The sequence below is a fragment of the Phascolarctos cinereus genome, unplaced genomic scaffold (genome assembly GCF_003287225.1).
Source record: "Phascolarctos cinereus isolate Bilbo 61053 unplaced genomic scaffold, phaCin_HiC Scaffold_726;HRSCAF=1367, whole genome shotgun sequence".
NCBI lineage: Eukaryota > Metazoa > Chordata > Mammalia > Diprotodontia > Phascolarctidae > Phascolarctos > Phascolarctos cinereus.
Window position 1 is genome coordinate 175,683,237 of NW_027556098.1, and position 144,179 is coordinate 175,827,415.

Consider the following 144,179-nt stretch of genomic DNA (forward strand, 5'->3'; position numbering starts at 1 on the left):
AATTCAAATAAATATTGTCATGCTTCTCTAAATTCTTAATATTCACCACTTCTTAAGATGCAGTAATGTTCCATTCCATTCATTTACCAAAACTTGTTTGACTGTCCTTCAAATAATGGGTATTTATTCTGTCTCCAGTTCTTTGTACCACAAAAAGTACTTTCCTGAATATTTTGGTGCATATGAGACCTTTGTTTTTGAGGTCCTTAGGGTATATTCCTGGCAGTGAGAGTTTGACATCAAAACTCCTCTGCAGCAACCAGAAGTGACTTCAAAGTATTGGCAGAGAAAGATGTCTCCTTCCTCCCTGAAGAGGGGTGGTGGACTATAAGTACAAATTGAGGCATATGTTGTCAGACATGGCCATATGTTGATTCATTTTTATTGATTTTACTTCTTTCTAACAAGAGAAGGTTCTGTCGGGAGCGGGGTCAATGGAACATGACAGTAAGTTTTAAAAAGAGCATCAACAGAAGTTATTTTACAAATAAAAATAAAATGAGGAGTGGAATAGATTGACTTCTAGGTCCATTTCAGCTCTAAATCTATGATCTCATGGACCAAGAAGAGTGGGAGCATTAAAAGAGAGAAAGGGTTCATTCTAGACCTAATTTTCCATTGCATATGGTAGAGATCTAAAGTTTAGGTTGTAGAGAGGAAGTAGACTCTATTGATAAGCTATAATCAAAAGAAAAGAGTTCAGGTTAGAAATTATGCCAGATGATTGTAATTTAAACTATTCCTGGTAGGGAGAAAACTCCTCATTTTTCACCTTTCAACTCTTCAACGAGAAAGCCATGGAAATCCCAGCAGCTTCCTAGAGAACATAGAAGAACCTGCTAATTTAAATATACATACACTTTTCATCTCAATGGCACTTTACAACTATTATGCATTTAATTATATTAGTGTGATAGAAAAGGCTAGGATTATTGTCATCTTTGAAAAAAATATGTAGTGAGAAACCATACCCTGAGAGGTGAAGAAATTTGCCTGAAGTTGCACAGCACAGGAGTAGAGTGGGGAGTAAAGCAGCTTAGTGTATTGGATTTGGAATCCAGAGGACCTGGTTTCAACTCTCAGTCAGCCTCCTACCTATCTTTGGGATGTTGAGTACATTTCGAATCATCTCACCTCTCTCTGGGACTTCATTTCCTCACATGTAAAGGGAGACTAGGTGATCTCTAAGCTACTTTCCAATTTTAAATCTATGATCCATTCCCTTTCCATTGCTCTTTTCAATGTGGCCCACTCCTGATAGACAGCCAACTTGAGCAAGTTGGAAAGGGCTTCCTCAATCATTTTCTTTGGACCCTGCTTCTCAGGAACACTGGCCAGGACACTATGGATTCACAGCCACCGAGCAGAAATGCCTTCCAACAGCCCCAGCATGAGTTGGGGACCAGAGTGTGGTGAATCTGCAGCCTCCAAAGCATCAGGCAGGCATTGTCCAGGGTTCTAGCTCAGATTCAGCCCCAACAGTACAACTGGAGCTATTCAGCTGTCTCTGGATAATGGCTACAAATCCTCTGCATTCTGCCACATAAACCATTATAGTGAGAACCCAGCACAAAGAAACGTAGCTCAGGAAAGATCATTGATAGAATTTCCCTTGATCAAGGCCAAACTCCATCCTTCACATCCCTGAATGAAGGTGTCTATAAGGGTTTTGATCTATTCAACTATGAGTCTTCTGACTTCTAGACCAGTGGCCTTTACCTTATGTGGGGAAAAAGTTAAGGATTATTATCACCTACTTTTTAATCAGTTATTTTTTAATCAATTATAGTAATCAATAATATTTTTTAATCAGTTAAGTTTATTCCCAAGAATAAATAACACACCGTGATCATCATCATTCCCTGGTACAGAGCAATGTGTGGAGGTAACAAAGGGGCAAATTTATGCTTCATTAAAGGAATAATGTCTGAACAATTAGCACTATCCCAAAGTGTAAAGAGCTGTCCCCGGAGATGGAGGATTCCCTCTTACTGGAGAACTCCAAGCAAAAGGTGGCTGAGCATTTGTCAGGTATGTTGTGGAGGGGACTCCTCTGCACATGTGGGTTGGACTGGATATCTTCTGAGCTGATGTCCAGCTCTGAGATCATGAGTCTGTGATCATTATTTATATTTCCTGGGAACTCCATGTGGTAGGCACCATACAGAATGCCCAGATTGCATGGATCATGCTGCCTTGGAGTCCAAGACACAAAGTTGTAGAATGATGGAATTGGAAGGGACCTTGGATCCAACTCAAGGTCACATTCCACTGGAGAGTGTTTTTCTGAATACAAGGAGTTAGAAGTGGGAAGCAAAAAAAAAAAAGTATCTGTCAACCCTAGGGACTGAGTAGGGCAGCTAGGTGACACAATGGATAGAGCTCCAGGCCTGGAGTCAGGAAGACTCATCTCCCTGAATTCAAATCTGGCCTCAGATACTTACTAGCTGTGTGACCGTGGGCAAGTCATTTAACCTCAACTGTCTCTGTTTCCTTATCTGCTAAATGAGCTGAAGAAGGAAATGGCAAAACACTCCCGTATCTTTGGCAAGAAAATCCCCAAACAGGACTTCTGCTTCTGGGAGCCAAGATAGTGAAGTAAAAAGGTAGTCGCTCTCACCCTCCCCTATCAACCTTTGAAAACCCAGAAAATATCATGCCAGAAAAAAAACAACAACTCTGGAACAGCTGAACTAGAAGAAAGATGGGGAACAGCAGTGCAGCAGCCCAGCAAACAGGTCTCCTAGTGCCTCAACAAAAATAAGAGAAGCAGCACTACAAAGGGCCCCAGGTGGATAATCACCCTGCAGCATTCATCTGAAAGGAGCTGAAGAAAACAACCTAAAGTCTTCCTGAAGTCCGAGCCTTACTGATTCCAGCCCAACACCAGGCAAGCTGTTGGAACATCCAACTGTCAACCCGGAAGAGATCCTGAAGCCCAGGTGGTAGAGCAGGCAAACACCAACACCTGGACCTCCGAGTGCCTCAGTGAGGGTGGGAGGAACCAGTGGAAACCAGCTCAGAAAACCACCAGGTGCCTCGGCACTCTACCTCAAAGGAATCTCCCAGTGCATTAGCAGAAACAAGGGAGACAGCACTACAAGGGGCCCCAGGCAGATAAACACCCTGCACCACCCATCTAAAAGGAGCTAAAGAACGCTAAAGGAAAGGAAAATCAGGCAACCTAGAATTGCCTGAAAGTTCCAGCCTTGCTGATTCCAGCCCAACACCAGGTGAGCTGCCAGAACTCTACAGCCTCCAATTGCCAACATAAGAGGCCCCAGCACACAAAGCCAGTGACCAAGACCTAGGCTCCCAACACAAGAAGCTTGGGTCAGTGCCCTCTGTTCCCCAGCAGGAGAGCTCAATCTCTTTAAAGGCCAGGGAATAAAGAAACACCATGAGTAAAAAGAAACATACCATAGATTCATATTATGAGAAGAGTGAAGATCAAGACAGAAATTCTGAAGAGGACAACATTGTCAACAAACCCACATCTGCAACATCAAAAGGGAATATGAACTGGTCTGAAGCCCAAAAAGCCTTCTTAGAAGAGCTCAAGAAGGATTTTAAAAGTCTAATGAGAGAGGTAGAAGAGTCCTTAAAAAATACAATTGGCCAATTGGAAAAAAAGTACACTGAAGAAAACAAGTCCCTAAAAAGCACAATTGGCAAACTGGAAAAAAAGTACACTGAAGAAAACAAATCCCTTAAAAATACAATTGGCCAATTGGAGAAGGAAGTACAAAAACTAACAGAAGAAAACAATCTGTTAAAAACTAGAATTGGACAAATGGAAACTAATGACTCTATAAGAGAGCAAGAATCAGTCAAACAGAAACAAAAAAATGAAAAAATAGATGAAAACATAAAATACCTCATTGGTAAAACAAGTTGACCTGGAAAATCGATCCAGGAGAGACAATTTAAAAATTATTGGACTACCTGAAAATCATGATGAAAAAAAGAGCCTGGACAGTATCTTTCAGGAAATCATAAAGGAAAACTGCCCTGAAGTCCTAGAACCAGAAGGTAAAATAACCATAGAAAGAATACACCAGTCACCACCTCAAAGAGATCCCAAATTGACAACCAAGGAATATAATAGCAAAATTCCAAAATTACCAGATGAAAGAGAAGGTGCTGCAAGCAGCCAGAAAGAAACAATTTAAATATCATGGAACCACAGTCAGGATTACACAGGACCTTGCAGCTTCTACATTAAAAGACCGCAGGGCATGGAACATGATATTCCGTAAAGCAAAGGAGCTTGGATTACAGCCAAGGATCAACTACCCTGCAAAAATGAGCATGATTTTTCAAGGGAGGAAATGGATATTCAACGAAATAGGGGACTTCCAAGCCTTCCTGATAAAAAGACCAGAGCTCAACAAAAAATTTGATCTTCAAGTACAAGATTCAAGAAAGACATAAAAAGGTAAATGGGACAGAAAGATACAATATGTTGTTAATAAGGGTGGACTGTTTACATCCCTACAAGGGAAGATGACACTTGCACTCTTGAGAACTGTATTGTTATTACACCATGTTAAAGGAGTATACATAAAGGGGGTGGATATTAGTTGACTTTGATGTAATGATAAAAAAAAATCTAATCAAGTGGGTTAAATGGATCCAAGTAAGTGGATTAGTCTGATCTTAGAAAATGTACTGAGAAAGGAGGCAGACAAGGGTAAATTACATTACAGGAAAAGACAGAAAATCCTATTACAGCAGAGGGAAAGAAGGGAGGGGGTGAGCATTGTTTGAACCTTACTCTCATCAGATTTGGCTCAAGAAGGGAATAACATAATCAGTTAGGTATAGAAATCTAACTTGCCCTATAGGCAGTAGGAGGGAAAAGGGGAAAGAAAAGGGAGGGGGAATAGAAGGGAGGGAAGAAGCAGTAAGGCTAAAGGGGAAGAAAAGGGAAAGGGAGGGAGGGACTGAGGGAGGCAGTGGTCAAAAGCAAAGCATGCTATTGAGAATTTATACTTACAACTTTACTAATGTGAAAATATGTTTAATAGGAATGTAAATGTATAGCTATATCAGATTGTGCCGTGTCTTGGGAGGGTGGTGGGGAGGAAGGGGGAGAAAATCTTTAAACTCAAAAGCATGTGGAAGTGATTGTTGATAAGTCAAAATAAATTAACAAAATAAATTAAAAAAAAAACCCAAACGGGGTATGAAGAGTAGGGCACAACTGAAATGATGTAACAGCAACAAAGGACTGACACCTATAGTAAAAGCTCTGTGCTTAGGATGCAAAGAAATGGAATTTGCCTTTGGAGAAATGAAATAAGCACACACCAAAAAATGATTTCATATCTACACTAAAACACAGAAGTGAGTAACAATAGCTCACATTTCAACACTGCTTTAAAGTTTTCAAAATGCTTTTCTCTAGACTCTATAAGACAGGTAATATAAGTGTTATTATCTCCATTTTAGAATGAGGAAACTGAGTCTCAGAGGAATGAAATAACTTGCCCATACTCACACAGATAGGATGGACAATATTCAAACATGTCTCTTTACTCTGAAGCCAGTCCTCTTTGACTAACTCATATTTATGGTACAGATTGATCACTTGTCCTGGATGCTAGATGCAGTTAGGTAATGTAGTAATTAACAGTGATGGACCTGGAGGAAGGAAGACCTGAGTTCAAATTTGGCCTCAGACACTGGCTGTTTGACCCTGGCTAGGTCACTTAACTTCTATCTGCCTTGGTGTTCCTCATCTTTAAAATGTTGATAATAATAGCACCTACCTCCCAGGGTCATTATGAGAAAAAAACAAAATAATATTTTGTATGGGGTGGTAGACAGAGTGCCAGCTGTGGAGTCAGGAGGACTTGAGGTCAAACCCAGCTTCAAACACTAGCTACGCAACCCTAGGCAAGTCACTTAGCCCTGTTTGCCTCAGTTTCTTCACCTGTAAAATGAGCTGGAGAAGGAAGTGGCAAACTACGACAGTGTCTTTGCCAAGAAAACCTCAAATGGTGGCATGAAGAGTCAGACGTGACTTATTGACAAAAAAACAAAGTATTTTGTAAAGTGCCTTGTAAACTGGTTAGCTAAATGCCCCTTGTTGCTGCTGCTGCTGCTGTTGTAACTTTATAGAAAGAGTTTACTGAAATTACAAGGGGTTGGACCAGAATGCCAGCTCCAGCTTTAAGATTCTGTAATTTTATTTTTTAAGGTTTTTTTCTAATTAACAGAAATTCATTTTTCTACCTCCCATTTCCCAGCAAAACAAATTCTTTGTAAGAAATGTGCACAATCAAGCAAAAGAAATCCACTCATTGGCTATGTTCAAATATATATAATGTATATATATATATATTATATATATAATGTATATATATGTATTATATATATATAATGTATATATGTATTATATATATAATGTATATATGTATTATATATAATGTATATATGTTATATATATATTATATGTATTATATATAATGTATATATGTTATATATATATTATATATATATTATATGTATTATATATAATGTATATATGTTATATATATATAAAATTTTGTACCCAAAATCCATCACCTCTTGGTCAGGAGGAAGATAGTATGTTTTGTTACTGGTCCTTTGCAATTACTGATGGCCATTTAATTAGCATATAGCATAATTTAAAAAAGCATAATAATATAATACATAGCATAATAATGATATTATGATAACATAATAATATAGCAATATAGCATAATAGTATTTCATCATATTTGTATACAAAAATTTATCCAGTCCTTCCTTAACTGAGGGCAACCCTTTAACTTTCCAGTTCTTTGTTACCACAAAAATAGTTGCTATAAATATATTTGTACATATAAAACCTTTTCTTATTTCTTTGATCACTTTTTGATATAGGCCTAGTAATGGGATAGCTAGATCAAAGGGCATGTTCTGTTTAGTAACTTTTTTGTGGATAATTCCAAATTGATTTTCCAGAATGGTTATATCCATTCACAGGTTCACCAACCTGTTTCCCCACAGCTTTTCCAACATTTCTCATTTTCTTTTTCAGTCATACTTGCTCATCTGATGGGCATGAGGCAGAATCTCAGAATTGCTTTAATTTGCATTTCTCTAATTAGTAGTGATTTGGAGCATTTTTCATATGATTATAGATAGCCTGGGTTTCTTCCATTGAAAACGGCCTAATCATATCTTTAGACCATTTATCACTTAGGGAATGGCTCTTATTCTTGTAAATTTGAAAGAGTTCCTTATATATCTGAAAGATGTGACCTTTATTGGAGAAATTTGCAGCCAAGATTTTTTCCCCAGTTAATTGTTTCCCTTTTAATCTTAACTTTATTGGATCTGTTTGTAGAAAAACTTTTAATTTTAAATACTCACTCCTTGACCAAAACTATTGGAAAAATTGGACAGGAATATGGAAGAAAACAGATTTAGACCCCACATCTCATACCAAGAAAAACTCCAAATGAATACAAGACCTAGCTATAAAAAGTCACTAATAAACAAATTAGAGAAGCATGGGGAAAATGCTTGTCAGATCTATGGATAGAAGAAAAGTCCATGATTCTGCGTGTGCGTATGCTAAGGAGGTAAAGAGTACATAGGAACTGTGGGTTAGGCCACGGTCCAGCCAACCACATATCTTACTGCTTATAAGCCCTAGGGATCATTCTGCAGGAAGCTGAAGTTGCTGGTCATGACATCACCTTAAAGGTTAAGTTACTCTCCCATTCTCTGAGTAGCCAGGTACAGCTCTGTCATTCCCCAGTTGGTCTAACCCTCTTGGTATCCACTTATGTTTGCTGCCAGTACCACCTCCTGAGGTAATAAGCTCCACAAATTTGTTACCTGCTGTGTGCAATGACCCTCCTCTTATTTGCCCTAACCCCGGTTTATTCTAGTTTCAAAGGCATGAGCCAAGGAAAGTTTCAGTGAACAATAGCACAGGAAGGCTCCTGGTTCTGTATCAGGCGAAGTAAATGTTGGTGATATTTTTGTTTTCCATTCCTGTCCTTCTCTCATCTCTCATCCTTCTGGGGAGAAGGAATTGAGGAAGGGTCTTAATTCTATGGGAGACAAAGAGGCATTTTCAAGCCTCCTTCTTTAATTGTGAAAGAGTTTTTGGAGAAAGGGGGTCTTGATGCAGAAGAGTGATGGGGAACTCTTGGAAGAGAGATGATGGGCTAGAGTTACAAAGTGAGATAAACATTAGCAGACATGACCAAAGTGGTAAATTGTTTTCCTTATCTATATCTACAAGAAAGGACTTCTGGGGGAGGGAGCCTGGAGGAATTAACAGTTGGTGCTAGAAATGTCAAAAGGAAAGGAAAAAGGAAAAAAAGAGCATAAATGACACAAAAAAGTATGCAGAAGAAACAAAGGGGTTCAGAGGAGGTGACACCCACAAACAAGGCAATATTGTTACCACCATGTTAAAATGAATAGGTCCTCTTTTAAACGACAAAAAATTGTCATAGCAGAAATTCATGGTTTTTAATACTATCCTCCTTGTTCTTCTTTGTATGCTAAAATGTTCATGCTTGTTGGTGACTAATTTCATTAAAAAATATAAATTTAAAAAATTTTTAAAAGAAAGAAAAATAAACCCCCAAATTAATTAGAAAGGCATATAAAGAAAGATGCTGTTTCCATTCAGAGAAAGAACTGATAAATAGAAATATTATAGAATAATTTTACATATGTACTTATTTGTGTCTGATGGTAGCTATCTCTGGGGTGGGGGTAGGGTAAGGGGAAGGAAGAAAAAAGGAGTAAAAAAGGAAATTTACATGATAACTATGTTGTGCATTTAAAAGGATTAGCAAGTTGTACATAGTGGATTTGTGGTTTCGTGTGTGATCATCTTTTTTATTCCACTATGGTTTGGAAATGCTTGTTTTATTCCATAAATTAAAAAAAAACAGAAATTTAAAAAAAGAAAAAGAAAAGGGGGCTGTGAGAGGAGGGAGGGAATTGGGTAGATAGATAGGGAGAGACAGGTATCAAGAATGTTATAGGAGAAGCAGCATGTTGTAAGGGAAAGCACATAAAACTTGGAGTCAGGAGAGACTTGAGTTCGAATCCCAGCTAGCTAGGATACACCTGCTAGCCGTGTAATCAAAGGGAACTAATATAACATCTCAATGTCCTTATCTGTGAAATGGGAATACCTACCGCCTACCAGATGTTGTGAAGAAAGTTCTTTATAAACCCTAAAATGACAGTTATTATTACTCAATGCTAATCCACAACCAGAAATGAGGAAAACAAGGAAGAATGAGTGGCTTCAGGGGCTTTCAGTTTGTACTGAGGCTCAATCCATAGAGAAATGAGTCCCTTCAGATAAGGAACAAAGTGGCAGACAAATACCATTCTGATCTGAGCAGCCATGAAAAAAACAAAAGAAAAGGACAGGAGTTAGGGAATATTCTATCATCACACTGTAGGAGGAAGCAGAAGAGGGCTCCAAGTTCTAGGATGACACACCTCTAGATGCCTTTCCAGCCTCCCATGTCCTTATAACCGTGGCCCAATAAATTATGGGTTGGGGTCTTTTCAGTACATCTCTATGAAGAGCCTTTAGAAGATGAAACTTCCAAATAAACCCCAGGATTTAAGGACAAGGTTGAAATCTTATTTGAAAGGATTTGCTTTCGATTTCATTTTTAAAAATGCATTTTTAATAACAAGACTATTCCATCAAACTGGGGGTATTTGACTGTTCAGAGCAGCAGGAGGAATCTTTTTCAATGTAATTTAGATCTTTTCCTAAATCGGCTTCCTGCCTTTTCATACCAACAGCTCAGCTCTCTCCACAGCAAGTAATTCACAGACCTTTATCCTTGGGGAGGAGGATACACAGTCCTGATGGTTGCATAGGGTCACCCCCAATTTATTCCAAAGAATGCAAAAATTAATGTTGCCCTTTTGGGGTGCATAATGCTGTCACACCCCCAAAGTGCAGATACAATGAGCAATTTAACATAAATTTTATAGAAATGCTGCAGTTTGTCCAATGCTCGCACTTAGTTCCTCTTCAACCAAGTATTCACAGCACAATTAATGTTTAATTAAATTAAACAAACACTTGTTAAGTGCTTACACTGTTCAAGGTCAGCTCTTCAAAATCTTATCTCTATCACAGTATGGAGGTGACCTTGGGTTTTTTGTGGTTATGCTGGCAAAGAGTGGGCTCTCACAGGTCCTACCAGTCTGAAGACTTGGTACTAGCATCAGATGGCGGAACGTAAATCTCACCAAATATGGAGAGTTTCTTCTCCAATAGGTTGGCAGATAGCTGATGAATTCTTTGAGCATGGCAAGACACGCTCAAGGTTCTGTCTGAGGCACAGGGGAGGTAGTCAGTGTTCTCAAGGAGCTTATGATCTAACAAGAGGGAGAGATATGTACAAATAAGTATAATTAAAGGCTTAAGATGAGAAGAGCAGACAAAGGGCTGTAAAAATCCAAAAAAGGGGAAGATCACTTTCAGCCTAGAGGAACTAGGGAAGGTTTCGTATTAATTTGATGATGGTGGTGGTAGTGATAGTCAATGGAGATGTTACTAAATAGCCCCCAAAGCTCTAGGGTCTCTCTCTATAGTGTTCATACAGATAGAGATAGACAGTGATAGCATTAGAGATAAAGTGTTTTAGCATGTGGAGAAAAACAAGAAAGATAGAAATGATGATATAGAGATATAGGTGGATATAGCATATTATATGTGAGATATAGAATTATATGTTGTTGTTGTGTAGCAGTTTTCAGTTGTGTCCAACTCTTTGTGACCCCTTTTGGGGTTTTCTTGGCAAACATACTGAAGTAGTCTGTCATTTTCTTCTACAACTCATTTTACAGATGAGGAAACTGAGGCAAACAGGGTTAAGTGACTTGCCCAGGGTCACACAGCTAGTAAGTGTCTGAGGCTGGATTTGAATTCAAGGAGAGAAGTCTTCCTGACTCTAGGCCCAGCGCTCTGTCCACTGTGCCACTTCACTGCCCTCCTGTAAAATGAGGGGGCAATAAATGTGCGTATTCAAGAAAACAAATTGAGCATCAAACACCTAGCTGCACCAGAATTGTTTGTATCTATATCTATATATGTGTGTATATGTATGAATATTCTAGATGATAATTCTATAACTTTATAATATTTTTCAGTCATCTAAGTTAATATCTAAAAACCCCAAAAGGAAGCTTTTTTAAAAATTATTTATTTATTTTTAGTTATCAACATTCACTTCCGTAAGATTTTGAGTTTTTTATTTTCTCACCCTCTCTGTTCTCCCCCTCCCCAAAATGGCACGCAATCTGATATAGGCTCTACTTCTACATTCATATTAAGTGTATTTTCACATTAGTTATGATGTGGAGAAGAATTAGAACTATGCAAAGAACCATGAGAAAGAAGAAACAAAACAAAACAACAAAAGAAAAGGAGAGCAAATAGTTGCTTCCATCTGCATTCAGACTCCATGGTTCTTTTTCTAGATTTGGATAGCGTTTTCCATTGTGAGTCTTTTGGAGTTGTCTTAGATCCTTGCATTGCTGAGAGGAGCCAAGTCTATCAAAGTCAGTCATGGCACAGTGTGGCTATTACTGTGTACACTGTTCTCCTGGTTCTGCTCATTTCACTCAGCATCAGTTTATACAAGTCTTTCCAGGTTTTTCTGAAGTCCACCTGCTCATCATTTCTTATAGCACAATAGTACTCCATTACATTCACATACTACAACTTGTTCAGCTATTCCCCAATTCATGGGCATCCCCTCAATTTTCAATCCTTTGCCACCACAAAAAAGCTGCTATAAATATTTTTGTACATGTGGGTCTTTTCCTCTTTTTTGTGATCTCTTTGGGATACAGACCTAGAAGTGGTATTACTGAGTCAAAGGGTATGCATGGTTTTGTAGCCTTTTGGGCGTAGTTGAAAAGAAGCTTTCTTGGGGGTGGGGGGGTCTCACTTCAGCACTTTTCTGCTTTAGTGTGCATCCATTTCCTCTCATATGGTCCTCAAGTGAAGATAGTGACTAGCCATCCCAGCCTTCTTAAGCCAGGAGGCTAAGTTCCTCATCACCTCCCAGACTTCTCTTTTCCTCTTGAAATAACTTGAATTTCTAGAGTTGTTACATTTTCTATTCCAACATTATCTTTATCATAATCAGTTCCATTAGTTGTCAGATTCCACTAGTCATCTCAGTGAAAATGCCTGAACCAATAACCCTGCTTGTAGACAGCCCAAAGAGGGAGATTATTGGGGCTGAAGTTCCTTCCCAAGTGGCCCGGGGCATGAAGTAGACCTTTTACCAGTGGCTTGAAGGAAAGCAATACTGTGTCGACCCACTGCCTAATCACTGTATGAAATGGAAGACAAGTTAGTTTTCTAACATGTTACCTGAATCAAAGGAAAACAAGCTCCCAGGATCATAATGTGCTCAAAGGCCTGAAAGGAAAATTCAATAGGCACCTGGGCCTTTCTTCCAAGGTAGCCCTCTGAAGGCTCCAAGAAGATAATATCCAGAGCCAATGTCTAACCAGCCCCAATCAAACAGTAGGCCTTCCTTCATAGGGCAAGAGAGCAACACTGAAACTCCCAACTGTTTGTACATCCTGGAATTGAAGTCAAAGGACCTGGGTTCAAATTCCTTCTTAGCTACTGTGAAGTGGTGGGAAATCACCTTCCCTCTCCTGGATGGGGTGAGGAGGCTGGACCGCTAGCCTCTAAAACAAATCAACCTAGGTTGGCGTTGGTGATAGGACACCATCTTTGGGGCACAGTGCCTTGATTGATAAATTGTGTTGTAATGGAAAATTTTCTCAGGTGTAATCTATATTTATAAAGGAAGATTAACCCTCAGCAGAAACTATAATAACGGTAACAGATTTATAAAGTGCTTTAGAACTCACAAAGCACTTTCCTTACAACTTTGTGAGGTAAGTAGTTCAAATGTTTTGATGCCTATTTTACAGATAGTGAAACCGGGAGGCTCACCCCATAATATCATAGGTTTAGAGCCGGAAGGAACCTCAGACATCATCTAGTTCTAGTCTACCCACCATTTTTCAGATGAGGAAACTGAGGCCCAGATGGGCTAAGTGACTTGCCCAGCCTCACACAGCTTTTAAGTGACTAAGCAAGATTGGCAGGTCTCAGGACTCTAAGCTCTGCGCTCTTTTCCTTCTACCAGGATGTTTCACGGTCACCCAATGAATTAGTGACGGTCAGGATTTTGGCCCTGAAAAGGATCTCTGATACCTTTCCCTTCAAGTTCAACCCTTTGTTTTTATGGACAAGAAAACTGGGACACATGATGGGAAATGAGCTGTGTGAGGACAGGTAGCAAGTAGCAGAGGCAAGACTTTAACCCAGGTGCTTTACCCCCTCCATGCTCTTTCTAACTCCTAAGCCGATCACTCTTCCCACTATACCAGGATGGTTCCCAAAAATCAATGGTCACAGTAGGAAGGAGGCCTCCTAAGCAGCAGAGCCCGGACAAAGGAACACATTCAGACAGAGCAGTGTTTCCTATCATCCTGGACCATATTCAGTGAAAATGAGACACTTTTCGAAAACAATTTCTAGGTAAGTGGTGGAGAAAATAAGGACACCCTCAACACTAGCAAAAAAAAAAAAAAGGAACAGCTGAAATTGGCGAATGATCTGCTCTCACCCCATCAGGCTGAGAGAGAAGAGGGGACCCAGGGCAGGAAAGTGTTTCTTAGATACCTCCGCACAAAGGCATAGGCTTAGACAATGACTTGTGTGGGTTGTCATGGCAATGAAATTGAAACCCTGATAAACAATGACCACTCCAACCACATCCTAACCTCAGTACTGACCTGCTATCTCTATGGTACCGGCTCCAGCCTGAGAAAGTCATCCAGAGATGAACCTCTCCCAGGAGCAGGCAATGATAAAAGGTGTCCAAACCATGCTGCTAGAAAGGCTGAAAAATGACTTTCTTGGCCCCTTTCTTCCAGACTATGAAAGTGGGAAACACCTTATTATGCTTCCCCATGGTCTATAGGATATGGTGGAGGGGTGGTGAGGTATAAAAAATATTAAACCAGTTGGAAGATTAGGGGTCTTCTTGTCCCTAGTTAGCTGTTTTGGAAGAGTCACGAAATAGGATTATGGATTTAAATTTGGATCTTAAAAGTCACCAAGTCCAGTCTCCTCAATTTACAGATGAAGAAACTAAGGCACAGAGAAGTTTAAGTGACTTGCTCAGGGTCATACAGTTAGTGTTTGAGGCAATATTTGAACTCAGGTTTCCCTGACTCTGAACTCAGTTGTCCACTGCACTGCCTAGCTGCCATAGACCTTCCTGTGCCTCAGTTTCCTCGCCTGTAAAATGGGAGCATGATGTAGCAGAAGCAGCACAGAATTTGGAGTCAGAGGTCTTGGGTTCAAATATCAGCTCTGCTTCTTCCTACCTGTGTGAACAGTCAGTGCCTCTCTGGATTGCTTTCGCATCTGTAGAGAAGATTGAACTAAAAGATCTTTAGGGTCCCTTCCAGCCCTAAATCCTACCTTCTCTAAGGGCTCAACTGATTCTGAAATAATAAATCAAAGCCCAGGAAGGGAAAGGAACAAACATAAAGAAAGACATTAGAGTTGCCGGGACCAAGAAGAGATACCTCGGTTCCCTCAGGCAAATCCCTGCCTACGATGGGGAGGGGACTCCCTTCAAGAGCCTGTCAAGATAAAGCTCTGGCCTCGGAGTCAGGAGGACTGGAGTTCAAATTCAGCTTCAGACACTTGACACTTACTAGCTATGTGACCTTGGGCAAGTCACTTAACTCCGTTGCCTCACCAAAAAACAAAAAAGCCCATCAAGGTTTCTGGTGCCCATCACCAAGCAAACCAAGGCAGAATTTAATTAATGTCTCTGTTGGAACTTGAAAATCCCCTCACCATTCTTGAGGAGAGTACATTTGTGCATCTACCATCCTAACCTTATTTCGAGTACTGATCTCCATCAATCTCTTGTTGGCTGAGACATGTTGTCTAAGCTTTCCTCAATATCAGCAGGAGCTGAGCACCAGGAAAGAGAATAGAATATGCCCCAAAGGATTTAATATGCCTTTTTAAAACTGATATTGTTATTTATATTTGATAGTAGCTACAGCACAAAGCTGCAAAGACTAAGGCAGGATGGGGGAAGGGAGATGGAAATTCTTACTGATTGTTATTCTTGTGGAAACTTATAATTCCAAAGTTTAATCATGCTCGTTAGCATAATTTGGGCAACTTCAGTCCATAACCTTGCCCTGGAGTTGATTATTTATGGCACCCAAACAGCAGCTGAAAATTAACTTTGATTTAATGTAACAATTCCATCCCCAATATAATTTATAATGCAGATAGGTTTGTCAAAAATAAATCGCACTGGCTGGTCTGTCTCAGAACTGGGAGCAGAGGAAGGAAAAGAAACAGAATCTTTCATCTTTTATCTTATGCTTGGGTGGTCTCTTTCCCCTTTACCCAGATAGATGCATGATTTCCTGGGGACTATCTTCGGAGTTAGTACATGAATACTGGAGGCTTTAATTTGTAGAAATAAGTTAGGAAGGTGCATTTCTAAAACTTTCTTATTCGCATGTAGCCATTCCCTCATGGGCAAGCATATTTGAAAGAATATTTGATTTGAAGTCAGAGGACCTGCATATCAGAGCTCTGCTGCTTGTTACATATGGGCAAGCCAACTAGATTCTTTCAGCCTTGATTTTCTCATCTATAAATTGAGGGGGTTGGACTAAATGAATTTGAAGGTCTCCTCTAGCTCTCTAACGATGCTATCATCCTATGATCAGTTGTCCCCTTTAACGTCTAATTCTCCTGATCCCAGAAACTGATCATCTTTGGGTTCTCTTTCCATCTCTATGATTCTACTTAAGGCAAAGCATTCCATGGCCCTGCCCCTGTCCAGGCTCATTCTCTGATTAACTCCACTTCTTCCCTCCTCCACATCTAAGAGGACTGAACAGTGCATTAGCACACTCCATTTTTGAATATAGCCATGATCAATCCATCCTTCTGGGGCCCTGTGCAGACCATGTTCAGGCTGAGAGAGCACTCCAGTCCCATCATTTCTCTGGAGTCCTACTTCTCTCAGCAGCAACTATACTGCTATCATCTTTCCTAGTGTTCCTTGTGTTTCTATTGCTTCTCTTCTGTTCCTTTTGTGTGGCCAGATTATTTGTATATTCCCTACTAGGGCTGCAGAGAGAATGGGAGAGCAGTCTTCAAACCTCTTAAGCCACTAGATATGTTAACAGACCTTATATCCTTGGACACAAGCTGATTCTTGCCTAGGCCTCCCTCTGTCATCCTAGCCTCACCAGTCAGTTTCACTTGGGAAAAATCTAGCTTAAAAAGGGGTCTCCCACTGCATTCAGGGCCATCGCCAGTTGTGATCTATGTCTTGCTACTGGATTCCAATGACTCTGGAAGAGAGAGTGAGGCTGGTGACTCAGCACAGCCCTGCCTCACTTAAATCCAATTCACTTGCAATTCACATCACCTTCCTGATGTCATTGGTCCTCTTCAAGAACTAAGGAGCAACAACAGCAACCATCAGTCTTAACCCCTTGGCCACCATAACAAAATGTATGCACCATCATAGGATGTACATCTTAAAAGGAGATTTTAGTCACTCAATCAGTCAACAAACATTTATTAAGTGCCATCCTCACCCTGGGACCTCAACAAAGCAAATCTGGGAAAAAAGAAGTCTCATAAAAGCAGACTTCTAGGCTGAATCTCCAAAGGTTTAATCCTCTAGATTAAACATTTTCCCACTCCGAGCTGAATCCCCACCCCTTCCCCCCTAAAATTATAAATGTGTTGACTCCCACAGGTACTCCAAGCAAAAGCTGAACTACAGAGGGAGGGAATGTCTTATCGTCGGCCTTCTTTTCCTCATCTACAAAAAGAGGACATTGAACCTGATGAGCTCTAATGTCCTTTCTAGCTCTGACTCTATGATGCCACGGGTGATGATTCATCCTTTGAGCTGACCCTAACTTGCTGCCAAGGAGACAATTTCTTTCTGTGGGCAGAACCAAGTAACCAACTTGGCACTGGCTCAGGAATTCTTCTTCCCTGCTAATTCTCCATCTGGGCTTCAGAAGCCATCCAAATATGCCAAGTTTTGTGGCAACAGGTTTGAAGAGCCATGGGGAAATCTCCACCCACTCCTCTACTGTCCCTACCCTCGGCACACTCAGCCTGGTCAGTGCCAATTCTCTCTCGATAATGCCAGTAGGAGCTGATGCCATCTCACAATGGGCAGCAGAGACTGTGCCAATGACTCTCCAAATGCCCTGCAAACTGGCAGGAGGGTGAGAAAACGCAAACGATAAGATTTGGAATCTTAGCATTACTGGTCTAACTTGAGAGAGTGGAAGGGAGGAAGGTCGAAGCTATTGGTTAAAAGGTGGTTTTTGATCATTTATGGGTTTACTGATGTAGGATCTCTTAGTCACATTATTAGACCTAGATAATCAAACGTTGGTTTCTTTTTTTCTCTCTTTTTCTCCTTCTCAATTTATGTAAAGCCCTTAACACAGTGCCTAACACAAAACAGGCACTTAACAAAGGCTTCTTTCCTTCTCTTCCCCTTCTTTCTTAAAAGATAAGAAAGCTATAAAAAAGGCTGTAGGGTTGTTTGTGAAGGAGGAAGTTCTCAGGTTAGTCAGCAGAACACAGAGAACAGGAAGGTGAGAACAATCTGTCTTCTAGGCTTCATGGTATTTGTTCTTCCTTGATAGTTTCCCATCAGGTATCCATTTCCCTGACTGGACCATATACTGTGAAGGTTCTGCTTTCACTGAACACCTTGGATAAAATGCTGAACACCCTGGACTATGGTGATGTAACTTCCAAACAACTGGTTGATGTGGTCAAAACAGCCAAGAAACCAACTCATCCATTTAGTGAAAAAATAATAATAATCAGTTAAGTCTAACCAGTTGAGAGAATTGGTTATTTTTCGTCTAGCTTTTGAGGGACTATTTAGACATAGCCTGAAGGCTCGCACATCTTGGTGTCTTACCGTATGTCCACATGGGAAAGTTTCCCTTGATGTCAAACCTGAGTATCTCCTGATTCAGACACACAATTTGTGCCCCTTTCTGGTCACACTATGACTATGTCAGGAACCAGGCCTCAGATGGTGTTCCTTGGTCCTGGAGCCTCAGGCCCTAAGACTGGTCAAGGTGGAGCTGGGTGTTGCATCCCAGAGACCTAAGGCCCAGGCAGAGGTCATGCCCATGTTCTGCACTGTTAGCATGGTACAAACAACAATAGAGAAGGCACTATCTGTGCTCTCATCTTCTCCTTTGTTCTTCCCCACCCTTCCTAGATGCAGGGTTTCTCGTCAGCCGTATGTTGCCCTGATAGGCAGAGAACACCCTACTTCCCACTCAACACCCAGCCCAACGGGGTTGGCATCCACCTGCTGCCTTGCTGAGCATCTGTCAAGAGGGGTGACGGATAACTTTTGTGTGCTTGGCAATCCGGCTGGACAAGTTTCTGCCTGAACTTCGGTGCTGCTGGTTGCTGACTTGAAGAGATTGATTGGAAGGCTGAAATTACAATGATGAGGCAGGGTCTGTGACTTCCCATACCCCACGGGCCCAACCACAGAAAACCCTCCCCACCCCACCTAAAGGTTAGAATAGAAGATCCTCCTTTGCATAGCCTCCAGAAAAGGCTTACCCTTAATCTGAAAAGGACAGACCGGGGTTCATCCTGTTTTCAAAAAATCACCTCAAGTCCTGTATAATACAATCAGGAAGTTCCTCCTGATACCTAACCCCTTTCTTTCCTGCTTCGTGCAGCTCTCTGATCTCTGTCTCCAGTGGGATGTACCTCAGGTGTAGCAAAGACTTAGAAACCAAGCAGTCTGATGTTCTCCCAGCTTGCTCCAGGGCTTGGTGATGTAACTAATCTTTTTCCTCCCTCTGGAGATGAGACAACCTTAACCTTGCCTTTCACACAACTGAAAAAACATGCATCCTGGCCCACATTTATGTTTTGCTCAACATTCTCGAGCATCAGATATATGGGGAATTGAAGAAATAAAATCGACATCCTCCTAACACAAGCCACAGGTGACAGGTAGGAGGTGCTGCTTGTAAGGGTGGTCCTGTTCTACCTATTACCCCCAAGGTACAGGGCCCCTTCAAATAGGTGAGGGTGAGAAGTGATGTCATTTTTCCATTTTCACTCCCACCTTGGATCCTGAGCAGTATTTCCCAATGTTGCTGAAAGGTCACATGTCCCTCAATCTCCCTTAGTAAGTGAGGGCCATGTTAGGTTAAGCTAGAGATGAACAAGACAGCCCGGAGGGGGAAGGGGGGGAGAGGTGGGTCATGACTAAGCTGAAGCAGGCCCAGGGCCAAGGCCTCTACGTCAGAGTACTCTTTTCTCATTCAATTTACACTCCTCTTCCCTCAGAAACTGCCCTCTTTCTCATGAAGCAAACAACCAGGGCCAATGCAGTATGATCTAGTTGAAAAAACAGTAGATTTGGCCATCAAGTAACACGGGTTCTAATCTCAGCTCTGCTGCCAACTTGATGTGTAAAGACCCTGGGCAAAAAATGTCACCCTTCAACTTGACACTGTGAGCGAACACTGGATGGGAAGAGACCCTGGGTTTAGGTTCCAGTTAAGCTGCCTACTAATGTAAGCTTGATAAGAGTGGGGATTGTCTGATTGCTTGTGAATCTGAGGAGGTTTAGGGAAGCCAGGGGGACCACACTGAGGAATGTGCATTAGATAGAATGCATAAGCAACTAATGATGGTTTGGGGAATAGGCAAGGGTCCCCAGGAAGCCCTGTTTTCCCTACAGGCCTTCCCCAATCATTTCAAGGGGAAGGGGAGATAACAGGAGAAATGAGAAAGACTATCGAATTTGAAGTAAGAAGATGTAGGTTCTAATTCCAGATTTTCCACTTACTTCCTATGTTACCTTGGGCCACTGACTGGCTCTCTGAACCTTAGTTTACTTTGTCAGCTAGCTTTTGATTAAGCACATACTGTGTGCCAAGAACTATGCTAAGAACTGGGGATATAAAGAAAGGGTACAAAATAGTCTCTGTTCTCCAGGAGCTCGAAGTCTGAAGGGAGAGAAAACATGCATACCACTATGTAAAAACAAGACACATACAAGATAAACTAGGAGTAATCTCAGAGAAAGGCACTAGAATTAAGGGGGATCAGAAGACTTCTTTCAGAAGGGAGAATTTTAGCTGGGACTTGAAGGAAGCCAGGGTCAGGCTTTTTGCCTGGCATTTTGTTGTTCAATCATTTTCAGTCATGTCCGACTCTCCATGACCCCATTTGGGGTTTTCTTGGCAGAAATACTGGAGTGGTTTGCCATTTCCTTCTCCAGCCCATTTTACAGATGAGGGAACTGAGGCAAACAGGGTTAAGTGATTTTCCCAGGGTCACACAGAGGCCAAATTTGAACACACCAATATGAGCCATCCTGATTCCAGGTCTAGCACTCTGCCCACTGTCCCACATAGCTGCCAAAGGACCTCCATTCAAATCCCAACTCTACTACTAATACCTGTGTGATTTTGGGCAAGTGACTTATTATAGGCCACTGTACTTGTTTACTCATTTGTAAGATGAAGGGGATGCACTGGGTGATCCTTAGTCCCTTTAGATCTAAAAATTATGATCTCAAGGCCCCCTCCAATTTCTCACCAATGAATCCAAGCTGCGGCCCCCTTTGCCATTTGTATCTACAGAACAGTCTGCCCACAACAATGCCCCTTGCCCCAATCTAATTTACCCCATAAGTTTCTGACACAATCGAAATGGAACCATCACTTAGCCCAGCACCTGGCTTATAGCAGAAGTGTAATAAAAGCTTGTTGATTGATAGAAATAAATCTGGGCACAGCCTCGGGTCCAGAATTGAGGAAAAGAGAAGGGCACTGGATAGTGTACAAGATAAGAAGCTGGGGAAGGGGAAGGGAGTGAGCATTTGTATGGTGAAGATCATTTTATCCTCACAACAACCCTGTCAGGTAGGTGATATTATTATCCTTATTTTCTAGTTGAGGAAACTGAGACAAACAGAGGTTAAGTGATTTGTCCAGGGTCACACAGTAAATGCCCAAAGCTAGATTTGAACTAAGTTCATCCAGGTCTAGTGCTCTATCCACTGTGTCACCTAAAAGGAAATGAGTACAGCAGAGACAGAGGACCTGAATTCAAATCTTGGCCTCAGACACTTATTCCCTAGATGATATTGGGTCACTTAGCTTCCGTGACATGGGTTTTCGCATCTTCAAATGAGGGGATTGGATTACAAGGCCTTTGACATCCCTTCAGACTCTAGATCTTTGAAGCCTTTTACAGTCAGGAAAATGGCCCTAGGAATGGGAAAAAGGAGGCTGGGTATGCAATAACACAGCTGGTGCAATGAATGGAAAGCAATGAACACAGAAGACTTAGGTTTGGATCTAAATTTCAACACTTCATTGCTGTGACCTTTTTTTAAAAAAAAAAAACTTTTTGAGCCTCAATTTCCTCATCTGTAAAATGGGAATGATAATACTTTGCCAACTGTAAAGAGCTCTAAATCTGTGATTCTTTTTTGCTGTGATTGATTTTTAGTTGTTATTCATCCTTTGTTCTGGAAGAGCACCTATGACATCAGGAGGGTGATGTCTTCACTTGCAAGTGAATTGTATTTGAGTGAGGCAGGGCTGTGCAAAATCACCAGCCTCACTCTTTCCTCCAGAGGCATTGGAGTCCAGTGGCAAGACATAAGTCAAGAGTACTAGTGATGGCCCAGCTGTTACAATGTACTTGAGCAGCAGTGAAGTAGTCGTCCATAGCAGCAGCCTGAGAAGATGTCAGGAAGATCTCAGGCTTTCCTTAGCTCTGAGTGCCAGTAGGGAGTGAGAGCACCAGAAAAGGGGAAAATTGCATTCAGAAGATTTCTTTTTCTTTCCCCAAAGCTATGTTCTGTGGACTTTGAACCCTTGAGTAATTTTCCAAATGAAAAGAACAAGCAATTAGTGTTAGACCCTGGGCTCAGAGCTAATAGATTTGGACCTTCCTCCTAGTTCTATTTCCTGGGTGACCTTGAACAAACCACTTTAATTTCTCCAATGCAAAGAACTGAGTCAATAACACTTGATGTGTTCTTCTTTTTTAGAGGTGTGAGGCTTAGGCTAAAGTGGTTTTCCTTTGGAGAAACAAACTATGTAACTGGAAAATGGGTAGTGGAACCAAAGGTTAGATTGGCAGTCTGAGAAGCCACATCCACATCCTGGTTCCGATACTTACCAGTTGTGTCATAATGCCTTTGGGCTCCAGCTTCCACAGCGGTAAATTAAGGCGGTTCATCTCTAGAATCTCTTCCAATGCCTTCTGATTTATGATCCAAGGATTTTAATGATGGGAGTTACCTTCAAAGTCACCTCGTCCAGACTCCTTGTTTCACATATGTGGAGCCTGAAGCCCAGAGAGACAAGGTGATTTGCAAAGTGTCACACAGCTACTAAGTGGCAAAGACAGGATTCAAACCATTGACTTCAAAGCCAGTGCTCTTCCCAGCACACCTTGATGAGTCCTATGAGCTCAGTAGGTTAGGGTGGGACATGCTAAGGAACAAGGACTTGGTGCGTGTTTTGGGGAAAGGTATCATGGCTCCTGTTGCTTCTAAAAGCCTCTGCTCTCCTCTGTCTCTCTCCCAAGATTGTTGGGGAAGGAAAAATTCAATATGTTTGCTTTTCTCTTCCAGTCCATCAACTCCTCTAACCGGCAGCTCTGTTACCCCAATTCGTCCTTCCAGGCATCCCTTAGAAATGAGGTCCTTCTCTGCTTGTGCCTTGATATCAGGCTGCTTCGTAGTCTGATTGTAAAAGCTCTGCTGTGCCCTACCCCTGAAGGGGCTGCATCTCTCCTGGTCCCAAGAGAATTGGTCCCTCGTGTCCTCATTTAAAAAGCCAGAGCATTCACCTAGTACAATGTCGCAGCAGGTATAGACGGCTTTCCCTCTCCATAGCTGCTATTGGAAACAAATGGTACAATGGGGTTCCTGGGACAGAGAGGGAGCTGAGAATCTGGTGTCTTTATCTCATCAGGTCGCAGAAGTCTCAGGAGGAGACGAGAGCTGGTGGGAATTGAGTAACAGAAGAGGAGAGGTAGGAGCAGAGGCCCAGCAGCAGCAGAGGCCCAGCAGGCAGAGAGGAGAGCCAGGAGAGGGCTGGTAGGAGTCGTAGGAAGGAGTGGCTGCTGACACAGCAGCTTACGTTTACTCTGCTATTTTCCACCATAAATCACTCCTGTCGCCACACAGCTCCTGTGAGGCTGATGGAAGAGAGGGAGAGAAAGCTAGACTCCTGGGAAGCTTCTCTGCACAGTTCCTGCAATGGTCTGTGACCTTGAATCAGCCTCCTGATTCATTGGGTGCCTTAGCTTCCCCTGACTAAAAAAAAAAGGAGCAGTTTGGAGAATATATGAGGTCAAGTATACACAGGGCTTTGAACTCTCTGTGCATAAGCACTTGTGTGAACATCAGGTATCATCATTAGTAATTATCACTAGCGGCAGCATTAGTTAAAATATAGCACAGGGCTCAAAAATCTCCCAGCTCCCTGGTATGGGAATAGAAGCTCCGCCTTCAGAAGGTACAGGAGTCATGGGAGGGAGCAACCCTTCTGAAATGGATCCTCACTGGCCAGATAGAAAAGTGTTATAATGGAAGAGTTCAGGATCTACAGTTACAGGGTCTGGGGTCAAATCCAGGCTGTGTGACCTTGAGCTAGTCACTTAACCTCCTGGCCTCAGACTCTCATCAATGGAGTGAGTTGCACCAATTCAACACTGTGATCTCTTCCAGTTCTAATTCTGGGCCCCTTTGAAAAGAATTGGCAGGTAGGTGGCACAGTGGATAGAGCGCCTGGGTTGGAGTCGGGAAAACCTGCATTCAAATCTGGCCTCAGACACTTACTACTGTGCGACCCTGGTTAAGTCACTTAACCCTGTTTTCCTCAGTTTCCTCATCTATAAAATGAGATGGAGAAGGAAACCACTCCAGTATCTTTGCCAAGAAAACCCCAAATAGAGCCATGAAGACTAGGACAGGACTGAAACAACTGAACAGTAACAACTTAAAAAGAATCACCCAGGAAACCTGATATTATTTCTGTAGGTTAGACAAGAAGAATAATTTTTTTTTTGTTGGCTATAAGGTGATTGAATACCATAGCTCTGCCTTACTATGTTTCATAACAGTACTGTGATGTAGTGAAGAGAAAGGTGAACCCAGAGGCTGAAATCCCAACACATTTATTAATTTATATATTTATTAATGTATATGTGTATTAATTATATGACCATGAGCAATCACTTCCCCTCTCTGAGACTCACATTCTCCATTCATGAGATGGGGACAATACTTGCTTTACCTATCTCGTGCAGCTACTGTGAGGAAAACACTTTATAACCATTCAAATGCTATAGAAGTGCGAGCCTTTATTAGAATTACAGAATGAGAGCATCTCAGCATTGCAAGGGACTTGAGAGGCCGTGGGGTGCAGTCCATGCATAAATAAGCATCTCCAGGTCAATCAGCCTCCCTTGAAGACCTTTAATGAGGTGGAACTCACTACTTTCCAAGGCTCTAATTGTTAAGAATTTTTTCCATAAGCATCAATTCTAGCTGCTTCTGTGCAACTCCCATCCATAGTGCCTTGTTTTGGCCTCTGGGGCCAAGCTTAGCAACTCTGTCTAATCCCTCTTCCACAAGCCAGGCCTTCAAATACTTAGACAGCAATTATGTCCACTTTAGTCTTCTTTTCTCCAGGCTAAACATTTTCCCTGATTCATTCAATTGATCCTTAGACAGCATGATCTTGAATTCTTTTACCATTCTGTTTGCCTTTCTCTGGACATATTTCAGGGTTAGCAATGACCTTTCTAAAATGTAGCGCCCAGAACTGAATGCAGCACTCTAGACGGGATCTAATCAGGGCCTGGAACAGCAAAGCTATCACATCCAAGTCCTGAACCCCTCCCTTTCCTAATGCAGACCAAGATTGGATTTTTGTGTCAGGTTTTCCCCTCTTTGGTGCTATACAAATTGTTGACTTACATTTATCTCGGATTTCAATAAAATCCTCATCTTTTTTTAGATTAATTACTGTTTAGCCACACCTCCTTCCATCTTGTTCTTGGGAGTTCATTTTTTGAACCCTTTAAGATTTTACCTGTAGATTCCATCTAATTAGATCCACCTAATGTCCCAACCAATCCAAGATCTTTTGAAATCATTACTCTATCATTCAAAATTACCTATCCTTTCTAACTTGGCATCTTCTGCAAATTCAATAAGTATGTCCCAATGCCAAGGTCTCCCTTACCTCCTGGGCCATCTCACCACCCTGGTTAAGTAATGGTCTCACTGACTGCTAGTTGCCATTTGTTGGCATCACATACTCCTTGGAAATTGGTGCCTACTTTCAAGCTGCCTTCTCTTTCTTTTGCTGCCACTGCAGTGTGTGTGTGTGTGTGTGTGTGTGTGTGTGTGTGTGTGAGACAGAGAGAGAGAGAGAGAGAGAATCATGCCAATATACACTTTTCTCCAAGTCATTGATAAAAAATGTTAATTGTCACCGAATCAAGCACAGATCCTTGGGATATTCTATTCCAGACTTATTTCTGAGTCAACACAGAACCATTCATGACTAATCATAGGACCATCCATTCATTTGAAGTTCTGAATCCATCTAACTCTCCTCTCATCTAGCCCATGTAACATTAATATTGCTCATTAAAATAGCATGAGAGATTGTTTAATGCTTTTCTAAAATTTAGGTAAACTCTATTCCTGCCAGGCGGGGGACAAGCTTTTTTGAAGTTAATATGACATGATTTTTTCTTTCTGAAGCGTGTTGTCTCTCTGTGATTAGCACTTCCTTTTTAAGAGAAAAGGAGAAGATGATTATCTATCCTTTTTACTAAGAGAAGGATGATGGACCACTTGCCCATCCAGAAACACAGGGATAGACTTGGTTATTTGTCCCCTTCTAGTCTGAGGATTCTATGAAATGATTTTTATGTCCTCCATGTATCTCCCACTGCCCACCTCTCTATATTAGGTAGAGTTGGCCTCAAACAATCAATCAATTAAAAAGTAGGTTCGTGCATTCTGAGCAAAAAGGGACCTTGGAGATTATCCAATCCAATACTAATGTGTTACTAGTGTATAGATGAGGAAATTGAGGCTTAGAGATTAAGTGACTTGCCCATGGTCACACAGGTGCTAAGTGTCAGAGGTGATATGCTATCTACTATATCATACTTATGACGATAGATTAGTTTTATCCAGAAGTACAAGGCAAGAAAGAACCCATAGCTAGTAGATACTAGATAGCTAGTAGATAGCTAGTGATTGATTATAAGGTGGGATGCTGAGTTCAGTCTAACACTGAGTTCAGGACAAGACCATGAGCATACGGGTCTCACCCTAGCCAAAGTTAAACAATCTCATTGCGGAAGTATAGGCAAAGTCTTAGAATTCTAGGCCACGGCATGGAGCTGCTAAGGGATAAATTTTTTTGGGGGGTGGGAGGCCCTTTCTGAAGTTGGGATATGACATTGGCTGTGATTAGTAGATAGGGCTAAGGATGAAGCAGAGGCAAAGTTCTTCTGCTCCTTCCTTCTCCTTCAGAAAACTATACATGCCTTCAAGGATAGTCCCAGCCCACCTGTAACTAAGGACCCTCTTGGGTTTAGTTTGTTCTCCGATAGCATGATGGACTCCTTTGATGATTGTCTGAATACCAGGGACTGTCAGCCAGAACCAGCCTGTGGTCGGGTCCTGAACTCTCTAAGGGGTTGGAATTTATATATGCTGGTGGTTTGGGGAAATAAATATAGTCCCCCAAAAATGAACTTGTTGGGAAAAGAAGATATAATCCAAGACATGGCCTTAGAAATCAATGAAGATCAAGGCCAAGCTTGCTTGGTAACCAATACCAAGAGTTAGACAAGAGTTGGACAGTGTCTGTAGTAATACACATCCAAAGTCAGGGAAGGCAAGAGGGAATAGGTCAGAATAAGAATTACAAGCCAGCAGTAAGCATTGGTAAAAATGATGGTTTGTCTCCTTCTAAGAGACCATTCTTTGGCAGCGGCAGCGTGCCCACAAGGCCCACTGCACAGCATTGGCAGCACCATGAGCCCCAATGCCAAGGTCCCCCTTACCTCTTGGGTCATCTCACCACCCTGGTTAAGTAATGGTCCCACTGACTGCTGGCTCCCATTCACTGGCATCACACACTCCTTGGAAATTGGTACCCGCTTTCAAGCTGCCTTCTCTTTCCTTTGCTGCCACTACAATAAGAGAGAGAGAGAGAGAGAGAGAATCAGGTGATGAGCTCTGAGTCCCCAATTCTCTTTGCTGTTAAGTGCTGTAATTTAGTCTGGGCTCTGTGTTTTGATTTTGCCCAGCTGAGTCTGTGTGCATTTAGATTAATCCTGTTAGCTGGCAGGAGCAAGGCTGCCTGCTGTTTATCAAGAGTTCTTCTACGATTTCTATTTGATATTCAGCCGCTTTGAGAAGGCTGGTCCACCTTTAGTTGGCAAGAGCCAGGACAGGCAAACATGAACACCGGGGAGACATTCTGGGTTGCCCAGATTCACCCTTGCAGTTGGGTTGAAGGCTTTACCAGCCTGAAAATCTGTTCCCTGGCCTGTAATTCACTCTCCAGGCTTCACCATACTAGATTCTAGTGACTCTGGGGCCAGGCATCTGCTGGTGGGAACAATAGTCACATACAGGGGCTAGTGCCAAGGACTGACGTTGGTGCTATCTTATTATTGGGCTTTCCTGCCCATAGCCTAATTTCTCTTCAATACAGCTTTATTTTTGTTGGGTCACAGAGGTTGGCCTAATGGGCTTTTAGGGGCCTTTCCAAATCTGGGGTCCTGGAGGGCAGAACCAAGATGGCGGAGTAACAGCAGTGACTTGCTTGAGCTCTCCCCCAAACCCCTCCAAATCTGGGGGCCTGAGACTCTAGGCAAACCTGTGATAATTGAAATGGTTTCCATTTGATCTAGTCTGTACCTTATAGCTAATGGATGCATCCTTATATATGGGCATAGGCTTATGTGCAGATGCACTTGTGTGTGCATACGTGTGCATGACTGAGGTGTCCTTGACAGAGAGGTGATGAACTCAGCATGTAGATTGAGACATATTTTTGGACATGGCCAATGCTCGAATTTGTTTCCTGTAATATGCATATTTATTATATACTTTCCTTTTTTGGTGGAAGACTTTAGGGGACAAGAAATAGACTTCTTTAATTGAAAAAAAAATTTAATTTTAAAGAGAACATCATAGGATCTGGAAGGGCCCTCGGAGGCTGTCTAGTCTCCTTCATTTTGCACAGGAGAAAAACTCAGGCTCAGAAAAGTAAAGAGAAGCCCAGGGTCACACAAGTAGTAAGTCCTAGAGCTAGGAGCTGATCAGAGATTCTTTGATTCCAGAACCGATGCCTTTTCTACTGTACCAAGACTTTTGGTAAACACTGAATGAAATCATGGGGTAATTGATATTATCTTAGAGTTTAGAGCCATCAGGCCTTAGAGCTCCTGTAGTCATTTTACAGATGAGAGAAAAAAGACCAGAAGAATCATTAGCCTAAGGACACACATGGAGGAAAGTGTGATTTAACCTACAGCTATGGGAGCTTTTGTAGACCCAGGAGCCAACCTGGATCTCTGGGATTAGAGCCAGTTCTTCTCAGAACATCCCTTCCTCACCTCCTACACCCCCCAGTGATAATCACTCACATGCACATGAGGCTTCAGGGTTTACAATACACTTTCTCCAAAAGGATCTTTGGAAATGGGAAATACGCATGTTCATGTATATTTTAGTGTTATGTATAATGTATATATATGCACACACATATATTATATGTGTATTATACTCATTTTGCAGGTGAGGAAACTCATCAGAGGAGACTCAATGAGTTGAGTTGACTTTTTCAAGGTCACACAGTTCAGTGATGGCAGAGCTAGGGATCAGACTAAGTATCCATGCCCTGCATGGTGGCAGGGTTCTGACTCTATTACTTACTACCTGTTTGGCCTTGAGAAAGTCGCTCAACCTCTGGGGGCCTCAGTTTCCTCACCTGTAAAATGTAGGAGCTTAATTAATCAGCCTCTCTCTCTTCCCTAGTTCAAAGCTCTCTTAGGCCATGAGTTTAATTCAGGACCTCCAGGAAAGGGATTATCTAGGAGAATTGGCCCTTGCTTCTCTCTGACCATCCAAAAAGTATAAAATCCCTTGACCCAGGACCACCCAGTACCTATGAGACTACCTTCCTCCAGGCTTCCCAGGATTGAGAAATCATGAAATGTGGAGTCATTTCTCCCATCAAATACAAGTTCTCTCTGAGGAGCCTGAAGTCAGACCCCAGGCTTCCCTTCTTGGGATGGAGCCAGGTAATAAAGCTCTCCAAAGCAGAAGAAGGGTGCTGGGCTTGAAGGGAAGAAGTCAGCACCATCCCCCTCACTGCTCTTTCCTGTGGTGCCCGTCACTCACTGTCTCTTTATCGCTGGGAGCCAGGATCAAGGTGGAGAGAATGCAGGAAGCCGTTGGCAGGATGAATACCTGTTTCCTCAACCTCCAGCAATCCCACACTCTGTTAACTTGGTGAGTGACACCATGGCTTGCCTGGGCAACATGGGCCACGATGGTGGTTGGAGGCAAGGGGGGCCTGCAGAAGAAAATGCCCTGAGAAGATCCCACCTTTTCCTGGGATGGGGTGGGGCTAGAAGCAGCACTCCTAGAGGGGGAATCTGAAGACTCGGGTAGGAACAGGCCTAGGAACCCCTGATTACAGGGCCAGCACTCTATCTACTGCACCACTTAGCTACCCCAGGGCTCACCATGTTGGTGAACATTCTGATGTGCTTTTCTCTTATCCCAAAAGAAACCCCCAAAAGCCATCTACATCCTCAGAGATAAAAGAGTAAATAGCTAGAGAGTGCTTGGAGGTCTTAGATCTGTCTGCTAAGCATTGACATCCCCGATATGTTAGCAGAGAGAAGCCTTCAGAAACCTAATAGCCTTCAGAGGCTAGAGCAGGGGTGGGGTCCTGGGGTGGGGCTTTTTGACTGAGTCCAAGTTTTACAGAACAAATCCTTAAATTAAAAGGGATTTGTTCTGTGAAGTTTGGATTCAGTCAAAGGGCAGCACTTGAAGACATAGAGGGCCACATGTGGCCTCAAGGCCACAGGTTCCCCACCCCTAGGCTAGAGCATCATAGTACCATTGAGAACAGTCAGTTCTTAATAATGCTGGCTGACCTCAGGTGGAGTGGCCCATACCTGTAAAACCTGCTATTGGGGAAGGTCAAGGTTAGTGGATCTCTTGAATTTGAGACTTCTGAACTGTAGCAGGGCTCAAGTCAGTTGGGCATCTGCACCAACATGGTGAGCCCTGGGGTAGCTAAGTGGTGCAGTGGATAGAGCGCTGACCCTGTAATCAGGAAGGCTTGAGTTCAAATACAGCCTCAGACATTTATTAGCTGTGTGGCCCTGGGCAAGTCACTTCACCCTGTTTGCCTCAGTTCCTCATCTATAAAATGAGCTGGAGAAGGCAATGGCAAACCACTCCAGTATCTTTGCCAAGACAACCCCAAGTGAGGTCACAAATAGTCAGCCACAGCTGAAACAACTGAACAAATAGCAATGACATGATGAGCCCTGGAAGAGGAAGGCTACTAGGTTTCCCAAGAAGGGGCCAAGAAGCCTGGGTCTGAAAAAGGAAGGAGGTTAGAGCTTCCATGCCTGTTGGTATCAGGATCCAGCCCACTTCCAGCCCAGGTTAGATAAGGAGTCCCACACAATAAGTCAATCCATAAATTCTGAGTGGATCTATGACTTGACTAGTGACCTGATGGGAGGAACACTGGAGCTTAGCTTAGAAGTCCTTAATGTCAGGCTCTGCTACTGACTTTCTGTGTGTGTGTGTCCTTTGTTAAGTCACTTGTAGGCTTCACTCTCCCCACTTAGAAAATGGGGAGGGTAGGACTACATGAGCAATGTCAAATTCAAACAAAATGGCAGCCACTCCATTGTACATACTTGGTACTGCTTATTGATGTAGAAAACCATAGGTAAATATTATCTATGTCCTATCATCTTTATATCTGTTGTATTAAATATTTCCCAGTTACATTTGGATCTGGTTTGGGACACCACTCTGGAGTGTTGTATGTGTTGTCTCTAAATGATTGCTAAGGTCTCCTCCAAGGCTAATGTTCTGGGTGAATGATTTCTATTAGGGACGAAGATGGGCTTTCAAGTAGGTGGGACTTGGGTTATCTGTAAGGAAAACCTTCCAGCCCCCAGATTGCCTCCTCCACCCATACCAATAGTTGCCTCTCTGGGCCTTTCCAAGAACTGCAGAGCAATTTAATTAGCAAAAGAGTAAATAACATTGGAAGAAGAGAGTCCCTGACTTCTCCTGATGGCCAAGTGAAGATGGAAGCCTAGCATCTTCAATTTAAGGTTCAGTTAGATAATGCCTATTGGTGCCAGTAGATTACAGAGTGGATATTAAATCCTGCAAGATTTGGAATCCGAGCACACACATGCAATCTGTAAGTAGGAGGGTGGGGAGGGGTTGGCTCGGTCCTTCCTAGAAAGAACAGAGATTTTTCTCTAGGAGGAAAAGCAGGCATGGCCCTTGGTCCTTAAAGAGCTCTCTCCTCCTCCTCGAGTCATTTCATACAAGTAAGTAGGGTGTCAACGGTGTGGGCAAAGATTTATCCTTGATAATACAACCTTGAAATTCTAAGAGGTTAAATTACTTTTTTAAAAAAGATCTTCTTATTTGCTCTTGTGGACTTAATGGGCAAAGTCTTCCTCGTTACAGAGAGAGAAAAACAGGCCCAGAGAGGTTATGCAACACCTTTCGGATCACATGACACTGTGAAAATCTGTGAAAAATCAGGGCAAGAAGCCACATCTTTTCCATCCAGGGTTTTTTTTGAAGTGAGCCTCCAGATAATAACAGCTAGCATTTATAAAGCCTTTTAAGGGTTGCGGAGCATTTCACAAATTTTAATTCACTTTGTGCTCACAACAACACTGGGAGGTGGATACTATTACTGTCCCTATTTTACAGTTGATGAAATTGAGGCAGACAGGTTAAATGACTTGCCCAGGGTCACACAGCAAACAAGTGTCTGAGGCTGGATTTTAATTCAGGTCTTTCTGAGTCCATCCCAGTGCTGGTCCACCTAGTGCTCCGAAAGGGTTTAGATTATTCCATAACTAGTTTTTCCCACTGCAGAATGAAAAGGCAAATTGTGTGGCATCTGTTCTGTGGACAAAGTGCTTTGAGATCTTCTGGCTAAGCATGGCAGGAAGTGGAAGGGACTGCCATCCTGTCTCCCCCTTAGGAAGATGTGTCTGGCAGGCCTGGAGCACAAGATCAGTCTCCATAGAAAGGAAGAATGTATGAGATTATTAGTTTAAATAGGATGAAACATGTAAATTAATTACCTCGGCCACCCGTGCATGTAGGAGCTGGCCTCACATTCAGGTGAAAAGTATTAGGCTTCAATCCCTTCTCTGGTTTCAGTTTTCCTTCCAAAGACTGAAAGAACTGCTTAGTGGATATATCCCCTCGGCTGAGGATGGGGCAAGAACCATGGCAGTATTTACCATTCCCCATGGCCTAAGAGTTATCATGCAAGGCCTTCATTGAGATGGGCCAGTTTGAAATTGGTAGCAAAAACCACCAATGAAGGGCATAGAAAAAAAAATACTACATTCACAATAGTGCTTTATATAATAAAGATAGCTGGCTTTTATGTAGCCTCTTAAGGATTATAAAGTGCTTTGCAGGCATTATCTCATTTAATCTCCACAGCAACCCCGAAAGGCTACATAGGTGTCATTATTGTCTCCATTTTATAGATGAGGAAACCAAAACTCAGAGAAGTTTCTATGGCATAATCTTGAACCCTTTATCATTCTGATTTTCTTCCCTGGGATGTTTTTCAACGTGAGTCAAGTCAAATCAATAAACACTTATTAAGCACCTACTATGTGCCAGGCACTATGCTAAGTGCTTGGTGATACAAATAAGGAAAAGAAAAAAAAAAGGATAGAACGTTCCCTGAAAGAGTTTACAATCTAATAGGGAAGGATAACACTCAAAAGGAAGCTGAAAACGGTATGGTGGGCAGGGGTAAGGTACAATGTCCTTCTAAGATGTAGTATACAGACCTGAACAGAATTCTCCAGATGTGGATTGAGCAGAGCAGAATACACCCCCTTCCTAGTCCTGGACATCTCAACAGAACCTAAGATCACACCCTCTTTCTTGGCTGCTACGTTGCATTGGGAATTCCTGCTGAGTTTGTAGTCCCCCAAAAGGCCAAGATATGATTCAGATGAACTGGAACTAGCCACCCCCACATTCTACTTGGGAAGGAGGCTTTTTTTAAACCAAATCACATTCAGGCGAATGTCTTCATATTTATCTCTATTCAATTTAATCTTACGAGATTTGATCCAGCATTCTGTCTAGCTTGCTATCTTTTTTTGCCTTCTGACTCTCCCCCAACATTTTAGCTGTCCCTCCTAGCTCTGTGTCACCTACAAATTTGATAAGTATGTTGCCGCAATCTGCATCACTGACAAAAATATTAGAGCTAGATCCCCTGGGGCAGTATATTAGAGACTTCCTTCCAAGTTGGCATCAAACCACTAATGGGTATACTTTGGGGACACTTCTTCAATCACTTCTGAAGTTATTCTGCCATCCAAAACTTCATAGAGTCCTCAAGCCAGAGGTCTTCTGGTTCAACCCTGAGCTTCCAGGCAAGTCATTCAGAAGCCCCCCCCCCCCCCCCCGACAAATAACAATCTCTTCTTAAGAGACAAGGGTCTAGGTTACTTAATGATAGCATCTTAATGGATGTGCCTTCCCTCCTGACAAGATCAACCACTTTCAGGTCAGTAGCCAATAAACAGATTGGTTCACAAACGCTCAAACATTCATCAATCTCTAAATTAACCATTTAGAGAGATGGAAAAAAGTAATTGATTCATTTAGGGTCAACTTGGCCAGAGGTACAAACACGGATAAGAGAACACCTCTCCCATCTGGGGATCCGCTCCTTTAGTGTGAGTTTTGTGCTTGGAGATTCTCAGGTACAAGGAAACTTAGGGTACGATGAAAAGAACATTAAACAAAGAATCAAGTGCCATGGGCCTTATCCCTCCTCCCCACCCTCAGGTCTTGCCACCAACTGACTGTATGACTGGATACATTTGGAAAATGAGAAACAAGATGATCTCTGAGGTTCTTTCAACTTTTAACAGAATATGATTCTCTGAAGAATCATTCCATTTGCATTCCATTATTCTCATCCCCTTAGAAGCAAAGGGATTTAATTTTTTAAAAATACTACATGTGGAGTCAGAAATTCTAAATTTCATTGCTAGTTGTACCACTTTGTAGCTGTGTGACCCTGGACGACTCACTTCAGCTCACTGCGTCTCAGTTTCCTCATCTGTAAAATGATGGGGTTGACCTAGATGGGTTCTGAGGTCCCTTCCAGCCCTTGACTTATGACCAGCACAGCCTACCTTACAGGGTCACTCTGAGGATCAAATGGTATGCTGGAGTCAGCTCCAACCTACTAACCAATGGTTAAATTTTCAATATGAGCATTTACACCTTGGAAATCTGCAAAAACTATGTCAAGATGTAATTTAATGCTTTGTTGATTGTGTCTAGACTCAGGGAAAATGTTAAAGATACAGGTTAAATTTAAGTGTGTCACGGAAAGGTTTTGGTTTGTTTTTTGTTTTGTTCTGGTTTTTCTTTTTTTCAGAGAACCAGTTGTTAAACATTTACCAGCACAGCCTTGGTGCACGTCTAAAACCCCATTAAAGAAATAAAAGCCCTTATTATTTTATGGGATGTTCACACCAGCCCTTCCTGTGGCCCCAGGTTCACTCCCCTCCTGCCAGCTAAGCCAGCCGTAGCTAATTGATTCCAAAGACCCCATCCTGAATGCCTTTTTCTACCTCCTTTGTCTCTCTCTATCTTGGAGAGATGATGTAACAGGCAAACAAGGAAGGGCCTCGTTCTTAAGCAATTGGGGTTTATCTTCCTTGTTTACCTGGCTGAAGAATTGTTCGTTTTCTACCTTAATTGTCAATGCCTCTGGAAGATCAAACTGAAGACTGGTTCACTCCTGCCGGGGGAGGAGAGAATTTGGTGACAATAGCCAGGATTCTGCAGAAAGCCAGAGGTGATGTTTTCTCCCACCTCCACCCCAAGCCTCCCATTGGCTGCCTTGGGCAGGGCAATGTGGGCATAGTTGGGAGAGGCAGGATTGGTTTGGTATAAACCTTTAACTTCTTGAAATCCCAGATGGGGATGGAGCAGTCAGGTGGCTCAGTGGATAGAGCACCAGCCCTGGAGTCAGGAGGACCTGAATTCAAATCCAGCCTCAGACACTTGACACCAGTTGTGTGACCCTGGGCAAGTCACTTAACCCCATTACCTAACCAGAAAGAAAGAAATCCCAGATAGGGAAGGAAGGGAAGCAGCCATTCTTCTCATTGCAGAAAGAAGAGATGAAGATAAAGATGAAGAAGGGACCTGTGATTTCACTGATACAGGGAACTCCAGGATGAGAAAACTCCTTTCATCGATGCAGATAGGTACTATATCTGAGACTCTAAGTTGCAGAACACTGAGGGTAAGTGACTTGTCCAGGGTCACACATACAATGTATGTTTGAGGTGGGGCACTGTGAAGATGAAAGATCAAAACCTGTTAAAAGGCAGACAGCAAGACCATTGAATGGCCAAGATTAAAGTCCAAATCACTTCACCTCTTTAGGTCTTAATTTTCTTCTTCTACAAGAGTGTTGCACTAAATGATCTTCCGAATCCTTTCCTACAACAATCTATGAGATTGTCGCCACTCTCACCCCCTCACCATGCTATGCACCCTGGTTCTCATTGCCGCAGGGGGCTGGGTTTAGGGTAAGTAGGCAAGAACTCAAACCTTTCTCTCTAGTAGGAACTGAGCAGGTCTTGAATCAGAAGCTTTGGTGGCACCCAAGAATCAGGTACCCTGTGAACGTCCTGGCAACACCAGATCTTTGATCAAGACAGATTCTCGAGACGCCTTCCAGCCCTTTATCACCGCAAAGGACTGTGTCTCTCCCCAGCCAGCTGAGACTGTCTCCTAAGTTTAAAGACATCCTCAGAAGGAAATACCCTAATCTCCTTCTACCCCTTTCTACCATTTCTGTGCTTAATGTCCCCAGAAATTCTTACCATCTAACCCAGCATGGAAGAGGTTAGACATGGTCTCCTTGGCCAGAGAGGGGAAAAAAAGTAGACCACTGTGCGGAAGACGAGAAAGGCAGATGTACCCTTAATGTAAGGCGAAGCTACCTAACAATGAAAGCAGTGGAATAGTCTATCTGTACGGGGGGGTTGTGGCTACCCCCTCACTAGAAGCCTTCATTGCATGACCTCCATGACTGGCAGTGTGGTACAGTGGTGGAGTCAAAAGGTCTGGGTCCGTACAACCCGAGTGATCTTAGGCCAGGCACTTAATACCTCTGAGACTCAATTATCAAGTCTATAAAATGAGATGGGGATGCATGTTGGGGTTGAGGGAGAATTCAGCTTAAATGGCTTCTGATTGCTTCTTTATTCGACATCGATGGTCTTACTTTTCTAGGATGGTATAGAGGGGATTCATACTTTGACTGAGGTTGGACTTGAATACCTGACATTCCTTCTAGCTCTGAGACTCCTGATCGGTTGATTCCCCGATTTGGGGGGGAAAAAAATGTCTCCCTTTTGCTGCAGCTTAATGAAAAAACACTGGCCTGGGATTCAGAAGATGGGGGTTCAAGTGTCAGCTCTGCAATGTATTCTCCATATACTCATGCCCAAGTGGTTTCACCTCTCAAGAGCCTCATTTTTACCTTCTGTAAAATGGGGATAACTATACCTGCACTCCCAACCTCACAGAGACTTTCTGAGGGAAACTCAAAGAGCTTTGCGGACATGGGCTATCAGCATTATTGCCATTTCTTGTTTGGTCTGTGTCCTCTGGTTTGATGTATTCTGAGCCACTTGTGAGAATTTGAGGAGGCACAGGGACAGTGGTGGTAAAGCCAATGAGAGAATTCATCAAAGTGGAATTGGGTAGGGGCACAGAGAGTGGGGGAGGTAGAGACACTGCCATTGACTCACAGTGAAACACTGACCCCTGCTGGCCACTCGTTAGATCTGCAGCCAATTGCTTCCCGGTGCTACAGAAGAAAGTGGAATTTGGCTCCTTCCCAATCACAGAATGCTCCTGGCCCCTAGCTCCGTCCTCTGGCTGCCCTAGAGCCATCCTCTCTGGTCGGGATTGGGATTAATAACTGGGTGGATTTGGCTCCTTGAATTCCCAAGTTTTCCTATGGCCCAGCCGGCTCTCATTTTTTTAAGCTCCTAAAATGTCAGATCTCTGGTTCTTGCCGAGGGAAGGAGTCCAGCTCAGGAGGGAGGGAAGGACTGGGATGCCTCCCAAAGCTCCGAAATGAAAGAATCAGCAGGCCGCGTCATCCAGCCTCTGACCCAAAGTGTGGACTGCCCTCTCACATCCCTGATGAGGGGTTATCCAGCCTCAGTTTGGGGGCCTCCACTTTGGGAGTGTTCCTCCATCATGATAATAATAGTTCACATTTAAATCATGGTTTAAGTTGTGCACAATTCTTGCCTCACAATAGGTAACAAAATGACCTAGATTTTTCCTTTGTCTCTAAATTTCCCTCTTCCTCCCTCACCTTATTGCAATGAGAAATATAGTATAGTGGCTGAAGAGCCCACCACAAAGCCAGGGAGACCCAAGGGCAAAGATTGCCTCTGGCCTCTCCATCCTGACTATGCAACCCTGGGCTTATCCTCTTGGGCACAGAAGCTATGAACAGGCATTGGCAAAAAGAGTTACCTCACGTGGCAGTTCCCTGTATCAACAAATTCACAGGTGGAGTCCCTACCCCTTACCCACCTCAGATCCCCAAGTCTATTTTCCCAATATCCCAAAACTCTGAGGCCATGTGCTCCCTCATTATGCAAACTGAAGTTTGGGGAAGCAAAAAAGACTTGGCCAAAGTCATGCAGTAAGTTCTTAGTGGGAGCAGGAGCAGAATTTGGGTTTCAGGACTGTCAGTTTCATGTGCTTCCTATTCCATGCTGTTTCACCCCAGATTCCAATCTCTGTGTCCTCCAATTCTCCCCCTTTCTCCAAAGCATCATCCATCGGGTGCCTTAGGGACACCCGTACCATACCCGGGACACCCCAAAACCAAAACTGCATGGAGATCACAAGGCAGGGCCCACAGAGCAGTCTGAAATCCAGGCCTGATAGCATCTGGGAAGGAGAAATGGCGTCTCATTTTCTACCTTCTCCCAGGCTGCAGAGAGTCCTCCCCCTCCCAGGCACCATAACCGAGCCATCTGAGCACTGCTGATGGCCCTTCACTCTCATCCTCTTATTTGAGGGAGGGAGACATTTTCCAGAATTGGAAAGAAAAGATTTCCCCCTGATTGCTTTATAATCACAGTAATAATGGTAATGGAGCGGCCGGGGGATTGATGCAGGAAAAGAAAGATATTCAGGGCTAAATCCCACGTGGGCCCCAGAGGAGGATTTATTGGCTCCACCCTTAAGTGCTGTTATCTTTCCCTAGGAGCCTAAGTGTGACCCTCTTAGAAGGAGCTGCAGACAGAAGATGTCTCCTCCATGCTCTTGGGAGGTAAGCCCTGTGCCCAGTGTCTAGCAAAAGGCCAGAACTGCTTTCTACATTCAGCCTTTCCTGATCCTCCCCATAGCAAGTTTCTTCTCCAACTGTCACCAATAATCTTGTGTCTATTTTCTATATATTTTCTATGTAACCATACATACATGTATTTTCCTCCAGCCTCCAGACTGTAAGCCCCTCAAGGGCAGACTTTCACTTTAGTCTTTGTACGCCAGCCCCTACCCTAGTGCTTGCAGCAAAATATTAATTATTGCTTAATTAGTGCTTGATTATTGATTGTTGATAGATTCATTCATTCATTGTAGCTTCCAGAAGGTTGCCACATCTAGGTCCCCGAGGATTTTTCTCCTTTTTGCCTCCTTGATCAGCTAGGCCTGCCTCCAAGTTAGAAGGAAAAAGTAGGGGTCCCCTCCGCTTTCCATGAGAGCTAGCTAGAAAAAGATTCTGAGGCCAGGTGGATCTGTTGTCTGTCTTAGAAACAGGGGAACAAGGTGCTTCTACCTGCAGCCCCTCAGTTCCCACCCCAGATTTTTGTAGGTAAAATCCAAGCCCTTCTTGGGATGAGCACAACTGTTCTCCGATATAGTGTTTGGCCAAATAAGCCAGGGAAGTTGCAGGGGGGTGCCCGTGGTGGGGGTGGCTCCTCTCCGCTCCCAGTAATGATTTCCCAAGAAAGATGATGAATGGAGTACTAGGGAGATGAGGGTAAAGTGGGGACCCTGCCTGGGGCTCTCTTAGAAGACTTTTCCTGGTTGTCCTGATGGGATACATTTGTCAGCCAACTGGCTGATTGATTGAGATAGCATTTCCCAAGGTGGAGGTGGTAATCATCAGCTGCAGAGCCCCACATCTGCTCCGGCCCAGGGCAATCAGAAACACATTATTTTGGATAATAATAATAACTATTGTTGCTATTATTGTATCATTATATATTATAGATAATATTACTGGTATTATACTCTAAGTACCTAAGGCAGGTTCCTGCTTCCTGGTCCAATACTCTCTCCACTGTACCACCTAGCAGCTTAATAACCTCAACTTCCCCCCTCTTCTGACACGACCTCAAGATGTCCACAGTGGGACAGCCGGGTGTGCTGGGAAGTGGGCTGGGCCTGGAATTGGAAAGGCATGGGTCCAAATCCATGCTATGGCACTTTTTTGATTTGTGAAGGTGGGTGATTGATTTAACCCTTCTGAGTCTCAATTTCTTCATCTGTGAAACAGAGATAATAATAAATGTATTACTTTCCCCACAGGATTGTTGCGAGGATCAAATGAGCTAATGTATGTCAAATGTTCTGCAAACCTTCAAGCCTCCCAGAAATGTTAACTATTCGTGGATACATTTGGTCCCTCCTGGGCGCTCCCTCCCTCCTGATCCCTTTTACTCTGTTTGTCTCCTGCTGTTCCTTTATTGGTCTCTATTTCTGTCTCCTCATTTCTCCCTCTCTCTACCTCCCTCCTCACCACTCCCCCACTAGTGAGGGTCATAATTATTTCCCAACCACATCCCTTACATGTCTAATATTTCTACTTTCTCAAGGGGGGAATTTCAGAGCTGGTTCCAGGCTTCTCTCCTCATTCGTTCTCCCCTCCCTTGTCTGGCCGTGCCCATCTCCTTTCAGCCATTATGTGGCTCCTCCATCCATACGTGCTTGAATGGACCCCAGTTCCCAGGACTGCCCTGGATCCTACATCCCTCTTTGCAGGTGCTATTTAGGGTATCACTAATCCCTAAAAGACCCCATTCCCCAGGGACTCTGTCCAGCTTAGCCTGGGATCATCACTGTCCTGGGACAACCGTGAGTGAGTGAGTGAGTGAGTGAGTGAGTGAGTGAGTGAGTGAGAGTGTGTGTGTGTGTGTGTGTGTGTGTGTGTGTGTGTGTGTGTGTGTATGTTGAGAGGAGGATCTTTCCCTCTGACTCCCCTAACACACCCTACCTCATAGCCCCTACTGCCAAAGGAGGAAAGGATTACAAAAATGCTGGGACAATAAAAGCTCCTGGGGCTGGCTCAGAGACTGCTCAGGCCCCTGAACAGTTCTGAAAGGTCAGAACACAGGATGCCAGGATGCACCAAACACATCCAGAGACAGATGCTCAGACTAGCAGGGAAAAAGGCCTGAACCAGAAATTGGGAGATCTGGGCTATTCGTCCCAGCTCTACAACTAACTAGCTGTCTGACCTTAGTTAGATTATATCCTTTCTTTGGATCTCAGTTTCCTCATCTCTGAATTAAAGAATGTGGACTAGCTACCACCCCTTTCAGTTTTAATATCTTATGGTGCCTTTTCACCATCCCTTTTCTTCCAAACCCTGTTCAAGACCTGTCTCCTGCAATAAGCCTCCTGGCTTTGGTTACTCTTCTCTGTTTCACTCCCCACATTTGTATATAATGGCTCCATTCTGGCTATATTTGCTGGTGCCTGTTTTATATCTGTCTGTCTGTGCTTTATGCTTGTGTGTGTGTGTGTGTGTGTGAGTGTTTCCCCTTTATCAGACTAGAGTTCAGAATGGTAGAGACTCTGTCCCCTCCTCCCCCTCCCCCAGTGCCCAGGACTGGCCTCCTTGTGATGGAGGCTCTCCATTCAGCCTGACTGACAGGCTAAAGCCACCAACAAAAACCGCTGACTCTCAGTAGCCTCCATTTCAGTAATTTTCTTTGTACCTTGCAGCTCATTCTAGCTTACAAGCTCCCCGGGCCCTATCCCCAGTCTTCTGCAGACAGAGCATGTCAGGACAGACAGGGTGCTCGGCCTAAGGAATGGCCTCCTGGCCCTTTCGAAGCAGCACCAGCCCCAGGCCCTGGGGGCTCTATTCCCTCCCTCCTGAAGCTCAGGCCAAGATAAGATGAGCCTTTAAGTGAGGCTGGTGGCCTCGGTAGAATATCAGACCAGAAGATTTCAAAAGGACAGTGTATTAAAGACAGAGAGGGGAGTAGGAAAGCATATTCATCAAAGGGGGACATATGTACAGGATAATCAGAGCAATCCCACCTCCCTTCAGGGAGCCCCTCCCTCAATACAAATAAAGTGTTGATCAATGATTTGTTCAGAAAGGGGAAGCCAAGGCTGAGCTCTTCCCACCCTGTGCCAGCTCAGTATCTCCGAACCAACCCCCCAATCCTGCTTCATCTCTGGCCCCCGGGGGTTGGGGGTTCGGGTGGGGGGCTCAGACTCCTCCTGGTTTTGCATGTTGTTGATTTTTTTCTTCTCAAGACCCACTCTCCATCAGGCCCAGGGTAAGCTGAGGTGCTGAGCAGCTCCCCACAGTGAGACTGGTCAAAGGGAAAGAGGGATGGCAACTCTGGTTGAGATGGGCATAGGGAAGGAGGGTAGGAGCGTATTTTTACCTAAGTGCTTACGGTATACCAGCCCAGTCATTTTCATTCACCAGTATTTCCCCTTCCCACCCTCTCCACCCCCATTTTATATTCTGCATTATGCAAAAGAATGAAGTACTCTACCCCAAGGCAGCCAGGCTAGCAGCTATTTGCCTCATTTTTTTTTTTTAGGCAGTTGGGGTTAAGTGACTTGCCCAGGGTCACACAGGCTAGCAGGTATTTGCAAGGCTGGGGAAGGCATTGTGAGGAGCATAACCATTCTGGCTACAAAGAGGAGGATTGGGGAGAGGTAAGAGCCAAGCAGCTTGGCTGTCTCTGCTGAAGAGCCACAGCTTCCCTTGTAGAGACAGATAGGTTTCCTGACTGGGGGTGACGTATCTCTTATCCCTGTTCAGGGACCCCGGGCCCATTTGGCACAATGGAAAAAGCATCAGGAAACCAGTCTCTAGCCAGATAGGAGGAACTTTGCCCTGCTTGGGCAAGATCAGAAGTCCTGGGCAGGCCTGGGTCTGAGGGAAGTTAATCTTGCCCGGCCAAGGATACGAGCTGACAAGAGTGAGACAATGTCTACACCTGTGGAAGGATGTTTTCTCTGCTAGGTGCACAGCTCCCTCAGGTCACTCATAAGGATGGCTATCGGCAGTTCCAGGGGAAAATCGATGTATTGGCTGAGCCAAGAAGACAGAGAGACACCAGGCAGGAACGGCAGGTGGGCGCCAAGTGGCTGCCTACCTCCAGAGCTGCCATCCCAGGATCTGCAGAAGGACTTCCTGTGTGGGAGGGGGATGGAGGGAGAGCCCCTTCTGTGAACCATATCCTGACCCATAAAATGAAAGAGGCGACAGCGTCCTCTCTGACTACAGGGAAAGCAGAAGACAAAGAGGCCTGAGCGGACCGGGGGGGGGGGGGGGGGGGGGGGGGGGCCAAGCACAGGGTAGCTAAGTGGGGAGCTGCTGACACATTCTAGGATTGTCAGAAAGGTTGGAGGACTGGGAAGCTGGAGGGGAGAGAGGACAATTCTTGGAAGGTCACGTTCCCCCCCCCAGCCCAGACCCCCTGGAGACAGAGCAGTAGCTGAGTAGATAGTAGTAGCAGACACAACTGGGGAAGGTCAGGTGATCTCTTGGCGTCTCACTCCTGCGCTGGGGGCTCAAGGGGCCTCATTGGAACCCATGCCATTGCCCTTGTTGACATAGAAAGGACGGTAGTGCGACTGTGGGAGAGAACGGAGAAGTGAAGGTTAGAAGCTGGACATGATACCCCAAACCTACGAGCCTCCCTCATCCCTTCCTTGGTCCTGAGCAGCCAGCGGACAATCCCTTTCCCCAAAGAGAAGGCATGAGAGGCGTCCTGAAGGATTTGAAGGGGCATCACATGAAAGGTATAAAACACACTTGTCTGAAGAGAATCTAGGGTTTCCGTGGACTGCAACTCAATGTGACTTAGCAGTGTGTTTTGGCAAACAAAAGAGCCGGGGTGAGTGAGGCATGGCTTCCAGGAATGGGGAGGTGGTGGTCCCTCTGCGCTGTGCCCTAGGCAGCCCCTTCTGAAATATTGTGCTCTTGGTGCCATGGCTAAGGAAGGGCATTGACAAGCCCGAGAGGACCCAGGGAAGAACAGGGAAGTCCTAAAATGTCACCAATGATAGGCTAGAGAACTGGGAGAGTTTATGCTGGAGAAGGCTCGAGGTACCGGATGGCTGCCTGTCTTTGAAGGGGAAGAAGGATTGCACTGGCTCTTTAAGCAGAAGTTACAAAGAAGCGAGTTGAAGTCTGATGTCGGGGAAAGTCTTCCTACCAAATTTGCTGTTGCTATTGGTCAATTCACTAGTATCTGGTTCTTCATGACCTCATTTGGGGGTTTCCTGGCAGATACCAGAGTGGTTTGCCATTTCCTTCTCTAGCTCATTTTACAGATGAGGAAACTGGGGCAAACAGGGTTAAGTGACTTGCTCAGGGTCAGACAGCTAGGAAGCATCTGAGGCCACATTTGAATGTAGGAAGAGGAGTCTTCTTGACTCTAAGCCTGGGACTGCATCCACTGTGCCACCTAGCTGCCCTCCCAACAAATAGAGGTGTCCAAAGTAGAAAGGTCAGCCTGAGGAAATGGTATATGCCAGCATGTTATAATGGGTCTTCCTTTCAGGTACTGGTTGTATCACAACCACCCTAGTCCAGGCCCTTGTTACTTCTCGCCTGCAATTAGGGCATCTTCATTGGTACCCTTGTATGCAGTCCCTCCCCTGTCCAACATATCCTCCAAACAAACACCGTTTTCATACACCTGATCACCTTACTCTTCCCCTTAAAAAGCTGCATGGCTCTCCATTGCCTCAGGTTAAAATACAACTTGTTTGTTTCATTTTGCTTTTGTTTGTTCATTTGTTTTTTGCTTTTTTTTGCATTTAAATCCTTCCATCTGGTTCTAGCCTACCTTTCCAAACTTATTGCAAGTTATGTGCCTTACAGTGAATGCTAGGCTGCCTTGGGGCAGCTAGGTGGCACAGTGGATAGAGCACTGGCCCTGAAGGCAGGAGTACCTGAGTTCAAATCCGGCCTCAGACATATAACACTTACTAGCTGTGTGACCCTGGGCAAGTCACTTAACCCCATTGCCTAGCAAAAAAAAAAAAGAATGCTAGGCTGCCGAACGGGCTGCTTGTTGTTCTATCTCCTACCTCTAGGTGGAGTTAGCTTTGCACAGGTGGCTCCTCTGTGTCTAGGATGCATCCCTTCTTCATCTCTGTCTCTTCCACTCCCTGTTGCTTTCAAAACCCAGCTCTGGCACCACCTTTTACATAAAACCTTTTCTGATCTCCTTAGATGCTAGTGCTCTCCCCCCCAAATTATCTTGTCTTTATTCTGTGCCTACTTCGTAAATACTTATATATGTACATACATGTTCTACCCCCAATAGAACGTAAAATCCTCGAGTGTGTAGACTGGCTCACAGTTATGTTTGTATCCCCCAATCCTGGTGCAACACCTAGTGGGGGTGGTGTACAGTCACTTCAGTCATGTCTGACTCTTTACGACTCCATTTGGTGTTTTCTTGGCAAAGATACTGAAGAGGTTTGCCATTTCCTTCTCCAGCTTGTTTCACAGATGAGGAAACTGAGGCAAACAGAGATAAGTCACTTGCCCAGGGTCACACAGCTAGTAAATTCCTGAGGCCAGATTTGAACTCAGGAAGACTTCAGACCCAGCTCTCTATGCACTATGCCACCTAGCCGCAACACCTGGTACATAGCAAATAATTAACAAATTTTGTTGATTAGAGTAGGTAGGTCAATAGAGTGTCTTTTAACTCTAAATTCTGTGGTTGTGTGAAGAAAGAATAGACTTTTTCTGCTTGACCCCAAAAAGAAGGATGAACTTGGACAATCAGTGACATCAACAGAAATTTTTAAATTCAGTATGAGGAAAAATTTCCTAACTAGGGATATTCAAATGTCAAATGGGCTCCCTTGAAAGGCAGTAAGCCCTTTATTAAAGGTCTTCAGATACTGACAAGATTGCTACTTTTGGGGGCTGCATTGGAAAGAAATTCTTGGCCAGGTTAATGTTGGTGCAGATGGCCTCTGAGGCCAATCCAGCAATAAGTCCACAAGTCTTTTTTTTTTTTTTGGTGAGGCAATGGGGTTAAGTGACCTGCCCAGGGTCATACAACTAGTGAGTGTTATGGGTCTGAGGTCAGATTGAACTCAGGTCCTCTTGACTCCAGGGCTGGTGCTCTATCCACTTTGCCACTTAGCTGCCCCTACAAGTTTTTTAAGAACTTATTTATTATGTGCCAAGCATTTCGCGATGTCCCAAAGATACAAATAATCCCTGATCTCAATGGCTTACATTTTACCAGAGGTGCTAACATGTACAAAAAATACAAGATAATTTTTGGAGGACAGAAAGGTAGCTAGGGACATCAGGAAAGTCTCATAGTAGAGGGGATATTTGAATTGAGCTTTGAAGAACACTAAGAATTCTAAGAGATGGAGATGGATCTCCTTATTGAGATCATCATTTGTCCCATGTTGGCTTAGGCAATAAGCCTGCTCCCCAGCTGGGCTTAAAAGTCTGTTCTAGGCATGGGGAATGGCCAATGCAAAGGTATAGAGGTGGGGGATGTAATAACACATGAAATGGTCCACAAGGTCAGTTTAACTGAAATATGTAAAGGGGAGCAATGTATGTAATAAGCCTGGTAAGGTTGACTGGAGTCAGGTTGTACAGGCCCTCAACTGCCAAACAGGTCCCTTCCAACTCTGAGATTCTATGAAATGGATTTCCTAAAGGAAAGTAGGCCTTTTGTAGAGTGGAGTCTTTGCCCTTTTCTGGGTAGGGGAGGGAGGGTGAGGAGGAGAAGAAGGAGAGAAGAACCACTGGATTGAGTATGGGGTATGGCAGCAGCTTGAGCCCCTGTCTGGCCTAGCTTCCTGGGAATGGGCCTGACCTGTACAGCAAAGGTTGCCCCCATCTTGACCCTGGCCACCAGTTCTCTAAATTGCGGCAATATCAGATATGATCCTCAGGACTGGCTAATTAGAAACTCTGAGTTTAAATCCTAATTATAAACTCATTAAGAGCAAATCAGCTGATCTGTCCAGGCTTTGCCTAACTAACTTGCTTTCTGACCTCCTAGGAAATAATTCACAAGTTGGGTTTCCATTGCTTTTTGCAAAACCCAACCATCAACGCCATCCCCATCATCAACTCATCCCTTCTCTATATGTCCCATATTTGCTCTCAAGGCAATCCAAGCCCTTAGTTTTCCTTTGAAGAAGGCTAGACAAGTTTAAATAATCCCGTTGGCCAGAGGGGGATAATCTTGCACAGAAAAGGAAAGTGATTCAGTCTGGGTCACACAGCACACCAGCAGCATAGCTCTAGATCTGTGTAGCAGAAACTTCAGACCTCTCCAGGTCCTCCAAACTCCCATTCCAACCTACCTGTTTTCTCTCCAATCCTCCCAGTCTCATTGACAGTCTCTAAGAATCTTCAGAGACCAATGACTACATAATTCCTGGCCCTGCTCTGTTCATCCCTGCCTGCAATTTCACAAAATCAATGCCTCCCACCATCCCTGCCTCAGGGAAACAGTCACCTGAAGCAGGAGCAGGAGAATGAGTTGCAGCTGGCACCTCCCTATGGAGATCATCATTTGTCCCATGTTGTCTTAGGCAATAAGCCTGCTCCCCAGCTGGGTTTAAAAGTCTGCACTCTCCTCCCTCCCCACTCCTCCCAACAGCTAGCCAATGCTCCCTGCACTCTTCTATGGGATGGCTGCAGCATGCATGGACTGTATTTACTAGCCCAACTGTTTTTCTTCAGTCTAGTTAGAGAACATGAAAAGTCAATGAGGCAAATGCCCCTTACAAAAAGGCCTAAGTCTGCAGAATAGAAGTGAACTAGAAGACTTTCTGGCGAGACAGGTTAATCAAAAGGATTACAAGCCAGCTCCATGTACATGTTTCTAGGGCTAAGCTGTTTTCTTACAGCCTAAAGTGACTTGAGATAAGGAAAGGAGGAAGCCTTCTTTCTGGTATGTCCATTACGGAGTTGCCCCTGGGAACAATGAACCAACTTTTGGGCTCAGAGCCTTCCTCTTTGCTCCAGCACTTTCTCTAATTTCCTGAGCTCTCTACCAAGTCCTATCCCATCTGACGCACTGGTAGGAATTACAACTACACAGGTGTCACAAGTCACTTAGCCTTCCCAGACTTCCCTTTCCTCATCTGTAAAATGAGGGGGTTGAACTGGGTGACCTCTAAGCTCCATTACAACTTTAAGTGTATGACTTTATGACCTTAGTTACGTCACTTTCCCTAGGTGGTCTTTAGTTTCTGCACCAGTAGAATGAAAGGGGTAGACTAAGATGGCATCCGAGGTCATGGCAGCTGGGGATGTAGTGGACAGAGAGCTCTGCCTAGAGTCAGGAAGAATGAAGTTCAAATCTATCCTCAGAAACCTAATCACTATTTAACTCAGTGTCCTCAATGGAGATAGCACCTGAAGGATTATAGTGAGTAGCAAATAAGATGATATTTGAACGCACTTGGCAAACCTTGAGGTGGTATATAAAAGCTTGCTATTATGATTATTACAGATCCACAGAGTCTCAAATTGGAAGGGACCTAATACTAGGTGATCTATATCTGACCAAGAATCTCTTCATTCATCTCCTTAACGGATGATCTTCCAGCCTTTGCTAGAAGACAACCATCCAGTGATCTGAAACCCACCACCTTCTAAGGCAGCCCATTCCACCTATTGATAGCTTAAATTGCTGGGTAACTTTTTTTTATGTATAGCCTAACCCTATTTCTTTTTTTTTAATACATTTATTTGATATTTTATTTCTTCCCCAATTACATGTAAAAACTATTTTAAACTTCCATTTTTTAAAATTTTGAGTTTCAAATTTGCTCCCTCTCCTCCCCCTTCATTGAGGAAGCAAGCAATTTTATACAGTAACCCTGTTTCTCTGCAAAATGCACTATTGCTCATAGTTCTGCCCTCTAATATCAAGCTGACTAAATCTAGTCTCCTTTCCACATAACTGCCTTTCAGATATCTAAAGAGACATATCACACCCTGCCCTTCCCTGTGCCTTCTCTTGTCTAGGCTAAATCACTAGTTTTTTCAAGTAATTTTCTTTTGGCAAGGTTTTCAGTCCTCTTACCATCCTAATCACCTTCTGAATGTGCTAGTTTATCAATGTCCTTTCTAAACTTTGGCTCCTGAGAATTAAACACAATACTCCAGATGTCATCTAAAGAAGGCAGATTATGGCTAGGAGGTGCAGTGGAAAGAGCACAGGACATGGAATCAGGAATTCCTGAATTCTAATTCTGCCTCAGACACACTCCCTAGCTGTGTGACCATGGGCAAGTCATTTAACCTCTGCCTGACTCAGTTTCTTCATCTGTAAAATGGGGATAATAATAGCACCTACCTCCCAGGGGTTGTTGTGAGGATCAAATAAGATGGTATTTTTAAGGTGCTTGGCAGAGTCCCGGGCACACAGTAGGCACTATATAAACACTAGATACAATGGTGATGATGATAGTAATTCTTTTATGTCTGTAAAATGAAGATAATAACTCCTGCCTCCCAGGATTGTTGTGAGGATTGAATGAGTTAGCACATGTAAAGTGCTTTGTAAACAAAGTGATATATAAATGCTAGCTCTTATCATTGCTGTGAGACTATCACCTCCTATGCTCTGGACACGTTGCCCCTGTTGATGCGCTTAGGGTCACGTGTGGCTGCCTCAAGGCAATGCAGCCTAATGGCTAGAGTGCTGGATTCACCATCACAAGATCTGGAGCCAAAACCCCAGAGACTGACTAGGTGGATGACCTCTAGCAGGACACAACCTTTAAGAGCATGAGCTTCCTCATCTGTAATATGGGTGCCTGCGGTACCCACCACACTGGGTTGTAGTGGTAAAAATGCTATTTCACCCATTTGTAAGCGTGATAACATTGTGAGGTATTTATATCAGGTTGCCATGTTATACTATTGGCTCATTCAAATCCCAACTCCTCTATGTGCCCTTAAAGCTCTTCATAACCTGGCCTCAACCCACCTTTCCAGCCTTATCACATATTACTCCCTTTGTTGCACTCTTCGTTCCAACCAAGCTAGTCTACTTGTGGTTCTTCATCCCCAGCATTCCATCTACCATCTTTACCCCTTTGAACAAGCTGTCCACATGCCTAGAATTTATTTCCTCCCCACCTTTAGCTCTTAGAATCCTTATTTTTGGCTAAACTAGCCTCACGTGACATCTCCCACACGAAGCCTTCCCTGGTCATTCCATTTGTTTTTGCTCCCCTTCAAATATTACCTTGTATACATGTTGTATGCATTTAGATGTATATAGGCTGCCTCCTCCTTTTGAATGTAAGCCCTTAAAGAGTGGGAACTGTTTCTTTTCTGCCTTTGTATCCTTATCACCTAGCAGGGCCTGGCATTTAACTGATGGTTCATTCATTGATTGAGTGATTCAGTTTTCAGGTCACTAAAATCCCCAAACCTTTTCCACACAAATTGTTATCTATCCATACATCTCCCATCCTGGGTTTGTGTAATTGATTTTTTTTGCACTCAAGTATAGGAGTATTTATATTCCCCTATTAAATTTCATATTATTTGATTTGGCCAGTCTTTCTAGCTTGTCATTCAGTGACCCTTGTTATTCAATATATCAGCTATCCCTCCCAGCTCCATGTCCTTTGCAAATTTGATAAACCTTGAATGTAGGTCTTCAATAGCCCAAGATTGAAAATAGGAAGGGTATAGAAGGGGCACCAATTGGGGAGAAAGAAGGGAATTTGCTTTAGGGAAGGCTATAAAGAGGACAGAAGTAGTCTAGCTTGCCATGTAATTGGGTCAGGCCTAGATGTGAGTCAGACGGGAATGGGACAAGGAAACTGCTGGCCTCTGTGGCTAGATAAAGACATCATAGGATAAAACTCCTGGGGCCTATAACTCAAAAGCTCTCTATTCTGTGAGTTAGCTTTATCTTTTTTTCTACCAAAGCTACCAAGGTCCCTTTGAGAACCTCAACCTCTATCTCAGGCAAGTGAGGGAAAAGACAGGGGACATCCATGCCAAATCCATTTGTAAACTATGGCAGCAGTGGACAGCAACAGACAGGTCATTACCCTCATGGCATCAGTAAAGCAGCATACTACTGGAGAAGCCAGTAGTAGCATAGGATAAAAATCCAGTGAAGTAGGAAAAAAACCCCCAAAACCAAACAACTGTAATGATGGGACTGTGAGAGATGGTCTGATTCCTGCCTGGGAGCTCTTGCTCACATGTGGGTGGGAGCACCAGGCCTTGACAGCCTGGGACTTGGCCATGACTGCTCCATCTTCCAGGAAATGAGCTCTGGGGAACAAGGGTATATGGGATGAGAAACAATTCCTTTTTTTCTTCTTCCCTTGTTTGCTTTTGTAGTGCTGCAGCTACAGAGTCTCTGGGCCCAGCTCCAAATTTCAAACATACTCAATTAGTTCCCTCCTCACCAATAAATGAAAGGCTTTCTCCCATTAAGCAGCTTCAACCACTTTTTTGGGGAGAAGCCCTGCTATGATAGGTATTGAACTGGATAGCTTCTGAGGTGCCTTCTGCCTTCTTCAGCGGTGGAGAACCTGCGGCCTTGAGGCCACGTGTGGTCCTTAGGTACAGCCTTTTGACTGAGTCCAAGTTTTACAGAACAAATCTTGGATTTCTTTGGATTCAATCAAACGGCCACACTTGAGGACCTAGAGGGCCACATGTGGCCCCAAGGCTGCAGGTTCCCCACCCCTTTTCTAGATCCTAGAATTCTCTGATTTAACAATAGCAGACATGTGGCAGGGGCAGCTACTCACTTTCCAAGAGATTAGTGTCTGTACCAGAAGTTCTTAACTTGGGGTCTGGGGAAAGATTACAGGCAAGAGTCTATGAATTTGGTATTTCTAATATTTTGATAACCATGATGATTTGTTTCCTTGGTAATTCTATGTATTTTATTTTATGCATTTAAAAACATTACTCTGAGAAGGGGCCCATAAACTTCATCAGACTGCCAAAGGGATACATGGCTTGAGAAGGGTCAGTTCTATACCCAAAGGCAGAACCAGGTAGAGGTTTCCAGCCCTCCTCAGGGCTGCAGGAAGAGAAGAAATGAGGGCAGCAGAGTACTCAGTGTGGGCATGTGTTTGCTGCCAGCTGTATAGAGGACTCCAGAAAAGGATCAGGTGCTACAACTCTTCACCTGCATTTAATCTGGAAATCCATGTGACATCCTCCATGCATACTTTACTGGGAAGAGGGGAGGAGAAAGGAGAAGAGAGGGGAGAGGGGAAGAGGGGAGAGGAGAGGAGAGAAGAAGAGAGAGAGAAGAGATGAGGAGAGGAGAGGAGAGGAGAGGAGAGGAGGAGAGGAGAGGAGAGGAGAGGAGAGAGGAGAGGAGAGGAGAGGAGAGGAGAGGAGAGGAGAGGAGAGGAGAGGAAAATGGAGTAGGGAAGAGGAAGAAGAGCTCCCACCACTACCACTGTGGAATCTCAGAGTTTGCAGGAACATTAAAGGCAAATTTGATAAGCAGAACCTCTTCTACCAACATTCGCAACACTCTGCTTAAATAGTCTTAGTGATTTCAGAGATGAAGGACTCACTACCTCATGAGTCAGTCCAGCTCACTTTTGGATAGCTCTAATTTTTATTCCCCTTTGTATCAAGTTGAAATTCCCCTCTCTTCAACTTCTATGCATTGCTCCTGCTTCTTCTCTATAGATCCAAGCAAAACAAGGCAAATCCACCTTCCCATTATTTGAAGGCAGCTATCAGATTTCCCATAAGTCTTCTCTTCTCCAATCTAAACATTCCAAGTTCCTTTGACTCACCATCTCTGGCTGCCAATGTTCCTAAAATATGGCCTTTGAAACTGGGCCATTTGCACTGTTGGTTTATGTTTAATTCACAGTCCACCAAAAACCCCACACTTCTTTATACAGACTGTGGTCTAGTCATCCATCTTTCTTTTTTCGCAAGTATGAAGCTGATTTTTTAATGCAAATGTAGGAGTTTACATTTGTCTTTATTAAATTTCATTGTATTCAATTTGGCCTATCACTCTAGACTTTTCTGTCAACCGATTTGTTATTTATCTCTCCCAGCTTCATGTTACTGGCAATTTGATAAGTGTGCCTTCTATGCCTTCATCTAAGCCATCAATTAAGATGTTTTTCAGTGTAGGCCCAAGGACAAATTAATAAGGCATTCCACTAGAGATTTCCTTCCAGGTTGGCGGTGAACACTAATGACTTTGATTTGGGTCCAGTCATTCAACAGATTCCAAATTCAACCAGCTGCACCATCATCCAACTTACATCCCTCCATCTTGTCCACAAGTATGAGAGAGTTTGCCAGTTGCTTTACTGAAATTCAGATATCAGAGAAATGGAAGGAACCTTAGGAATCATATAATCTAAACCTCTCCTTTCACAGACAAGGAAATTAAGACCCAGAGAAGTAAAATGACTTGTTCATAGTAACATAACTATTTAGTGACAACTAGGAACAGAATCTATATCCTGATTCCTAGCATTCTCCAGTAGAATGTAAACTCCTTGAGAATAGGGACTATTTCTTATGTGTGTGTGTGTATGTGTGTGTGTGTGTGTGTGTGTGTGTGTTGTATGTGTGTGTGCTTGTACCTCCAGAATCAAAGTACCCAACACTCAAGAAATTATTGTTAAATTATCACTTGATTGATGTCTCTCTACTACATTATGCTGTGTGACCTCAAGCGACTGCTGCTCCATTCCTTCCTACCCCAAGAAAAAGGGGTGTTCCCTGCTTGGAAAAGTGACATACAGCTGACTTCTAGGCATGCTTTGGTCTCATCTTTCCCCCAGCCTCCTTACTCACCAGCAAAGTCTGCTTGCCAGATTTCCAAGTCTGTGGCTGAGCTTTGGGACTCTGACTTCTGATGATGGAGGGGTAACCTAGGAAAGAGTAAGACACGTGGTTTAGACTGGGAGAAGACTGGTTACTCCTTCAAGCCAGGGCTAGGTAGCAATCCAATTGCCTTCCTCAAGGAGACCCAGGCATGGTCTAGCCCATCACCAAAATGCAACCACCTCTGATGGGAGAGTGAATGACCAGAGTCCAGGCGCCGAAAATACCCTCAAGGAAAAGAGTGCAGAAACAGATATCAAGAAACAAGAACAAGGAAAGCCATATCTGGAGATAGAAAAGAAGAAGACCAGGGGACCCAGTGAAGTTTTGGTGCAGAATGTCCCCAGAGTAGGTAGTAATGTTCTCATCTGGAATAAGGCCACCGTATGATGAAGACTCAAGGAAGCTGCAATGGGGTCCCTGAGGAATGGGCTGACATCCAGAAAAAAGGAAAAGGACCTCTTAATTCAAACCTTAACCCTGGGCAAAAATGACTCATTGAAATTGCCATAAACTCAAACATTGAAATGATCTATTATTGATTTCCTATAAATCTATAGTTAGATCAAGTGAGGAATGAAGAGTATGGCTTTGACACCCTCAGTGCCATCCAGTGGGGCTAGATGTTAAAAAAAAACACTTTATATTTCTCAGCAATAACTCATCTTCTCCAGAAGCTTACTCCCATCCCCCATTACCACAATCTTGGGGCACCACTGATTCTTCCCATTTTATAAAGCAAGAAGCTAAGGCCCATGGGGTCAAGCAGCCCAGCAATGGCAGAACCAACCCAAGGCCCTAGAGGTCCTGATGCTCAGAACACAAGTACCATCAGGGCTTGGTCTACGAAGGGTTAATTAAGAGGCAAGAACTTCTGGACTGGGCAATGGAAAATTACTAATAGGACAACCCCTCATAGGACTATAGGATGTTAGAACTGAAGTTCATCTAGCACAGCCCTTTGGGTTGTTGTTGTTGTTTTTTTGGTTAGGCAGTTAGGGTTAAGTGACTTGCCCAGGGTCACACAGCTAGTAAGTGTCAAGTCTTTGGTCTGAGGCTGGATTTGAACTCAGGTCCTCCTGACTTCAGGGCCGGTGCTCTATCCACTGTGCCACCTAGCTGCCCCAGCCCTTTGGGTTTATAAAAGAGAAAAATGAGGTCTCCCCAGATTCTTCTTCCTTCCTCCCCCACAAACAATTTGCATAGCACTTATTCCATCTGAGCTCAAATCCAGCTTATAAAAATGAAAAGCACACACTTCATCAGCCACCCACCTTGGGTAGCACTACGCAGGTCAGCTGTTGATGCCATGGGAAACAACGGTTGTTAAAATGCCAGTGGTAACCAAGACACCATGGAGAGAAAGAGATAAACAGGATGGCTGCTGACAGCTGGAGCAGCTTGGCCCAGGAGGCCCCAAGACCTAATCTAAAGCTCTTGTTCTGGGACAGTCCCCATTTCTTTCCTAGGCCCAAATGTTGATGTACAGCCCTGGTCCCTAAGGACCTCATCAGAACCCCCTGGGGCAGAGGGAGGAAAGATGCTGCATTGGCCATTCCACGGGGCAGTGATAAGCTGAGAGGGAAGGAAAGGAGATGGAGAGTTGAGGGCCAAAGTGTCATCCTGCTCCCCGGGAAAGAAAGCCTTAACGAGATGGGAGATTTGAGAGGCTGGAATTGTATCCTATATTCCCAGAAAGAAAGAATTACCAATGAGGATGGGAAGGGGGAAAGGGGGAGGGGAAAAGAGGCTATCTTGCTGCTTTTCAGAGGCTGGAATAATGGCTGCATGGGGATGGATGGTGGCGTGCACCAACAGAGCCCCAGAGAGAAGGTCTGAACTTGGGATTTGGGAGAAGAGCCATGCATACCACTGACAGGGAACTCTTCTGAGAGGGAGGGCCAGGATGCCCCAGAGATGAAAGCAGAGGCCCTGCTGGAAATTCCATCTTCCCCACAAGGGAATAAAGGGTGGCAGGAATAGAAGGGTGGGGGAAACAAATGGAAATTGATCGGGTACCAGTGTTAAACAGGCCACCATCCAACTGTTTGGAAAACTCTGTAGAGGCCTGTCCCAGGGTGGTGAACTGATAGGGAACTTTCCCACTGCCTGCTGGGAGAAAGAGAGGCATTAGCAACCGTGTGCTGCTTTTGAGGATGAGCCTAGATGACCAGGAGGTGTCATAAGATCTGAGTGGCCATCAGGTCCAACTCCTCCATTTTACAGATTAGGAAACTGAGGCCCAGATCAGTTTCAGTAATTTGTCTGACTCCCCATAGGTATTAGATAGCAGAGCTGGGGTTTGAACTAATTTTTCTGATTTCCAGTTTAAGAGTCTTAAGGCCCAGTGGATTAAGCGCAGTGTGGGTGTTCCTACAGAAGCCTCTAGCCTCTCCTTGGAGCCCCCTCCTTTACAACAGAAGTTTCCTGCTTCTGAGGCTTGCCAACATACCCCCAGTTTGCACCCTAAATGTTAGAGGCATCTTGAAGGGCCTAAGCAGGCCCGAGGAAGACTGAGACAGGTTGTGGGGTGCTTGGGGAAAGGAGGGGACACAAAGAGAAATTGTTTTTGGTGATTCCCCAGAATTTTCTTTTTCAGCACTGTCCGCCTCTACTACGTGCCTTAGAGCTGTTACTATGGATCCCATCCTGGGCCTGATCTTCCAGGTTGCATCCCCTGCTCCAAGGCTCTCCTGTCTACAAAAATGCACAGCATCCTATATAGTTGCTGGCACCAAAAAGGCACTCAAGAAAAACTGAATGAATGAATGAATATGAACGATTCAATGAATCAGTTACTAGTTCATTGACCTAAATCAGCTTTTCTATGGTATATTCCCAGATCATCTGATAAAATTATCTCTCCCAACCTCTATCATGTACAGGATGACTCCCCTGGTTGGTATTGATCTTCTCCTTCAAATCTAACATAGGATATTAGCTTGCACCTGTATGATATTAATTACCCTCTGAGGTAGGTTTACTACTTGGTCAAGGGAAGAATGAACAATATAGAATGTCCAGAGAGGATGCCTTAATCCGAAGGAACGTTTCTCATAATGGGGCACCAAGGGTCTAAGCAAAGATATTAGGAGGTAGGAAGGCCATCCTTAACCCCATGTAAGGATCCATGCACAGTGCAGCTGGCCCTGGAGTCAAAAGGATCTGAGTTCAAATCTGGCCTCAGACACTTAGTAGCTGTGTGACCCTGGGCAAATCACTTAACCCTGTTTGCCTCAGTTTCCTCATCTGTAAAATAAGCTGGAGAAGGAAATGGCAAACCACTCCAGTATCTTTTCCAAGAAAACTCCAAAAGAGATCATGAAGAGTCAAACACAACTAATTAACCAAACAGCAGCAAAGGGTCTATTTCCTCTGCCCATGGAGCATCTCAGGATTTAGGATGGAAAGGAACTTTAGAGACCACCTAGCCTCACCTCTTCATCTTACAGACAACAAAACTGAGGTCTAGAGAGGTGAACCAAATTGCCTACAGTAACACAATCAAAACCAGATCTCCTAACTCCAAATCCGGTATTTTTCAATAGGCCATGCAATTAAGTCTGTGTGCTGACTTACAAATAACTCAGTATCTCTAGTGATGGTTGACAGACTCTGTCTTATCTGAAGACCACTGGCCCACTGGAACTCCCAGGTGACCTTAAAGCTGACCACTCCCTGCCTCGTGTACCCTGCTAGATCCTTAGGCCCTGCCCAGAGGTCTAGCTCCAGTCCGTTTCCAAGATGCTGAAGCCACCTCAAGGTGCAGGTTAGAGCATCTGGTATCAAAGAACTAGCTGTCGATAGTCTCCCAGCCCCTCCTGCCTACCACAGCTGGGGATTATTTCCCTTCCAGACCACCTGTTGATGAGGAGCTGGAAGGGAAGGTTTGCTTCCATCAGCACCTACTAGGGCAATCCCAACATCATCTTGGGGATGTGAGCCTTCTTCTCTGTCCTCCTGTGGGCCACTGCTCCCTTTGGGCTTAGGGATTTGTTTCTAGTTCGTGATAGACCTTGAGTTTGACTGGAGAAGCATTCAAGGGAAGGTGTCCTAGATACCTCACGTCTTGTTAGGGAGCTTAAGGGAATGAAGCAAAGAGAAAGAAAGAAATAAAAAAAGATATTGAGATTCCTTTGCAGGGAAAGGAGTCAATGAATGGGGGTCATGAGGTCATATCTAAGGGATAAGGATAGGAAGGTGACCCATGGATTTCCAGGTGAGGAAATTCCTTCTACTAATATAGGTCAGCATTTTCTCTGCAACTTTAAATTTTAAAGAATTGCCTAGACCACTTTGAAGTTGAGTGACTTACCCAGGATCACACAAACCATATATGTCAGAGGTGACTCTTGAACCTACATCTTCCTAGCTTCAAGGCTAGCTCTATATCTACCACACGATGTTGTAACATATAGTCCAAACCTTTATTTTATAAATTAGTTAATTATATGTTAGTTATAAATTTATAACTAATTTATAAATTATAATGACATATTAGTTATTACTAATTTCTACAAATTAGTCAAATGAGGTCCAAGACAGGTCAAGCAACGTTCCCGAAGTCACACAGCAGGGACAGAGTTAAGGCTGGAACCCAGGTCTCCAGAGTCCAAGTGCTTTTTATGTTGCACAATAATAAATTAGCCAAAATGGGGAAAACAGATTTTAAAAAGACCTATTGGAGGTCCATAGGGGAAGGAGAACATAGCTGGAGAGAAGAACAGGGACAACAAGAGAGGTGGTCACTGGGAGTCGGAAGGAGGGAGGAACAATACCTTTCAGGGAGAAGGAGGAGCTGCCTTGGACGACAGGCACATCATCGGAGCTCTGAATGGAGGATGAGTATTCCCATACTCTGGAAGTGTAGTTACCTGGTAGGGAAGAAGAGTGAGTGTTGAAATCTAGCCACCCCATCTGGATTTGTCCCTGGAATAGCTGGAATTAAAGAGCGCTAGAGATTGGAATTGTTCTCAATTATCCATACCAGGCAAGTAGAAGAAATAGCAAACAGACCCAAAACCTCAGATAATCCAAAGGCCATTTCTGTGTGTCACAGGCCTGGGACTTCGAGGGGCAATTTGTGCTACCTCCTCAATTTTCTTTGGTTTGATCTAATAGTCAAAGAAATTTGTATTCCCTGAACACATTCAGATTGGACAGAAGGAGCAAGGCAGTGTGGAGTGGGCTAGATGACTTCGGGAAAAAAATCAGTCAGGTACCAACATTTTGCCACAGATAGTCTACAACATGTGTAATGGAGAATCGATAGGACATATATGTGGCGTAGTACCCCATCCTCCCTCTGTTGCAGCCAAAGGAGCTTCCAGTATGGCTGAGATCTTCCTCTCAGCCTCCTGCCCAACTTATCTGCTCTAGCTGCCTGCAGAGGAGAGATAGCTGGATTTCCAAGCACAGTAGAAATTACTGGCAACCTTTTTTCTCTAAACCAAAATCTCCTAGATATATGAGGGATCTCTGTAACAACCTGCTACCAAGAGTGCCAGTGAACTTATGCCCTCTCATAATTACAAGGAGATCTTCTACTGGAACCAAAACTAGAGAGGCCAAAGGATTTTCCCAACATTGCCCAACTAGGAATGGGTCATTGAGTTAGAGCCATAAAGATTATCTAGTCCAACTCTTTCCTATTACAGTTGAAGAAACTGAAGTCCAAAGAATTTAGGTGACACAGGTCCACAGGTACTAAGCTGTAGAGCTGAGACTTGAACCTAGACTCTCTAACTCCAAATCTAGGATTCTTTCCACTCCATCATGTTTTCTTCCAGGGCCTCAAACACCAATCTAGTGTTTCTTCTACTGGGTTCTGCCACTCTTCTCTTAGAGACACTTAGTACTTGAGCCTAACCAAAAAGGAACCTTCCATCTTCCCTCCTCATGCCTCCATGTTTCCATATTTTCACTAGTATAAGCAACTTATTTTTGTCCCCCCATATTAAAGATACTCTCTGTGGGAACACAGAGCTAGAAAGTTCACAGATTAGGTCTGATGCTTCAGGTGTTCTCCTCTAAGGACATTCTACAACAATGAAATAGCTCATGACTAGCTTGCATAAAATCATAGATTCCTAGACCTATGGATTCATCTGGGCCATCCCTTTGCCTTTGGGTAGGATGATGCCTTAAAATAATAATTCTCATTTCTAGGGTTCCTTTAAGCACGTGATGTGTGTTTTCACAGCAACTCTCTGAAGTATCATTATTCCCACTTTTCAGATGGGGAAACTGATGCTCTGAAAGGGTAAACAGTTTTTCCCAGAACCATACAGCAGGTAAGGGGCAGGATTCTAAGTAAGTGGATTCTGTCAAGTGCCAGATCCTCCAATTCTAAGACTAGTGTTTTTACCACAAAACCAGGAATATGGATTTCCCAACCCAAATATTAATGCTTAATGTCAGGAATCTCTTGATTCTACAAGTAGTAGGGTACAAGTAGTGGTAGCCCCCAGGACTTGGAATTAGAAAACATGAGATAATTTGCTCATGGACAAATGTCTTAATCTCTCAAGCCTCAGTTTCTCCAATTGTAAAATGGGGATTCTACCTACTACATGGGATTTTTGAGAGGAAAGCATTTTGTAAACCATAAAACATTATAGAAATGTGAATTAATATTAGACTCAGCCCTCTGGTGGCAGCTCGTCTCCCCTCTCCTCTTATTCCATCCTAGGTGAGAATAGCAAGCAGATGGATTTCAGGAACTCTTGACTCAGGCTTTACTAAGTGCCACGTGACTGTCTTTATCTCTGAATGACTACTTTTGGCCTTTTCTCCAGACTTTCACCATCTGCTTGCAGCTCCACTACACATGCACACACGCACACATGCACACACACACACACACACACACACACACACACACACACACACACACATCCTGAAAGTTTTCTAAACCCATCTTGTATAGGAGGTCACCCTCTCCACCCTGACACCATCTCCATCCCACCAATGTCATTCTCTCCTGGTTTAGCTTTCCCTCCTGCTTTCATGTGACCTCACCATTACCTCGGCCAGCTCATGAACTGTCCCGATGGCATTTACCTTTCGTTCCATAGAGATTGTTAAAGTTCTTTTGGTTGATCTCTTTGGTGAGGCGGCCTGGAGAAGAAGGTTGATAAGATGTCCTGGCCCCAGCTGAGGAGAGAGATGAAGAGTACGTGTTGGGTATGATCTGAAGAAGAAGCAGCAGTCCCTGACCCAAAACCCCCTCTCTGATAACCCATGCTGGTGTCTAAAAGGCCGTGATTAGAAATTTACCAGAGGGAAAGGAGCAGCCCCTAAAACCATGTGAGATTTTCCAGTGTCTCCTATTAGAATGAAACACCTTCAGTATAAGTGCCAGCTTAAGCTTGACCAGCTTACACTTTAGGGTTATGAGTGCGTACTAAGCTCTCTAAGAGGAAGGCCTTCCATTGATGATATATGGAATAGTATCAGTGTCACTGGGGAATGAAGAGTGAGGTGCTGCAGAGAACAGAAAGGAGAAACTAGAAGAGGTTGCCTTATTTTATAAATTTGTCCCAGGCAATGGAAATGGGGCACAGTGAAGGCAACCATGCAGGAGAGGAGAAATCCTGTCCTAGGAGAATCAAGGAAGGAACTGGGTGTATGGAGAGATGTACTCTGAAGAAGAAAAGACTAGAGGGAGAGGTGGCGGCCATGGCATGAACGCTCTGTTCAAGTAGCTGGCTCACTTTGTTTGATCCTAGAGGTCAGAGCTAGAAGTGACAAGTGGGAGTGCTGAGGAGACAGATTTTCACTGCCTATGAAGACAAATTTCCTAATTATTGAAGCTACCCCTCACTGAAGTGAGCTACCTCAGGAGGGAGAAGGCTCCCCATTGCTGGAGGTCTTAGCAGAAGCTGGATGGCCATTTATCTGGGATGGCATAGAAAGGATTCCTTTTCAAATATAGGTTGCACTAGATGATTCTGTGATTCTGTGAATTAGGCTCCCTGTCCATCAGGAAGGTCAAGGTTGAGGATACCTGAGCCATGACTGTCCTAGAAGAATCCTCTTTAAGTGCCAGAGGCTAAGTGGATGGATACATCTTATTTCATATCTAGAGCAGCTTCCCAAACTGAGTTCTTTAGACCATGAGAAGAATAGTCATATAAGGACACTTAATATCTTCCCCCCCACCAAAAGCACTGACAGTGAAATTATGTATATATATCAAAAACACTTATATGTGGTATATAATAATAGCTAACATTTATATGCCTCTTTAAGGTTTTCAAAATGCTCTAAAGATTTTATCTCATTTAGTTTTTTAGAAAGCCCTAGACGCTATTATTATCCCTATTTTATAGATGAGAAAACTGAGGCTGAGAAAAGTGAAATGACTTGCCTGGCATCACAAGCAAATAAGTGTCTGAGAGAAGATTTGAACTCAGGGAAGACTTCATCGGCAGTAATAATAACAGTGCCTCGTATGTGCCAGGCACTGTGCTGAGTGCTATACAAATATCATTTCATTTGACCCTCACAACAACCCCTGGGAGGTAGATGCCATTATTATCCCCATTTTGCAGATGAGGAAACTGAAACAAACAGAGGTTGAGTGACTCCCCCAATGTTTAAGTGTCTGAGACTGGATTTTAACTCAGACCTTCCTGACTCCAAGTCTCTATTCACCTAGGTACTTCATAGATCATCCCTCTCATATGTGTATCCCTCATTTCTGGTTGCTTACCAATGTGGAATAGCAGCTCTAGCCAAGCAAACTGCTTGTGGGACTTCTTTAAGATGTCCCAATGGTCATTCCTCTCAGACTGAATGGCCAATGAGTCACAGGGCCATAAAATAGAATTTTTGAATTCAGAGGTGGAAGGGCCTTAGAGATCATCTCATCTGTCCCCCTCATTTTACAAATCAGGAAATTGTAGCTTAGAAAGATCAAATCCCTTGCTTAAGGTCATACTGCTGATTGGCAGCAGAAACAGCAGGGCAGTATACCAGAAAGAACATTGAATTTGGAGTCTAAGGACCAGAGTTCAAATCCCAACAATGTGAGCAACTGTGGGTAAGTCAATTCCCTTCTCTGGGCCTCAGTTTCCCCATTTGTAAAATGAGGACCAAGATCCTTCTGATCCTTTGATTTCAATGTTCCCATGTCATGTAAGTCTAGCATTTTTCCTGCTATAAAGTAATACCTTTTCATAGTTTCTCCCTTTCCCAGGCTAGGGAAACACTAGAGATGACATAATCAGAAACCCCCACTGCTTAGCAGAGTGGGGAAGCCCACAGGGGCCAGTGTCAGAGGACTTGGTGATGAGCCCCATAAGAACTGACTAGGAAGAAATTGGTGGAGCCCAGAACAGGTCCATCCAGGCAAGACACCCAAATGCCAGGAAGACAGCATGTAGAGGCATGGGTCAGGTTACTCTATGTCATCTCCTCCCCTTGCAGGGCACAGTAAGCTAGCACAACCATCTGCTGGAAGATGAGCTCAGGCTTGGCATGCAATAGGAATGTGAAGGCAAGGTCCCATCCCTCACTGCTGCCACCCCCAGACAGTCCTCACACAGCCCAGATGCTGTTTTTCAAGCTGGGTAGGGCCCCCACTATAGGAGAAGCAGCTGGATCCAAATGTCCACGGGCACTGAATAGGAAAACACCCATTCACTGGGCTTCTCTTTTGTGAATGGACCTTAGCTCCCTCCCCTGCATTCTCTAGGTGAAGGAGGGCAGTGTCCCCTCGATGGTATGAGAGGACATTTGGGTCATAAGGGAGAACGCACAGGGTTATGGGTGATGGGCCAGGTGCGAGGGGGTGGGAGCACAAGCAGACGGGAAATGATCTCCTGAGCCAGGGAGACTAGCCATTGGCTAGAGGAAGGTGGAGGACAGGTGAAAGGGAAGGAGAACCTATCAGGAGCCAGCCCTGTGAAAACCTGGCCTTGTTATCTGCATGCAAAGAGAGCCCTGTGCTGGGTTTTAAAGCTGAGGGACATTTGGCTCTTGTCTTCTAGGGGAGGAAGCAATGATGGAAGAGAAAGGATGGTGTCCAATTCACTCATTTTACAAATTGGGTAGTTGAGGCCCAGCGACTGCATGGGAAGTAAGGGGCAGAACCACGATTCAAATCCAAGTCTCCTAACTCCGAGTACAGCACTCTTTTCAGACCTGATGTTAGCTGACTTAGGCTTTAGTTCCAGTTCCGCCACTAACTTCCTGTGTGACCCTGTGTTGATCACATTATCTCTCTAGGTCCCAGTTTCCTCATCTGTAAAATGGGGGGATTTGAACGGAATAGCCTTCAAAGTGCTTTCCTAGCACTGGGTTCTGTTGATTTGGCACCATGGACTATCCAAGATGGGGCAGCTAGGTGTCGCAGTGGATAGAATGCCAGGCCAGAAGTTGGGAAGACTCATCTTCATGAGTTCAAATCTGGTCTCAGACACTTATTAGCTATGTGACCCTAGACAAGTCACTTAACCCTGTTTCCCTCAATTTCCTCATCTGTAAAATGAGCTGAAGAAGGAAATGGCAAACCACAAGCCACTCCAGCATCTTTGCCAAGAAAACCCCAAACGGGGTCACAAAGAGTCATACACAACTGAACAATAACAACAGCAACGACAATTATCAAAGAAGGAGGAAGAAGGTTTTCCTAGCTGCCAGTTCTATGAGAGTACAGAAAGGTTTGGAGAGTGTCTTGTGGATTTTTATTCTGATTTTCGAGGTGATGGAGAACAAGGTCTATGCTTATTTGCACACCTTCCAGTGGCAGGGAAGAAAGAGAGCTGAGAAGCCAGCAACAGGGCAGAAACTGGAGGCTCTCCAGTACAGCTCAAAGTATAATTGTGGCATTTTAGAATGGGCAAATCAGCCTGATCTAGACAGTCCAAGACAAAGAATCCTGATTCAAAGTATTCTGGTTGGGAAAGCCCTGGTCTCTTTTTTGGCCAATAAGGTGTGGAAACTGGCATTAGACTAGAGGATTAGAGAGAGTCATGGGGCAAGAAGATGTGAGGAATTGGGCATTAGATAAATAGCCTTAGAAAGTTTAAGCACCAGCCATGGTTGCTTTCTTAAATGCACACTACTAATTACCTTACCTTTCTGGGGTTTTATGTTTTCTTTTCTCTTGTAAAAAATCCCTATGAAACACATTATAATAACCTGGAATATGTTGATATAAAACTGAAGAGGAAACAGACGCCAGAATTGTGTGGCCAGTTATGGTGGCAAGGGACAGAGGTAGAGGGAAAGTTAATTAAGGATAACCTGGCCAACAGAACCCAGGGAACCAAGCAGGCTCAATGGCCAAGGTCAAGGGCTCATAGCCTAATTCAAAAACAGTCAGGAGAGTTTAGAAAACAGGGAAAGGAGAGCCCTGGAACTAAAGGCAAGGTCCTAGGAGCTAATTCCAAGGAAGAGCTAGGAACAGTTGGAAGTTTAGCCTATTTTACCAAGGCCCAAGCCCAGGCCCAGGCTCAGGCCCTGGTCCTTTCAGTCTAGAAACCTGTTTAAAGCATACAGTCAGGTGAAGCTATCCTAGAAATGGAGACTGGTGGAATAAGAGATCAAATGGGGAACATCTGGAGGGAGGAAGAACCTTAAAGGCCAAGGCCAGGATATATGAATTTGCCACAGTGGGTTCACAGTCCCACAGAGTAAATGAATGCAGCTGTTGCTTACCCTTGGGTGTGAGGTACATGGAATATCTCTTCATGGTGTCTGACTGGCCCCAGTCAGACGCATAGTTGTTCATGTAGCGATGGTCGCCTGGGGAGAAAAGACAGGGCTGGATCAGTAGAGGGCTGAGACAGGGTCACTGAGAGGGATGGAGGGAGGCCCTGGTCTTGGGATGTATTAGCCTCAGAACTAAAGTTTTCCTCCCGTAGTCTGGAGGTAACATTAAGCTCAGCTAGCATGGCCCAAACTTCATCAGGTCCTACCCAACTGGAAAGGTGCTAATGCCTGATGCCAAAGAACTGGCCTGGCTAAGCTCAGCAAGAATCCTCACCAGGATCAGAACTGTTTCGTGGCCACAGGATAATTGAAGGGGCACAATCTGTGTTAGTGGAGGGGGGCCCCACACAATGAATTCCTAGATCCTTGAAGTACAGACATTACAACCTCATCATCCAGTGATAATATGGCCACATCAGGCTGAGTCTCCAGGATTCCAAGTGAGTTCCCATGGACAAAATCACATTTCTAGAGTGCATTCACATTTACAAAGCACTTTCCTTACAACAATCCTAGGAGGTGGGCAGTGCAAGTATTATCATATCAATATCATCATATTCCATTTTACAGCTGAGGAAACTGAGGCTCAGAGAGAAGGAACTTGACCAAGGTCCCATAGTTAGTAAGGACTTGAATTTGGGCCTTCTAGGGCCTTGTCCCTCTCCATCATGCCTTCTTGTCTTGTCTCATTCCTATCAAGAGCTTACAAATAGTCCATGGATTTCTTGGTACAAAATTAACTAGTTCATTCTTAGGATTATAGCTTTAGACTTGGAAAGGACTTTAGAAGTCATCTTACCCAACCTCTTCATTTTACAGAGGAGGTTTGACAGAGATATTAATAATAACACCTACCTCTGAGGGTTATAGTGAGAAGAAAATAAAATATGTATAAAATGCAGTGACTGGCACATAGTAGGAGCTTCATAAATGATTGTTTCCTTCCTTCCTTCTTCTTTCCTTTCTTCCTTCCTTCCTTCCTACTTTGTCACACTGCCCCTTTTTTTCATTAATAAAAATCGTTCTTCAGTCGTTTCCAACTAAGGGTTTCTTGGCAAAGATACTGGAGTGGTTTGCCATTTCCCTCTCTTGCTCATTGTACAGATGAGGAAAGTGAGGCAAACAGGGTTAAGTGATTTGACCAGGGTCACACAGCTAATAACTGTCTGAGGCCAGATGTGAACTCATGAAGATGAGTCTTCCTGACTCGAGGCCCAGCACTTTATCCACTGTGCCTCCTAGCTGCCCTATTAATACCATTTATATCATATGGTAAAGTTTGCAAAGCTCTCTACAAATATTCTTTCATTTCATCTGCATAACTCTGTGAGATAGGTGGTATTATTACCTTCATTTTACATATGAGGAAACTGATACAAAGATCAAGTGACTTGCCCAGGGTCACACGACTAATATGGACTGAAGGAGCATTTGTACTCAGATCTTCCTGACTCCAAATCTAATGCCTATCCACTATACATGCTTAGTTGCCTCTCTTGTAAATGTGAGCTGCGGGTCCTGTATAACTAAGTCCCCAAGTCTTACCCTTAGAGTGTCAGGTCTGGAGTCAGGAAGACCCACCTTTGTGAGTTCAAATCTGGCCTCAGACACTTAGTAGCTGTGTGAACCTGAGCGAGTCACTTAACCCTGTTTGCCTTAGTTTCCTCATCGATAAAATGAGTAAAATGGAGGAAGAAATGGCAAGCAACTCCAGTTTCTTTGTTAAGAGATCTCCAAAAATGGGGTCACAAAGAGTTGGATGTGATTGAAAAATGACTGAACAACTGAATGTCTTACCCTATAACAGAGGTCCTTAATCTGGGGTCCTGAGATCCCCCTAAAAGGTCCATGGATAGATTTCAAGGTGTCTATGAACTTGGATAGGAAAAAAATATATATCTTTATTTCAATATAACTGATTTCCTTTGTACTCCTGTGTATTTTATTCCATGCAGTTAAAAACATTATTCTGAGAATGGCTTTTCCAGATGGCTAAAGGGGTCCATGACACATTCTAAAAAGTTTTAAAAAATCCTGGCCTTGACCTTAAAGATTTAAACTATCATCAAGTGTACTAGGAACTAGAAGAGAAACAAGCTACTTGATTTACAGAGTTACAGACACTGACAGGTCTCCTAATCCATGACAATTAGACTTCTGGGCACTTGGCTTCTCATTCATTTCTCCACCCCATTCCTTTCTCCTGCCTTTTCCTTCATCTTAAATGTCTCCTTCCTTTCCTCTTCCTCATGGAGGGTAGGGGTAATTTAGGCTTATCGAGAGAGAGTCATGGGCCAAGATTGATATAAGGAACTGTTATCAGACAGAATTACCTCGGAAAGTTTAGGTCATATTTGTACAAAAATATTTATAGCAGCTTTTTTTGTAGTGGCTAAGAATTGGAAATTGTAGGGATGCCCATCAATAGGGGCATGATTGAACAAGTTGTGGTATACGATTGTGATGGAATGCTACTATGCTGTAAGAAATGATGAGCAGTTTGATTTCAGAAAAACCTGCAGAGACTTCCATGAACTGATGCAGAGTGAAGTGAGCAGAACCAGGAGAACAGTGTACATAGTAACAGCAATACTGTATGATGATCATCTGTGAATGACTTAGCTATTCTTAGCAATACAATGATACAAAACAATCCTGAATGACTAATGATGAAAAATGCTATCTGCCCTCCAGAGAAAGAACTGATGGCATCTGAATACACACTGAAACATACTGTTTTTCCTCTTTTTTTGGGGGGGGGTGGTTGTTAAATTTTTCTTCCACAAAATGATTAATGTGGAAATGTTTTACAAGATTGATTTTACAAAGATTTTACAAGATTGGTAGCCTATTGCTTACTATCTCAGGTAGGGGAAAGGGGAAGGACCACGGGGTAGAATTTGGAACTCAAAACAAAACCAAAAAAAAGAATGTTAAAATTGTTTTTACATGTTATTGGGGAAAAATAAAATACTAAAAATGAAAAAAAAAAAAGAAAATTTGGGTCAAATTGCCCCTAGTCTAGGATTTTGTCCATTTCATCTCTGATACCATCTCTTAGGGGAAACCTGTTCCTGATCCCCCCCTTGACCCATGCACCAGGGCATGGGGAGAGTGTGACTCAGTGTTTTCCTATGTTAGTCAGGGAGCTGCCAGTGAGGTCCAATTCTCTAATCCCTCTTCCTCCTCCCATGGAGCAGCAAAGACTCTTGGCAATCAAGAGAGAGATGGAGACAACTTGTTCCTATAGCTAACTTACTCAGAGCCTCCTAGCCAAGGCCTCCCACCATGAAGTGCTAAGTTCTCTGCCAGATTTAAGTCTACTATTCTATAATCCTATAAACTCCCCAACCTACATCTGGACAGAGAACTACAGATGAAAAGGAGTAAACCTCAGTAAGGGAGCCACCCCAGCCTAAGGCTGAGGCACTGACATCAGCAATATTCCCCTTCTCCCACTAGGCTTCCTGCCTTTGGAAGGCTTGACGGAGCCAAACCTGTTGTAGGTAGAGTCATCAACCTTGACCTACAAAATGGGCCAGCGTGGGATTGGGTATCTGGCTTTTCCCTTGAGCCTTTCAGGCCATGCCTGCCTCTACCAAGGACGAGGCCAGACCCAGATCTCACAGGGCAAACCCAGATCTAAGCTGACATTTGCAAAACCATGATGGGAGTATAGCACCCCACTGCCACCTCCATGATCTGTGCCTGAGAAATGAGTCATACATTAGTGGGTTCCTCAGCATTTTAGGAGGGCTCATTTCATGGTAATTTTTTCACTGATGAGTTATCTCAGTCCTCAATCCTGAGCCTCCTACATATCATTACCCCCTCACCTTATCTTACCCTTATACCTACCCCACACAGAATCAGGTCCTCCACCTTGTTGGCAGACAACAGAGGTCAACCATCTTTTCCGGGCATGCACAACCAGAGGAAAAAAATACCAGTCTCAACTCAATGACCAGAACCATAACCAGGATGGAGAAATTGGGCCTTTGCCACAGGGCAATGATATGAGAGAATATACAAGTCCTGTTAAGTCCCATGTCCCTGCCCCTATGATCCTATGCTGGCCTGTATCACACTGCCTGACTTTGTGTAGCTATACCTGTTCCCCTGTCCAGTGGCCTTGTTGCTGACATATATCTTTTGCCAAGAGGCTGACTTCCCACCATGTCACCTCATACATGCTCCTCCCCAGCTTCCACCCCTTCCTGATGGCTGGGAGGGCCAACAATTAGATGTCACTGACTACAAAAATAGCTGGTTCTCTGGGGCAAGGACCACTTTCCTAGCAAAACTGAGTCCAATCAAGTCTGTGTTGCACTGCTCTCACGTTTGAAGATCTATGCTATGCTTTTCGTGGGGGACACCTAAAATTATCAATGATGTAAGTGCATACAAGCCAAGATGATATCTCAAGGCCTTCCTGCACTCCAGGTGAGCTCCTTTTTGCCTCACCTGCCTTTGTCCCAGGCACCAAAATTCCAACTTATGGCTCTATCAAGAGCATCCATCAGATTAAACCCCTGTCAGAAGCTTGACATTAAGGTTTAGAGTGGGGAAGTTGGGCATGAAGACCAGAGGAGAAAACATAAGGGCTTTTAGCCTGAGGAGACTAGCTTATTAGAGAATAAAAAAACAGAAAAACAAAACAAAACAGTTCCTCCATTGGAGCCATTTTTCAAGTTATGAGACCAGGGCTTGCTGAGACATGGTCCAGGTGATCTCATCTGGGAATGGGAAGGATTCAGATCCAATTCTACAGAAACTTTTGCGTTCTGAAGTTCGGCTTGGCCTGCTCTCCTCAGCTCTTTCCTCTATGGCCAAGGACAATAACTGTGCAAAACTCGTTTCAATTTTTATTGTCCAATAAGTCATCATGTTGGGCTAGCACAGTGTACTGGGATGAGCATTACACACGGAGCCAGGAGAGACCCAGATCTGAATCCCACCTCTGACTTTTACTAGCTATGTGACTACAAGCAAGTTACTTAACTTCTCTGGGCCTCCTTTTCTTCACTTACTAATTGAAGACAGTAATATCTTCTTCATAAGGTTGTGAGGATCTAATAAGACCATATATTATTATGGCTAACAAAGCTGCATCCACACAGATCACCAAAGGCAACATGGCTGGCTCCATGGGAGGGATAGCCTCTCTGCAGCCAATGGGTGCTGCCTGATAAACAGATGTGGAAGATCTGAAATCCACCATCTACATTCCCTTGGCTTAAGCCTGCACTGTCTGGATGACCTGGCAGGAAGTATGCTCAATGATCATATTTGCTAACCCTGTGGCCGAGATGTTGTTCAATCGTTCACTCTTTGTGACCCCATCGACTGTAGCACGCTAGGCCCTTCTATCCTCCACTGTCTCTCAAAATCTGTCCAAGTTCATGTTCATTGTTTCCGTGATACTATCTATCCACCTGTGTGTGGCCTACATACTTCTCGCTGTGGAGGTATAGTTTCTTATGGTATCTTTATCTTTTTAAAGTTAACATACATATACACATATCAATATGCTGATGTACATTTTTGTATGAATGTGTGTTCCAAAAATCTTAAGTTTTGCAGTTTTAAGCTATGGATATGGATTTCATGATTTCACTAGTATAGGGAGCTACCCAGGTGAGAAAATTCCCTCTACTAATCCAGATTGGCAATGTCTTTCCAACTTACAGTCTTCAAGAGCTGCGTAGAGCACTGAAATAATAAATGACTCACCCAGGGTCACATAGCCAGTATATGGCAGAGGTAGGACTTGGACCCTGGTTGTCCTGGCTCCAAGGCCAGCTCTTTAAATACTATATCATGGCCATCTCTCTCTATATATGTCTATAAATCTATTATCTATCAATCTATCAATCTATCTATATTTGTCTATCTTTCTAACTCTACCTAATATCTATCTATTCACTCATCCATTTATTTATTCACCTATCAATCTATCTTTCTACCTGCCTATACATCTATCCCTCTATCTATCTGTCCATCTATGTATCCCTCTATCCACCTATCTATCCATCTATCCATCTATCTATCTATCTATCTATCTATCTATCTATCTATCTATCTATCTATCTACCTATCTACCTATCCATATCTGTCTTTATGTTTCTAACTCTACCTAATATCTATCTGTCTGTCTGTCTATGTGTGCCATTCCATCTATCCATCTGTCTATTGAATGTACATAGTGTTGCATTCCATTCCATTCCATTCTATTCCATTCTATTCTGTTCTATACATTGAACCAATCTAGCTGAAGTCCAAATCAGCCAGAGTATGGAGTGACATAGTGGTGAATGTAGAAGGAGGAGGCTGTGTGGGTTTCTATTTATTTATTTCTAAAACAGAGAGGAGGACCAGTCTCTACTGGGAGAACAAAGGGATTTTGGAGCCGTCTTACCAGTATGCAACCTACCATTCTCCATATGATTTCTCTCAATGAAATTTCGACTCAGATCTGCTTTGCACATCTTCTCCACGTGTCTCATGCATACATTGAGTAGGTCATCCTTAAAGTTACCCAATGACTGACCCAGGCCTTCTCCTTCCAACAAGACATGGTATGTAGGCAGAGGTGGGGGAAGTGAGTAATTGCTCATTAGTGCCCCAAATTCCTACCAATAAGAAGAAACAGAAGTTAATAAGGTGTCTGTGACCTTGGGGGTCAGAGATTACTTTGATCTTTACATCATCTCAAAGGACAAGATAATAGAATCAGAGATTTTAGAACTGGAAGTGTTCTTAGAGTTCATTAAACCTAACCACCACTTCACAGATGAAGAAATTGAGGACCAGAGAGGTAAAGAGACTTACCCAAGGACACAAAGGCTATAGAATCATAGACCTAGAGTTGAGACCTTAAAGGCCATTTAGTTCAACCACCTCATTTTACAGATGAAAAAACTGAGACCAGCAGGAAATAAGTACTGCCATGTGCCAGAAACTGTGCTAAGCTCCTTAGAAATATTATTCTAGCTGATCCTCACAACAACCCCAAAAGGTTGGTGCTATTATTATTCTCATTCTACGGTTGAGGAAATGGAAGCATATAGTGCTTAATTGACTTGCCCAGGGTCACACATAGCTAGTCACATTTGAACTCAGCTCTTGTACCATTTTTGGCAGCTCAGTGGCACAGTGGATAGAGTGCCAGGCCTGAAGTCAGGGAGACTCATCTTCATGAATTCAAATCTGGCCTCGGACATTTAATAGCTGTGTGACCCTGGCCAAGTCACTCAACCCTGTTTGCCTCAGTTTTCTCATCTGTAAAATAAACTGTAGGAGGAAATGGCAAACAGCACCAGTATCTTTGCTAAGAAAGCCCTATATGGGATCATGAAGGATCAGTATCAACAGTAACAACAACTTGTGCCTCTTAGCTGCCCAGTGAAGTTAAATGCAGTGGCCTAAGGATTAAGATATAGAACTGGGGGGGGGGGGGTCAAACCCAGCATCCTGACTCCAAATCCATCACTCTTTTTAACTACACCACACAGATGTCCTCATGGTCCGATGGAAAGAACTGCAGGGCTGGGAATTCTGCCCCACAATCTGGGCTCTCCATCTTGTTCTGCCACTAAGGAGCTTGCTGACCATGAAAAGTCAGTGGACTTGTGTTCATAGTTTTCACATTTATAAAATGGGAGGCATCTTCTCAGCCTCTAGTCATTTGGGGTCATCTCCCCTCTCTAAGCTCTTAGGGTACATATTTTTCTAAAACACCTAGTTCATCATTTAATTACATGGTTTCTTATATTGTTCTCTAATTATTTCCCATGTGTAAGGCTTATCTCCTTAAATAGATTGTAAACTCCTTTCAGCATCTTCTGTAACCCCAACAGAGCAAAGTTCAATGCAAAGTATATAGGAGGAACTAAAAACTACATATAGGTAAAGAGAAGGATGGATGGATGGATGGATGGATGAATGGATGGATGGACAAATTACCTGAAGAAACAGCACTGAGTCGCTGATACTGTGCAACTGCTCTCTGGTCTGCTTATCCTCTTGTAGCACTTTGGCCCTCTCATCCAGCGCATCCACAATCACCTTCACCTGGTCCACAGCATCTTGCTCCCGCTGCTCCAGCGCTGCCCTAACTTCATCCCTCTGTTTTTCAAGGTCCCGAACGAGGTCACGGAAGTTCTGCTCCAAGATGGCTTTTTCATTGGTGGTGAAGCTCTGGAGCAGGGAAAAAGAGAGAGAACAAGAAAAAAGAAGGCTTCCGTTAAAACAAATCACCAGGGCATCCCCATTACTAAGTCCCTGGAAATTGGGATCAGGGTGTTTTCATTGCCCTCAAGTGGTGCAGCTGATCTTACCAAGACTCACATGATGGGCAGAGATTGCCAATCCCATTTTGCAGTCAATTTTTATTTGTCCACAGGCAGATCGTCCTATTTGATAAATTGTCCTTATCCAACATCTTAGGCTGGTTCAGCAATTACCTTTCAGAATTCCACCATTAGTCTGTGTTAGCTTAAGGAAAGGAGGCTCCTAAGAATACCAGTCTATTCTCTTCTCCTTCCCCATCCCCAATGTACACACATACACACACACACGCGCGCACACACACGCGCGCGCACACACACACACACACACACACGATGGCCTGGTAACTAGAGCAACAGGTTTTTGGTAGCTGGGCAGCATTCATTGGAGAAGACTATCCCCAGACATTGGGGAAGGTCATCATATTTATGGGTTGCTTAGTTGTGGAACCTTGCTTATAAGGCTTAGTTAAGGTTCGGGTGGCAGCCTAGAGCCTACCTGTATGCTAGAAATAACCATAGATGGAGCAGCCTCAATACGCAGAGGGAGGGACCTGGTAAGCACTGAGGAGGAACTAGGCGAGGAAACCAAGAACGGTTGAGATTTCCAAGTGGAGCGACCAGCCAAAGGGAGCCTCGGGAAATCTCCAGACTTGGGGTGGAGTAAAGGAGTGTAAGAGGGAAGACAGTAGGAAGACAAGTCACCTTAATCCGGTCTCGCTCTTTCTGCCACTTCTCAGCTTCATCTTCAACCTCAATGATCTTCAGCTGTAATTGCTCCTTTTGCAAAGATAGCTCTGTCTGTAGGGTAGGATAAAGGGAAGGGACAGAAAAAAAGCAAAAGTGGAATTAATAAGACTTCTGATTATTTGAAGGCTTAATTTGTCCTCTGAAAGTATGTTACATTTGAATTGAAGGTGGAAGAAAGGGGGCAGGTAGTCCGAGTCTCAGGCCTAGGGTCGTAGAAGAGCAGACCTCCATCTTCTTTATTTAATCTCAAAGGGGAAGAGGAGCTTGTTTGTATAGTTTAGAGGGGACAACCCTCCTTTTTTTTTATCATGCAGTTTAATGTCATGTCCTCCACTGAAGTTTTCTTTTGGATGCTTCACTATCACATGGCAGAGATGGGATCCTGGAGTCTGTTGGCTACCTCAATGTAGCACGAGGTCCACCAAGTCCTAGTCATTCAAAAGGGCTTCTCATGGTGTCAATGGACTAGAACCAACCTGGTCAGGTTTGGAGATCTCATCACTAAAGACTAGCCATCAAATCAGAGTATCATGGATGCAGAGATGTATGAGACTTTGGAGGCCATCTAAACCAGAAATATCAAACTGGCTGCCTTCCACACTCCACAGTACAGCTGAACCAGATTAAAATGAAATTGGGAAATATTTAACAGAACAAATAAAAATACAACAGAATATAGATAATGTTAATATGTGGTTTTCTAAGTCAATGTGCAGTCAGTAGGCATCCATTTAATGGCCCTATTTCTAGTTGAATTTGACACCACCAATCTAGGGTTCATTTTCCTAGTGGGGAAATTGAGTCACAGAGTCTCATGTAAAATCAAAGAGGTAATAGGTGACAGAGCCAAGATTTGAACACAGATCATCTGCCACCAAAATCAACACTCTTTCCCCTGCACTATGGTGCTAATAAGTGTTTTAGCATCATGAAGTAATTCATGAAGAGGCAGTGTCAGGTTTGGCAGCAGAAAAGACCTGGTCTCTGATACTAACTAGCTATGTGACCCTGAGCAAGTCGCTCAACCTCTATCTGCCTCTGGCAATGCCCTAGTACTTGTGAACTCAATCATGAACTGGTTGGTGGAGGGAGTTCCCATAGAAGGGATTCCCTTTATTGAGGAAATCACAGATCATTTAGGCATATTAAAAACTCATGAAATAGGCTACTAAGACAGGGAGGGTTTAGTTGAAGTGTTGATGTTTTGTGTATGTGTGGTATCTATAGAGACAATTACCCTGGAGGGTGCTGGGGAGGGCACTTGTGATCAGCTGTCAGTCTGGAGAAGTGGGTGGAGACATGTTAATATGGCAGGAGCAAAGGAGGACTGCTGGGAAAACAAGAGTCCAGTAGCATCCTAAGGAGATATGGAAAAGGGAGAGCATGTATGCTTACAGCTTTCCCTCAGTTCCAAATCCACAGTGGGCATGGGCATAGGTCTAGATCTGGAAGGGACCTCAAAACTACGTCGTGCAGCCCTTTTATGGTACATTTGATGAAATTGAGGCCAAAAAGTTAAACGACTTGACCAAGACCATAAAGGTCAAATCAGAGGCAGGATTTGAACCCTGGTCCTCTGACTCCAAAACCAGTGCTCTTTCCACTATGTTGTTCAATCGTGTCCAACTCTTCATGACCCCAAATGGGATTTTCTTGGCAAAGATACTGGATTTTTTTTTGCCATTTCCTTCTCCAGCTCATTTGACAGATGAGGAAACTGAGGCAAACAGGGTCAAGTGATTTGCCCAGGGGTCACATAGCTAGTAAGAGTCTGAGGCCAGATTGAAGATGAGTCTTCCTGACTCCAGGCCAGGCACTCTATCCACTCTACCACCTAGCTGCCCCACTATACCCTGCTCCCTAACCAGAAGTGCCTAGGATTGAAATGGAGTGAGTCAAATTGGTGAACATTAAATTGATTCGTTAGTATGTTCCCAGAGTACAATGTCCTGGGAAGGATCCTTGGGGTCTGTGCTTCTCTATTTTTCTGTTTTTCCCCTTTCCCTTAATTGCTGGTAAACATTTTTGTAAATCCACTTCTGGTTTGGGGAAGAGATAGTGAACAGAGTGGAGATGAGCTCTAGAGGTACCCAAAGAGAGAGGATACAGAAGACCCTGCAGCACTGAATAATGACCCAAACAGCACAATACAGGGGAAAGAGTGCCGGGTGAGAGTCTGAAGACCTGGGTTCAAATCTTAGCTCTTCTAGTTAATATTGGTGTAAACTTAAATGCTTAACCTCTCTAGACTTCAGTTCCTCCTCTATAAAATGGAGTGGAGGGGGAAGGGGAAGGTTGGGCTAGTCGCTAAGGTACCTTCCAACTCCGAGTCTACGATCTTGTGATTTCCTACACTCTAAGACTGGCTCCTTCAGGTCTAGGATCCTATGGTTACGTCATATGAATTCTCCAGTCCTTCCACCTGTATTTCTACCATGGAAAGCCCCGTTTGCTCATTTGTCAGGTAAAAGAGTTGGGCCAGATGAGTCTCTAAGGTCCCTCCCAGCTCTAAATTCTGTAATCCTATAAATCATGGGTAAGTCTCTTCATCCGTCTGAACCTGTTTCATCTGAAAAATAGGATACTCATTCTTGCACTCCCTAAACATTAAGCACAGTGTTCAACTCAACCTATAAAGCGTTATGTAAATGTAGGCTTTTGGTTGTTTTGGTCTCTGCTAAAGTCCTACCTTCAGCAAAAGCCTTTCCCGGTCCTCTTTAATCTTAGTGCCTTCCCTTGGAGACCACTCCCAATTGATCTCTATGGATCTTGTTCCAACGCAGTGTTTTGTATGATGCTATCTCCCTTATTAGACCATGAGATCCTCGAAAGCAAGACTGAATTTTTTTAGGGGGTGCCTTTCTTGTATCTTCAGAGATTAGCACAGTGCCTAGCACTTGTGATTAATAAATGCTAATCAACTGAGTAGTAGAAAACTTCTTTTCTTTAGCCTTATCAGCATTTTAGCCATTTAAAGAATAATAAGGGTTTTGCTCCCATCGGGGAGAACAGGAGACAACTTCTATAAAGAACCAGCTAGTTCTTCAGATCTGGGGCAGATTTGTTTATCAGAACAAGAAAATTTTGCAGAAAGTGAGTGGTATGGACTCAGCTCTCTCTCCTCCCCCCCTTCACCTTCACCCAACTTCCCACCCGGGGCATTTCTGAATAGGTTGCTTCTGCTCCTTTAAAAGGACCTGGGTCGTTTTCCAGGAAGAAAGCACCTGCCTTGTCAGGTCAGGATGGGCTTATAAGGTGGGGGGCCCAGCCCAGTCTAACCCAGCCCAGGGAGTGTCCCAGCAGCAATAACAGTCTCATATATAATCGTGGAATGGTGTTAGGTAAGTGTTGCAAGCAGGCACTGAGGCTGCTGCTGCTGCTGCTAAGGCCTCTGCCTGAACAAGCAGAACCTCAGTTTTGATGGGATCGGCACTTTTTTTTTCCCCATCATCCTAGGAAGAAAGAAGGGGACTGGTGGAGCCAGGAGAGGAAAAAGCTGATGGGGAATGGGAGAGGAATTCATTAATGCCCTGGCTAAAGGAGCAGGGGTGGGCCACTATTGCCTGGGGTTAAGGTGGAAGGAGATCTCCCCTCTGTTCCTGTGATATCAGATCCTCTAGAATCAAAGGGTGCACCTGGGCATGCTTGTGCCTACATGTCCCTCTGGGACAGAACATACGTGTACCATTAGCTCACTCCTTAGGCATCAGCCATACTTCAGGGGGAGCAGCCCAGTCAATCACAATCAGTAACAAAGACTCTTGTTCTAATGGGGACTCTTTCTTGGGAATCTCAAAGCACTTATCATTGTGTTGACCCAACAAAGAAGGTAGGGAGTGAATGTGAATGTCTCAGTTTGGTAAATGAAGAGACCAAGGCCCCTTGAGGAGCCCTGACTCACCCAAGGTCTCCAAAGGTATAGAAGTAATTTGAACCAGGGTATTTAGGGCTCCCTCCCCTCTCCCCACCCCATGTCCTTTACCAGGGTGTCCATAGAACCAGAAAGTCAAGGAAGCCAAAAACCACTAGGAATGTTAGTTGGCCTTCGGCCAGCACAGAGCCATTAGAGACTGAGCCTGGGAGCAGGACTCCTACCCACAAATGACAGGAGTGGAGCCAAAAAGCCAATTATGGATAGAGATCAGAGAGAATTGACTCGACTGTGGCTGGAAGCTTCTTTGGGCTTTCTCAGGCAAGAAGGAGCCCAGCTGGCTGGGAAAACCAATGGGGAAGAGGAAAGTGGTTATCCAATCAGGAAGCTATAGATCCCTACAAAGATTGTCTTATCTCTAGCCTTTCCCCAGCTTCTGTTGTGGGAAGCCTGTTGAACTTAGAATCCTGAGGTTCAAACCCCAACTCAGACACTTACTAGCTTTGCACTAGACCTCACTGAGCTTCAGTTTCCAGTTATAAAATGGTTAGAAAAATACTTGCAACACCTAACTCTCAGTGTTGTGGTAAGAAAAAAGCTTTGTAAATCTCAGTGCTCTATGGAAATGTAAATAAATTGCCTGGGCTCTCCAGCCAAGGCTAGCTCATAGCCCCCACCAAGTTGTTCCTAGGGACCATGGGAGCTAGGAGAGGCAAACTGAGAGATGCAGGAAGGATAACCTGTGCAACCTCACCAGGTAAGACAGGAGGTTTCAACCAGCTTTTACTATGCCCTTTTCAATATACTCACCATGCTAAGGGGCACAAATATAGGCAGGAAATGGTCTCTGCCCTCAAGGAGCTTACAATATTCTACAGATTTAAAAACATACAAAATAAATACAAATTAGCAGGGAAGGGTGCAGAAGAGAGTGCTGACTACTAGGGAAATCAAGTAAGGCCTCTTATTGGGAGTGGCCTTTGTGCTGGTCCTTGAAGGCACTGGAATTTGGAGAGGCAGAGGTGAGGAAGGGAGCATACTAAATGTGGAGGCAGTTTGGGCAAAGGGACAGAAGCTGGTGGAGGAATGGTACATACAGGAAACAGGAAGAGGCCCATTTGGCTAAAACATAGCTACATCAGTATAAGGGAAAGACAAGAAGGGAATTTAGCTTAACTCCACCTCTACCGCCAAGAAAGAAGCAACATGACAAAAAAGTGGAGAAGTTAATCGAGATTGTCATTCTCTTTCGTTAGACAGAGAGGTCTTAAGACCTGCAAAGAGGCCAAAGTACTCCTTTGGGTGTCTCTTCTGGCCTAGAAATGGGCCCATCCATCTGGTCATGAAAGTAAGAAAAGGAACCCATTGGGCAGGTAGAGATGGTGGTTCAAGGTTGGGAGACATTAGAAATAGCTCTGGAGTAGGAGTCAAGAGACCTGGGTTAGAGCTAGTTAGAATTAACTAGCTGTGTGACCCTAGGCAAGTCATAACCTCTCTGGGCCTCTTTCTTCATCGATAAAGTGAGGGGGGTGGGATGGGAGGGAGTAGTTAGACCAAATTATTTCTAAGGCTCTTTCCAACCCTAATACCTTATATGTAGCCTGGATAGTGCTATTAGGGAGCCAGGAGACCCAAGCAGATGCTAACCCTGAGTTAATCTTATAAATTAAGAGAAACACTCCCTCTTTTCACCACCACCCCTATGTGGAAGAAGGATGGGCATATACGTACTGTCATTAGGGAACCCCTGAACTAAGCATGAGCGTCAGGGTGGAGTTGAAGGCCTTCCCACTCAAGCTGAGACTTCCTAACCCAATCTAGGGGCAGCAAGGTTTATTTTCCCTACGAAGTCATGGAGGTCGAAATAACAAGGGCCATAATGGGGACCTCACCCATAATGGGGGCAGCAAGAATCACTCCTATCTATACAACAATGGCACTTCGAACAGAACAGCTTCATGAGGTAGGTAATATGAATGTAATTATTCTCATTTTATAGGTGAGGAAACAGAGACTCAGATAACACAGTGACTTGCCCATGGTCACAAGGTTTGTGAATGTCAAAGCCAGGCAGGACTCCAATTCCAATGCTCTTTCCATTGCCCCTGAAAAGAGATCAAAGCCTCTTTGGAGCCAGAAGAGACCTGAGAGGCCAGTGAGTCAAACCCTCTCATTTTACAGAAAAGGAAACTGAGACAAAGAGAGGTTAAATGACCTGCGCAGAAACCATGCAATGGGACTTGAACCCAGGTCTTCCTGATTCCAAGTCCTGTACCATATCTGTTACACCATGTTGCCTCTGAAGAAATAAACACTTTACTCCTATTCATCCTATCTACCCCTTTTGCTCCCAATCCCAAGGAAAATTCCACATTCCATTTTGGAGAAACAGCTAGTCACTTCTCTCTGGAAATGGAGAACCCCTCAAGAGGGGGCTAGGCAATGCCACCTCCCTGAGACTTCACCATGTTTTCTAACTTCAACCCAGCTTTCTCTGGTCCCCAACAAGAGAGCACAAGGATTGACGATGGGATCTAGGAGCTACTTCCTTCCCTTGTTGTCATCCAAATGCAAACCCCGCTTTCCCCTGTGTCATATCCTTATCCCAGAAGGGACGTGGGGGAGAAGGTGAGGTATAATAGGAAGACATTCCCTCCAAAGGCTGGTCCCCATTAAGCAGTCTGAGGCCACTCTTGGTTACGCGTTCTTAGTTCAAGACCCTCAGTGTCCCTCCCACCCTGTTCTGATCTTGAATGACCATCTTTGGAAGAAAAAGTCCCCCTCACTGACTCATCCAGTGCCCTGGAGAATCAAGAGCCCTCCTTTCTCCTCCTCTGCTCCCTGATTGACTCCTCTCCCTAGAGCAGCAGACAGCTTGTCTCTGCTTCTGAACACTGCCCTCCCATATTCACAAATTACCTCTCGTCTTCTCTTCTTTCTCTTCCTCCTACTCCTCCTTCTCCAGAGGCCCAGATTAACATCCCTGTTCTCTGAGAAAAGGTGAGCTGAGAGCTCCCTTTCACCCCACTTTTCACATCCTCCTGTCTTCCTAAAATGAACTTTAGTTCTCTCAGCCTTCTCCCTGTCTTTCTGCCCCTTCTACCCCTCCCCATCTCCCCTTTCTCCAAAATATTGTATAGGGCCCTTTCATCATCTTTCTCAGTTTTCAGCTTTCTCCCCCTTGGACTCCAACCTTCTCAAAGTCCTATAGGACCCTTTCTCCTCTGTTGGCCCTGGCCTGTTGAACGAATCTGTTCTGCTGATCTTTCCATTTCTACCTCACATGAAATATCTCTCATTCCCAGGCCCCATCTGTCCTAGGAGAGGCTATGCTCAGTCTCCAACCTGTTGCCCCCTGGGGCTGCACAGACCCTCTCAGAATTGACCATTACTCTGCTTTCTGCTTTTCCCACTGCCCTCTGATCTTCGGTCCCTCGCTCTCTCTGCCCCCCTTCTTTATCTTTGGGACTGTAGCACTTTAGATCTGTAAGAGACATTAGAACCAATCTACTCCAGCTCTCCCATTTTATGTAGTCTCTAGAGAAGTAAAGTGTCTGGCTTAAATGAATCTTACCCTTTCTAACCTTGACAATTCCCTTCCGGATGCTGTTTCTGTTCCTCCTAAAACATAGTTCCTTCTCTCCAATCCTGAAACTAAATTCTGCCCAACTCGCTGAGGTCTCTTACAATTCTGAGAGTCAATGATTCTAAGATTCTGCTGGCCCCACCCCACTCCAAACCAATGATTCTTGTTTCTCTGCTCCCTTCCATCTTCCCCTCTCCCCTTTTTCTTGGAGGCTAGGTTAGATCCCCCAGATGTCAGACTGGGGCCTCTGAGCCTCACCTTCTGCTCCCTCGGCTCCACCCCTACCTCCACCTCCCTGCGATTTCCTCCTACTCCCTGTTCAATTCCCTGCCCAGGCCTGCGGCTAAATACTTCCTTTGTTTCCTCTCCCACACTCGTCTGGCTGCCTCAGGCCTCTCCACTACTTCGTGATAGATTCTAAATGGTCCTATCCCACCTCAATTCTCCTTTAAGAACCTTCTCAACACCCTCCTCTCCTTGAAAAGCTGGGTTTCGCAGCCCAATAGAAATAAATTAGTAGCCCTCTGTTGGAGGAGAGGGACCTGGAAGCGCATAATCCTTCCCATACCTCTGCATCCAGCCTTCTCCACTGGGGTAGCCCAAACCCGCCTGGAGTCTTGGGTCAGGGAGGGAAGCTCTCCCATTGAAGACAGATCTGAATACACAGAGAGGCCAACTGTGGGCTCCAGCTAGAGGCAGACTGACTCCAGAAGAGAAAATGCTGCCCCAAAGAAGCAGTGATTAGGTACTTACACATCCCCCTCCAGGCCCAAATTACCCACACAGACTCATAAAAATTTAGATCTGGAAGAGATCTTAGAGTCTATCAAATGTAATCAAATGTACTAGATAATTAGAGCCGCCACTTCTAGGGAACTGCTAGTTATCTGGATGAGCATCCAACAACACAGTTTTCAATTTTATAATGGATGTGTGGTGTCCCCTAGATTAAAGTAGATTGAGTAAATTAAGGGGCAGATGGGTGGCTCAGTGAACAGAGTGCTGGATCTGAATTCAGGAAGATTCATCTTCCTGAGTTCAAATCTGGCCTCAGACACATACTAGCTTTGTGACCTTGGACAAGTCATGTAGCCCTGTTTTCCTCAGTTGCTTAACTGTAAAATGAGTTGGAGAAGGAAATAGCAAATCACTCCAGTATCATTGCCAAAGAAAACCCCAAATGGAGTAAATGACCGAACAACAACAAAGATTAAATACTCATCTGTGCCCCTGGGATCTCCCTGTCCTTTTTTCCTTCCTGGCATCCCAATACCAGGAAAGTCAGCTATAGTATAGTAGAAAGAGACCTTAGATTGAGAGTCTGGAGACCCAAGTTCGAGTCCTGGCCCTGACACAAACTGACCGTGTGACGTCAGGTAAATCACTTGGGGCCTCAAGTTTCTCCGTAAAATGCAGGTGCTGGACTCGATGATTTCCCAGGGCAGTCATCTCCATCATTTCCCAACCCACCACAGGACTTCGCCATGCCCTTAAGCTGGATACCGCTCCCTCCCGCATCAACTTCTCCTTAGGTGTCCTCTTCTTCCACTAGACTGGGAGCTCCTTGAGGGCAGGGACTGTCTTTTGCCTTTCTTTCTATTCCCAGCATTTAGCGCAGGGCCTGGCCTGTAGCAGGTGCTAAATAAATATCTATTGACTGATTAAGGTCCCTTCCATTGTAGGATTCTAATACAGCAATGATACCAGGTCACCTGGTCCGAAGCCTTGCAGCCTCTCACTGGGCTCTGCAGATGTTGAAAGTCACTGAAGGTGAGTGGGAAGGGACCTTTACAGTCACCCAGGCCTCCCCCTTCACTGTACAGCTGAAGAAACTGAGCACCACCAAGATGATGTTGTATACCCAAGGTTACACAGCCAGTTGGCAGAAGAGTTGGGACCAGAACCCAGTCTCCTGAAGGATCCTAATCCACAACTCTTTCCATACTATGAAACCTTTCCAATGCTTGAGTTTGTAGCTGCCCATGGAAGTCATCCCATGTCATCTCTGCTTGCTGCTTCCTATAGTATACATAGCTTCCATTTCTCACCTATACATCCTAGCACAAATGCTCCTCCATGCCTGGAATGCACTCCATCCTCACCTCCTTCTTGCAGAATCTCTAGCTTCCTTTGAAGTATGGCTAGGGGACCATGAAGACTTCATGAAGCCTTTCCTGATTTCTCCTCCCACCATCCAGCTGTTAAGACGGTTTCCTCTTGAAATGATTTTGTATTAGTTTATTTACTTACTTGTAAATGTATTGAATGTCCTTCTATAACCTGTCCTTGAGAACAAGAACCATATAATTTTTTGGTCTTCATAACCCCAGTGCCTAGCACAGTGCCTTGCACATAGCAGATGGTCAGTAAGTAATAAAAATTAATAATCATAATACATATAATAAATAAATATCATTAATAATTTTTAATAAAAATAAGATAGTTGAGTTTCTTCATAGTGTTGAGTTATTTCTGTTGCATCCAACTCTTCATGACCCCATTTGCTAAGATACTGGAGTGGTTTGCCATTTTCTTCTCCAGTTCATTTTATAGATAAGGAAACTGAGGCAAGCAGAGTTAAGTGACTTGCCCAGGATCACACAGCTAATAAGTGTCTGAGGCTGGATTTGAACTCATGAAAATGAGTCTTCCTGATTCCAAAACCAGACTCTCTTCTTGGCAAAGATACTGGAGTGGTTTGCTGTTTCCTTCTCCTACTCATTTTTTAGATGAGAAAACTGAGGCAAACAGGGTTAAGTGACTTGCCCAGGATCACACAGCTAGTAAGTGTCTGAGGCTGGATTTGAACTCAGGTCCTCCTGAAACTGGGCCCAGTGATCTATCCACTGCACCACCTATCTGCCCCTCTTCATAGTACTTATACCTAACCAATCCCAGAGCTGTATTTCTTTCCTATTCTTCAAGAATAAGGCGTTAGAAGATGGCCTTTAAGGTCTCTCCCAACTTTAATGTTTCATGAATCTATTAAAACTTTGAGGGAAAGAGGTTTTTACCTTCTTGCCAAGTCCTTCTTCCCAGGGGGGAAAGGGGAATCCCTTTAAGCTGGGGCTGTCTCCCAAAATACCTGTCAATACCATTGGTCCATTAAGAACTGGGTCAGAGCAGTGACTCTTTCAGCATCATTGCTTCAAAGGATAAAAGAACTCTCATAGAGCATTGACATTGGCCGCAAAGCTGGGAAGCTGGAGAGCTTGGCAGAAGAATTGAGAAATGGGATGCCAAAAAGTCCAGCAAAGTGCAAGGGAGATAAATTAAGTGGAATGATTGAGACCAAGAGGGCAGACAAGGAGCTCATTTGGTCCCAGGGGGTCCTGGCAAACCAAAATGAGAAGCTTTGTGTGAGCCAGGAGAGTCCATTCTCCAGAGAGGATAGCCAAGGCACAACACATGTTTTTGGCAACAGAGACAGCCCCAGCTGGTTCAACTCTGACTTTGTGTTTAGTGACAGGAGTTTGGGTCAATGCTGAGCTGCCTGCCTCATTGTGCCAAGCAGGCTGGGATACAAAATAGACACTTGGTCTGCCCTGGGAAGGTGCCCTGAATTTGCTTTTAAATTCTGAGGGCTCTTGTGCTGGTGGGTTTCTGCAATAAGGACACAGGTTAGACAGAAGGCAATGTAGTACAGTGCAAAAAACACTTGGATTCAGAGTCAGAGGATCTGAATTCAAATGTCAGTCCTGCTACTTGAGCAAATCACTTCTCCAGGCCTCAGTTTCTTCATTTGTAAAATGAAAGGGCTAATGGGATGATTTGTAAGGTCCATTTTAGTTCTAAATCTAGTTCTAGAAGCAGGCTAGGTGGTGCAATGGATAGACCTCTAGGCTTGGAGTCAGGAATATCTAAGTTCAAATCCTATCTCGAAAACTTACTAGCTGCCTGACCCTGGGCAAGTCACTTAACATCTGTTTGCCTCAGTTTCCTCAACTGTAAAATAAAGATAATAACAGCACCTACCTCTCAGGGTGGTTGTGAGGATCAAATGAAATAATATTAGCAAAGCACTTAGCATAGTGCCTAGTATATAGTAGTCATTTAATAAATACTTATTCCCTTTCCCTCTAAATGCAATGATCCTAAGACCTATATGACCCTTGGGATCATAATAATAGCTAGCAGTCACATAGGGCTTCAAGGTTGGCAAAGTGCTTTACATATACTATCTTATTTGACCTACAACCTACCCTGTGAGGTAGGGTATGTTATTAATTACCATTAAAGAAACTGAGGCTGAGAGAGATTAAATGACATGCCCAAGGTCACACAGCTAGTGAGTCTTTCAAGTTGTCCTGAATCCAAATTCAATACTTTATCTGCTGTGCCACCCACCTGCCTCATAGAGTGAACGGGAATAGACAAAGAAACACACCCTCGGGTGCGGTAAGTGCTTGACTGCAAAAGGATGGGTCAAGTAGCCTTTCAGGCATTTTCTGTTCCAAGGAGATTTTGCTTTAGTGATTCTCAAGGTTGGAATAAGTCAATAATGTGACCTGGAAGCCAAAAAAGCTAACACTATCCTAAGATGCATTGAGAGGCCTGATGTTCAGACTACAATGATGGATGGCCCCACTGTACTCTGTCCTGGTAGGACAATACCGGGAGTATTGTGTCCAGTTCTGGGTGCCACCTTTGGGGATAGACATTGAGAGGTTAGAGTGTATTCAGAGGAGGGTAATCATTATGGTAAGGGAAGTAAAGACCATGCTTTACAAGAGTCAGTCAAAGGAATTGTTGATGTTTGGTCTGCAGGAGAGAGGACTTGGAGGGTATAGGACAGAAGGAAGTTGACGGCTGCCTTCCAGTTTTTGAGAGGCTGTCATGTAGAAGAGCACCAAGGGTCAAAAGTAGGAGCAGTTGGAGAGATTTCTACGAGGCAGATTTTGGCTCCATAAATGGAAAAACTTGCTAACGATTATAGCTGTGTAGAATTGAGATGGGTGACTTTCAGGGGTATTAAGTTCCCACTCACTGAGAGTTTTCAAATAAAGCTTGGATGACCACTTGTTGGCTGGATTGCAGGCAGGATTCTTGATCAAATATGGCCTCTGAGGTGCCATCCAATTCTGAGAGTCTATGATTCTATTGGATAAACTTGTTAACATCTAAACCTTTACTATTCTCCAGTAGGCTAATTAACGTGTTTATCCCTACCAAGTAGCCTCTCCCCAAACATCCCTGGCTCAGAGACATTGAGGTCCTTAAGACATTCATTTACCTAGAGCCCAAGGAGATCCCTGGCCTTATTTACAGACTTACACAGTTGAAATGGTTCTGTGGTTACCTCATGTGTGCACTTTGCTAATAGGCCTGAAGAACCAGTTTTGGCCCAAGGTCCAAAACAAAGACCCATGTACAGAGGTTGATGTTTGGGTCCACAGAAGAACCAAGAGGAGGGCAGGCCTTCTCCTTTGCTTTCTTTCCTCCACCCACAAACTGTTTTCTCAATGTCTACCACCCCTGACATTCCAGCAGTGTTGGCTGGCCCTAGGCACAACTATGAAGTCAGCGTCATGTCCCACACCCCTGTATGAATGGCTTCCTCCACTCCAGCCCCTAGAAGCCCCGTTGGCATACTGCAACATCAGCTCCTTGCTCAGGGTCCCACCACGGCCTGATCAGAGCTGGCAGCATCAGCATCATACCCTACAGACATCAGACTTACCAGTGCTGCGTCCCATTTCCTCAGTGCCCTGTACTGTGAAAGGGCTAATCTGAAAAATTAACATACATGAGGGTGGTAATAGACTGAGTGTATCACAGTGGAAAGAAAGCTGTAGTCAGAGGACCTAGATTCAAACCCTGGTTCTACTTTCTAGCTATTCTAACGACTTCCTAACCATTAACTTAAGATCTTGGATACATCGCTTAACTTGTCTTTGGGTCTCAGTTTCCTCATCTGTAAAATGGTGGATTAGATCATTTAAATCCTTCCAGCTCTAAATCCTATGATCCAGATGGATGACAAAGAAGGTGTCCCTCCCAGATAATTGATGTGCATTTCTGAAGACAATGCCTTAAGCCAAAAGAATGACTCCAATGGAAAGAACGCAAAGCACCAGAGAGAGAGCTGGGCACAGAAAAGCTTTCCCTGACCTTAGAACTATCCCATTACTTTGGGTCTTTGCTTTGCTGTCACCATAGAAGATAATCCCTGTAGGCATTTGAGAAGATTAGAGAGGGACTCATCTCTCATGAAAATGGTGATCATGAGAATACTTACATTTATATAGTGTTTTAGAACAGGCTTTGTTCACAACTACCGTAAGAGACAGAAGAAGTATTTTTATCATCCAAAATCTTCTGTGGCTCCCTATTTCTTCTGGAATAAAATACAAACTCCTCAGTCTGGCCTTTAAGGCCTGCTACAACTAGATGCCAACTTCCCTTTCCAGACCTACTTCATCGCAATCTTCTTTCCTCAATCTATGTTACAACCATCCCCTGAAGTCAATGTTCCCTCTCCTGCCTTTGAGCATTTGCCCAATGCCCAGAATGTATTCCCTTCATACCTCACCCCTCTGCCTCTCAGAATCCTTATCTTCTTTTCAGACACAGCTGCTATGTCACCTTCTCTGGGAAGCCCTCACCAAATACTCTCCCAGATCCAGCCAGCGATTAGGACTCTATCCCTCCTCAGGTATTCCTGAAGCTCCCTGACTACTCTTTCCTTTGCCCCTTTATTCCTTCCTTCGTATTATACTTAACAATGTAGGCATCGTGTCCCCTCCAGTTCCCAAGAAGAAGGTAAGCAAGAAACTTCAGTGTTTGAATCATGTCTTGTCTTTGTATCACTAACACCTAGTAGAGTACCTTGCACCCGATAGGTCCTTAATAGATGTGTTAGATTGAATTAAATTTTACAGCTAAGGAAACTGAGGCTCAGAGAAAGCCCATAGCATCATAGGATAGTAGATTTAGAGCTGAAAGGGCCAATAGAGATTATTCAATAGAGATCATTTTACAGTTGAGGAAAATGAGGTGCAGAGTTCGGTTAAATGACTTGCCCAAGGTCATACAGGTAACAATTATCTGATGAAGGATTCAAACCCAAGTCTTCTAAACTCCAACACCATCGCTCTGTCCACTATATAATGCTGCCCCTGAAGTTAATGACTTGTCCAAAGTCCCACAGCTTGTAAATGACAGACAAGGGCCTCAAACCAGGTCTTCAGATTTCTCACTGAGCAATCTTTCCCCGGCACCAAAGTATTTTCTCTGTCATTCCATGAATGCACATCTCCTCCATAAGCATCTGTTCAGGACACACTATATTCATTCAGAGCTGCCTGGTTTTGGTTGGGGATGTGTTCTTTAGGATGGTATATGTATAAGTACACATACATGCAGGAAAGTATGTACCATCCTCACTAGACTATAAGTACCCCGAAGGCAAGGGACCATGTCTTATATTGTTTTGTGTAGCCACCATAATGCCCAGCTTGGTATCCACAGAGGGTGCACAGGCAGAGATGCCAAAAGAATCAGGAGACCAGGACTCTAGACCCACTAGACACTCCAGCTCTAGTGGTTACCTATGTGACCTCAGTTGAGTCATTCACCTCTCTGGGCTTCTTCATGTGTTAAAGAGGGGTGGACTTAGAGATTACAGAACTTGCCCCTTCTGACTCTGAGCTCCTTTATGAAATCAAGGTGGATGGCCTTTAATGGAAGCCTATTAAGATGACACCCAGGAGGTGGCTTTATGACAGATAAATGTCCTTAAGCTCTATTCCAGGCAGAGGGGGACTTCAAGTACCTGTTGATTGATTTGTGTCCCACAATCCACTTCCACTATGCAGTAGATAGAGCAGTGGGTCTCCTGTCAAGAAGACAAATTAAACCTGGCCTCAGACTCTTACTAGCTGTGTGATCTTGGGCAAATCACTTAACCTCTGTTTCCTCATCTATAAAATGGGGACAATAATGGCACTTACCTCACAGAGTCGTTGTGAAGATCAAATGAGATATTTGTAAAGCACTTAGCTGAGAAACTTCTCAGGGCATTTGCTGTTCCCTCTGTGTCTTCCCATAATGCCCATGACCAGGGATAGTATTAATGGCAGTGACTAAGTTCAAGAAATGGGTTTGTAGGATACCAGTCCCATTACTGACTCTCTTGGAGAAATGGGTAGGGGGAAGATGGTTAAATGGATTGAATTGTTTCTGAGGTCCTTCATAAGTCTAAATCTCTATGATCTAGTAACACTCTGGTTGGGTACAGTAGTTACACTTGGAGCCTGGAAGATTTGAGTTCTAGCCCTGCTTCAGAATACTTACAAGCTATATGATACTGGGTAAGTCACTTAACTTGTCTCAGACTCAGTTTCCCCATCTGTATAACAATAGCACTTACTTCAAACAATAATAATAACAATAAAATAATAATAACAGTACTTACCTCAAAGGGTTATTGTGAAAATCAAATGAGTGTATACACAAAATGCCTTGCAAATTTAAAAAACACTACATAAATATTATTATTATTATCATTATTATCTATGCACCAAAGCAAGGTAGTGTACATGGAGATTATAGCAATTCTTGGCCTCCTGTAAGGTTATCTGAGTTGTTGTGCATTAAAGTAAGATACTGGTCTGAGACAAGAACTGTGGTCTGGGTCCAGAGCCAGGACTAAAGCTAGAAACTTTTAAAATGTGGCCAAGAGTTTCTTCAGAGGCCTCTTGAGCTTTGTTAAAAGCAGCTTTAAATGGCCTTGGAGTGGAGCATGCTACCATGTGGCAGTAAGCATGGGATTTGGAGTCAAAGGACCTGGAGTCATATCTCTACTCTAATAAGACCTTTATAACTTTGAGTAAGCCAGTCCCCTTCCTGGGCCTCAGTTTCCTCATCTTCAAAATGATAGAGTCTGACTAGATAATCTCTAAGGTGCCTTCCATATCTAAATCCCATAATACAAAATTGCAGAGATAGAAGGATTAAGTATACAGAAAGGAGTTAAGTGTCTTGTGGGTTTAGGGATGCTCCCCTGTCTTCAAAGATAGAACAGAAATAGTTTGTGTCCAAAAGTGGTGCATTGGACAAAACCCTAAACTTGGAATTACATAAATTCAGTTTAAGTCTCAGGTCTATCATCATCTGCTAACTGTCTGACCATAGGCAACTCATTTAACTATACTCTCTCAGCTTCATTTTCTTCACCTATAAAATGAGGATAATCATACCTGCCATACCTAACTACCAGCATTGTTGTGAGGATCAAATGAGACCGCGTTTGTGAAAGTCCCTTGTAAACTTTGAAAGTGTTACACAATTATAAGGTGTTGTTATTAAGAGGCAGTGTGGTGCAATGGGAAGTGTGCTAGATTTGGAGACAGAGGTCCTGGCTTCAAATCCTGCTCTGCCACTTAATACCTGTGTGACCTTGGTCAAGGTCCTCTCTAGGCCTTAGTTTCTTTTATCTGTAAAATGAGGGGGTTTGGACCAGATGTTGTCAGAGGACCCTTCCAGCTTTAAATCTTTGCTCCTGGGAGTTAATGATCCTATTCTTCTGCTTATTCCATGGTAGGAAGAGACAAGAGAAATGGAGGTCTCCCTGGACCTTGAGACTGGGTAATGATGGGGGAGGTGGGGAAAGAAAAGGGAGGGGGACATTGTTAGTCCAGCCTTCAAGTGAAGCCGGTTCCCAGGCTCCTCACCTACATACATCTTTGAGAGTCACATGCAAGGATAAATAAGAAACTTGGGGAAATTTTAAGACAAGGAGTCCCTCTGCTAACTGGAGAGACCTGGGATCCCACAGAGAGGGCCCCACATTGCAAAACAAACAAACATACAAAAGCCCACCCCCTGTTCCCATCTAGTTTCACCCTACCCAGGAGGTCTGTCTGCCTCAAGGTTAGAGCCAAAAAGAATAGGACCACCTGACTTAAAGCTAGAAGGAAACTTAAAGATATGTGGTCCAATCTCGTCCTAGAGAAGGGAAAACTGAGGTCCATACAGAGAAGTAAAATCATTTGCTAAAGGTCACCCAGATAGTAAGTAGAAGAGCGGGGATTAGAACTCCAATTTTGGGTCAGCTGACTCCAAATCCAAGAATTTTTCCATTCTCCTCCACCCTTCTCCTCCCTCCTACCCACCCTCTCTTTACCCCACCCTCATCCCCAGGCCAGAAAAAAGAAAAATCCTGGCATGTAGACTAGCAGCCCTGTTCTCTTTTCTAATGTAGAAATTTTCTTCAGGACCTTGGTCAAGCGCCTTACCTGTTGTGACCACCTAAGAAATAGATCTTTTCCTCCTCTCTGATTCTTTTGAGATCTTTGGGAACAAAGAACTCACTATTTCTGGTGCCCAAGCTTGTGGTAGGGCACAGTTCCAGCCGGCTGTGACTGGCTAACTCCGCTATGCCACATAAACTCAGGGAGGAAAGGCCTAGCCTGGGAAAAGGGACTGGCCTACTCCTCCAGGGGTCTTAAAGGGTATGGGAAGAGCAGAGGAGAGCACAGGTGAGGCTTGGTGGGGGGAGGGGTAATGACTGATTACCTCCTTCTCTGCTTTGGCCTCCTCAACGGTCACAGTGCTGTGATTCTTGTGCTCCTGGAACATGCAAAGGTAGCAGATGCAGGTCTGGTCTGTCTGACAGAAGAGCTCCATGGTCTTTCCATGCAGGGGGCACTTCCGGGCCTCAAAATCCTTGATGGGGTCAAGTAGCTGATGGTCCCGAAAAGCGGCTCCCTCCAGGTGGGGCTTGAGGTGCAGTTCACAGAAGGAGGCCTGACATACCAGGCAAGACTTGACTGCCTTCTGCTTGTTGCCTATGCAGGAGTCACACAGGATCTCCTCTGAACTGGACTTAGGCCGAAGGAGGATGCCCGAGTCTCCCCCTCGGGGGTAGCTGTTCCTTCTCCCCTCGCCAGGTTCCATGATGGACACTACAGGCTTCCTGGACTCAGAGAAAATGGACTTACGCAGCTCCCCCTTTTCTGCAAAGGTTACAGGTGGCTTCTTCGAGCCCCCCAACTGGAGGCCAGCATAAGGAGACCTCTTGTCCACAGAGTCAATGCTGAAGTAATTGGAGTTCTTGTCATCTACAGACTCCACAAATTGGATGATGGGTTTCCTCCAGTCATTACCTGAAAACAAGGCACTCCTTCCCTCCCCATGCTTCAAGGGACTCCCTGGGTTTTTGTTCTCAGCACCTTCCCCAACATGCCCGTTGGTGCCCTTGGCATCCTTGGCCTCGACCTTACCACCATTCTCCACGTTACCATTGGTGCTCAGGGGGCTTCGGGCATCCCTGGCCTCGGGGCTGGCCCCGTTGCTTCTTGTGACTTCTGAGGCTTCCATTCTCTCTGTCGCTGTCAGTGGGACCAACTGGAGCTGTGGGACAGGGTGACTGCTCCGGCCCGAGTCTGGGTAAGAAGTGGAGAACGGGAGCCGAGGAACCTGGAGACACACCTGCTGGGGCCAGGAGGGAGGAGGGGCGGCCGCAGCCTCAGCAACAGGAGCAGACCTGAAAGGAGGGAGGAGCAGACAAGTCAGCGATGCCAGCTGAGCACCTAATTACATGGCAAGGGCCACGCCCTGAACATTCAGACCTAACCTGGTTTATGAAAAGAAGAAATATTTTTTCCAGCTTAATTATTTTCCATAACTCAATAACCAGTCAAGCTACTTCCATCAAATGGGCCTGTTTCTCATCTGGAAAGAAAAATTTCTGACCTAAAAAAGTAGGTGGGGCTCCCAGAATGGCCCACAGAGTAAGGGGGCGTTAATTGGGTCACAAAAGCCAAGCAGCCTTGTAATTTGTAGGCCTGGGCTTCTGAGAAGGACCCCCCCACCCTCAGACAGTGGGGTGGCTTCTTACATTAAGGAACATTCGTGGTTTTCTTTTGGATTTGGGCCTGTGGACTGTGAGGAGAATACGGAGCTAAATTAACAATACCATTGAACAGCCCCTCAAATCACAGATTACATCATAGATTTAGAGTTGTAAGAGACTTAGAGACCACCTAGCTTAACTCCCTCATTTTACAGATAAGGAAACTGAGATTAGGAAATAAAGTGATTTGCCCAGCATGACACAATTAAGTGTCAAAGGCAGGATTTGAACCCACATCTTCCTGACTCTGAGTTTGGCACTCTATTTGCGTACTACCCCACGCTGCTTCAGTAGACCCAAAAAGACCCATAAAATAATAACTCCCAGGGTTTAAAGATTTTCTCACAATAATTTAGCAAGGGAAGCAGTGGTACTATTAATATTCCCGTTCTGCAAATAAGGAAACCAAAATCCAGAGAGATTAATTGATTTGCCCAAGGTCACACAGCTAGCATCACATACTTAAAATGGGTGTTTCTATACAGATTAAATCCACTCCAGCTGGCACCCCAGAGATGGAGAAAGCTACTTAAGACCTTGCCTAAGAAACTCTCCAAGCCGAGGAGTAGGCACCAAGAGAGTGAGACCCCTCTGAGGTCTGGACTCCTGCTTCTGTTTCTGAGATGAAGTCTCTCCACAATGCAATATAGTTCCCTGAAGGAGGTCGAAGCAGTTGTTTGAGTGCGACTATCACCTAAATAAAAGCCCCTGGGGGTGGGTGGGAAGGAAGGGATAAAAAAGACTTAGAGAAAGATCCACAGCCCTCCCACTGCACACATACTTTTCTCAGTCTCCTCTGTGCTTGCTGGGGCATGTAATCTAGTAAACCCTGGGAGGCCTCCAGTTTCCCCAGTCTTTGCAAACCAATGACCTGCATACGAGGCTTTCCCTCTCCCTGGGTGGGGAGGTGATGCGTTGAATGCTCGTGAGGGGGGATGTTCCCATTGGCACTGCTTTCACCAGGTTCTATGTCGGCTCTGGTCTTGGTTCCCTGAGCTGAACACCTAATCCTTTGCCTTGCAGAGAGAGAGAGGGAGGGAGCAGGGCAGATGGGAACAGTAAGCTCACAGGACTCCAAAGAGAACAATGGAAGGAGCCCAAAGTCTTAAAAGGAGAATTTCTGAAAAAGGGGAGGATGAATTCCTAGCTACAGATCAGGAAGACCTAGACTTGGTCTGGGAATCATCTCTTTCTGTAGTCTCATCTCCCCTGAGGGTCTAGAGCCTCAAGACAAGACAAGACAAGGGTCAGTGGAGTCTCGGCCTGCTGTTCCACCATTCTCACATCTGGAGGGGCCTCTGAGCACAGCCTTCAGCAGACAGGGACACACGTTTTTAGAATACTTCATGTCCTGCCCCTCTCAGTTAGAGAGATACCAGCATCCTCAATGGAAGCGTAACAAGGCTGAGTGACCTACCCACAAATCAAACAGCTGGTTAGTGGCAGACCTAGGACTAGATTCTATGTCTCCTGACTCTTGCTCCTCTGGTAAAGCCTTTGCTATCCACACCAAACCATGGCAAATCCCCCACTGCCCAGCTCTTGTATCACTTGCAGTCTGTATCTCTTATTAAGCAGCTAGTATATCAATACCCAGTACTGCTATATGTGTGACCCTGGGCAAGTCATTTAACCCTGTTTGCCTCAGTTCCTCATTTGTGAGATAAGATGGAGAAGGAAATGGAAAACCATTTCAGTATCTTTGCCAAGAAAACCCCAAATGGGCTCATGAAGAGTCATACACAACTAAAATGACTGACAAACAACAACTTCTAGTTATGTTTTCTTGCATGCATATATCCTGTCCCCTTAAATCAACAGCAGGCTCCTCACATCCCTAAGCCTACCTCTTTGTTACCTTCTTAGAGCCTAGCACAACGTACAGTGGAGAGGCTATATGGTTCGGTGTCCTGGGCCTTAGAGTGAGCAAGACCTGGATTCAGATCAGCCACTGTGTGACCATAAATGAGTCACTTAACATCTCTGAGTCTTGCTGTCTTTTCATCTGTAAAATAGGGATAATAATATCTGTTGTGCTTACCTCACAGAGTAATTGTGGGGATAAATGAGATTATGTATGAATGTTTTGCTAACCTTAAACTGCTATATAAATGTCAGCTCTAGACCTCAGTCTTCTCCTCTGCAAAATAAGGAGGTTGGACTACCTTTTATGTGTCATAGATACTTTTGGCAGCCAGTCTAGGGAAACCTATGGAGCCCTTCTCAGGATTATGTTATTAAATGCAGAAAATAAAATATATCAAATTACAAAGGAAATAAATTATACTGAAATACTTATTAAAATATATACTTTTTAAAAAAAGAAACAAGTACATGGATCATAGGTTAAAAACCCCTAAACCAAGTGATCTCCAAGGTTTTTTCCAACTCTAGATCTCATGATTTCAGTAGACATTTAATTAATGTTTGTTGAGCTAAATTAAATCAATTGATGGATTTTCCCCCTTCTGTGCTGGTCTTCATTTCTTCTCTTCTGATCATTGCTGAGACGAAGTGCTAAGTTAGGGGTAGGCTCCCTAGGGGCTCCCCAATATCCCAGGGATTATAGGACATGGTATAACATGGTATAACTTCTATTGGGAATCTGCCAGAAGCACTAAGGTCTCCACCTTCCCAGCCACCCACCTCCACATGACTCACACAAGTCTGTTCACATCTAGCAGAAATGGAGGATTGTAATTTTTTGTGTGCTAAAATCTAGGGTGGAGAAGGGGAGGAAGGGGGAGGAGGAAGAAGGCATTCAATAAGAAGACAATTCTCAGGCTAAAGTCCTTCAAAATCCTCTTAGCCAAGCACTGGCCCTTGTTTTGGTGCCCACTTGATCTACTCCTACCCCATATGGAGGTAGGGTTGACCTCCCTATCCTGTCCCTGAAAGGCATCTGTGCAGGGGGAGTATTACTTAGAGCTGTCCAGCATCACCAGGCCTGCTTTTTAGGTGGAAGAGTCTTGAGGAGGTCAAGAAGTCCCAGGTTCAAGAGCCTGTGCCTCTGAGAAGCATCAGGGCAAGATGGACTTGTGAATCTGCAATCAACCAACTTGGGCTCTAATCCCAGTTCTGCCTCTTATGTCCTGGGTTACCTTTTGATAAGAAACTTAATTTCTTTGAGCCTCAATTCTTCTTGCCTAGGGGCATGTAGGTGTCAACATGTATAGAGTACTGGGCCCAGAGTCAGAAAGACCTGAGTTCAAATCTGGCCTCAGACACTGACCAGCTGTGTGACTAGGCACATCACTTAACTTCTGTCTGCCTCAGTTTCCTCAACTTTAAAATGAGGATAATAATAGCACCTACCTCCCAAGGTTGTTTGTGAGGATCAAATGAAATAATATTTGTAAAGTACTTAGCATAGTACCCACACATCATGCTCCCTTCCCCTTCATCTCTAAAATGATGGGGTTTACCTAAATGGCCTCTAAGATTTCCTTTGGGTCTACATCTATTATCTTATTTACAGGATGAGTACTTTTTAACAGAATCACAGAATCTCAAACTGGGAAGAGACCCTAGAGGCCCTTAAACCCAACCCATGCCTGAAAAACAATGCCTTGTGCAACCTGACCAACAAGAGGTCATCTAACTTTTGCTTGAACACCTCCAATGTGTGTGAATCCATCACCTCCCAAGGGAGTCCATCTTCTTTTAGACAGCTTTGATTGTCAGAAGCTTCTTACATCAAATCTAAATTTGAATCTTTGTCACTTCTATCCACAGCTCCTACTTTTGCCCCCTTGAGCCAAAAAGAATAATTCTAGTACCTTTTCCACAAGACAGCCTTTTGAATACTTGACGACAACTATCATGTCCCCCTAAGGCTTTTCTTTTCCTGGCTAAACAACCCCAATTCCTTCAAGGAATCCTGAAATAGAATGAACCTGAGGTTCTTCATAAAAAAGAATCTCTTCCATCCCTAACATTCTTCAAAGAAAGGAACACCATAACCTCCCTCATGGTCAAGGAAATTATGCCTTGGATCTCACTTGAAGCTACAACATAGTATGATGGAAAAAATAACTAATGGAATCAGAGCACCTGGATTCACATCCTACTCTGATAATTATTATGTCCTTGGACAAATGCTTTAGCCAAAGTTAAACTGGACTTCAGTTTCTTCAAGTTGAAAAAGGGGTAGGAGGGGTATGGTATTGGACCGGAGCAGTGGGGAGCTTGCAGATTCATGACCACATGTGGCCCTTTAGATCCTCAAGTGCACCCCTTTAACTAAATCCAAACTTCACAGAACAAATCTCTTAATAAAAGGATTTGTTCTGCAAAACTTGGACTCAGTCAAAAGGCAGCACCCAAGGACCTAGAAGGTCACATGTAGCCTCAAGGCTGCAGGTTCCCCACCCCTGGACTAGAGGTTCTCTGAAGTTCCTTCCATCTCTAAATCTATGAAACTTGAAACAAAGCTTATATCCTCCTGCCTACTGTATATGGGGAAATGAGACTGGCTTCCAACTTCCAACACATTTCTTGTTCCCTTCTTGGGATAATGAGTAAATATGATTGTGGCCATGGCAGGGCATAGTGTATACAAGCTTTTCATTCAGTGTCAATCTCACACAAGCTGTCCAGCCCCCGAGATCTTCTTTCCACCCACTTCTCCCTCAGCAGCTCCTTACAAGAGCTGCCCTCCATCCTTTCTATGGATCCTCCAAGGTCTTTCACAAAGAATACCACAAAGCCCATCTCCTGCAGGAAGCTTCCTCTGATTCAGTGGGGTGGAGCCATTGGAGCTGCCCACTGACTAGTGTTTGGGGATGCTCCCACTCACTCATGAAATAATAAAATGCATGAAGAGATGTGTTAAAATGAAGAGACTCTTCATCAGATCCTGAATCTCGAAGAGAGAAGCCAACAAATCATTCCCCTGCCTCTTTAAACAAGGCTGTACACTAACCCTTCCCCAATAGATGGAGGTCATTCCTATATTTAGAGGCCTACAGAAAAAGAAATTCCACAACCACCCACAATCTTACATCTCAGTGTTTGGGAGCCATTACTATCAGAAAGTTCTTCCTTAAGCCTAACCTAAAATTTTTATAATTAAAAAAAAGACATTAAAGCGATGGTGGTAAATAACTGTTCCCTTATAGTCACTGAAAACAGAAAAAAAGAGAATGGAACCCTTGCTTACACAGGTTTGACATCTACTAGACCTGGATTCAAATCTGATGCTGTTTTAAAAAAAAGGCAGGAAAAAATGAATCTCTCAATTCAACACATTAATTGCCTACCATATTCAAGGGACTGTACCAAGTACTTGGAATGGAAGGTATACAAAGAAAAATGAAACTCAAGCTGCCCTCAAGGAGCTTACATTGTACTAGGGGATATAACATACACACAAGTAAGTTATTATGGAATTTCAAGAGGTGGGAGGGAGGGAAGAGAGGGGGAGGGGTGAAGAGAAGAGAGAGGGGAGAGGAGAGAAGGGAAGAGAGAAGAGAAGAGAAGAGAAGAGAAGAGAAGAGAAGAGAAGAGAAGAGAAGAGAAGAGAAGAGAAGAGAAGAGAAAGAAGAGAAGAGAAGAGAAGAAGAGAGAGAAGAGAAGAGAAGAGAAGAGAAAGAAGAGAAAGAGAGGGGAAGAGAGAGAAGAGAAGAGAAGAGAAGAGAAGAGAAGAGAAGAGAAGAGAAGAGAAGAGAAGAGAAGAGAAGAGAAGAGAAGAGAAGAGAAGAGAAGAGAAGAGAAGAGAAGAGAAGAGAAGAGAGGGGAAGAGAAGAGAAGAGAAGAGAAGAGAAGAGAAGAGAAGAGAAGAGAAGAGAAGAGAAGAGAAGAGAAGAGAAGAGAAGAGAAGAGAAGAGAAGAGAGAGTTAATAAACTGAAAAGGTTAGGTAAAGTTGCAAGAGGTGGCACCTGAGCAGCTCCTTACAAGAGCTGCCCTCTGTCCCTTCTATGGATCCTCCTGGGTCTCTTTCACAAAATATACCACAAAACCCATCTCCTGCTAGAAGCTTCCCCTGATTCAGTGAGGTGAAGTCATTGTAGCCACCCACTGACTAGTGCTTGAGGATGCTTCTACCTTGATGTCTTCTCCAGCCACTCATGAAATAATAAACTTCATGAAGAGATGTGTTAAAATGAAGAGAAGAAAGGAGGGAAGCTTTCATTTGAAGGAAGCTAGGGATGCTGCAAAGCAAAGGTGATGCATGAGTGAGTTCCAGACACCAGAGACCAACGGTACAAAGACAGAAAAATAATAAGAACAGCTAGGAGGCTATATTGATTAGGACAGAAATCAGGGGCTTTTTTTTTTTTGAAAGAAGGACAGGTTTAGATTAGACATTAAGAATAATTTTCTAGGCTGTAAAGTCACTGAATCTTGCTACCAAAGGAAACATTGCATCAACATTTCAAAAAATCTGTGATTTCATTCATCCATTGGCACAGATCTCTTAACAAATGGTCTTCAAGAGTTGTTGTGACTAAAAAAAAAAATATTATCACCTAGTGGTCAACTTTCTGGTATTGAGCCTCTCTGAACTCAACTAGTTTAATTCTTAAGTTCTCAAATCTCCCAATTTGTGCCTTGGCCCATACATATAATTTTTCTAACCTAGTAGGCCTACCAGTGCTTGTCACCCACTGGTATAGCCTTCCATAATCCAGAGTCACCTCTAAGACATGATGAGGGATTTAAGTAGGATTTCAAATGAAGGAAAAATATTGTTCTTATCCACTTCCTTCTGGAGGAAGCTTTAAAACCAAGAATTGATTCCCATCTAACTGAGATGGTTTTGTATAGAGGTAGGAAGATACATTATATGACCTTGTGGGTTCCCTTCTGATTTCTACCATTATCTTGCTTTCACTCCAAGACTTTGTGGAAGTCATTGTTCTTCTCAATCTTTTTTCCTCACCTGTAAAATCAATTAAATAAAGATGATCTTTAAGGTCCCTTTCAATTCTGACATTCTATGATTCTGTGGGACTCCCCTCACTCTGGCATGTCTGTTTGATATCAGAAAAAAGGATAAACCTAAACTGAAACCTGGTGAGATCTGTCTGGTGGTACTTAGACTAGAAGAAAACTGGGTGGTACAGTGGAATCAGGTAGTGGGCCTGGAATCAGGAAGACCGGAGTTCAAACCAAGCCTCAGAAACTTACTAGCTAATATGACTCTAGACAAGTCGCTTAACCTCTGCCTTAGTTTCCACATCTGTAAAACAAGAATAATAATGGCACCTCTCTCACAACAGGTTTGTAAGGATAATGTTTATAAAACATTATATAAAACAGCTTAGTGCCTGGCATATAATCGGCATTTTAAAAATACTACCTTCTTTCCCTAAGGGCAACAGGGATGTAAAATAAGGCCTGGGAAAGAGAGAGACAACATATATCTTAGATATAATTTGGGGTGGGAAGGATAGGAGGCTGGCAAAGTTCAGTCATGACATTAACCATTGAGGACTCTACCAGTAGCTCCATTCCTGCCCTGTTCTGGGAAAGGAGTTCCATGTCTTCAGATGGAAGATGAGCTGACCAAGGTTAATTTTCACCTGTCTTCCTAAAGCGAGGTCAAAGAAGAAGGACACATTAGATAAGCCAACTTTTTCCATGGGAACCACAGGGATGACCCTTCTGGCAATCACCATTCAGTCAGATGGAGCTGAACTCCTATGCCTTCTAACTCCCTTGGAAGGCCTAGGTCTAGGAGAAGCACACACTTAGCTCAGCTCTAGTCACCTTGCTCTTTGCCCCAGAAATCAGGAGAAAGCTCTGGGACCTGCTATAGGAAGGAGGGGCTGGTGGGGGCCAGAGCAACAAGGGAGAGGAAAGAAACAAAGTGAAGCTTCCCCATTAAGATTCAAATGATTTCAGCACATAGTTATTTGAGATGTGGGTGGAAGTAGGTGGAAAAATAGAGAATACAACTAAATAGGGGGGAGGGAGATTACAAGGTACATTCAAGTAAAGGGTGAAAATTCAGGCAAACAAGCAAAGTAAGACCCCTGCCCCCTCTGCACAAGGAAAGATGACAAAAAGGCAGTGTGAGGCAGTAGAACTAGCCCTGAACTAAGAGTCAAGACACTCCTCTTCTCTGCTACTAACTCACCTAGTGACCTTAATTAAGTCATTTCGTTTTGGGAGGCCTTTGGTTTCCTCCTGCAAAATGAGAGGGCTTGGAGGATATGACTTGGAAGACTCTTCAGCTCTTCTCTTCCTATGATTCTAGTCTTCAACCAGAAAAATAATCTACTTTTTATAAAAAGTATATGATGGACCCTTTTTGCAATCTCGTGAAGCCTATGGATCCCTTTTTGGAATTACGTTTTTAAATGCATAAAATAAAATACACAAGAGGACAAAAGAAATCAATTGTCTTAAAGTAAAGATGTATATTTTTCCCTTCCGAGTTTATAGACTCCCTGAAATTTGAGTCTGTGGTCCCCTGATTAAGGCCCCCTATTCTAGAGCTATACTTATAAGACACAAGGAAAGGCAAGTGAAAATAATTAAAGACTTGGAGAATAGCTGGTGTGAGGAAAGCCTTAGAGTGCTAGGATTATTTAGCCTGGAAAAGGATTGAGTTCATTAAAGCCTTCTGGAGTGGGGAAGATGATTAAAAGGAGAGTGCTGGCCTGCTATTTTCCACCTTTCTCTTTTGGGGGGAGGGCGGAGGGGGAGGGAATTCTCTGAGTAGAAACTTTCTGTTGTTGTTGTTGTTGTTGTTGTTGTTGTTGTGTTGTTCTTTGTCCTTTGTTCTGGAAGTGGACCATGACATCAGGAAGGTGAGGCCAGGACTTGCACATGAACTGGATTTGAGTGAGAGAGCCCTGTGCAAGGTCACCAGCCTCACCTTCTCCTCCAGAGCCTTCTGGGTCCAGTGGCCAGATATAGGTCAGGATGACTAGAGATGGCTCTGCCAAAATTCCCTCCCAACAGAGAAGCAACTTATCTATAAAATACAGTCTTTCAAGGCACTGAAAGACTTGCTCTCAGTAGCAAAGCACTGCATATAAGAGGCAGGATTTGAACAAAGGTCTTCTAAACTCCACTGTATCTTCCATGGGTGGGGAACCTGGGGCCACAAGTGGCCTTCCAGTTCCTTGGGTATGGCCCTTTGACTGAGTCCAAGTTTTACAGAACAAATCCTTTTATGAAGGGGATTTGTTCTGTGAAGTTTGGATTCAGCCAAAGGGCTGCACTTGAGGACCTAGAGGGCCACCTGTGGCCTCGAGGCCGCAGGTTCCCCACCCCTGTAGTGTCACTAGGCCAAGAACAAGTAAGAGAAGATGGCCTAGAACCACAGCTGAGGGGATTTGGGCTAGATAGCTAGATATTTGTCTTAATGAAGGACAAATGAGGACTTGCCCCCCAAAAGGGTTTTGAGACAATTATCTTCTCTGAAGGGACTTGGGTACATATTTTGGCTTGAGACCATGGGATGGACAAGACAACCTTTGGAGTTTCACACCACCAACACTCCCATTCATATTCTGGAAACAGGTCTCCCTAGGGTGGGGCACAAGAGGAAAGCTGACAATTGAGATTTAGGAGACAAAAGCAGACAGAACAGGTAAGGGCAGAGAAGCAGGCCTGCCCTAGGGGCTGGGAAAACAATTAGGCCTAATTTCTAATCTCTGAAAAATTAGATTATAAATCACAACTAGCGGGTCTGTGAGTTAGTAGGAATTAGACTCAGGGGTAACAAGGCACCAGGGACACTTTTTCAGAGGCCATAGCCTAGGCTCTGTGTGGGAATCAATAAAGAGCAGTTGATCCCAGCATAAGATGGGTAGGCTGGGCTACTGGTTAGTTTTTAGTGAGTCATTACTGCTCTATCCAGCCCAGATCAAAGCACACAGGACAGGCCTCTCCAAAGATCTTTGAACAGACAGATACCCTGCTGCCCTGGAGACAGGGGATCTTCACTAGGCACCCTCTATCTTAGCCTGTCTGAGGGAGGGAATTAGCAGACATGTTCCTCAGGGCAGATGGCAGGAGCCAATCATCTGGAATGGTGAGGCAGGGGCCAACAAATATGGATTCTTTTTCCTTTCACACAGTGGCTGAGGGACTGATCTCATACGCTGCTGTCCATCTACAAGATGTCTCTAAAAATTCTTCCCGTGTCTGGGATGTTGGTCTAGACTCTCTGACTGGGAAATCTGTTTCAGGAAGTACATATGACCACACCCCATCCCATTCTTCATCCCAGCCCTAACCCCAAACATTGTGCCAGGACCTATGCAGGCCTTGAAAGGGATGGGGAAAGGCAGTGAGGGTACAGAGAAAGCTCAGACTCTACTATCTAACCCTCTCCCCATCTTACTCTAAGAAGAGCCCTGCACCCTCTCTCCTATCCCCCTACTCCAGTCCCATTTCTATACCTACTTTCCATGCCTATTTATTGACTTCTGCTTAGCTAGCTCAGACCAGATGCAATTCCTTGAAAGGTAAAACTACTGGGGAATGGCAGCAAATAGGAGACAAGTGACACCAGGAATGACTCATGTGGTAGGGAGTAAGGGGGCACAACCTCTGGTTTAATCATCTGCCTGGTCCCCCACCCTTAGGCACCAGGGAAGGAAGCTAAGGGGAGGGGAGGGGAATCAATGGAATAGAGTAGGGGGAGAACAGGGAGACAGCAGGAAAGAAAGGCAGATGAATGGTGTGGGAGGGACATTTAGGCTCCCCTTGTCTCATGCAGCGGGGCCTTTTCTGAGAGCTGAGCTCACTAGCTGCCTGAGGCTTGTGCTGTGCCCAACAGCTGGCAGGGAGATGCCTCTTTGGCAAGAAGCTGGTGCCAGCACCCTCCTCCAGAGCTCTGAATGATGCAGGCAGTCAGTGACAGCCCATCATTGGTAGGGAAAGTTAAGTCTAGTCCCTGACCCTGGACTGTGGAGCTCTCAGGAGTCTGCAAGTCCTGAGGACTGGGAACAAAATGCAGAGAGGAGATAGTGTCTACACTAGCCTCTGGAGGATGAGTTGTACCTGATCTTGTGCCATTCCTTCCCTGATGACCTCTGCTCCCTTGTCCCCCCAACACATACCTCTATGAACACCCAGCAAGAACAGAACATGAGTAGGGAGAACAGTGTTCACCTCTCTACTCCACCTGGGGTGGATCCAGGTACCAATTATGTGGTTAGCCAAAAATAAGAGAGACAAGTGAGTCTACTTAGGGGATGGGGAGTGACCAGAGCTAAAGTGGCCAGGGCTGAAGGCCAAGTGGGGCCATGAAGTGAAAGGGCAGGAGGGGATCCAGGGGAGAAGGACTAGTCCAGGTTCTGGACTGGGAGCTGGTTTCTAATTCTCCTTGGCCTCTTCAGGGAAGCCAGATACCGATGAGTTAGACAAAGAGAACTTATCGGTCCTGCCATCTAGAAGGCAGCACCCAGACCGAAATGAAGACTTCCTCCCAACTCGATGGACAAGATATTAGGGCAACAGGGGAGCACCACAAAAAATACTAAGGAATTGGGACAGAAGAGAGTCAGGACGAAGTCAGAAAAAAGCAATAAAAAAGAGGCAATGGAGAGGGAGAAAGAAATGAGGTGGGGGGGAGATAGAGGAGTGGCATGTGGAATGGAAAAATGTGAAGGAGGGAACGAAATGGAAACTCCAGGAGTTAAAGGAAAGAAGTATAGGATTTAAAACTGAACAAGACTTCAAAGGTCATTTAGTCCAACACCCTCATTTTACAGATGTGGAAACTCAAGGCCAATGGGGCCAAATGATTTGTTCAAGTTAACGATGACATGAGGTGCTAACCTAACCCCAGGTGCAGAGGCAAGAGGTTGAAACACTTGATTCTAGAGGAAGATGATAGCTTTTACATCCCTTTTCTTTTGGTTTGGAACTAGCAATTTCTCTACACACACACACACACACACACACACACACACACACACACACACACACACAAACTCTGCCTCCTTCCTCCAGCGCCCTCTTTAACAAGGCCGGAACGTTAGGCCTCACTAATCCATTTTATTTCATTTCAGAAAACTTTTATTAAGTACCTACTGCATGCAAAACATTGTGCTGGGGGAGATATAGAGTTTAACGAAGAGGCCTTCTCCATTAGAGCTGATCACCAGGACTTTTGCCTAAGGATTTAGAGCTTTCACTCAAATCCAATCTTCCAAGATCATTAAATTCCACACCCAGGTGGGAGAGCACTGTATCTTTCTGGGCACTGAGTATTTTTTGGTTCCCTGAATTCAGAGGCCTGCTGCACCCTAAGCACTTACCTACCCACCCTCACCCCTGCTGCCACTGTATTCTGGTGACCCTTTCCACTCTCTGCCTCTATTTTTCTTTTTCCCCTGTAGCTACACAACTCTTGACCACAAGAGAGCATTTTCTAGCATTTATTTGCAAGGAAAAAAGAGAATATATAATACATAACTTCAACAATAATATACCAGGAGCAGCTCATTGTAGGTGAGTATGTAATAAAACTATGCAGTTTGGGTGGTGTCAGAACTTCTCACTAGTCTAGTTATAGTTCCCTGGGCTTAACTTGGCCCATGATCCTCTCTGAGACTGAATATGCAAGTGTAGTATTTGGGTCATTCTTAAAAGATGGTGGCATTTTCTGCATCAAAATACCAATTTGGAATTGGCCAGCCTGGGTACTCTGGCTTAAGCTGCTTAGGCAGCTAAGTGACTGAGCAGATAGAGGGCTGGGCCTGGAATCCGGAAGACGACTTCAGATCCTGCTTCAGATGCTTACTGGCCATGTGAGCCTTGAAAGTCAGTTAACCTTGGCCTGCTTCTGTTTCCCCATCTATAAAATGGGGCTCATAATAACACCTACCTCCCAGGGTTGTTGAGGATAAAATTAGGTAATACATGTTAAAAAGCTTTGTAAACCTCAGAGACTCATAAAGATGCTAGCTGTAATTATTATTTGTTCTGCAATTTCTAAGTCACTATCAGACAATTGGGAAACCCCCTGACAGAAAAATGGGTGGGGTTTTTTGAGGGGCCGGGGGTGGCCCACTCACATCCCTACCTAATCATTTGTTGTGTCACTTCTCCTTCCCTTCAACCAAAGAAAGGACAAGGAAAAATGGACAAGTGTTTTCAACCCCTTCAAAGTCAGAACAATTCAACTGTAGACACTAGTGACCCCCCAAAATTCACAAATGCCAATGTAAGCTCCTTGAGGGCATGGACTGTCATGCTTTTATGTTTGTATCACCAGTTTCCAACAGAGTACCTGGCACATTGTAAATACATTCTGGCTGATTGATAGATTGACAATCTGTTTCCTTATCTGTGGACAGACTTCATGTTTCTAGTATACTATCTGCACATTCTTACCTCTATGTCTAAGACTATAAACTCCCAGAGGATAGATATCATATGTATGCAGTTCAATATGCACAGTACCCACCACTACACTATGTGAAAAACAATTATTTTTGCCTTAGAATTGACAGGTTGAGTGCTGACCCTGAACACAGAGGGAGAGACCAGAAAGTGACCCTAGTAGGAAGACGAATCTAAAGTGAGTGAAAGCCAGGGAGAGAACATACAGGGTCTTTCCTCCCAGGCAGCATGGTGGCTGACCAGATAGACGACTAGGGATGGAGGAGAGTTAGATGGGGGTTGGCCTAGTTAGCTCAGGAGTTGTGACAGCTTCTGTAGCTAGATAACAGATATTTTATGATAAGATTACTATGCTCTGTTAGATTGCTTAATTTGTACTTTCTCTTAGCGGCTAATAACGTCCTTTTGAAAAACCCAACCTCCATCCCTCTGACACTGCGGGGAAAGAAACTTCCTAAGCCAGGAGAATTCTGGGGTGTTTTAGTCTCCTGGAAACTAGGCAGTCTGATGGCTCTGTTAGAGGATTAGGGAGAGAGAGAGAGAGAGAGAGAGAGAGAGAGAGAGAGAGAGAAGAGAGAGAGAGAGAGAGAGGCTTAGGCCCAGGTACACCAGGGAGAACAGTTTCCTTCCTACTTGGGTTATGTTTCTTCTTGGCATGTCCGGAAGAGTGTATAAGGAAAGTTTTTGGATAATAATGGGAGTGGTAACATTAGTCTGAGTAGTCCTTTGCTTGGGGGATTAGGGGTTCATCAGGCTTCTGCAGCTACAGGCTAGATAAACAGTGACTCAGGGTGGCTACTGATAGAAAAGAAGTTAGCCAATAAACGTTTATAAAAGGCCCACTATGTTGCTAAACACTGGGGATACAAGGTGGGAAGGTAACAGGAGGTAGAGCTGTCAACTAGTATTTTTAAAATAGATTATAGAGCTCATACACATATAGCTAGTCAGTCTCTACCTACTGCCACCACCCCAAATCACCGAGACCCAACCAACAGAACTCCTGCCCCATGGCCTCCCAAGCCACCCATTTTCCAGGTGTGGTTTACTTTGTTCTTCAGTGCTGTTCCTGACATTCGCTGTCTCTCCATTTCACCTGGATATGACTATCAGGAGTGGGACCTAGAAGAAAGAATCAAGAAATGATATCATTGAGTCTGGGGTACAATTGCAAGTGCTGGTTCCTAGCCTACCTAGGCAGCTAAGATGAAAAAGTAGATAGAGCATTGGGCCTGGAGTGAGGGAGACCTGAGATCAAATCCAGCCTCAGGCACTTACTAGTTGTGTGACCCTGGGAAAGTTACCTTTACCTCCATCTGCCTCAGTTTCCTCATTTGTATTCCTTGATAATTTCTTGAAAGATGATGTCTAGGCTCTTTTTTTGATCATGGCTTTCAGATAGTCCAATCATTTTTAAATGATCTCTCCTGGATCTATTTTCCAGGTCAGTTGTTTTTCCAATGAGATAGTTCACATTGTCTTATTTCTTCATTCTTTTGGTTTTGTTTTATAATTCTTGATTTCTCAAAGAATCATTAGCTTCCATTTGCTCCATTCTACTTTTTAAGAAATTATTTTATTCAGTGAGCTTCTGGACCACCTTTTCCCTTTGACCAATTCTGCTTTTTAAGGCATTCTTCTCCTCATTGGCTTTTTGGACTTCCTTTGCCATTTGGGTTAGTCTATTTTGTAAGGTGTTATTTCCTTCAGTATATTTTTTTGGGTCTCCTTTAGCAAGTTGTTGACTCGTTTTTCATTATTTTCTTGCATCATTCTCATTTCTCTTCCCATTTTTACTTCTACCTCTCTTACTTGACATTCAAAATCCTTTTTAAATTCTTTTTGTAGTGGCTAAGAGTTGGGCATTGAGAGGATGCCCATCAACTGAAGAATCAATTGCAGAATGTCTAAAAAAGCCAGGGCCAGGGTTGCTGCTTCCAGGGGCCATTCCCTCTGGCTCCAGGCTCCCTGCTTGGGCCACGCCTTGGTGCTCTGCAGACTGAGCTGGGCAGGGAGAAGGATCCCAGAGGGGCACAGGTCCTTCTTTTCTCTTCCTAGGCAGGAAGCAGTCCTACAGGGATTTACCCAGGGTGAGACTCCCCAGGAGTTACAAGGGCCCTGGCCAGGCCTTCAGGGCAGATTTCACCCTGACACTGCATCCTGCCCCAAAGATAGCGACCCAGCAATTCATGCCAGACCTCTCAACGTTTGGCAGAACATGCCACCCAGGACCAGTTTCCTCATTTGTAAAATGAAGATAATAACACCTACCTCCCATGGTTGTTGTGAGGATCAAATGAGCTAATATTTGTAAAAACTACTTAGCACAATGCCTGGCACACAGTAGGCATGCAATAAATGTTTATTGATTGCCTAACTTCTATCAATTGCCTTCCTGAGTTGCTGCTTATCCAGCCTATTGTTGCAGAAGCCTGGTGTACCCCCAATCTCCTAAGCAAAGGATGCCTCAGACCTCCCCATCATCCAAGAGATTTCCTTAAGCACTTCCTTGGACATGCCATGAGGAAACAAACAAAAATTTTAGCTTCTTTTCTTCTTTCCCATCTTTTACTGGAAGCCTTTCCCTCTTAACTCTAGTGCCTTCCCTTTACTAATTATTTCCTATTTATCTTGTATATAGCTTACTTTGTCTATATTTGTTTGCCTATTGTCTCTCCCACCCCATCCCCAGATTGTCATCTCCCTGAGAGCAAGGATTGTCTTTTGCCTCTTTTTTATAGCCACAGAACTTAGCACAGTGTCTGGCACATAGCAAGTGTTTAATAAATGGTTATTGATTGATTGATTCCTATCTAAGGTCATTTATTTACATCAGGCATAATGTGATTTACTCTGGCCAAGCACCCTTATCCAAGGATAGGTCTGATGGTGGCGATCAAGATGGTGATAATAGTGATGAAGATGGTGGTGGTGGTAACAGTGATGGCGATGATGGCAATGTGGTGAAATGAATAGAGAACTATAGAGTCAGGAAACCTGAATTCAGATCATGGCTCAGACACTTGCCAGATGTCTCATCATAGGCAAGTCACTTAATCTCTCTTGGCTTCAGTTTCATTATCCGCAAAATGGGAATAATGCTACCTTAAAGCACCAAGGAAATGTAAATTGGTGATAGTTGTAGTAAGGATGTCAGTGGGAATGAGAAGGCATTAGGTGGAGGTCTGGAGAAAGGAAGAAAGGGGAAAGGAGAGAAACAATTCACCGACAAACATTTACAAAGTGCCTACTATGTGCCAGTCACTGTACTAGGCACTGGGGAGAGAAGTGGAGATAGTATGAAGATGGGAAGCCAACCTGAGAAAGAGTACCCCAGTGTGGAAGAAAAAGGCTAAGGAAAAGAAGCTGGGAGAGGAAAGAGGGAGGCAGGGAAGGCAGAAGCAGGCTTGATGGGAGGATGGGGGGAGGGAGAGAGGCGGGGAGGCTGACCTGTGAGAAGAAAGCAGCTCTCTTGCTCTCATCACTCCCAGGGCTTGCCCCAGCTTGTTCACCTTTGATGGCTGTTCTCCACCCCATCACAAAGTTCTATTTCATCCCCCTGAGTGAGCAGTGGACTTTGTGTCAGCAGAGGAAGGTGTGTGAAGCTCCCTCAGCTTCTACCCCTCCTGTATGACTATGCCAAAAAGTCATAGGCATGTGTCCTGAGGCCTGAGGGGTCAGGTGGAGAGCCGACATTTTATAAACTTCCCAGAGGGTGAATAATAGCAGTGGCAGAGTCCTTCCATATTCTGCCCAGTAGCCTCCCTGACACCTTTGGGATGGGTTTAAGCTTTTCTGAGGAGAGATTCCTACCTTGGGCAAAGATAGACTCTTCTCTTGTGCTAGGCCTTTTCCCCTGAATTCATAATCCCTCAACTCTCTCAAGTAAGTCCTAGGAAGAACTTTCCAGAAAAACAAATGGTTCAACAGTCACATCATGAAGTCTGGTCAGGCCCCTGAGGGAAACTGCCTAGCTAAAGGGGCTCTTCCTAGGAAGTTCTAAAAACAGGGTAGGCTTCAACAGAAAGTCTCAAGGTCAGAGAACATTCTTCTTCTGTAGATGCCTCAACAGTGCTCAGAACAGGACTCAACACACTGGGTTAACAACTACAGCCATTCAGTCACCGCAGTCCTTTCCTACTTTGAGATTCTGTGATTCTGTCCAGCAATGAATCCATTGGCTTCCTTACAAGACAATGAGCTCCTTGTGATTGGAATGGTTTGGTCAGAGGCAACATGGCCAAAGATACTATAGAACAGAGGTTCTTGACTTTTTTTAGTGTCATGGTTAACTCTTTGTGCGGTCTGGTGAAGCCTATGGGCCCCTTCTCAGAATAATGTTCTTAAATGCATAAAATAAACTGCCTAGGATTAAAAAGGAAACCAATTATATAGGAATATAGTTATAAAATTTTTTAAGCTTATGGATTTAAGGTTAAGAGCCCCTACCTTAGAAATACCCAAAGCCCATAGGGGTTAGACTAGATGACCTCTAAGACACCTTCCAACTAGGGGCTTCTAGGATTCTATTTTTCCAGATGGAAGTTAAGAGGATAACCTCTTCTCCTTTCTCAGAGAAGAAGAAAGGACAGAGAGTTAAATTTATTCCTATCTATCGCTGGAGATAATGGGGTCAGAACTAACAGTCCCAAGCCTTATTTTTAAAGGTTACTTTGCAGTTAAAGGTTGTGGCTAACATCCAGACCACCAGGAGTAATAGAAATACACACCCAGTACACATCTATTGTAAGTCATTTCTTTATAGCCTATTAAGAGGAATAGGAGACTCTGGGCCCTTTCTCAAGACGTTATTGCTGAATGTTACTAAAAAGAATTGGACTAAATAGTCTCGTTGGGTTCTTCTAGTCTATATCAAATGGTACAATCCAATTCCCTTATTTTACAGATGAGGAAACTAAAGCTCAGAAAAGTGAAGACATGTCCTAGTGTGGATTAAGTAGCAAAGGCTTGACTCAAACCCACATCTTTCTAATAAAGTACATTTTTTTTTCTCTTCCCTGAGCCTGTCTCTCAATCTTCTTAGCGATACAGAGTCCCTATTTTTCCTCACTGGGGCCTCATATTGGCCCTGCTGTTCCATTGCCAATCTAGCGTTCTACTCCCCTCCCATAAATCAGCTTTGTTCTCAGTACAATGGCTGTGATCTCCCTCCTCCTTAATAAGGTAAAGATTTATAAATTTAGGGGTAAGTATCTTCTAAGAAGTGCATCAGAACCAAGATAAATTCAATTCAATCCCATAAGTATTTATTGAATGCTTACTATGTACAAGGCCTTATGGTAAGTACTGGAATTGGGGCCACAATACTATATAAAATTAGACATCTCTTCATTTCCCACCCACTGTAGTCATTTTGTCCTTCTTTGGTTTCTCCACCATTCCCCCAGTAAACTCATCATTGAGAAATCTTCTCTTGTAAGATCCGATCCACTTTGTTTCTTTATGCCTCATCAGTACCTTCTGGCCCTCTGATTGGAGAGTAGAGCTGTAAACTCCTCCATTCAAGGAGAAGAGACAGGACAGACATCTCCAAAGACATCTCTTCCCACCTGGCTTTTTGGATTTCTATAACTTCTCTACCATACCCCAGGAAGCTATATAGAGTGCCAGCCCTGGAGTCAGGAAGATTTGAGTTCAAATCCAGCCTCAAATACTTAGTAGTGTGACCCTAGGCAAATCACTTAACCCTGTTTGCCACAGTTTCCTCATCTGTACAATGAGCAAGAAAAAGAAACGGTAAACCACTCCAGTATTTTCGCCAAGAAAACACCAAATGGGGTCATGGAGAGTCAGACATGACTAAAAGCACACAACAAGAAAAAAAACATACCCCCACACCTGTACTTCACTTCCCACTTCCCTAACTTACGTGCTCCCTTTTCAGTTTCCCCTTTTCTGCGTCTTCCCCCATTGTAAGCTCTTTGAGGGCAGGGATTGTCTTTCTTTTTCATATTTGTATCCTCAGTGCTTAGCACAGTGCCTGGCACATGGATGGCGCTTAATAGATGCTTATTGAGTACTGACTATTAACAAAAGACCCAGGTCCTGCCTTCCAAGGGCTTACAGTGCAGTGGGGGGAGTGGCAGGAGGTGGAGATACGTAAGCAAGCGGCTATATTGTGGAATACAATGTGTCTGTAAGGGGGTATATAATTATTCTGGCCCACAATGCCAAAAGGCCACGTGTGCTGCATTTCATCCATACCCCAAGGTTTTCTGGTACCCTTAATGGGGATTTGGGGGAAGGGTTCTCTAATCTCTCTGCCATTGGCTGCAGCCCCCATGGATTGTATTTCCCCAATTTTAAGAGTCACCCCAGTTCCATTTAACAGACAAGCTTTTATAAAGAAATATTTATTTCAAAAACAAACATACAATAACCTCCCCCAACATATGAGGGGCATAATCTCCCCATCATACCATTTCAGTTTCTAGGGAGGAAGGAGATTAGGTTCACAGCCTTGTCCCACCAAGTTCTGTCCAAAGCTCTCCTTGGGCTCAAGACCAGGACAACCTGGCCTCTCAGGGTTTCTCTGCTGGGCTGGTTGCAACATCCAGCCTGGAAACCTGCCTCTCAGTTGGCCATGGATGTAGCTCCCAGGGCCAAGGTTCCACTGCCCACACCTAGGCCTGAAAAGGGCAAAGGAAACAGATCCAACCCAAGTCCATTTCTTGGGGCCAAAGGGTCCAAGTTGGAGACAGAGAAGGTAGCCCTTCCTTCACACCCACTGCATGGAGTCTGTGCTGTGGGTGAACAGGACTTTGATCCCCCTGCATGCCAAGAGAAAGGGGGGTGTTTAAGGGGAAAAGGAAAGAAGGAAGGGAAGGGGGGGGGAAGAGAGATTGTCCTACTCTGGTCATTTCAAAGACACAGCCAGTTCCACTTCCATAACCAATAGAAAAGGGTTTATTCTCACCTGTGTGTTAGGGGAATGCAGGATGTCTTCTCTCAGAAGCAAATCTCTGGTTTCTCCTATGTAGGTGCCTCCATTTTAGGTAATCTGTAAATGAGCAAAGCAAAGTATCATTACATTAGAGGAACAAAGAAAGTGCTCTTCAGGGTTCAGGAGAGGGTAAGACTCCCTCTCCTTGAAGGAATCCGGAAAAGTTGGCAGCCGTTGGAGAGACAGAATGTGAGCTAAGCCTTGAAGAGAATGGCTCTGACCCCCACCAATGGTGTTTTCCCAATTTTATGGGTCCTCTGCACCTCTGTTCCATTTAAACCCTTAGATTAGCTTTTACAGAGGAATGTTTACTTCAAAGTTATAGCAAGAACAAACATAAAAACATCCCCTCTAACAATTGGGGGCATAATCCACCCCACTCCACTCCCCTTATACCATCTGAGTCTCTGGAGGAAAGGATAAATTTTTTATCAGGTGAAGGGAGATTGAGGGTAGAGAAGGGAGGAGAGGGAATTTGAGGTGTCAGAAACTCCATGAGTCAAAACACAAAGGCACATGTGACATAGTATTCCAGTTTGACTAGAGTATAGATTATATAAAAGGAAATAGTGAGAGATAAGTCTAAAAAGATAAGCTAGTGTTAAATTATGGAGGTCCTTGAATGACAAGCTGAGGAATCTGGACTTTATTTGGTTGGTGACAGGGAGCCACTGAAGGTTTATAAACAGGGAAGGGATGACAGCACACATGTGTATTTGAAAGATAACTCAAACAGAAATGTACAGGATGAATAAAAGTGAGGAGAGGCTGGAGGCAACCCTTAATGGGAGCAAAGAACTGGAAACAAAGGGCATGCTCATAAGTTGGGAAATGGCAAATTATGGCATATAAATGTAACAGAATATAACAGTACAATTTTGTTGTTGAGTCATTTTCAGTCGTGTCCAACTCTTCATAACCCCATTTGGGGTTTTCTTGGCTAAGATACTGGAGTGGTTTACCATTTCCTTTTCTCGCTCATTTTACAGATGAGGAAACTGAAGCAAACAGGGTTAGGTGACTTGCCCAGGGTCACATGGTTAAGTGTCTAAGGCTGGATTTGAACTCAGGAAAATGAGTCATCCTGATTCTAGGAACAGCACTCTATCTACTGCACCACCTAGTGGCCCAATTATACATTAATAAAAAATTAAAAACTTAGAAAAATTTGGGAGAGGTTGGATGAATTGGTCTAGAACAAAATAAATAGAAACAAAAGAGCCATTTACACAATGGCCCCAGTAGTGTAAAGGTAGGGATAAGGGAATAGTGTGAAAGTCTTCAGAATTCTATCGGTGAAGTGATGACTTCAAAGGTCTAGCGGTGAGACGTTTCCCTCTTTGCAGGGGACAGAAGGCAGACCAGCATTCGTCATGAGGCATAGCTTGTCCAACACAGCCATAGTTTTAATTTGTATGGTTAATGACACTTCTTTGTCATAAAGAAGGATAGGGGGTTGGAGTAGGGGGCAAACAAGAAACAACAATGAAAAAGGGTCATCACCAAAACTTTTTTCCCTTTTTTATTTTTTTAAAGACTGAAGGCAGGGGGCCAGGTTAGTGTTGTTGTTATAGTTAGGGTACTGTAATAGTCTGAGAGGTGATGAGAACATGAGTTGGGGTGGAATGATGCAATAAATGGTTTGCAGTAGAAATGACAGAATGTGATAATTGATGGGATGTGGGGGCTGAGGAAGAAGGAGGACCCAAGGATGATAGTGAGTTTTTGATACTAGCTGATTGGGAGGATGTAGCCATAAACAGAAACAGAGAAGTCAGGGGAAGAGCTGATTTGGTAGAAAGATGATGATTTCGTTTTAAACATGGCCAATGGTACACACCCAGGGAGATGCCCACCAGGAAATAGAAGATTTGAGTCTGGAGCTTTAGAGACATGTCCAGGGCTGGATAGAGGGGTTTGGGAGTTATTCCTACCGAGGTGACAGTTGAAGGGTGAAGTAAGTGAAATGAGGTCAGGATAGCTCAAGAGGAAGCTGGCACACTGTCAGGGACCAGGAAGAAGAATGGATGGGTGCCCAGAAGCTCAAATGACTAAGCTGAGGATATATCCTGCCAGTCTGTCCAGCTGGGATTACTGTCAGTGTGTCCTAGAGTCATGACATATGAACACACACACACATACACACACACACACATAGACAAGCTAGGATCTGTCTCCCCCATGGGACAATGGAGCAAGTAAGAAAGGGCTTGTGAAAGAAGCTGTCCTTTTTCCAGAGGGAAGAGGAGTAGGGGAAGGGGGAAGCTTTGGTTTCATCCTCAGCCATCTTGCCCAGTGTCCTGGTCTCCTAAAAATGTTCCCTGGGTGCTTTGGGGATCGATCAAATGTGTTCTCTTCTGGTTCAGGCTGAGGAGAGCAGCAGAGAGTCTGACCTCGGAACTATTTCATGTTCATCTTTGTAGACTCAGTACCTGGCACCTCAAAGGGATTTAATAAATGTTTGTTTATTGACTGATGATTGATTAATCCTATCTCTGTGGCATGACCGTAGCTCTTGAGAGGAGGGGGAAAAGAGAGAGACAGGGACAGAGACAGAGAGAGGGAGAGACAGATGGACAGAAAAATGGACAGAGAGACATTTAGTTCCTTGAAGGAAGGGACTGGTTTCTATCTCTCTCTGCATCCTCCCCTCCCACCCCTCTGCACCTAGCCAGATGCCTTCTTAGTATAATCATAGTACAACTGAATTAAAACACAAAGTGTTAATTCATGGATACCAGCTTTATAATCCTAATTATAACATCATACATATTTTATACTTTATGAAGCACTTTCACATTTAGTTTCTCAGCTGATTTGGAAGGGCAGGAGGGAAGAAAGACAAGATGGTTGCCTCAGTTTCCAAATTAATAAGAAGGCCAGTTCACATTTATATAGCTCTTACCATGTACAAGACACTACACTAAGTTCTTAATTATTATCTCATTTGATCCCTGGAAGGTAGGTGCTATTATTTTCCTCATTTTACAGATGAGGAAACTGAGGCAAGGAAGAGGTTAAAGTGATTTGCCTAGGGTAACACAGCTAATAAGTGTCTGAGGATGGATTTGAACTCAGGTTTTCCTGACTTCAGTCCTACCACCAAGCTACCTAATTGCCTCATATAAGAAACCTGAGTTAGGGGTAGGGCATGGATCTGTGATTTCATTAGTATAGTGCATTCCTGGGTGGGGTAATCCTCCCTACCAATGCAGGTCAATACCTTCTCTGCAGCCTAGAGAATCGTCCAGGGCACTGAAAGATTAAGTAAATTGTCCAAGTTCGCGTAACCAGCATACATCAGAAACAGGACTTGAACCCAGGCTTGCCTGGGGAAGCTAGGTGACTCAGTGAATAGAGAGCCAGACATGGGGTAAGAAAGACATGAGTTCAAATATGACCTCAGATACTTCCTAGCCATTTGACTCTGGGCAAGTCATTTAGCTTCTGTATGCCCCAGTTTTCTCATCTGTAAAATGGTGATAATAATAGCACCTACCTCCTGGGGTTGCTGTGAGCATCAAATGAGATATTAATTGTAAAGTGCTTAGCACAATGTCAGACTCATAGTAAGTGTTATATAAATGTTAGCTAGTAGTAGGAGTAGTAGGAGTATTCTTAACTTTGAGGCTAGCTCTCTATCCACCATGGGAAGAAGGAGAAGGAAAGACAGGGAGAGAACAAGAAAGGAAGGGAGAGAGGAAGAAGAGGCAGGGAGGAGGAAGGAAAGCGGTAGGGGAAGAAAGAGGGAGAAGGAAAAGAGAAGAGAGAGGGAGAAGGAAAAGTCTCAGATAATTTAAGAGCTTTGGGGCAATAGATGGAGTTTATAAGGAGACCAATTTCATGTAGATATTACCATCAGAGTTGCCCACCAGTGGAATGGGCTATGAGCTTTCTCAGAAGTTAGTGAGTTCCAGTCTTTGGAGGTCTGCAAGAAGAGACTGAATGACCACTTACCAGGAATGTTGTAAAGAGGATTTATGCCTGTAGGTAGGGGCTGGACTACATGAATGACCTCTGAGGTCCCTTCCACTTCTGAGATTCTAGGACTCTATGGTTTACCTAGAGTAACTCAGTGAACATGACAGAGCCAGGGCCAGAACTCAGGACACTTGAGTCCTGGTTCCAATCCTCTTTCTACCATGCTACCAATGATATCTAAAATCTCCTCCCAGGAAGATAAGTATGTAAGCACTCCATGCTCCCAGGCCTGACACTTGGTCTTAAATAATTTTTCCCTATGGACCAATTAATATACTCCTCTCTCCCCTGACAGGGCAGATTGTTGTGATGCTAAGTCCCTATTAGGCACCAGGCTATATGAAGAGTGGTACATTGGAAAGGGCACTGGCTTTGGAGTCAAGGGATCTGGGTTAGAAGAATCATGCCTCTGCCACTTCTTGTACAGCTCAGGGTAAGTCACTTATCCCTTTTGGGCCTTAGTTTCTTCACCTGTAAAATGGTGAAGTTGGCTCTAATCTATGATCCTGTGCTCTACCTTCCTCTTACGCATGGAAAATCCATTCATCATTAATGTATGGTGTTACTGATGATGTAAGGTTCTACTCAAATGCACACTCCTAACCCTATCCAGGAGCCTTCTCATCCTCCAAATGATTCTTCATGGCACCTTATTCATACCTCTGTTGGGCACTTCGTGTTCTATCTTATTGTTAGTAAATACATTTCTTATCACTCTTCTAGATGGTAAATTTCAAGAAGTTAGGGATTTTCCATAGTTCCTTACAAAGAGTAGGCCCTCAATTCATGCTTGTTTAATGAATGAAAGAAAATCTATAGCATGGATATGTGTCATCAGTGTGGTATGGGAAGCAGAAACCCAGAGAACCAGAGCTGGGCACTTGGCCAGCGCTAATGAGAACAGACCTAAGCCCCATAACACACACATTCACTAACATATACAAACGTTCACATTACGTCCTCACAAATGTACACATTTGCATGCATATGGCATAGTTAATCAGCAAGCATTTATTAAGTACCCGCTATGTATCAGCTAGGTACTAAAGATCTCAACCAATCAATCAGCAAGCAGTTAAGTACCTACTATGTGCCAGGTGACATACAAGATTCTGGGGACACAAAATTGAAAATTGTCCCTGTTCTCAAGGAGCTTAGTCTAGACAGGAAAGCACACACATAGAGGTATATATTAAAAATAGGTACAAAACAATCACATATACATTTTTGTCTTGGATTTTTTCTTAACAGACTTGTAATTTCTTTGGTGTACAGAACACCGCGTGGAAACCTCCCTCTGCAAGTGCATTTCTAGACTGCTCTGCTACCTAGAGTGTTAGACAGTTTCTGGGGGTCAATAAGAAGTTGAGGAATTTGCCTAGGATCATATAGTTAGTATAAGTTGGAGATGAGACTGGAACCCAGGACTTCCTGATATATACTGAGGCCACCACTATTCCTTGCTGCCTCTCAATATAAGAACTCGTATATACACGCATTTTTACATTGCCACAAATACCTATTATGTGTCTTTGAACACTTAGACTTAGAATTAGATTTAAAGCCAGGCTCTGCCACTAACTAGACTATAAGCTCCATGAGGGCAGGAACTGTGTCTTATCTAAACATTGCACCTCCTCCTGCTCCCAGAACAATATCTACACATAGTTGGTCCTTAATAAATGATAATAAAGGTTTCTTGATTTTGTTTAGGCAACTGGATGCTCTGGGTCTTGGTGTCCTCATTTTTGAAAAATGGAGAGATTGGACTAGAAAATATCTAAAGTCTTTTCTAGCATGAATATTCTGCAGATCTCCTCTAAAAAGACACATACTACAAGAAAAGCTTCCAAATGCTGCAGGAGTGGAGTGTTGTATGTAGGGTTTCTCTCTTAACAATGACTTGCCGTTCCCAACATATACCACAAGATGTCTCTTTGCCACTGTGCAAATAGACTAATGACCACGTCTGCAGTAGTTAAACACAGGAGAAAATAGAACAAATTGGGGGGAGCAGAAGAGGGGCAGAATGGAAGAGGGAATTTGGTTGAGACACGCCATCCCTGTGCCTCCCAACACATCCACCCCAATCCCATCCTAGACACAAAAATCATTTTGAGAGGCAATGTTCCGCAATCCAATGACACAGACTTCTTTATTGTTCTTTGCACAGTTCTCTCCAGTCATTTTCACTGGCTATCTCCCCATGTCTGGAATTCTATCCCTCCTCATCTCTGTCTCCTGGCTTCCTTCATATCCCGCCTTTGTGAGAAGTCTTTTTCAATCCCCTCTTAATGCTAGCACCTTCCTTCTATGGGTTATCTCCAACCCTGCATACACACACACACACACACACACACACACACACACACACACACACACATACATACACACACATGTATATGTATACACACACACATATATATTTGTATGTAGCAATTTGTGTGTTGTCTCTTCAATTAGACTGTGGGCCCCTCCAGAGCAGGAACTATCTTTTGCCAGCCACATAGTAGACACTAATTAAATGCTGTTGTCTTGGAGGGGAAAGCACTAGACATGGAGGCGAAATTCATTGACTCATAGATTATAAAGAGCTAGAAGGACCTTAAAAAGGATCTTGGCCAACTCCCCTGTCCCCCTCATTTTACAGATCAGGAAACTGAGCTCCAAAGAAAGGACATGTGACTGATCCCTCTGAGTCTGAGTTGCACCTCTGCCACGTAACAGTCACGAAATCGTGGCAAGTCACTTCACCTCTTTCTAAGCCTGTTTTCTCATCTTTAAATTGGGTATTGAAGAATCACTGAGTCTCAGAGTTGGAGATAACCACAGAAGCCATCTGAAACAGATCCATACCTGAAAGAGGTACCTCTACCACATACCCAGAACAGGATTTGCTTGGAAAACTCTTATCAAGTGGAAACCCACCATCTCTAAGACAGGCCATTCCAACTTTTTAATAACTCTCATTATTAGGAAGTTTTTCCTAATATCAAAGCTTAAGTATGCCTTTTTTCAGCTTCTACCATTGCTTCTCTATCCTCCAGGACCAAGCAGAGCAAATCTAATCCCTCCTCCATATGGTCTTCAAATACATAAGGACAGCTATCATGTTTGCTTAGAAAAAAAGTCCTCCCTTCTCCATTTTCTTCAACTTATACTCTCATACTGTGTCCCCTTTCATGGACACACTCCAATTTATCAATGCCCTACTTAAAAAGTAAAGCCCAAACCTAAACACCATCCTACTTATATAGTCTGACTGTATAACACTGCCTAGTCTCCAACACTATACCTTTCTAAATGCAGTTTAATAATCCAATTAGCTTTTCTATATCTCTTGGCTTACTTATTGAGCTTGCAGGCCATTAAAACTGCAAGATCTTTTTTCATACAAACTACTGTCTAGACATACCTATTCCATCTTGTACTTCTGAGATCTATGTTTTGATCCATGTGTATGACTTTATATTTACCTCTATGAAATTCCATCTTATTAGATTTAACCCATTGGTATAAATGGTTGTAATATTTTGGGATCAAAGTACCCTAATTGATAGAGTGCTGGACAAGAAGACTTGAGTTCAAATCCTGTCTTAGATACTAAGTTATCCTTTCCACATTGCAGGAGTTAGTGGCGCAGTGCCCCTGCAATCTGGAAAGTCCGCATCAAATTTTTTGACCTTCCCTTCTTTTTTTTTTCTTTTTCTTTTATGGGGTGTTTACAGTAACTTATTGTAAAATTTGGGCCATAACCTCTGTGTCATTTGCTGACCTTTGTGTGTCATCTGCAGCTTCCACAAAACTCCCAAAAAATTCCCATTTAATTTCCTAAGCCAACCCAAGATATATGGAAACCATCACGGAGAAAGCCACGATGTGGAAGGGATAGCTCCAGTTGTGTGACTTTGAGACTCAGCCTCGGTTTCCTCATCTATAAAGTAGAGATAATAGTAGCACCTAGCTCACAGGGTTATTGTGAGAATCAAATGAAATAAGATGCAAAGTATTTTTGCAAACTTTAAAATGCGATTCAATCACTATTATTACTGTCCAATGTATCATCTGCAAATTCAGTAAACTTCCATCCAAGTAATGGGTTAAAAAGTTTAATGATATAAAGCTGACAGGTCACAGGATGCATCACGAGAAGCCTCTCTTCAAGTGAAATCCACACAGAGGTATTATACTAAGGACCATCTCTCTGTGTCATCCATGAGGATAACACAAGATGCTTTGTACAATGCTTTGCTGAAGTCTAGGTGGAATAGGGCTACACTATTCCCCAAGCTCCCCATCTCATGATTTTTTCAACAAAGGAAGTTAGATTAGTTTGGCACAATGTTTCACCAGTAGTGCTCTCCCGGTACCTTTTCTCGATATTCAGAAACTATCCCTTTAATAATACATTCTAGAATTTTGCCAGCAATCAAAGTCAAGAGCCCTGGCCTAAAGCCTGCAGGCTTCACTCTCTTCTTTCATTAGAAATCAATCTAAATTTTGTCTTTCGCCATTCCTGCAGAACCATTCCTATTCTCCATGATCATTGAAAGGTTATTGACAATGATTCAACATTCACAGAGCAACTAGATGGTTCAGTGTATAGAACACTGGCCCTGGAGTCAGAAAGGCATAAGTTCAAATCCAGCCTCTGGACACTTACTAGCTCTGTGACCCTGGGGAAGTCACTTAACCTCTGTTTGCCTTAATCTAGTGGAGAAGGAAATGGCAAACCACTCCAGTATCTTTGCCAAGAAAAAGCCCGCGGATGATGTGGTCTGTGGGGTCACAAAGAGTCAGACAGGGGTGAACAACAGCAACAAAATAAACACACATACACATACATATGTACAGGTATATTTACATATATGTACATCTACATGTAGATGTACATATATTACATAGAATGCATTATATATTGCATACAATATATTTGTATGCAATATATAATGCACACATAGTTTTAAAAGTATATATTATATATATTTTACTATTTAGACAAAATGGGAGAGAGAGAGAGAGAGAGAAAAAGAGAATTGCAGAAAAAGATAGAGGGGGCAGCTAGGTGGTGAAGTGGATAGAGCACTGGCCCTGAAGTCAGGAGGACCTGAATTCAAATACGGCCTCAGACCAAACACTTGACACTTACTAGCTGTGTGACCTTGGGCAAGTCACTTAACCCCAATTGCCTAAAAAAAAAAAGATAGAGATTAAATTCAGGCCCAGTGATAGACTATATAACCTTGTCACCCAAGGACTAACCCAGCTGAGTCCAGAAAGGCACATCATTGGAAGGCTGATCATTGAGTAGTGAGTGCTTTTGTTCATAGCAACACATGAAAACCATCTGCTGAGTCATAGAAGGGCTAAGATCTGTATCCATGGAAGGAATGTTTTGTTTGTTTTTTGTTCTTTCATTCTCAGAGAGGTCCCATGACATCACGAGGGTGATGTCTTGACTTTCTCAAATTGGATTAAAGGGAGGCAGAGCTGTGCAAAGTCATCAGCCTTATTCCTTCCTCCAGAGGCATCAAAATCCATTGGCAAGACAAGGGTCAAGATGACTGGCAGTGGCCCAGGATGCAGTGGGACTAGGTAAGAATCAAAACAAAAGATGGCTTCGTTTACCATCACAAAATTATCAGAGAGGGGAAGACCCTCAAAGTATCTGGCCAGAACAGAAAACAATTGCTATTTACACTCATTCTAACCTATCAAAGCCAATAAGCCAAGAGGTTTGGTCTAGGGGCTATTATACAATAATATGCAGAGGAGACCACAAACATTTTGAAGCATTAAAAAAAATACACTAGAACATCAAATAGTGCCTCGGTCTTTTCCTTTCTAGATCAAATGAGCTTATTGCGTTTAGCTTTTCCTCATGCAATCTTTTCCAAGCTCTCCTTGAACCTCTTCATGGAATAGGTTCGATCCAGAGTTTACAAATTACTTTTATTAAGGTCTCCCTGCTCCTAAGGTTTGCAGAAGCCTTAGGTATAGACATGTATTACCTTGGTCAAACGGACACCATTCCTGTCCCCCCCAATACTCACACACACACACACACACACACACACACACACACACACACACAAAACCATCTCTCTAGCCTTAGTCTGGTATAACAATAACAATAAAAATAATAATTATAATGTCTTCTGTCTCCATAATACTTTATACTTTTCTAAGCCCATTACCATCTATGGCCTTATTTGAAGCCTCACAACGAGAGCCATTACTAGGGCAGGGCAGCTAAAAGCTTGTCCCAATAAATGAAATTAGAGGTTGATGGATTTAGAGGACATGATAGTACCTGAAGTCCAACTATTTAGAAACAATAGAGCTTAGCATCTCATTAGCAAGAATAATTAGTTAAAATTGGACATTAATTTGGGAGGTAAACTAGTACATGTGGAATGGATATTAGATTTGGAGACAAAGAACATGGATTCCATTGCTAGCTGTGCCATGTATGATATCTGTGGCTTTGGGGAAGTAACTTCTCTCTAAGCCAGTTTGGACAACGTGACCTCTGAGGTCTCTAGCTCTATCATCCTATGAAGCTATAAGATAGTGGGACGGGATAAGTTCCTCTCCCATCTTCTGATATGGTTTGCAATATTTGTCCCAGGTACAAAAAGTCCTAGTTACAGCTCTGCTCACAACACCCTTTTGAGGTAGATAAGACAGGAACTGTTGTTCCTCTATGAATGGTAGGTAAACTAAGGCACAGTGATGACCTAACTTAACTAGGATCACAGAGCAAATTGGCGATGGAGTTGGGATTAAAAACCTAGGTTTCCTAACTCACCATCTAATACTTTTTCCATTACACTATGCTCAATTTGGGGGAAGCTCCTGCCAGATAGTCTCCCTGACTTCAGTTTAGGAAAGTGAAAAGTGACAGCTCAAAGGTACTTCTGATGTAGTAGAAGCCGGTCTTGAAATGGTTAAAGGGGACCCCAGAGCCAGTGAGGCTAAGGAAGGGCTATTAACCAGCCAGCATAGGAAAGGAAGAGGCCAAGGGAAGGGAATCTGGCTTTGATTAGGCTTTTAGGGCCATCTGGAAAGACCAATTTAGGAAATGAGTTGGTTTTATTGGGAGTAGACAGCCTCTTGCTGTTCTGCAGACAGGGGAGCTTGGGGGGTAAGATGCTTTCACCATCCCACATGGTCTGGAGCTAAGATTCAATGAGTTGCCCCCACAGAGACTAGGCAAATCCCCACCATTCTGTCCCAGGAAAGAATTCTAACCCCTTTTGGGGCTGTAGGAAAATGGGCACCCCAGTGCACTGTTGATGGAGCTGTGAGTTGTTCTGGTCATTCTGGAAAGCAATATGGAACTATGCCCCAAAAGTCCCTAAAACACGATGCGGCAATACCACTACTAGGCATATTAATATATGCTAGAACATTAAAAAAAGAGAGACAGAGAGAGAAATTCCTTACATGTACAAAAATATTTAGAGTAGCACTTTCCATAGTAGCCTCAAATTGGAAACCAAGGGGCTGTCTTTCTATTGGGGAATAGCTAAAGAAATTATGGTATATGAATGTAATGGAATATTATTATTGTGCTATAAGAAATTATAAAATAGACCATTTCAGAGGAAACTGGGAAGACCTCTACAAGCTGATTCAGAGTGAAATGAGCAGAACTATAAGAATAATTTGTATGATAATGTCAAGATTACAGAGGAAAACAATTCTGCAGAATTTTAGAATTCTGATCAATGTGATGATAAGCCCGGGTTCAGAGGACTGACATGAAACATGTCACCCAGCTCCTGTCAGGGAAGTGATGGACTTAGAATGAAGAATGAGATGCACATGTTTGGACATGGCAAATGTGAGAATTTGTTTTGCTAGGTTATACATATTTGTTATAAGGGTTTCTTTTTCCCATTGTCCAATTGAGAGTGGGCAAGGAAAATAACTAATGCTTGCAACAATCAATTAATTAATTAATTGTTTTTAAAATTGCCTTCTCCCTTGGCTTTTCTCCTCTACAAGGATGAGTCCCCCCCCATCTCCTCCCCTCCCCACAGGGCTGGCTAGTGGAAAGAGTGTTAGAGACCTGGCTTCAAGTATGGGCTCTGGGGGCTTACTAGATCTGTGAACATGGGAAAACCACTTTATCGCTATGAGTTTTTGTTTCTTTATCTGTAAAATGGGGATAATATTTGTGCTCCTACTTACCATGAGTGGCTGAGATGAGGAGGAAAGGCCTTGTAAGCTCTCTAGTGCTGCAGAAATGTGAGGTCTTATCATAGAAACTCAAGTCCTTGAAGGACTCTTAGAGATTAATTTTTCCAATTCCCCCACCCCTGATTTATAGATGGGAAATTAAGACCTAGAAGGGTAAAGGGATTTGCATAATATCCCACAGCTAATTTAAATAAAAGAGCTAGAAGGAGAACACAGTTGACTTCTTCTAACCGTTTTTCCATTATGTCGTAAGTGCCCAATGCATGTTCTATTTTGATATCTGATATGGTAGGAGGAATTCTGGACCTAACTAGAGAGGGCAGTGACAAAAGAACTAGGCTCTGGTTCCAGCTTTACCATTAAGCAATTATGCAATTTGGGCCTTACACTTTTATTGGGGGGGGGGGTCAACCCTCAGATACCATCTCTGTGACCCCGGAGAAAGTCACCTTACCTCTATCTGATGAAGTTTCCTCATCTATAAAATGGGGCCATAAAATTGCACCTTCCTTATAGGATTGTTATAGACATCATCTGTATAGGGAATTCCCTGGTTACAGAAACAGCCTCCACAGATTGGAAGCTGATTTTTAACTTTAAGTCTTAACACTGAGATGTTAAGAGACCTGCTCAGGGTCCCATGGCTAACATACGTCTGAAGCAGAATCAGAACCCAGCTCTTCCTGATTTCAAGGCCAGCCCTATATCCACTCCAGCACTTTTTAAACTGTGGGTGGAAACCCTGTATAGAGTGGCACAAAATTTGGCAACAGTAAAAGGTTTCTGAACACTCAACATCCAAAGATTAACTAAAAATCAAACACATAATGAATCCGAGGCGTTTCTGGCAGCGTTTGCGTGTTACATGGAGCAACTTCACTGTGGCCCTGGTTCTGAACACACAACAAGGGCGCTTTGCACTGCACGTGCCCTCAGATCATTCAACGCCAATGAATGCTGCGAATGAAAGGCGAAAAGAAGTCTCCAGTGGAAAAAGTGTAAGAAGCCCTGCACTATGCAATGCTGCTTTAATAAAATCATACAATTATAGAGCTACAAGCAACCTTATGGTCTATCTAGTACAATTCTCTTTACAGATAAGGAAACAGAACTGGAGAGAAGTTTCTAGTCCAAGGTCACATGGCTTTTTAGTGCTTAACACTGTCCTGGCACATAGTAGGCACTTAATAAATATTTGTTGTTGTTCAGTTGTTTCAATCAAGTCTTACTCTTCATGACCCCTTTTAGGGTTTTGTTAGCAAAGATACTGGAGTGGTTTGCCATTTTCTTCTATAGCTTATTTTATAGGTGAAGAAACAGAGGCAAACAGGGTTAAGTGACTTGCCTAGGGTCACACAGAACTCAGGAAGATGAGTCTTCCTGACTCCGGGCCTGGCTCTCTATCCACCACCTGCCAAAGAAAGAACTGAACGCAGACCTCCTGATTCCCAGCCTGAGCAATCTGCCTGCTTCCACACAAGGCCTTACCAGGCCTCATATTTCTCATCCAATCTGGTCTGATCAGGACAATCATCTCTGACTTGACAAACCCCCATCAATAGAACAAGTGTGCTTTGAGATCAGAGATGGTGAAGACACTGGTAAGTAAAAGGCACAAAGCAAATATAAGGTAGCAAAACAATGCTGGAATTTCAAGTTAGCTAGCATCCTCATACTTTCAGCCTTCAGTTCCCCAGGAGCATAACAGCTGCAATGGATGAGCTGTGATCAATGTTGAGGCCCAGGATGGTGTCCTTCCATCTGCCACCCAGCCTGCTCTGAGGCTGCTCAGGCTGCTGATTCTGCCATCAGTCAGCCTGTCAGTCAGCCTGTGCACTCAGAATACAATCTTGGTTAATGTGATCAAACACCTTTAGAAGGGTGAAGTTGCAGCAGAAGAAACTCTTTTCATGCAGCCCCAAGCCAAACAGAAATGACTTAATCATTCACTGATTGAAATTATACACTCCGCTGGTCTGCCCCAGTCAGAGTAGAAAATGGGAAGATGACCCTATATTGATATTTCTGCTGGGTCAGACCCACCCTAAAGAAATGAATGGCTTGGCCTCTTTGTCCCACTACCCCAGTTTCAACTCCATCTACCTTCAGATTTATGGAATCCTAGGACTCAGAACTGAAACAGATTGCAAAGGCCTGATCTCTCCATTTTACAGATAAGGAAGAAAAGGGAGATGAGAAAAGACTGAGGTAAAATGACTTGCCCAAGGTCATACAGGGTCCTTCCCCTGTTTCCCTTCTGACAAGTTTAAGAGACTCCAGTTCATGAGTATCTATTTACATCTGACTCTAGATAAAAGCTACCTACAGAGGGAAGCCTGCGTATCACCATACTTCCCTAGAAACATCCTACATAAATGTTCCCTAAAAGCAGCTGGGTCCTTTCTTTCCTATTAGCAGCTATGGAGCACAATGCAGTGGACTTGGAGTAAGGAAGATCTGAGTCCAAAACCCTCCTCAGATACCAGCTCTGTAACCCTGGGGAAGTCACCTCACCTCTCTCTGATGCAGTTTACTCCTCTATAAAATGGGGCTATAAAATTGCCCCTACCTTATAGGATTGTTATGGAGATCAAGTAAGATAATCCATATAAAGAGCTTTGCAAACTTTAAAGCCCAAAACTAGTGTCAGCCATTATTAAACCTTGGGAAGCCTCTGGGCTTATTATACCCTCATGGGAAATGGACTGCCCAGGAGAACTCAGCCAAAGAACCCAGAGCTTGGTTTCCTATGAAACAGAAGGAAGGAGAGCCAGGTCAAGTCCAGGCTTCAAAGGGCCCCAGGGTTTGGCTTTGGGGAAACAGTTTTATTGGGGTATGAAATATTTAATCACTGTGTTTCTCCTTGCCGACACTGGAAAGCATCTTCTTCTCAATCCCTCCCCTTGCCCATTCTCTAGAGCCGATAGCTCAGCCCTGACTCCCTTTGATATACCAGGAGGAGGGGTGGAGGATAAGGAGGCTGAGAAGGAGGTGGGGACTGAGGTAGTGCTTTATGATAGCCTTCCCAGGACTCCCACGGAGTCTTGATGTAGCTGGAGAAGCCCAGTGGGTCAAAAAAAAAAAAAAAGGAGAAGGGAGGGGAAGGGGGAGCCTAAAGGAAGGCATTGGGTAGGGGGCAAGTTCAGGCAAAGGCAAAAGAGACTGGTATTTCCATTTCTTTGGAAATGGATGGGAAAGGATTATGAGCCAAGTGGTGAGGACTCCTGCCTCCCAGCTCAGATAGCTAGTCTGAGTTCAATCATTCCCTACTAAAGCTTCCTCTGACTGTGAAATGGTTACTTTTTTATACATATTATGACCTAGGGCTCAAAATCCACTGAGCTGAGTGCACATAGATTAGGTTCAATACTGGAATCTTCTCACTAATTAATCATCTCTGTAGTTTGTATCTTCCTGGGGGTTGGGAGTGGGTGGGTGGAGCGGCTAGAAGATTGACTAACATTGAAAACATGGAAAGACTTGCATAAATTAATGAAGAGTGAAATGAGCAGAACCAAGAGAAGGTTGTATACAGTAGCAGCGATATTGTTTTAAGAATGACTTTGAGTGAATAAGCCATTTTGACTATTATAAATACCCAAATTAACTGTAATAGACAAATGAAGAAAGATGCTATCTGCATTCAGAGAAATAACTGATGAATAGGAATATATATAGAATAATTTTACATGTTTGTGTCTAATGGTAGCCATCTCTAGAAGGGAGGCAGGGTAGGAAAGAAAAAAAAGAAATTTACATGATAATTTTCTTGTATACTTGAAAGGAATAGCAAGTTGTACACAGTAGATTTGCAGTCTCATGTGCAATCATTTAATTATACTATCTTATGGAAATGCTTGTTTTATTCCATAAATTAAAAATAAAATAATTTTTAAAAGAGAAAATTGACTAAATTTACACACACACACACATGTGCCCACATGCACAGTCCACATGACCCATGTACCAGCAAACAGCAGTTTCAGTTTGTTCCTTCACATTGTGGCTCTATGTATGCCCTATTACTCCTCGATTCCAGGCCTTCTCATTCTTGGATTTGAGGTCCCTTGTTCTACTAATCTCTGCTGGTACTCCCTACTTTGGAGTCCTATTCTGCTTTTGAGACTTCTTAAGTACACTCAGCCTCTGTTTTCTCTGGTCTCTGTGCACCTCCCCATTGTACTGGTCTCTCACTGTCACTGAAGGCTGGAAGCTTTACTGTTCTACTTCTACCACTACTTTGCCTTTGTCATTGCTATCTACGTCTCTTTCCCCAGGAAAGCATTCTAGCTCTGGATAGTGGGAAAGCCAGAGACCAACGTGCCACTAGGTTAGTTAATACATTTCCAGCTTTCTCATTTTTAGCCCAGCCTACAGCTCTACCCAGAAGGTAAAAGCAAAGGTCCAGAGGCTTCCATGAAGATCTCCCACATTGTCCAGCTAACTCAATCACTTGGTCCCAACCCCTACTACTAGCTGAGTTAGGGTGATCAAATTCCATTCACCTCTCCACTGCCCCTGGGTATAGGCAATGTAGTCCATACAGTCAGCACCTCCAGCTGAATTTTCTTGAGACTAGGAGAAAATACTCACACCCCTTCCTATTAGCTTTTATAACTCTTGTCATTCCACCTAGTGACTAGGGCCTGGGTGTACATTACCTTGAGGCCCAGAGAAGAGTCAAGAGAGCCTGAGAAACACCTAAGGGAAGTGGAGGGCAATCCTAGTAATCACTACTGTCAAGTATGGCCCAAAGGACTGTGTCCCTGTTACAGTGTTTAGAGTTGTTTGAATAGGAAGTTCTGCCCAGTAGTTTAGATGCAAATGAGACTTTGTTGCTCAAACTTTAAAAGTATGTGAGTTTCCCAAGACCCAAGATGACCCTAATGAGCCACATAAGCTTAAAGGATTTAGAGGAGAAAGGGGACTTAGTGTCACCTAATTCAACATGTTCTTTTCTTAGAGTGTTGGAAACTGAGGCCCAGAGAGGTTAAATGACTCGAGAAGCTCACACAGCCAATAAGTAGAAGATCTGGGATTCTAACAAGGTCTTCAGGCTGAAATCCAATGTACTTCCCACTATTCCAAAGCTGTCCTTTTTAGATGGGAGGAGCATGGTAAGGGGACAGAGGTTTGAAGGTATTGCTGCTTTGTCTTTTTCTTGAGGACAAAACCAAGGTTACAAGGGAAGTCACAGAGGTCAACAGCAGCTGGGTAGCACAGTGGATAGAGTGCCAGGTCCGGAGTCAGAAAGATTCATCTTTGAAAGTTCAAATCTAGCCTCAGACACTTCTTAGCCGTGTGACTGGGGCAAGTCACTTAACCCTGTTTGCCCCATTTTATTCATTTGTAAAATGAGCTGGAGAAGGAAATAGTAAACCACTTTAGAATTTCTACCAAGAAAACCCCAAATGGGCTCATGAAGAATAGAACATACACTCTTCATGAGCCTATTTGGGGTGCCATGAACCTCGTAAAGACAATAAGCTTAGTAAATGGTGTATGTGCTCTGATTGCTTCACTGACCTGCCATTCCCCCATCTCTCTCCCTCTCCTCAGGCCTCCCTATTCCCTGAGACACAACAATATCTAAATTAGGCCAATTCATAACCCTACAACGGCCTCTAAATGTTCAAGTGAAAGGAAGTCAATCAATGAAGCAAACTTCACTGTTGTCTTATTTTAAGAAATTGCTACAGCCACCCCAGTCTTCAGCAACCACAATCAATATCAAGGCAAGACCCTCCGCTGGGCAAAAAAGATTATGACTCACTGAGGATTATTATTATCTGAGGATAATGGCTAGCATTTTTAGCAAGAAAATATTATTTAAGATATATACATTTTTTTAGCCACAACACTATTGCACACTTAATAGACTACAGTACAGTATAAATATAACTTTTATATGCACTGGGAAACAAAAAAAAACTTGTGTGACTCTTTATTGTGATATTCACTTTATTGCAGTGGTTTGAAAATGAACCTGCAGTATCTCCGAGGTATGCCTGTAATTATATTCCAGCCCTTAACACAGTGCCTGGCACCTAGTGGGCTTTTAATAAATTCTTGTTGACTGACTGATTGTATGCCAGGTACTGTGCTAAACACTTGGGATACAAATACAAGCAAGCAAAACAGTCCTTTCCCTAAAGGAACTTACGTTCTATTCGAAGAAAACAATGAATGCATAAAGGAGAGCTAGAAGGTGGAAGAAGTACATAGTGCCTTGGCTGGAGATGCCCAAGAAGTGTGGATGGAAACCTAGAACCAAGAAGGGGACCCAGGAGTGAGGAGTAAGGCTGGCTTAACCAAACACAAGGTGGCTTCAGGGTTGGAGCTCCATTCTGGAGTGGAGGTGGGATGGCAGGGAGGGAGTGGAGATGTTAATAGCCTTAATGGAGTATCTAGAGCATGTCTAGAGATGGCCAAGGTGATACTGGATCAAACTGAACAGGGGAAGAAGGTTCCCTGGAGGGCATAAAAAAAGAAGAGAGCGTTACATTTCTGATATGGTTTGGATGGGGAATTGATCTTCCTGAAGGCAGGAGGATGAATATTATAACATCTAGGGAACTATCCAGCTTTGGGATTTTCTGACTAAAATCTAAGAACATGGTGGTCACCAACGTGAGTCATCTCCATGGTTCATTTATATTTATCCCTGTGTTGTGTCTTTGAATCACTGAGGGAAAGCCTCATTGTTGCCCTAAATGATGTTACCCTCAGAATGGTAGGACTAGGCCCCTAGATATCTCTCCTAGGAACTCTTGGTGGAACTGTCATCTAGGAATTAATTGGAAGCTTTTTTTCTTCAGCTGGGGTCAATACTTAAGGCTTAGAATGTTATAATCCTGGGCAAGACTCTGAGAATGACTTCTGTCTTCTTGAGGGTGGGGCATAAATGCTATTTCTTCTGAACACCCAAAGAGCCAAGTGTCTCTGGCTTAGGGGTGGAAAGCCCTAAATTTTGATAATGAACATTTGCTACTTGGAAATCAATAAATGTGATAAATCAAGGCTTGGTTTGTTGTTCCGTTGATTGTCTACACTTAAGAACATGATGGAGAAAATGTTAATAATATAGATTAAAATTAAAAGTGTGCAATGCATACTTTTTTTTTTCAGAGAGTTGTTTGTTAAACATTTACTTGCAGGACATCATGCCTCATTTCCAGGAAGAAGTGAAAGAAGTTAAGGAAGTGGCATCATTTTTGTCTACTCTGAGCCTTTGACAGTAAGCATGTCATAGTCAAAGTCAGTCTAGACTACAGAGAGAAGTCAGGACAACTACTATAAAAAAAAAACGGCTTGAGAACCAAAGCTATCTCTGGGAATAGTAACCAGCATCTCTTTTAGAGACACTTTGGAATATGTTGTAATCAAAAGCAAAGAGGTAGGCTTAGGACAAAGGGGAGGGGATCATAAGCATGAACAAATGAATCAACTGATCATTTATACATTCATCATGCATTTAATAAGCACCTGTTTGCATGTGGTTGTTCTAAGTGTTACACAGATCAAGTGGCCAGGTCATTCAATAGGTTAGAGCATGTTCTTAATGAGGCCAAAGTTATTGTGCATATAGAGGCTGTTTGGCTTTGCACAAAGGAAACCCAGGATCCATCCCAGAAGAGTGAGAGTGAAGATGGTGCTGAATAAAGCAGTGCCCACTACAGCATTGCAAGACTCTTGTCCTAGATACACCACGTCTGTGATCTCCTCTTTTTGGAAAAGTTTGCATTTAGATTGGGTTAGATAAACATCATTCTGCCTTCCAAGAATGAAAAAGTCAAAGACCGTCCTACCTTTTCAATTCCTCCCCTCCATGTACTCTTCCATCCAGTGACACTGGCCTCCCTGGTATTCCTCACAAATGCACTCCATCCCTCAGCTCCAGGCATCTTCACTGGCTGCTCCCCATTCTTGGAACCTAGTCTCCATCTCCTGGCTCTCCTGGCTTCCTTCAACTCCCAGCTAAAATCCCATCTTCTATAAGAAATCTTTCCTGATCCCTTTTAATTTTAATGCCTTCTTTCTATGGGTGATTTCCAATTTACCCTGCCTATATCTTGTTTGTACATGGTTGTTTTTGTGTTGTCTCTCCCGTTAGACTGTGAGCTCCTTGAGAACAGGGACTTCTTTTGTCTTTGTCTTTCTTTGTATCCCCGGTGCTTGGCACAGTGCCTGACACATTGTTGTTCAGTCGTTTTCAGTCACATTTGACTCTTTGTGACGCACATTGGCAGAGATACTAGAGTGGATTGCTATTTCCTTCTCCAGCTCATTTTACAAATGAGGAAACTGAGGCAAACAAGCTTAAGTGACTTGCTATGGGTCATATAACTGATGAGTGCTTGAGGCCAGATTTGATCTCAGGAAGATTCTATTTATTATACCACCTAGCTGCTCAAGTATACAATAAGGAAAAAATATTAAAATTCAAAAAAATTGAGATGACTTGGATGAATTGGTATATAACAAAATAAGTAGAATCAAGAAAGCCATTTACACAATAATATAAAGCTTGGGGGTGGGGAACAGTGAAAGACTTCAGAATTCTTATCAGTGAAGCCGCTAGTGGTGAAACGTGTCTCCCAAGGCTTACTCTTCTCCCTCTATACTATCTCATTTGATAATCTCATTGGCTTCTATGGATTCAATTATTATCTCTAGGAAGATGATACTCAGAGTTATTTGTCCAATCCCAACCTCTCTCCTGACCTCTAGTCTCAAATCACCAACTGCCTTTTAGACATATCGAACTAGATTGCCCCTAGATATCTCAAACTCAACATGTCCAAATCAAAATTAATTTATCTTTCTCTCCCAAACCCTCCCGTCTTCCAAACTTCCCTATCAAGGGCAGCAGCATCACCCCAGGTCACTCATGTCTGCAACCTCAGTATCATCCTCTACTCACTCCCGTTTACTCCACACATACAATTTATTTCCAAGTCTTCTCATTTCTGCTATGACATTTCTCTTATACATTCCCTTCTCTCCACTCACACAGCTACCACTTGGTAGAGACAGTCAGCATCTCACACCTGAACTATTACAACGGCTTGCTGGTTGGTCTCCCTGCTTCTGGTCTCCCTGCTTCAAGGCTCTCTACTCCAGTCCATCCTCCATTCCACTGCCAAAGTGACTTTTCTAAAGCACAAGGATGACCATATCATTGAACTCCAGTGGCTCTCTATTATCCCTAGTATTAAACAGAAAATCATCGACTTGGCTTTTAAAGCCCTCGTGACTTGGTCCCTTCCTACCTTTCCAATCTTCTTAAACTTTGCTCCCTTCCACAAACTATACAAACCATGGACACTGGCCTTCTTTTTTAAAAAAAAATTTTTATTATTTTATTTTAAGCTTAAATACAGAATAAGAAAAGAAGAAACATATTACAAACTTAAATACTTAAAACTGAAATAGAAAATGAGAAAAGAAAAAAAGCATTGCTGTATGCACAACAGAACATAAGAAAGGTTTCAAAATAAATAAATAAATAAGTTGCCATTTCCAAAAAGCCTATATAATACATTGTGTTCAGAGCTATTCATCTTTTCCTTGCTCCCTTGTAAGTTTTCTTTTGTTCTGTGCTGTGCACTTTTTATTTTGTTCTTTTTTCCCCTTTCCTCCCCCCACCCCAGAAGGCTACAATTAAGTGCTAATGTATATATATATATATGTGTGTGTGTGCGCACAGATATAAATGTATATATACACATACACACAAATATATACATAAACATACACATACAAGCATACATTTACATACATATACATATACCTAGATATCTATAATCATACTTATATGTAGACATTTACATTCATATGCATCTATGTAAGACCATACTATACTTGTTTATGCTCCATTTCTCTGAAGGTGGATACCATCTTCCTTCATAAGTCCAAGTCTTTCCATATTTTTCTAAGTCTATCAATTCATCATTTTCCATACCACTTCAATATTCCAATCTTATACTGTCTAGTTATTTTAAATAGTGTAAAACATCATTGACTAATATGACTGACACATAGTGTAGTTTCCCTGTTTTTCTGTTTTGATTAATTCTATTTTAGCTTTAACTTCATGCAAGGTCATGATTACTGCCCCCTGGCCTTCTTATCAGTGTTGCCATACAATACTCCATCTTCCAGTCAAGAATTTTCACCTCCTATCCCCCATGCTTGGAATGCTTTCCCTCCTTACCTCTAGTTCCTAGATTCCTTAAAGACTCAGCTCAAATCTCACCTTCTACAAGAGGCCTTTTCTAGTACTACTCATCACTAGTGCCTTTTCTCAAAGATTATCTCCCATTTACACTACATATATTTTGAATACACATAATTGTTTGCATGTTGTCTCTCCTATTAGACATGAGCTCCTTGAGGGAAGAGACCATAATTTCGCCTTTCTTTATATTCCCAGCATTTAGTATAGTAACACATAGGGACAAAGTAAGAGCTTTATAAGTGTAATAATGATGAAGAAGAAGAAGTAGGAGGAGGAGGACAAGGAGGAAGAGGAGGAGAAAGAGGAAGAGAAAGAGGAGAAAGGAGGAGGAGAAAGAGGAGGAGGAGTACAAGGAGAAAGGAGGAGAAGAAGGAGGAGGAGGAGGAGGAGAAAAAAGAGAAGAAGAAGGACAAGAAGAAGGAGGAAGAGGAGAAGGAGAAGGAGGAGACTGGCAGTTTTCCCATCTTCTCCAAAATCAGAATAATTCAGCACAATGTACACATCACCAACAAAGTTCATAAAAGACAAATGCTCTCTTTAGATCCTCAGAAGAAACTGAAGATACAACTCCTTGTTTGGGGGTATTCCCAGTCTAGTGAGGGGAAAAGAAATGTACAGGAAAAAGACATGAAAATCCTTAGAGCTGACATGAGAACCACTGCAAATTAATATGATGAAAAACGAATACCCCAGAAGTTAAAAGGACACTGGGGAGGAAAACAATCAGATTAGGCTGAACTTAATCAAAAAAAACTTCTTGGATCAGATTTCGAATAAGGGAAGAAGATGGATTGGAATGGGGGGTATGGGAGACTATGGGCAAGTCTCTTCCACAGCAGATAGTAGGCAATTTTCCATTGCTAAAGATCATTTGTGATAATAAGTAAGTCCATGTAGAAGAGTTGTTTAGAACTGGAGACTCAGGGCAAAAGTCAGGGAGTGAGTAGAAATGAGTTGGTGACTGAAGGTACACACAGCCTGCAGGGCACTGAAGACGAGACAGAACAGTTTGGAATTCATATGACAGGCATCTGGGAATCACCAGTCCTGCTGAAGGCAAGCCAACTTCCCTGAGTCAGCGGTGGGAAGCAAAAGCTGTTGGGGTGGGATGAGGCTCTTCAGAGGAAAGCTGGGGGTGGTGGGCAGGAGAAAAAGAAAAACAAGGCAGTGACATCAAAACCAGCCACCTCCTAAAATCAGGGACTTGGTGAAGCCAACGCTGTTCCCAGAGCATGATGCACTGGGCCAAGCTTTTGATCCATCCATAGTCATCACCGGGTTTGCCTGTCATCTGTCCACTGAGGCCTGCCCACTCTTCTTCTTTGACCAACTCATTAAAATGGACCCTCCCCTACTCCCACTCTTCCTTATGCAACAACTGGGATTTTCTTCTGCCCCCGACTTCCCCAGACTCCTCCCCACCTCACAGGGCAGTTGCCTCTTACCCAATCTGCTGAGAACAGCAGCCTAGCAGTTGTTTCCCTGTCCTGAGTCACTGAAGCTCATGGCATATGGAGGAGGATCCCTCTCCTATCCATAAAAGTCAGGAAGGGAAGGTTTGGGAGCTTCTCAAAAGCAAGTACTATATGTATTGTCTACTTAAATACTAGAGTTTAAATTCTGACCTTGCTGCTAACTCACTCTGTGACCTTGGTTAAGTCTCTTAATTTACTTGAGCCTCAGTTTCCTTCTTTGTAAAATTGAATCTCAAGAGCTCTACAATACCTTCTAGTTATGAGATGCAAAAGTTCAATGATTCTTGTCTCCCTCAGAGCATCATGCACATTCCTGACACACATGGTAGGGTACTCAATCATTATTTCTTGTTTTGATGACAGGAAGCAGCCAGGTGGGCAGAAAGGTCACTGGACTTGGAATTAGGAGATTAGTATTCAAGTCCTAACTGCTGCTTTGGCCAAATATGGTCTCCTTTCTGGGCTTCAATCTCCTCAACTGAAAAATGAGGGAATTAGATTAGAGGATAAGGTTCCTCCCAGCTCTGTCATTCCAATGCTGTGGACAGGGGAATTAGAGTTCCTTCTCAGAACCTGCCCAGGGAGAGCCTTACATTTGGTCCCAGGGCTTTTCTCTTTTATTAATTTCTATGCACCATGGCAGAGTACTGGATTTGGAATCAGAAGATCTATGTTGAAACCCCATCTCTGTTACTTACCTGTGTGACTTTGGGCCAGTCACTGAACCTCTATAGGCCATAGTTTTCACCTGTAAAATGAAGGAGGTTGGACTAAGTGATCCCTACTGTTTATTCAAGCTCTAAACCCCAGGGTGCTTTCAACCCCATCCCAAGGTACTGAGCCTCTTGGATCTTCCTGGTCCCCAGTCTTTGACTCCTTGGTTCAGAGATTTTTCACCCTTCTCTCACTTCTCCTGATACTGCTACCAAGGAAACTCGATGTCTAATTCTGACATTTGATTCCTCCTTTCCCTTCCACCCCATGTAGATCTTGGAAAAATACAAAATGCCAGTTTTCCCCCAGGTCTTCCCAGAGGCTCATGCTCTCTTAGGAACTGCAACTCTGCATATACCAGAAGGCCACAATGCCTGCCATTGCCTCTGAGTCAGTGTGTCCCTTTGTTACCCTCTGTGGAATAGAGACAAGAGAGGAAACATTCAAAAACAGCCTCCTAGAGTTACCTAGGGATTAAGTAGCAGAAAGGGGATTTGAACCCAGGGTTCCTGATTTCAAGGATGCTGCTTACCTGGGCCCCAACACAGACACAAGGTAACCTCTCTCCCTAGACTTTAGCACTGGGGACTAGGGATTGGGTGAGTTCTGGGTTCCCTGCCCAAATGAGTGACTCAATGGATACCTTGGGGGGAAAGTACCTCAGCCCCAGTTTTAGTCTCTGCTTTCTCCTGCTAACTGGAGTGATGACACAGGCTGATTACCCAATTCCTGGGGCTGCTACTAGCATAAAAGGTGCTTTGAGATCCTAGGATAAAAGCCACTTAGATGAGTATAAAATACAGTTATTACAGATCCCAGGATGGGAGCGCTGGATTCCTGACTCTTCTTACTCTCCTGCTTAGTCACTGTGTTGTCTTAACTAAGTTACTTCCTCCCCCTTGTCCCAGGATTCCTCTCTGCAAGCCACATGTTCAACTATTACCTTGGAGCTACTGGGTGAGGCAGGGTTCATAGAGAGTTTGTAAAAAGTAGTTAAGGGCACAGAACCTAGCATGAGCCCTAGAATCCCTGCTAAGTCCCCATGACCCAGAATAAGAAAAATAATACAAGTAGAAAGGGTGTAGGGGTGGGAAGGAGAGGTAGATGCTTTTATCTGTAAGGAAGTCAGAGAAGGAACAAAGAGAGGAGGAGGAAGGTAAAGATGACTTAAATTTATCAACTGCTTCTAAGGAGTTTCCTGAATATTCTTTCATCTTTTCTCTTAAGAGCCTCTGGAAATACAGTTGGGCTAAACACTATTATCCTTCTGTTAAAGATGAAAAAAACATGATCAGAAGGAGTAAATGATTCTAAGAAGGTCACAGAGCAGAACATAAACAGATCCAGTTGCCAGGCCCTCTGATTCTCATGGTCTTCTCCCAAAAACATACTTTCATCATTTGAACATTTATGGAAGAAAGTATGGGGCTAGGCGCCACTTTTGAAAGAAGAATGAGACATGGGAGCTTAGCCCCTGTCAGAGTAAAATCCTCTCGTATGCTGAGATGGGGTTCTAGGAGCTTTAAGATCTAACACTTGAAAATTAAAATGGCCTAAGGTCATCTGGGAATCAGATCCAAGATACCCAATTCCTAGGTTTGGGCTTTCTGCCCATGGAAAAGAAACTCACCTCAAGGAGAGCTCTCGATGACCTTCCCCAGGAAGCAGTATCCTCATTTAACCTCCATGATGAAGCAGTCTCGATGCATCTTCAAACCACTAATAACCAGCATTTCTACAGCAATTTGGGGTTTACCAGGTGTTTTCCAATAAACGACCCTATAAGGTTAATAGTGCAAATATTTGTCTCTCTACTTTATGTGTGAGGAAACTGAGTCTCAAAGAAGTGAGGTGACCTCCCTCAGGTCATCCAGCTAATAAGTGTCAGAGCTAGGATTCTGAACTCCAAAACAGGGAGCTGTCTATGCTTCTCCAGTTAAGACCATGGCCTTCCCACCTTTTCACTCTTCTCTGGCTTCCCTTTGATACCACTCACTGCCAGCCATCCAATCCCTTCAGTACTGACAGGACCCAAACTCCATGCAGGCAGGCTGCAGGCCTACAACCTCATCACCTTGACTAAGGGGTACAATGAACTGGAGAGGCAGAAGACATGGGTTCTATTTCCATCTCTACCACCAGCTAGGTGACTCTGCAGCAGGTCTCTGAACTTGGTTTCTTTATCTGTAAGGTGGAGTAACAATAGTATTTGTACCACCTGTCCTACCCAAGTAAGGACAAGGAACTGATATACCACAAGCAACATCTGCAAATTGTGCCCATGTGACCACTGGCAGCTTTGAACCTTCCTCTCTGTGACTTATGAAACTTGACTTTTAGTCAGAGGATTTAGAGCTGGAAGGAGACCTTGGAAGTCCTGTCTAATTCTCTCATTTTGCAGAAGAGAAAACAGAAGCCCAGCAGAATCATCTGTACAATGTGGATAGTGATAATTTCATGACCAACAAGGTTGTCACGAAGAAAGTGCTTAGTAAACCTTAAATCACTTTAGAATTGGGAGCTATTGTTATTCCCATCAAGCTGGAAGGGCCTCAAGCACAGGCTGAACAACAGGCTTTGTCTGCCAAAGACCAGACTAGCTAAGTATGTGGAGGTTCATCATAGAAGGTTGGCCAATAGGTGGTGAATGATTTGGTATTGGTGATTCATGAAACAGTTTAATTCAGTGCAACAAGCATTTAGTATGTACCTACTACGAGCCAGGGACTAGGAATACAATGACGAAAAAACATGAGTTTCAATGAGCTTAGATTATACTGGAGAGAAACAATACAAGCAAGTTAATAGAAAATAAACACAAAGAAATAGTGCAGAAGGAAGGAGAAGGCAGAGAGGGAAGTATATATACATATGTATGCATGTATGTTATATATTATATTATATAATTATTATTATTATAGTGTATATTACATTATATAATACATACATGAAATATGTATCTGTATGTGTATATAAGGATGTACTGAAGCCAGTTCATACCAACTCAAATTTTCAGTGTGATCATTTATACCTCAGAAATTGGTAAATGCTACAAATCAGGACTTGATTTATTGTTTTGTTGATTGACTAGATTTAAGAAAGTGATGGAGAAAATGTTAAGAATGCCAATTAAACTTGAAAGTTTGCCCTGATATATTGTTTTCAGTGAGTCCATCATTAGGCTGTATGTAAATATCTCTATCTGCATCTTAATCTATAGACAAATATAAATATATCTATATAGTGCTATGCTGACAAAATCTAGAGACAGATACGGACAAGTATAAGCATTGATAAGGGTATGGGTAAGGGTATAGACATAGATATGGGTTTAGGCATAGGTATAGGTATAGGTATGGATATGGACATTGGTATAGGTATAGTTATGATAATGGACATAGCTATGGGTTTGGAAATGGGCATAGGAATTAGTGTGGGTATCAATATCAGTATCAGTACAGGAATAGGTAAAGGTATTGGTATGGGTAAAGGTATAGATAAAAGTATGAACATAGTTATGGGTGTGAGTAAAGTTATTGGTATGGGTATGGGTATAGGTATAGGTATGAGTATAGTTATTGATATGGATAGAGGTATAGGCATACTATAGGCATAGCTGTTGGTATGGGCATAAGTAGAGGTATACGAATGGGTATACATATGAGTACAGGTATGGGTGTAGATATGGATATGGGCGTAGATATGAGTATAGCTATAGATATAGATGCACTAAGACTTTTAGGACATACTGTACCTGACATTTCCTCAATCCGTTCATATTGCAGTCTAGACAGCTACTGATCTTACCTGCCTCTGGTCCAAAAACTGGTTATAAGGTTAAAAAGAGATAATACATATAACACATTTTATAATTATAAAGTTCCATATACATACAAGCAAGTGTTGCTTTTATTATTCACCAAATCATAGAATTTTAAAGTTGGAAGGAATCGTAGTGGCCCAACCCATCCTCACTAAAGCATAGCTACAGGTGGTCCTCCAGCCACTGATTAAAGGCCTACAAGGAAGGAGGACCTCCTATGTCTAGAGACAGCCTATTCCACTTTTGGACGGCTCTCACTGTTGGGAGCTTTTTCCTGGCATCAATTCTACCTTCTCTTCTTTGTGATTGCCACCTGTACGGCTCCTGGCTCTGCCCTCTGGGGCCAAGCAGAACAATCTAATGCCTCTTTAACAAGACAAATACTAGAACACAGCTTTTATGCCTCCAACCTCTGAGCCTTCTTTTCTTTGGCCTAAATATCCTCATTTCTTATTGTGTCTCCAAATATGACCTGGATTAGGGAAGGCCCTTCATCATCCTAATAGTCCTTCTTCGGACACACTCCAGATTATCAATGTGCTTTTTAAACTGTGGTGCCCAGAACTGAACCGCACTGCAGCTACAGGTGAGATCTGACCAAGGCCTAGTACAGTGGAGCTGGCTTTGCCCCTCCGTGCAGCCCAAGATGGCATCCCCTTTTTTAGCCATCTCATGCTGATGACTCCCACTGAGTTTACAGTCCACTGGACCCCTCAGCTCCTTTTCAGACAAACTGCTGTCTACTCCTATCTCCCTAATCTTCTACTTGGGAAGTTAATTTTTTTGTACACAAGGATAAGACTTTACATTTATCACTGTTGAATTGCATCTTATTAGATTTACCCCAGTGCTCCAGTCTGTCAAGACCTTTTGGAATCTTGCCTCTGTCATCCAATGTGGTAGCTATCCCTCCCAGCTTAGTGACATCTGGAAATGCGATGAGCCTGCCTTTTATGTCTTATCATTGTCATTATGATAGCTTAACATAGTTTAATTCATGAATCAGGGTCTCACTGTGACTGCAAGCTTCACTGTCTAGTTTCACCTCTTGCCTTTTCCCCAGCCCAAATTAAGTTCCCTTTCCTCTAGCAGGGTGAAATAGCAGACAGTGTTCGACTTGTACTAATGAAGACTTGCTTTTAAATCTGAGGTCCAATGCATTCTGTCTATTTAAGTCATTCAACTTTTCGGATAAATCATTGGATAATTCATTGAACTTTTCAGGACCTTATCTGTAAATTGAGGATCATGATTATACGACCTTAGCTATTCTGGTTAAGGAAGAACCAAGGTCCTGTCTGCCTCAGTTCTCCATGTAGACACCACTTTCTCCAATGCACCTAACATTTCTCTGGTCAAAAAAGCTCCACTCTGCACTTCGTATTTATTGGGTCACAGAAATTTTCCTGCTAACTAGTTTTTCAAGTATTTTCCATTGGTCCTTCCCAGAAGCCTGAATCTAAGGTACTTTATTTTAACTTGCTTTCTTTCTTTCCCTCTTTTCATTCCAGTCTTTGCAATTCCATTGTTCACATGGACCATTAATCTCACCTTGTCCATCTGATTGTATCTGTCATTTAACGTCCTGAAGATGATGACCAGCATCATGGGGGGGGGGGGGTCTGGGTACCATTTGAAAGATAGATGGATATTTAGCCTGGAAAGAAAGAGACTTAAGGGAGGCATGACAGATCACTTCAAGTATTTAAAGGATCA

The 144,179-nt window shown here is 43.5% G+C and overlaps 1 protein-coding gene across 1 annotated transcript; it reads right to left on the reverse strand.

Moving 5' to 3' along the window:
- Nucleotides 1-41,775: 41,775 nt before the first annotated feature.
- On the reverse strand, nucleotides 41,776-93,368 carry TRIM29 (tripartite motif containing 29). Its single transcript, XM_020984844.2, has 9 exons — nucleotides 92,405-93,368; nucleotides 74,385-74,480; nucleotides 73,357-73,590; nucleotides 71,825-72,023; nucleotides 65,338-65,424; nucleotides 60,733-60,825; nucleotides 58,449-58,544; nucleotides 53,641-53,717; nucleotides 41,776-43,430 (listed from the first exon to the last, which is right to left on the reverse strand). The coding sequence occupies exons 1-9, from the start codon at nucleotides 93,206-93,208 to the stop codon at nucleotides 43,368-43,370; spliced, it is 1,749 nt and encodes a 582-aa protein (XP_020840503.1). The 5' UTR covers nucleotides 93,209-93,368; the 3' UTR covers nucleotides 41,776-43,367.
- Nucleotides 93,369-144,179: the final 50,811 nt, after the last annotated feature.

Excerpts from the sequence above, each read along its gene's own strand:
- TRIM29 (XM_020984844.2), bottom strand. The coding sequence starts at position 93,208 with ATGGAAGCCTCAGAAGTCACAAGAAGCAACGGGGCCAGCCCCGAGGCC. Across the intron at positions 74,481-92,404 it reads AGGCCAAAGCAGAGAAGGAG|ACAGAGCTATCTTTGCAAAA; the intron begins GTAATCAGTCAT and ends CCTACCCTACAG. Across the intron at positions 53,718-58,448 it reads CTCCTCCTTCTCCCTGAAAG|GTTACCCCTCCATCATCAGA; the intron begins GTATTGTTCCTC and ends ACTCTTTCCTAG.